The sequence below is a fragment of the Equus caballus genome, chromosome 1 (genome assembly GCF_041296265.1).
Source record: "Equus caballus isolate H_3958 breed thoroughbred chromosome 1, TB-T2T, whole genome shotgun sequence".
NCBI lineage: Eukaryota > Metazoa > Chordata > Mammalia > Perissodactyla > Equidae > Equus > Equus caballus.
This window is the reverse complement of record NC_091684.1, coordinates 198191381-198304238: the sequence shown is the minus strand read 5'-3', so window position 1 is coordinate 198304238 and position 112858 is coordinate 198191381. Positions and strand designations below refer to the sequence as shown.

The window sequence follows — 112858 nt, the reverse complement described above, 5'->3', positions numbered from 1 at the left end:
GGCAAAGAAATGTTTTGTTTTATTGTTCAGATTTTTTTCATCAAGTACTTATCCTGAAACATTAAAGAAAGATATCAGAAATCCCAGATCAACGGTAACCAGCAAGTGAATTGATTACGTTCTCCTTTAAGGATGTTCGCAATAAAAGAAGCAATCTGTGCATTTCTTAAATTTGCCTGGAATCATGAGAAGCTCTACAGAAGTCCTTCAAAGCAGAGGCTGTGTACGAGGCTTTCCACCTTGCGGGCCTTCCACCCAGGGTGTCTCTGAGCCACTTCTCCTTTCCCTGCCTGGAAGGCAGACTGACAGGCACCTGGGTCGTGCTGTGGACGTCAGAAGTGGAGGAATCTGCGTGCTGGATCTTACATGTGAAGTAATTTTTAGACATTTTGTAGAACGAGGGAAGCAATTTTGCCCTTTCCAATTTTCTCCCACTGAGTTTTCCGTATCTCCAAGACAGATGGAGCACATGTAACAAAACCAACCAAAAGCAGAGGATGCAATCTGGGATATTAAAAATAAAATCTTTTCCAAATCTTCACAAGCTCCTTTAAAAACACTTCCACCCGAGTGTTAAAGCAGCGAACAGAGGTGTCTAAAAATGGAAAGAAGAAGACGAGGTGCCTCAAGGGCTTTTTTCAAAACCAGTCAGCATTAATATTTACTTCTCAGAGAGGGCTCTTTACACAATCAGTGAATACGACCAAATTTAGTCATGTGTGGATCGAAGGCAATTACATCCCAGAAGCCTCTCCATCAAGAATCTTTAAATATAAAAAAGTTGAATCAAATCTAGAAATAAGACAAACAGGCAAAGGCAATTAATATCGGGTATAATGTTAATATTTCAATGGACTCCAAATAAACCTTCAGTACCATTAAATTATTCAAGGAAATCAGTAAAGAAAATATGGTTAGCCAGACTTTGACATTGTATTCTTTGCCCTTACTAACTACAAGTTCTTTACTATGGAAACATTGTAGCTTATATTTTACATTTTCATATTTAAATTTTATATTTTCATAATATTTAGAAATAGGAACCTATCAATTGTGGCTCCTGGGTTTTTAATTTTCTATGTAAACTAATTTATTCTGAGCCATGTGTAATTTCAGATTTTCTAGGGGTAGATTAACCTCACAAAATTGTGTTCAAATATTACTATTCCATTGCCATCATCCAAAGAATACATCAATATTCAATTAAATGTAAATAAAATTAATTTTTTCTCCTTCTTTTTTCCATTGAGACATACAAGTAAATTGTTTGAAATGTATTACTGATGGAAATTAAATGTAAATTACTTATTCCTTAAATTACAGAGCCTCTTTGCGCTGGGAACAGATCTAGGTGCTGGGGATACAGCCGTGAACGGGACGAACAAGCCCACTCAGGCCAACGGGGAAGACTGAGAACAGCCCTGTAAACAAGCAAGGGAACAAACAAGATCGCTTCAGACAGCTCCCGTGAGTGCTGTGGAAGAAAGCAACCCGCTGGGGGCATGGAGGGTGCCCGAGAGAGGGTGAGGGGCAGGGGCAGGGTGACGGGAAATCAGAGAAGGTGATGTTCGGATCAGGACCAGAGGACAGGAAGGAGCAGCTATGCAAAGAGCTGAGGGGCTGGCATTGCAGGCAGAGGGAACAGCTGATGCAGGAAGGAGCTCGGTGTTCTTGGAACAGAAAGAAGGCTGGTAGAGGGACTGCAGGGAGCAAAGGGGGGTTTTGGGGGTGTGAGAGGGGAGATCCAGGTGTTAGGCAGGGCCAGACTACAGAAGTGAAGATTTGGGGTTTATTCTAAGAGTGAGAAGAAGCCGCAGGAACTAACAGCATTTTTTAAAAGATCATTCTGTCTCCTATGAGGCAGGGACAAGATGGAGGCAGAGGAACTAGACAGACGGACGCAGGAGCCTGGGAGAGACACAACGGCAGCCCAACGTCGGGTGTTGGCAGTGGCCACAGTGGGGCTGGTGAGAAGTGTTTAGATTCGAAATATGTTTTAGAGATACGACCTAAAGGACTGGCTGGGAGTTAACTGCACTTTCCTGAATGAACTTCTCTCTCTCCTGAGGTGCTTTTCCAAAGCTTTTCTGAAACAATCTTAGATCCCAGCCTTGTCCTCACCCCACCCACACCCTACATGTGCACATCTATGCACCCCTTTCAGCCCTCAGAAAACGCCGTTCCAACCCTCTTTGATCACAGTTCATCCAAATGGCTTGTCCGGCGCTCAGAGTGCATCTCAGCTGCCGTTGTGTCTGCAGATGGCAGAAGCGACTCTGCAGACGACCTTCCCAGGTGCTGTCATCTTCCAGTCCATGCCCCTCCTACAGGATCCCAGAGAAAGCCCCATGTGGTCATTTCATTTTTGTGCATGACCTTTCACACACCCAAGACATCTGCACCCTGGGCTCTGACCTAGAATGCTATAGCACCCCAATAGTGTCATGAAGGCCCAGCTCAGTGCTGGTCCTCACGTGCCTCAGTCACCTCACAGAGTACGGAACCATCAGCAGCACCACCCTGCAGTTGAGGAAACCAGGAGGCAGACGTGTTTTGCAAATTGTGAAACAACACCTAGGTAGGATTTAAGTTGAATGAAGCTCAACTGGGCTCTTAACCTCTTGCTTCTCCAAGAACAGCTGCCCCAAGAACACCTGCCTCTCGGTTAAGCATCACCATTAGAACACAACAGATTGCCTGGAATCCAATCTGAGTGTCAACACATTTTAGTTGCATGACCTTGAGTGAAACACTTGAGCTCTCCATGCCTCTGTTTCCTCATCTGTAAGGATGAGATAATAAATAATACCTGCCTCATAAGGTGAGGATTAAGTGAGTTACTACATATAACATGCTTAGAATGACACCCAGTACAGATCAAGAACTGTGTAAGCACCAGCTGTCAACACCGTCATTCTCCTGTCCCACCCATTGACATGTCACCCTCAGCTATGTGGTCATTGAGCCATGACCAAAAGCCCCCTAGGTAGGTGTCTAGGCAGGTGGGACTTTAGGAGAGTGCACAGCGAGGTCATTACAAAGAGAGTTTGGTGGGGCGAAGTGATGAGGCAAGCATCAGAGATACTAAAGAGACACTTAATATGTTGTGATTGATTTCCTCTGAATAATGCATTGAAGACACTTTTGAAGCCTTATTTGGATTGAATTACTTACCAGTGCGAGGCTGCTCTCACAGGAAGTGTGTGGCGTGGACCGAGGGCAGCCCGTTCCTTCCAGTACCTGTCCAGTTATTCACACTTAGGTTCTGCATCCCAAGTTCTTGCTTTCCCTTCGTTGGTTTTAGTTGCTGCAGCTTTAAGGATGTTGACCAGTCAAAATAGGCTAGATGTATCTGTGACAACAACAAGAGGCAGCAGCTTAAAGTGACAAAGTTTCTTTCTTGTTCATGCCACGAGTCCATGAGGGAGGAGGCAAGAAGGCCTTGCCTACTGCAGTCATCGAGGAACTGGGTTAGCAGAGGCTGGTCTCAACTGCTTCCCTGGTCGTAGGGCCAGGGGAGAGGAGTCATGGCCAACCACATGCTGGCTCTTAAAGCTTCTGCCTGGAAATGACCCATCATGCTGCTCACATTTCTTTGGTCAAAGCAAGTCATACGGCCATGCCTGGGCTTAAAAGCTGTCCAATCTTCCTGCAGGGAAGTGCTCTGAATCCTTGGGGATGAGCTACCACAAGGAGTTAACTGAAAGTTAGCAGAAAACCCATCTAAAAGCAGCATAAACAATTAAAGAGTTATTTTATCACACAACAAGAAGTCTGGAGGTGGATCAAGGCCCAAGTTGGTAAATCCAGCAGCTCAAGGATATCTTCAGGGACCCACTTTGTTTCTATTTTTCTACTTTGCCATCCTTAGGATGTCGGCAATCTCTCTCTTCACGGTCACAAGATGGCTGCAGTAGTGCCAGCCATCACATGCAGGCCAACAAAATCCAGAGAAGAATAGTGGTATTTTCTCTCATTAGTCCCATATTATCAAGGGAATCTTTCCCAGAACCCCCAGCTAACCTTGGCCAGAACTAAATCATATCCCATGACTTGACTAGTTACTGGCAAAAGGAAGAAGACCACCTCCTGGTGTGATAAAAGGCCTATTTTCCCTTTGCACAAACAACTCTGATTTCTATGAGAAATATGCTGCTGAAGAAATCAGGAATATGTAACCTAGTTTCACCTACTTTGGTGAGCTTCTTTATTCAGAGTGTAAAGAGGGACCACAGTGTCCCTTCATGAAAAACCTTCATTTGTGCTGACATAATTATTCACAGTGGGATAACTATGGGCAAATAAAGCAAGCAAAATAGGCATTTAATAGTGAAGGATCATTTACCTAAAGGTCAGGGAAATAAGAAACTCCTTTTTGGACTGATATTACATCTGCCTCAAAAGAGCCGAGCAGCAGAATGCACCACTCCCTTCTTCGTGCCCCCCACCGTAGCCTAAGCATTCTTTCTTCACCGTTTCACCCACCACACTCGACTGCCTTTATCTGTGAGCCTGTCTGTCTCCACCTGTAAGAGTGTTTTGTCTATTTATTCCTGTGCCTGATAAAAATAATAACAGGTAACATCAGCCAATTGCTCACTGTATACTAGAGCCAACTCTAAGTTCTAAATGAATTAATTCTTGTAATGCAACTGTCCTATGAAGCATGTGCTATTATTACCTCTACTTTATAGATGAAGAGACGGAGGGTGAAAAGGTTAAGTGACTTGACCGAACGTACACAACTATTAAGTGAGAGAGTTGGATTTCACATGTAGGCAACCTAGTTGGGTTCTGCCCAGCATACTTGCCCGACAAATAGCGAACCTAATATGCTTTGATATATAATATGAAGGTGAGAGAGAACAGGAGCGAAAAACAAGTGATGTTATGTTTTATTTACATGTAGAATCTGAAATCCAGTATGATAGACTTCACTTCCCTGAGGGTAGAGATCATATATGCCTCCCTTGTTCAGTATGGTATCTGTAACTCCTAGTACAGTTCCTGGCACACAGTAGGTCCTCAAGTATTCTTAGAAGTAGGGGAGGAAGGAAAGGAAGGACTGAGGGAGGAAGGGAGGAAAGCAAAGAAGGAGGGTGGAAGAGAGATTGAAGGAATAAACACGACTAAAGTCTGCTTTCTCTTGCCCCTATATTTTCCACTTTCTCTTCCTCTGTTGTTCCCATGGGTAACTGGGCTTCTGAAATCTACAAGATTTTACCTAGGATACAGGAAGTGTAGGTAGTCAGTATTAAGAGTTCTCAAAGAGAAGAGTTTAAATGTAACACTGTTACAGAGTAGCAAGGCCTCTCTGCTGCCCTATAATACTTTGGCTTTTGAAACAATGTTTCTTATACAAAGTAGACTTTTCCTCAAACTGAAACATTTCCTAAGACTTCAGACTTGTGCTTTTTCTTCCAATTGTGTCCCACTTGAAATGTCAACGCAATGAAGAGATGCCAGTTCCCAGATGGACTTATTGATTTATTTTTTTAAAAATCAATGCCAGGCCATAAGCAAATGAACAGCAATGATTAAGGGCCAGGAGATGGCGGCCTCCCTTGATGGGACTCTTACTCCGGGAGTCCCTCCCCCAGGAATGTGTTACTTTAGACAGATAGCCTGCAAGGCTGAACCCCTGTTTTTCTTCTTTCTTTCGGCACCATTGTTAAAGGATTCTGCTTTCTTGGGTTGCTCCAAACAGCCATTCAAAGTTAATATATCAGATCTAACCTTCATATAGATTCCCCTCTAGTTTAATCAGCAAGGTGAAATCATACTGGACTGAAGCATTGCTCTTTGGTCATCAGTGAATTTTGTGTTCTTTCTAAAGGCTGTCCAAGTTTCTGTTGTCAACTTGTTTTGATTCCTACGCAGAAAGCTAATTTTAAAAAGTGTCTCTTTGGTCTAACGTTGAACTAGAACTTCACCAGTCTCTGAATATCCCCTGAATTTTTGTTTGTTCTTTATTCTCAGATTACTTTCAGATTTCATTCAAATTTCTTTGAGTTACTAGGGATTTTTTCAAGTGTCTCCTTCAATTTCAGTATATCCAAAAAGGAACTCATCGATTTCTCCCCAATGTGGGTTTCTCCTCCCGGTTCTCTGTCTTGGTTGATGGCACCATCATCCACCTTCCGATCACCTCGGCCACTTTCGATCACTCTCGTTCTCCCACCTACACACACTCGCTAGTCAAGTCTCGTCACTCCATCTCTAGGTCCGACATTTCCTTTCTTTCTCATGCCACCGCCCTAAGTCCGTCCCTTGTCGTCCTCATCTGGAGTACTCCAATGACTGCCAAACTGGCTCCCATTATTTCTTTCCTCTCCAACCATCCTTTGTATTTCCACTCAGTTACTTTCTAAAAGGGAGATGTATCATGTTTCTCCCCTGCTCAGAAACCTACCGTGCCCCACTATTGCCAATTTTTGAAAAGCCCAAACTCTAGCAACATTCAAGACTCTTCTTCAGTGAGTGCCAGCCTAACAGCAGCCTCGCCGCCTGTCATTCCCCACTGTTACCCTGCACGCGTGTGTATTCTCCCCAGACTTATGGCATTCCTCAATTCCAACTGCCTGGCAAAACCCCAATTACCCTTCAAGGCCTAGTTCAAACACGCCTCTCTTTATGGGATCCTCCTTGATCTCCAGGCAGAATTAATCACTCCTTCTGTGTTCTCACAGCATTTTGCTTATATTCTTATTAAGCCGCTTGCCTTTGGTCAGGTTCCCAGAAGCCGATCCTGAGAGGAGGGTTTGTAGGGAGGTGTTTTATTAAGAAAATGCTCCCAGAAGAGACCAGCAAGTGGATGAGGGAAGTGGGACAGAGCCAGGAAAGAGACTGAGCACAGGTGAGTTCAGGCAGAGTCCCAGAGGGAGTAACTCTGAATCCATAGGGAAAGCCTGACATTAGTGCACGTCCTGCCCTAAGGAGGGAGCTGGACTTCATTACTCCCACACTGAGCGCTCACTGGCTAGGAACTAAGCTCCTCAGTACTTCCTGCCCTCTGGACGTGTACATGATACCCAAGGGCAGCCCCTGAAGCAGACTCATAGGCTCAGGTCATTGGAAGCCAGAGCATACGGGAGCTAATGGAAGGGCTCATGGAAATGGTAACAGGGGTCCCGGGCCTCTGGGCGGAGGCGGGTGGTGTCAGCTATGCTCCTCAGCATAGTCCGCCTGCGTGCACCTAAGTGTGGACAGCTATCCCCTCTGCCCAGCCGCCGGATGGTCAACCACTGGGGAGCAAGACCCCTTCCTCACCATCCTTACGTCCCTGCAGCCCAAGGTATCCCTTTGCACCTGGAAAGTGTTTAAATAGCATTTGTTGGCTTGAATTGAATTCTCCTTTCCTAGCTCTTGTGCAACGTCTTGCTGCTATAATCATATTGCTGAGATTTTTTTTCCTAGCTGGTTTTGGCTCAATAATAAAAGATATGGCTTCTGGGGTTTCAAAACCTAAGGTTCAACTTTTCACCTCGCACTTTTCTTCCTGGGGCAACAACTTGCTCAGCACATCTATTCCTAAATTCCAAGACAGGCTGCTTGCTCTGTTCAGTCAAGACTGCCAACCCAAGAAACATTTTCGAAAGATCACAGTCAACATCACTGCCAAGAGAAGACGTTCTTGGCACACGAAGAACCTGGTTCAATATGAGATACCAGATGGTGATTTCAACTTCAGCTCAATTCTTGCTGAAAAAAGTGTTTGAACTGCAGATGAGAAAAGCTTCTATGACAAATTTCCAAGTGTTAGAAGCTTCAGAGGGAAATGGCAAGTGTTGATACCCCCCCCCCCCAAACCACATGCACACACACCAGAGAACTGGTACCTGCATCTGGTGGCTAAGATTCCCACAAAGATGCCTTTGCTTTTTAAGAAGACTATCTGCCCTGATTTGATTTTTACTAAGACTAAAGTATACTGAGTCCATTGAAAGCAAATAGTATTTGATTATGTGAAGTATTTTTTCCAAGAGTGTGTCCCCTTAGCATCTTCCGTGAGCTTTTTCGGTGTCTGGAGGTAACTCTTTTCCTCTCCACCAACAACTCCATTACTAAGCCAATTAATAATCAGCATGTCTCCCCTCCCTAATACTTTCAATTCACTGGGGATATATGTGAAGTAGGAATCGATGGTGCTCTGCCTGGGCGCCTTGGGTCTCCATCAGGGCAAACTCTGAGATGTGGTTTATGCTGCAGTGCTCACCTCAGGATTTGGCTGAGGCTGGGATCTGCCTGACATTGCACCCTTGCCAGAGTCTTCATGTCTGCTTTCCCTGCCTCGCTCCTCCCGGACCCTCCCATCACACTCTCTCACAGGTTTCTTCTAGGAACATCTCTTTAATAAAACTCTTGCACACAAATCCTCATCTCAGGGTCTGCTTTGGGGGAACTGACCTAAAATTCTGGGCAATGGAAAAATTCAAGGTATTTTATGTTAATAGAGAGAGGGGCCTTTGTTTCTGAAGCAAGGAATGTATGCAAACCTACTTTATCAATCAAGATCTCAGAAGAAAATAGTGGATAAACTCAAAATTAGGTATTTTGGAGAATAGTTTAAAAAGGGACTAATGACAAAAAGTGGGCCAAGTGCAGAGGAAAAAGGAGAGTGTCTGCCTGGAAGCTGATGTCAGGAGTGTCATTGCCTCCCATAGGCCTCATGGGCAAAGGAGGGCTGGTGACAGAGTGGTGTGGAGAGGGCTGTGTGACAGAAGCTGTGATCCTAAAGGATGCGGCCAGCCTACAGAGACCCTACAGGGAGCAAACTGGGTAAATAAATACCCCAACCTCATGCTCCTTCCTCCCTCCAACCTTTTGCCGATGACCTTATCAGCTGAACTTAACAGGACACCAGGGCACAAGGAATACCTCAGGGTGGCCTCTTGGGGCATAGAGCAGGTAGAGAGGACAGAGAAGGCATCTGGAGGGACAAAGAGAAGCTATCCAGCACATCTACCTACGTGTTTTTTCACACACACACACTCACATGCACACACAGTTTGGCCTGATCTTGACTGTGGCCTGTGACTGGATCCACAGAAATAGGCACTAATTTTTCTCTCTGCTGACTTTACTTCCTTTCATCTCGTTTATCCATCAGGGGACCCAGAGACAGGCTGCACGATGTCAGGAGAAGGGACCTCAATAATCAAGAATCAGACAAAATACATTTTTATGAAAGTTTGAGTATGTCATCTGGAGATCTCAGTGTTAGCCCAAAGACATCAGCCTCCAAGATGGCATTTTTTTATAGATTGAAATAGGATTCACAGAGGTCACTGCCATAAGATTTATCATCACTTTGACCTCAGTATTTTGGTGCAAAGATGTCTAAATTATATCCTTAGAGAACCATACCCATTCTCTCCCAAGTGAAAACAAAATGCACATCAAAGATTTATGCTGCTTTTGTAATGATGTATCTAATTGCTTTCTCATCAATCCAGGTGCAAAGACACCCTTATTATCCAGTTTATTCCCAAATGTTCCCAAAAAGGGATGCTTGGTGAGCGAACGAGTGAGATGAGGCTCCCCTGGCAGAGATTAGGTGAAACAAGGAAACGTCTCTTCATTCTCACCTCCTGAGACTGTTGGCTGTTTTAGTCCCCAGTGAAGATAATTCTCTTATGTATAAGATGACACCTATATAGTACCCTGGTACCAGGTTAGCTATTTGCTTAAGGAACAGTGTGCATGTGTGTTGTATAATTATTCCTGGACTGAACAACTATGCATAAAGTCCATGAGTGTGTGTGTGTGCACTTACCCAAGATTGTCCAAAAGCAAGAGAGCGGAGCAGGAACTTCTCCTCTTTCTTATCTCCAGGCATGCTGTGTTGCAGGAAGAGAGTTTGGGTTCTAAAATAAGACTGATCTGCTTTTTAAAAAATACTTTTTATTCTGAGATAACTGTAGATTCACATTAAGTTGTAAGAAATAATACAGAGAGATTCCTTGGAGACCTTTTCCCCGATTTTCCCCAATGGTAAGGTTTTGCATAACTGTAGTACAATATCAGGACCAGGAAATGATGCTAATACAACCCTGGAGTCTTATTCAAACGTCGCCAGTCTTACATGCTCTCATTTGTGTGAGTGCATTTAGTTCTATGCAACTTTGTCATATATGTGATCTGCTTTCGAATCCCGGCTCTGCTAAGCACTAGCTGTGCGATCCTGAGCAAGCCCCTTAACTTCTCTGAGGCCCATTTCCTCATCTGCGAAATGGGTCTAAAAATGTCTGCTTCCTACATTCGGTAAGGTCGCGCGTCCAGCAGGCTGCGTTCTCAACAAACGCTAGTTCTCTTCCTGGCTATCCCTTGTGTCTTCAGTGGCAAGGGAGCGCTCTCCTGTTTCTCGCTGAAATACCGGACTATGGGCTATAACAGGTCAGGCGGCTCCTCCTTCAAGGGCAACATAGGGACACTGCCGCTCAAAGAGAGGACAGCGGGTGTCCCTCCGGCCACAGTGCCGCCTCTGGGCCCCACCCGGGGTCCTGTCTGCATCCAGATCAGAAGCGCAAGGATGGCGGAGGGCGAACGCCGAGAGTGGGAAGCCTGTGGACGAGGCGGGAGGAGGGGTTAGAGGAAGGGGGGATGGACGAGGGGGAAGGAGGAGGAGGAGTGGAGAGAGAGGCCGCAAATAGCGAGCAGTCGTGGGCCGAGAAGTACCCTCTCCGGGGAGCTCCGTCCCCGGCGGCGGGGGACGTCGCCAGGACTGGATGCGCCCGCGGAGAATGGATGCGGTGCGGGCCTGTGAGCGCACGGTGGGCAGGTGCGGAAGCCAGTGTAGAGCTGTAGGAGAGTCGCCCTCGCTCCAGGGGTGCAGAGTCGAGTCCGGAGCTCTTCTGCCTGCGGGACCCTCTTCCAGAGACGGCCGGGGGGCGCCGGGCCGAGCGGCAGCCGAACCCTCAGGCCCCGCGGGCCGCGGACGTGACCGTGCGGCGGGCGCACCGTGTGAGCGCGAGGGGACGGAGGGTGGGGGCTCCCCCCGTGCACCCGCCCCCGGCCCAGCTCCGCCCGGCCCGCGGCCCGGGGACACCCAGCCCAGGGGACGAGCCACTGGCCGTGCGGGCGCAGGAGGAGGAGCGCGGAGGAGGGCCCGCGCCGTCCCGGCTCCTCCCCGCGGCCCAGGCTCCGGGCGCCGCCGTGCCCCATCCCGACGCCACCCCGCCCCGACCCCACTCAGAGCCTCGAGCCCCGAGCGCGCCCTGGCCGGGGTCCCCGCGAGGCGCCCAAGAGCCGGGGGGCGGAAAGCAAGGCGCGGACGCGAGTCGTGGGCGGGCCGGGGGCGGGGCCGAGGCGGGGCCGGGGGCGGACCGGGTCCCGGACGGCGCGGGGCCGAGCGGCGCGCGCAGAGGGACGGGCCCCCGCCCGGCGCGGCCTCCGGAAGGACGCGCCCCGCGCCCGCTCCGGGAGGAGTCCAGCCCGGCGCCGCCCGCGCCTCCCCGCTCGGCCGAGGCGGCGGGCGCGGGGCCCGCAGGTAGGCGAGGGCGCGGGGCGGCAGCGCGGGCGGGGGCGGGCGGGGGGCCGGCGGACCCGAGCCCCGGAGCGGGAGGGTGGCCGCTCCGCCGCCTGCGCCCCGGCGGCCTGGCGACCGAGTGACACCGGGTGGCTGAGGAGCTGGAAGCCTTCTCGAGCCCTAAAGTGGGATTTTAGAGGGTGTGGGGTCCATGCGTGCAGAAAGGCTGCCCCGCGCTGCCATGAGAACAGGAAGAGGACACAGGGACGGTCGGCCGTCGCCGGAGGACCGAGCAGGGGCGTGCGGATGGAGCGCGGGGGCCGCCTCCAGGCGCAGGCCGCGCTCCTGCAGCCCCAGACCGGCGACAGGACAAAGCCGGCGGAAGCGGTCTCCTGCCCAACGCTGTCCTGTGAAGTCGAGGGGGACTGAGATGGAACGGGGCGACTTCCTGGCCTCGGCCTGACACGAGGGGCGAGGGTGCAGACCAACGGGAGCTGCAGGGCTTGTCCTCCCAGAGCCTTATTCTAGGCGACTTAGATGCTCTGGGGTCTGCAACAGACCCCTCCTGGTGGCCAGGAATTCCTTAGATGGCCAGGCCCTGCAACTCCACTCCTGAATTTATGAAATCACAGCAGATTGCATGGTTGTCTTTTGTGACTGACCGGTGGCTTTGAGGGTCAGCATCCTAATAGCGACCCCTGGCACGTGGCCAGGCACTTAAAACCTTGGAAGAGCCTCATTGGGCTCCTTAAATACGTTAACATCCATTTATATCTGTTTACTGGTTTCCTGACGCTTGGCAGTCTGCAAGGAAATGTATTTTTTTCCGTGTCAGCATATTGGTGGCCCACCTGGAATTCTGGCAGATCTCTGGAGTTGAAGGGCTGTACGAATTCCCAGACTGTGTAAAAGTAACATCACAGGGGAGAAAACAGCCTGTCGTGTCTCCAGCTGTCGCTCGTGTCCTCAGGGAGGTGAAGCGAAGGGCTGGGGAGTTCATTGGCAGATTTGTTTCTTCTCACCTGCTCTCTGGTAGTTCTGTAGAGGAAAGCACTCTGAACCGCAGTGTAGACAAAGGGTATGACTTATGGATGCTCAAAATGGGTTGAGCATGAGCAAAGGCTGGAAAAGCCTTCACAGGGGACAACGGAAAGGAAGCCATCACAGGTGCAGTCTTTGCCTTAAAGCGTCAAGGATCAGTCATTTTAATAGGCGCTTGCTCAGAATGGCGTGGGTGTCTTTTTTCTGTTCCTTTTTCATTTCAGATATATGATGACCCCCGATATCAAAAGATGTTAACTGTCACAGAGGGGGCGAGTGGGGCTCCATTGAATTCTGAACAGCCAATCTTCATTTAATAGGCAATATTCTTATCATTAAGTTAAATGTTGTTCAAGTAAATTGTTTTAAATGTCACTGTAAATGACTTTCCAAGCTGATGTTTCACCAATCTTGATGCTTCCATTTTGTATTGATAATGGAAATACATTTTACCAGTCTTACATTGCTAAAGAGTTGGCAAGTTCGGCCAGAACATTTTAGAGGGATTCAAACAGCCACAGCCTTTGCAGAAGGTTTATTTTTATAGATGCCAATTCATTTATAAGCCAATAAATTACATGGTTTGAATTCTGGCTGTTGAACTTACATCTGTTGGGCAGGGGCTTGTAGAGACACTTACTGAAGCTCCCCAAAAGATATTTTTATCCTATTTACAAATAAGATAGAATTTTAAAATGATGATAGGATTGTGCAAGAGAGTAACTTTATTTGAAATTAGGATGCTTCTTTCTTGCAATTTATATCAGCAGTTAACCGTTTATTTGAGCTTTTGGATGGAAAAATTACAAAGTATTTATGCTCGAATGCTTAAGAAACAAAGTTGGGAAAATGTTGTGTATCACTGTGAGAAGAGAAGCCTCTCACTTATACCCCAGGGAATCTCCTCATAGCCGCAGGCATTCTAAATTAATTTGAGTAAATATGGCTCAAGAAGTGAAAGTTGTTATATGCAGTCTCTGTTAAGAAAGTAACAAGCGTGCAGCTTTGTTTTCTGCTTCTGTAATTTTACTTAGTAGCTGATTATGGATTATTGAGTCTACAATGTGCTGGGCTAATGATTTTATTCCTCCAGCTACCCTGAGTTAGCTACTTGGTGGGGTAAGCTGCCCAGCTGTTAGGTCTAACAAAAGCTTGGGTTTGCTACATCATTCAGAATAGTAAAATACTAAAGGTTATTTATGTTTTAGAATAAATGCTAGTAGGATACCCTTGGTTAAGTTAAAGTTTCTGGTGTATTTAGCAAAGGTGGTTGTTTTCTTTCAAATTTATACGTGTGACTTTTTTCCTGTGGGGTGGCATTTAAGCTTTTGTGTTGTATTCTTATACCACGATTTTATTCTTGGTGATACTCTTGTGCTGTTGGTATCCAGCTAGAAGTGAGGTGCTATCTGAGCAGACAGGAGGCTCCCTGACATAATCAGTTTGATGAGCAGTGCGAGTTTTTGGCAGAAATATTCTATATAGACATGTAAATTGGGACAATTGTTTTTTCTTTTAAGCTTTTGCTAAACTTGAATTTACTCTTGTCACTATTTCCTTTTATACTGAAATTAGTCCCGAATGGTAAGCCTGGAAATCTTTGCGGCAAATTACAGCGTTTGCAGAAAAGAGGGAAGAAAAAGAAACATTTTAATTTGATCACTGGCATTGTGAGACTCTGACTTGCCAAATGGAGAAAGCCAGAGGTATGAATGGAAAGCTTTGCCAAAGCAGGGTTTGTCCCTGTTCATCCTCTTAGTTATAAAGTAACTCAATTAGCCACTTGGTGGTCACTGCCTGGTCTGTGGACCCCCAACAGCTATGTCTGAACACAGATCCAAAAGCATCTGTTCTGATACCCAAGGAGGGCGGCTTAGTCAACAGGGGCATCCAGACATTCCACATAGCTGTTCAGCTGCTGGACCATCTGGAGGGGAGATGAAAGGCCTGGGCCAGGGGCTCTGGCATTGTGCTCATTTATTATTTGCCTTTCTCTTGCCAGACTTTGTCCCCCTTTCACTGCCTTTGGCCCAGAGCAGACGTCCCCTTTGGCTGGGGTGCTATTCTTACAAGCTCCTTTCTATACCTTAGACGCTGGAAGGTTCGTAAGTTCATGCACCCACTTCCTGCTGGCCTTATGTTGGTGACTTCATTATCCAGCTGCACCTCCACCTCTCTTTTCCTGTCCCACTTGGCTGTGATTTTGGCGGCCAGGGTTGCCGAATGGAGCACAGTAACACAGATCTGTAATGGACCAGCGTCTGCATATTTTGGCAGCCTTGTTTTGAGTTATTTGGAAGGAAAATGCTCCGAATAGTTCTCATTATGGGTGGTTATTGGGTGGCAAATGTTTTGATTAATGGCTCTGTGCATCTGCCTCTTATTTAACCTCCCTAGTTAGAACTCCAAAATATTGCCTGAACTGGCCCTTTTATTCCAAAGGAGTCCTGAAGGCTTCTGACAGTTTGGAAAGGTAGACGGTGAAAAGAGGCTCAGGTTTGTGGCAGGCTTTACAAAACTGGAATTGTTCTTTGCAATTTGGATTTATCACTCCGAACCCAGCTCTCCTCATCTCTGAGTAAGATTCCTGTTGCTGGCGGGTGTCAGCAAGGCGTTGACTCTGGAAAGCATGGGACTGCACAGACCAGATGTACCTGAGTATTTGGAGAAGTAATTTAAAAATTACCAATTCCCAGACCGTGCCCATTTTGAAGATATGGCACTCTTCATGATCATTTTTATATAAAAATTTATTTTTTCCTCGCCCTAAATCCCAAAGCTACTTTAGAAAAAAGAGAATGCTGCTTCTGTCTGGGTATTGCTAGTGCCTGTAGGCTGGAATTATTCAATACATGGATCTAGGGAGGTAGAGAGGAAGGAACTCTCCCCCTCCCCATTCCATTCCAGAGGAGTTTGTGGCCATCACGTGTCCGTGTGGTTTCTGGTATGTGGTACTCTTCAGCTGGTTAACACATGAAGATGGGCATACATGATTTGCCAATGATATCGTTTCAGGGGGTCCCATTCATGTTCTGTGTGCGTGCGTAGGATTGAGAAAGTATAATTTACAGTCAGACAAGGGTTCAAATCTTGGCTCCACCCCACATTAGTGCTGTGTCCCTGGACAAAGCGCTAAATATTGCCAAACCCCAATTTCTGCCTCTTAAATGGGAATATGATATCTGCTTTAAAGAATTAGGAGAGTTCAATGAGATCATATACGTGAAGTACTCAGCATAGGCCAGACTCAGTAAATGCTCAGAAGTAAAAAAAACAAAAACAACAAAGTTTCTTCTGAACTCCCAGCTATATTTCAGCCTTTCTGCTTTTTTTGACATTAAGTTTATCAGTGATTTGCCTTTAAAGATGGAGGAAGCTCTGAGCATCACCTGCTGCCGTTGCCCTTTAGTAAGATAATATCGCTTATTCGCATCATGCACCCCCTGTCCATTCTTGCTCTCTGTGCTGTGGCTCCTGCTTTGCTCTTTTGAGGTCAGGTTTGTGGCCGATGGACTTGCATGAGTTACCCCTCTGCACTTCACCCGCCTTTGTAAGTCGCAGGTGTTTTCTCCACTCCCTCCTTGTATCAGCTTTCTCTGGGATTAGCTACCTTGCTTGCTTGCCCTCTTTAACCCTCAGGACAACCCTTCCAGGTGGGGCTTATTATTCTCCTTCTATAAAGAAGGGGACTTGGGAGAGTGTTTTAGTACAGATTCTCCTCCAGAGTCACAAGCCATAACAAAAAAACGCAGCGAAAGTTTGTGAACCCATTGGCTTAATTACTAACTCAGTGAATCAAACTTGGGGCGGCTCCACATGGCACAGTTTGGCACAAGTGCTGGCTTTCTACTGCTTGCTGATGTCTAAGACTGAAAATGCCTTTGAAAAGCGGTCAGATGGGGGAAGTGGAGGTGTGCTTGTGGAAGAAATAGGCATTTCAAAGTCTTCATATCCTCCTTTGTATAGCTCTCCTTCAGGGTAAGCTTCCGCCCAAGGAATCTCTGTACACTAAGTCAGAACATGGCGTCTGCCGAGTCCGTGATGTGGAGAACAGACCGTACTCTGCATTTGGGGGAAGATATAAAAGAAATAGAAATTGTGGACCTTGCTCTTAAAGAAATTTCTGCCAAGTGGGGAGAAAAAATTCTTGCACGTGAAATTACTGATGAACATTTGGGAATAATATCAAGCAATGGGAAAGCATTCTGTGCTGGAGGAGAACTGACAGCTTGTCACCGGATGTAACATCTTTTGATGTTTCCGTGTGATCACTTGTTCTGCAGAGTGGGGCTGTTTTCCCCCTTCACTCAAAAGAATGTTTTCCTGAGCACAGTGTCTTGGGAAGGAGGGAGATAAAATAGTGGGGTAAAAAAGGGAGGCTGCTGTAAAATGAAAGAGGCTTGATTTAGTGAACATCCAATGACCTCCCAAAGGGCCGGGCATGAGGACGTATCAGATTCAAAGCCTTGGATGGGGTCAGGACTTCTCAGGACGTGTGAGTTTTACGGCCCTCTTTCATTGGTCTAGATGTTTAAATCCCCACCCCTTAATAATTTTTAAAAGGGGAAGTGTTCAAATTCTTTCACTTTTGAGTTTTTCAAAAAATATGCAAAATCAAGCAAAAGCAGAAGAGTCTGGCTTTTATGAAGTTGGTCAGCTCACAGCCCAGGGGACTGTCAAGCTCATAGGTGAGTCTGAGAGCTGTGACAACCCTGAAAATCCCGCGCTCCCTGGGGAGTCCCAGCAGCTCTTAGCTGGCGATTAACCGACCGCCTGCAAGTGAATCTCGTTAGCCTGGCCGCAGCCTCGTCTCTGTTCCCAGCTTCTGTGGCTTTGCTGAACACCTTGGCACTTCTTCTCTGATGCTTTGATGTTTATGTAGCACTCTTCTTATTTGGGAAACATTTACATGATGATTAGTCAACCCACCAGACCAGCCTGGGAAGGCAGCCAGAGCCAGCAACACCTTAGTAACAGAAACGCTGATAATTAGGAAAAGAGACCTTCTGAGACCAGCAGGCTGGACCAATGTGGTCTCATTTTGCTTTAATGAGGGGCCCCAGTAAGAATCGAGCTACGCAGCCATGCTATTTGAGTCCATCTTCTGAGTCCACTGGGTTCTGCTGAAACCCTTGGGATGGTCGTGGCTCTGTTTTGTCGTGTTTTGAACAGTTGTCTGTGGAAAGAAAGCCCCACAACCTTGAGCAACACTGCTTTGTTACAGAAGGCTCTTATTTTCAGTGCTGGCCGTAGTCGCCACCTTAACTCGCATGTGTCCCATGTTGTACTGACCTGCTCTGTGGAATATCACCTCTAAGTGAGTTTTCTGACCCAGGTCTTGGTTTAGTTAAAGGTGCTGCTGTTGAAAGTAGAATGGTGGCTGCCAGGGGCTGGGGCTGCGCTGGAGCTGCCGTGCGGGGGCTGTAGAGTTTCAGTCAGGCAAGATGAAGCAGGTTTAGCGATCTGCTGGACAACAGGGCACGTACAGGGAACAATACTGTCCTGCACTCTTAAAATTTTGTTAATAGCGTAGATTTCATGTTACGTGTTTTTTATCACAATAAAAAAATTATATTGGCAAGATTAATTATTTTTTTTAAGAAGGGGCTGGTTCTGAAAGCCTGTTTCGGCTGCTGAGGTCACCGTCTCGAGGGGCATGTCGTGTCTGGTTTCCATTGCATCATGGTGAAGGTGCATGGTGAAGGATGTGCAGGCTTCAGACTTTCGTTAGAAGACCCGACACGTTAAAACTGAATTAGTGTGCAAGCAAAAAACCAGATTTCATTCTTAAAGTATGAGGTACCCAGTACTTGATGTATATTTTTAGTAAAAATGATTCTGAGAGTTATTGATGACTGCTTGTTTTTACAGATCCCATGGAAGGTGGGAAAATGGAAGGCCTGGGGTTGGGGTGGTCAGAAAGGAGGGAGACAGAGGCACCAGGTTTGCAGAGGTGCGATGGTCTGGGCAGTGGGGGCACCCCGAGATTCCGTGCGATTCACACATGGTCTGTGGCTCCTTTGAACCTCCCCATCTGTGAGGTTGGAGCAGTGTTTTCCCCTCTCTCTAGGCAACTAAGGATTACCTAAGACTCGCGGGACTCAAGCGAGCTCGGGGAATACTATTCCTGTCATACCTCCTGTAATTGCGCCAATGAAGTTAATTGAGCTGCTGTTGGAGGAACTGGTGTGAAAGGCATTTGGTCTCATGTAAACAGGGAGGTGGTTTTGTGTCAGACGTGTTCGTGGAGTGCTTCTTCACTGCAACCCTCCGGTCTACCAACACAGGGTCAGAGAGAAACTTGGTCACGCCCAGCCCTTAACATCTGGGCAGGTGCCTGGAGCTCGCTGCCTGTGTGGAAGCTCTGGCCCTGCAGTCTGTTGGCGCTAACAGTTAGTTCATTTGAAAGGACTGGACATCAGAAGTGGCCTCCACCTCCTGTAAGTCCTGGGCCAGATGAGATAGAACCGTGTTCCATCTTGAGTTTGACTGGCGACTGCCTGGCCAAGGGCCAGGCGGGAGGGAGGGTGCTTTTCTGCCTCTGAGACTCCCTCATTCCGGTAACAGGATCCACTGTGACACGGCCTTGTGGATGTGCCCACAACTGGTGTGAGTGCTTGTGGGAGCCCCACTGGTCAGGGCTGGTTCCCTGAGCGACCTGTGATCTTGCTGGGGGGTGTGCAGTATCACCCCTCCTGCTGGCCCTCACCAAGGTCTCCAGGGGACTAGGATGTAATGGAGGGACTGGCAAGGGTGGGGCAGTGTGCCGAGGGGAGGTGGCGGTAGGTCTCGAGGGGCTGCCACAACCTGTCCTTGTCTCTGTCCCACACAGGTGAGTGCTGTGGGCTATGGGATGGATGAGGCCGAGCAGGACCAGCATGAGGCCCGACTCAAGGAGCTGTTTGACAGTTTCGACACGACTGGCACCGGGTCCCTGGGACAGGAGGAACTCACCGACCTTTGCCACATGTTAAGCTTGGAGGAGGTGGCCCCAGTGCTGCAAGAGACACTGCTTCAGGACAACCTCTTGGGCAGGGTAAGGCCTAGGGAAGAACCCAGGCAGAGAGAAGTGGGGGCCGTTTCTGTCGGCACTGGGGGTGGGGCGAACCACGCGTGTTGCAGCTTCTAGCATCCTGGCTGTGTGTGCCCTTAGCTGTTACCCTCATAACAGAAAACATGGGACGGGTGTGACATGACACTGCAGTTTTCTCAAGTGATGAGAGCCTGCTTGAATTTGTGCTCTGGAATGGAAGTGCACACTGAGCATCTTAGATGGAGAGCGAGGAAGGGATAATAGTCGGATGTTTCCCAACTCTTGTTCTTTGTGGGTCATTTGATGGGCTCCACGCTCATCACTGGGGCTGAAGAGAGGGGCCCAAGACTTCCCCTGAAGAGAAGGGAGCTGCAGTAACAGAAGGAAGAGCAGGTTGTGCTATGACTTCTCCTCCCAATGAAGCTATTTCTTGTGTGGATTGTTTCTGGGGTGAAGTGTTAACTAAACCTTTCACCCAGGAAATAAGACTGGAGGGAAGGTAAATACAGTGCTGGTTCATTTAAAACCCAGCACGATGTGCTTCCAGCAGAGATGTGCGTTTGGCTGATGTTAACTTCTACATATGATAGTCGTGTCCTCCCCACAGATCACAGAGATGAGAAAGAGGTGAGAAGGGTCCTCTTTTCCCTCTTGCTGTTAGTGGGAAGGACGTTTGATCTGTCACAACCTTCGATTCTCATCATTAAGAGCATCATTAGTGTGGCTTTGGGTTGAGTCTTGCTGTTGGTTTTTAGGATGGATGAGAGGAGAACGTGGGCAGCCCTGTTTGAGCTCTGTTGCTGACAATGCTGACACTTTGTGGATGGTGATTTTTATCATGTGGTGTAAACTGAGGAAGCAGTCATGAAACCCAACTTTATTCCAGTGACTTCCTTTTCTTCATTTCATTTTCACTGTCTCTTAGCTGACAGGCTGGGTGGGTGACCTCAGATGCAGCACGATGTATTGGCTCTCTGTGACATGAGACAGGAGTAGCCATAGTCCTGAAATTAACATACAAAGGATGATATTCTCGGGGGCTTGGTGCTGTGAATGTGGTGTTTAACAGGGCTCACACTAAAAAAATAAACAAAGAAGTTTTTTGCAAAACTGGAACCATTCTTGGTCCCTTTTTGGGGATTAACTGCTTGTGAATACATGTGGTCACTAAAAGATGCTAGAAATCTTGCTTTGCAAGCAATAGAAATGGGAGCTTTGAGGATTAAACTATATGATCCTCATCACGTAATGCACTCAGATGTTTCTAGTTCTGCCGCAACCTCAGACACTTTGGGAGCCAAAAGAGTAGTGTTTCCCAGTGTGGTCCTTGGGGATCTCAGGCCTTGTGGTGTCTAAGGAGTAGTATCAAAGAGTGGGTCTGTTTTAATGCTTATTGAAGTCTGAGAAGACATAATACCACTTGAGGTTTCCTTGAGACGTCATCTTAGAGTCAGTGTAAACGTGGAACCTCTGCTGTGAACAGACTGCACCTTGGCCGCGGATTGAGTTTTCCTCCCAAGTGTCAGACGTCTTTGCCCTCACTGGGCAGACTAAGACCAGGGAACAGTTATCGATTCACTTGTTAAACACTTGACACTACCAGCCCGCTTTTTACGTTGGCTATTTGCCTGTGAATAATGAATACCTAAACGGTCTGTAGTGTGATATTTACTTAGCAAGCCGGGGATACCAGTTAAGGAGACGTACACATATTGATTTCACGTGGGAGGTCCCTGATGCTTGTCTTGAGAACAGCGTTGGCATGAATTAATGCACCACTGTTAAATTTGCATTTCTTATGAAACCAAATTATTCTCCTCAGATGATCGCATAAACTTGGCCATATGTTGTCAAGATATTCTATATGGTCTATCATTTTAAGTTATAGGGAAAAAATTCCTTAGAATTCACTGGAGAAGTCTGAGTGCTCTCACCTCCTTGATGTATTGAGTAGAGGTTGTAAGTGGTAAAATTCTAACTTGTTTTTAATGCCAGTCATCTTTCTTCTCTTTAGATGGTATTTATAGAGAAACTTGTAAGGGTTTGCAGTTTGGTTTAAGAAAAAAGGAGAAAGAAATAGTAGCATGACAAATCTAAACATTCATCTGTTCATTAATTCAACAAATATGTATTGTGGTATCCTGTGTGTCAGGCAGTCTGTGGTCCTGTGGTCTGGGTGCCACTTACGTTTATTGTAAACTAAAGTTTTCCATTAAATTGGCTTTTGGACACATTAGTATCCGTCAGCTTCCTGGATGCTTGTTTTTAATTTTCTCTTTTAAACCTTAGCAAGTATAATTTCTAAGTAAAACAAAATTTCCAAGTTTTAGCTCCATTGCAATTGGGCTGAATTGATCATTTTTTCTTAAAAAAGATATAAGGAAAAAAGCATTGTCCCCCTCAACTAAAAATATGAATAGCATCTGTTTTTTTATTTTAAAATCCATTTTTAATAACTTCCTATTCTTTTCTTTTTAAGCCTAATGTTTCTTTTGACCATTGTTAAGGAAAGTAACTTAAGTTGACTTGCCATTTTCATGCATTTTACTAATAGGCCATTTACCCCCAAATTATGTTTCACTTGGTCTGTCTGATCCTGCTTTGTGACTTGAAGCCCTCTTCCCCTGAGCACGGTGTCAGTGTTTAAAATGCCTGGTGATTGTGGGTCACCGATGTGAAGGAAAGAGGGCATTGCTGGCGGGTGTTTCTTACTAGCTTACGGAGAGGGCTCCATCCATGTCTTTGGCATCAGTGAAGCACCTGTCAGGTGAGTGAGACCCCAAGACAAGAGACTCCTCGAGATGCTGAAGGACTTATGGTCTGACCAGGCAATACGCCTGGTGGGTGACGAGTACTGGGAACAAAACAGTCCTTTAAGGAAGGGAACCAGTCAACCCTTTCATTGAACCACGTTTTCATCCCAGCAATTGATTGCCAATTGTAGATGCTTCCTGTTTCCGTGTCTTTTAAGTGAAGTGTTCCCATGTGCCTCTCTCTTTTATTAGACATCAGGACATGAGGATGATCATTTACCTTAGTTTTGTTGAACCCTTTAGTTATATTGAGTTTTAAAATGCATTTTCCTTTCCTTATGATTATACCAACTTCAAGACACACCAGGCCCCTAAGGTTCTGAAGAGTTTCCTCTTCAGTGATATTCTTTACTGTGACTCTGGAGGCTGGAGTACCTCACGGCCTCGGCACTGTTTAGAATCAGAATGAGCCACATGGTAGCAGAACTCACCATTGGGTTCCAAAGAGTCCCATAGGGTGTGGACTTTGGTCATCAAAGGCATTTTGGAATTGTTAGTGTTAAAGTGTGATGGCTCTACAAATACAGAGTTTGTCTCCACTTTCCCACCTTCCATTTCAAGTGCTTGGGGTGCTTTCATAAATGCCAAGATTAATTTCATATGGTGGATATGCTTGTTTGTTTTCAATTCATTAAACTTTTTAAGCTTGCTTTCTCTTCTACACATTTTAACCACTTGCAAAGTAAATCAGAAGTACAGAGGTCCTTTCTGACAGTATCGTTTGGACTTGATCTCACTGTATAAAATTATGCCTGATCATCAAATCATACCTATTTATAGCTACCCCGGTGCGTGCTCCTGTTTCATATTATTGATCTGGGGCTTTCTGAATGCATTGGAGGGCATGGTAGAAGCATTTCTCACTGCATCTCTTAGTGTCTGAATCTTTGCTGTATCCTACTGTTTAACCACCATAGTTTAACCTGAAATGGTGAGGGGTATTTTCTGATTCCTGTGTTGGTCTCATGACTCTGTGTAAACCATCACTCCCTTCCTTTAGAGGAGTCTCACTTGGGGTTGAATTTTAACCTAAGGGTTTGTGGGTTCCCATTTATAAAAAAGAAGGCATTCTGAGTAGGAGGCTGTAAGACTGGCTTCTGTTCTGCATCCACACGCCTTGTCAAATTCACTGCCAAAGTAACTTTGGCCGTGTGTGCTGGGAACCACGCATCTCTCAGGTATTTAGCAGACAGGAAGCAAGGGCGGAGGGAGAGTGTTGGGAAGGCCTCTGCTCTCAACAGGAGTTGGGGATAAGCCCTAAATGGCTGCTGTCTTCCACCTACTTTATCTCAGCAATGACCTTCTCTCGCCAGGGAAAGCGTGGTCAAGAAGGCTCCCTAGATTTCCGTCATATTCCGCTGATAGTTCTGTGAGACGTTTCTTGCCTAGACTGAGGAGACTTAAAGTTCTTCAGTGGCCATCACATTTTAGACTAAATGTTCATCTGTATGACAGAGACACCTGGCACTTGGAAAAGTACAGTGACTTGTCCAGGGTCAGGCAACTCATGTGGGGCAGCACCAGAATGGGACCCCAATTTCCCAGTCCCCAAACTTGAATGCATGTCTCCACAGCCTTCTCAGACTCCAGATCTGCAAAAATGAATCTCGTTCTCCGTCCGCATTCACCCCAGCCCCACCCACCCCACACAGAGACGGGAAACTACGGGAGCACAGTCTTGGAAGTCAGGCCTGGACGCAAGCACTGACTCTTGCCACCTTTTAGCCATACGGGCATGTTGTCTTAAATACTCTGACCCTCACTTTCTTCATCTGTATCATGGGAAAAATAATACCCTCCTTATAAGATTGTGATGAGGGTGGACTTAGATTGTGTGTGTGAATGACTTATCATGGACCGAGCACCCAGTGACTACCGGCTCCCTTTCTTCCTCCAGGCCCCTCTCCTCCATCCCTTACTCAGAATGGGTCTCTGATAAATAGTGACTTCCCAGTAATGATTTTTTGAGAAATCTCATTGGAGTGGAGAACGGATTTGCTGGAAACTCTTGTGTGGTGGTTTGCATCTGTTTCCATCCGTAGGCAGGGCTCCTCCTGTCAGTCTTGGAGCACTACTTCATACACTTGGTTTAAAAATGGCCTTGCCTCTCTGCACGTTGTCTGAAGTCCGTGACTCCTAAGCTACAGTAACCCGGATGCTTTATTTAGAATAAAACGTTTCATAACTATGTCTTTCTTTATGAAACTACTTCTCTTTGTTCCTCCCTGTCATTTCTCTGCATCATGCTGTAGACATTATTTTCCTGTACATTGACCTTCCAGTGACTCCGTATTCCTACTCCCATTTCAACTAACACAATGTTTTGAATGTCTTTCCTCTATTTCCCTTTGAATTGCTAGATACAAACCCCCTAAGTGTGATCACAGTCACACAGGCCTTTGTCTTGTTGAGGAAGCTGGCTTCGATGAGCGCCAGCTTGAGCGCTCTCTCGGGGGTGTTGGAGGGCTGCTGCGCCGTGTGGAAACTGTGCACGTCGTCTCCACGGTTGCACGAGAGGATTTTATGCAACGTCAGGTTCCTTATTCCACTTCCTGTTGCAGGTTTTTTTGTGGTTTGAAATAGCATTCGTTTTTTGTGTGGTACTTCAATTCTTTTTTTCAGAAAGGCAAATTGTGTTTCTAAAAAAGCATTCATATGAAATTTGGAGAGGAAAAGTGATGAGGTAAATTTCTATTAAGTGGTGGTGACACATGACAAAAAATATCAGACTTGACTAGTCTTCCTGTTAATTTAGTGTAAATGTCATGTGTGTTTTTAGTCAGTCATGTAATTTTCCCATTTCTACAAACTGCCCTGGGAGGCCTGCAGGCTAGAGGAGTGCTTGTAAAATGAATGGCAGCAATTATTCAGATGAGGAGCTACCAACCGGGGTGTGTGCAGCTCGGCACAGAAGCTTGTTACCTTGTGAGACTTAATTGCCTTGTATGTTTGCGAAGATTTCTAAATTTCAACACAACACAATAGTAAAGCTCCCTTGGAGGAGAAAAATGGTGCTTAAAAATTCCAGCTGCTGAACTTAGTGAGCCCGCTGATGCCGTTTCTTCACAATAGAGAGCATTTATTAACGTTTCTTTTTCGGTTCTGGGTTGTGCCCTAAGGGGCTTTTCTGCCACATCAGTATTCATGAGAATCAAAGGAAAATCGCATCACCTGCGTCTGTTAGGGAACTAGCTTCTTGAAAGACGTGGAATTTACTGCCGTTTAACGCGGAGGGTCCAGGGTCTCTATGCCGTTGCAAGAAGGAAAATAAAGATCAATTTAAGACTTAAAGCTGCTCCAGTTTTTTGTTCTGCTTGCCAGGTTTTTGTTTTCAGATTTTTAGATGTTTTCGGGGTGAGGGGAGAGGGAAGAAGGGCCGCCCAGATAGACATGGTCGTGTTATGAAGAAGCTCTGAGTTGACAATCATGGTGAGTCTTTCATAGACCGTTTTTCTTCTAAAATGTGGTTGATGTTATACATCATGAGTCCATTTTGGAAACCTTTAAGCTCTGCCTGTGAGTATCTTGGAGAAGTCAAATGTCACAAAACTGTCCGCATTTTCCTCCCTGCCGGCCAAATAGGAGTTGCTCATTTATTAGCAGCCCCTACTGGCTGGCTGTCTCTCTCCGAGCACTTTCCAGATCCTGCCTTGTAGCCACGCGTCCGCTTGCCCTCTCCTTCCCCGTTCCACCCTCCCACCCTCTAGAACCTGGAGTGTGGCTGACACACTCCCTGAGGGCAGAGGTTATGTTTCCCCGGAAGCCCCCGTACTGCTTTGAACCCTGTGGCTTTGACTTGGAGCAGAGGGGTTTCCTGGCGGTCAGGCCTGGAGGGAAGCGGGGCCGGGGCGGGCCCGGCTGCTGGGCTTTGAGATCCACTCAGAAGGTCTGGGTTCTCCACGGAACCCCGTCGCTTGGAGACGTGTGGCCTTGGGCAAGGCACATGCCTTCCCTGACCCTCTTTCCTCAATTCCAGAGGGATGCCTGCCTTGACCGTCTCCCATGGATGTGGTGAGATCCGAGTGACCGAGTGTCCAGGAAAGAATGAACCTGCAGCAACGCGCAGTTCCCCAGTGTCGTCCAGGACCCACACTCATGCTGATAACTGGATCTCTTACTCCATTTAGTGGCAGACTTAAAAAACAAAAAAAGGTTAACCATTGGGGATTGAAAAAAATTTTACTAATGTTTTGCCCTATCAAAGAGTATATTAAATGTCGTAAGGTTGTTCTTGACCATTTAAAGTCCTCTTGTTCTATCAGTTATTCTTTATATTTTAAGAGCGATACCCTCAGGATTTATTTAGCAGCACGTGGATCCTTGCCTCAACACTAAATAACCCCAGAGGAGTAGGTTTTGAGTGCATGTGTCTTTTTTATAGTTTATACAGTTTTTAAAAACAGTTTTTGAAGAAGGTTCTCCCTTGCTGTTTTGAGCGAGGGCGGTGGGTGTCCTCGCTCCATCCCCACGTGTGCCGTCTTCTGTTTGCTGCCGCTGGTTGGCAGTGGTTTGGGAAGCGGAATGGCGATGCTTAGAATAAACCAGTAGAATGAAATGAGCAGCCCCAGTTGGCTCTGGGGAGTTCTCTGTGAGGAGAGTGTGAGGGCTCAGGACACCCTCCTCGGCCTGGCACGTCTCTTGTCTGTTTGCTGGTCGTCTGCTGGCCTCTAGACCATTGAAGCTGGGAGGTGAGCAGCCTCCACATGAGTGAGGTTACACTGTCTCGGAAGCCGTGTGCCCGTATGAGGCCTAAGTGTCCTGTGAATGCGGTGCGGCCAAATCTTGGAACTGACTGTAAGCCACGTCCAGATTGCAGGTGTCTTTGTCATTTTTCAAGGGGAGACACACACAGACCCTTGGGTGACCTTCATGGCTGGTGCTCCCTGAATTGAACTGTTGGGACTCAATTCGAAGGGCTCTTTCCAATGACCTCTATCAAGACTGCATCCTTAGAAGACCCGGTGGAGACCCACGGAGTCAAGCCTCAGGCATTTGAGCGTCTCGAGGCAAGTGCCCCCTTGGGAGCAGGAGCCTCTCCCTGTTCGGCTCGTGACGGGGCCAAGAGGGACTTAGGTTCACTCAGGTCGTCTCATTACTGTCCCAGGAAGGAGGAGAACCGGAGTGGGCTCCCCAAACACAGCAGACTGGATCCTTCTCTGACGCTGGAGGCGGCGCCGATCCTGGGGGAGAGTGGGCTCCCAGGCCTCCGCTGTCACCCCCACTGTCCCCCATGGCTGTCTGGCCACTCTGGGGCCAGTTGCTTTGCTTGAAAATGTGGCCGTGTTTCTCTGTAGAGGTGGTGAGAACAGCCGACCCCATTACTGCTCCTGTGAGCTGTATTACCTGCTGCTCGCTGAGCACCTCACAAGTGCCAGCAAGCTCTACACACTTGACATTTTATCTCCCTGACACTGCTGTGAGGGAGGTGGTCCTATAAATATCAGAAAGTACGTGCCATTCTCCTGGCACAGTACCTGCCTGACTCCCTGCGACGTTTCCCCAGAGTACGAGCTCCGTGCATCAGGGGTCCTTGTCGCTCTCGTTCACTGGGCCTGGGCTGGTGCCTGGCACACAGCAGTGCTCAATAAATGTTCATTGACTGAATCATAGATGTTTGTTATTAGAGATCCCCTTTTATACCGATGAGCAAACTAAAGCTCCGAGAGGTTTAGTAGTTTATTTAGCCTGTTCACAGCAGGGGGTGAGTGGCTGGGCCCAGCCGGCTCCTGCGCAGAGCCTGTGCTCCAATGCCCACCGCCCAGCGGGAGGGAGGCAGGACTTGGGTAGGAAGGAGTCAGTGCCCGGGAGAACCCCCGAGTGGAGAGCCCCAGGAGAGCCGAGTGTGGGCTGGCTGGTTGGGAAGATGGCCTGGCCCCTGGGAGCTGGAGCTGGGCTGCCACCGCACGCAAAGCCCGCCCTGACTGTGGGACAACAGCGGGACCTGGCGTTTCTCCCTCCGCCAGGCTGCTCGGTGGTTTGTCAGCTGCGGCACCTAATGAGCACAGCTCCCGTTTCTACCATCTTTTGGTCCTTTTCCTGACTGAACAGCCCTGGCTCTTTAGCAGGTGCCCTGTCTCCCTGACAGACTTCTGCTCTGGTTCCATAGATTGTGCTGGTTTTTAGCCCAAATCATAAAGGAATATGATTTTGGAAAGTAATTTCAAGTAATCAAAACGAATGTGGCAGAGTGTGGTGAATTGCAGGCATTCAGGATGTTAGGGCGTAGGAATCTCGGTGGGCTCCTCTCCTGGGCATCGCTTTGCACAGATGAGACTGTGGTTCTTTCCTCCATCTTTTAAATAACTAATGAGGTCGGCTGCTTTTCCACATTTAATTTGGGAGTGGTTTTTATCTGTCACCTATATTTAAACCTCTAGGCAATGTTTTGTAATGATGTCCAAAGAGACCCATGGCAGCACGAATTACAAATTCAGTAACTTTTCATTTATCTATGGGCTTCTGGATAATCAGATCCCATGTTATCAAACTAGAACTGTAATGAGAAGTACCATCTCTCCCTTCTGCCCCACGGTGAGATCACCTAAATTTAAGTTACAGAAGAGTGTATTAGGCCAAAAGGAAACCGTTTCACCTCGTCAGCAAAAGTAATATCCCAATTCTAGTAGAGTATTTACTTCAATAAAACTCAGGTTCTTTCCTACCTCAGTCAAGCTTATTCTATCTTAAACAGTTCAGGAAAGTGCTTCCCAAGGTTGCTTTATGTTTTGTGTTTCCTATCGATTTCTGCTGGTTTATAGAATCCTAGGGGTCTTGGGATATAAATATCGTAAAGCTGCCTCAGACAAGACTGTATTCAAGTCATCCTCAGAAACAGCTTACTGTCTTCTGGAATATCTTGACCGATGAAAGCATCTTCGGGGCATTGTTACGATGGATGTTTACTGGTGAAGTCTTTCCTGATATCTAACCTAGCATCTTTCTCTTCTGGTCTAGTTCAGAGAAATAGAAGGAGCTAAGAGTTCAAAACGTCCCTTCTTCTGAGTTTATTAAGAGGGTTTGCTATGCAGTTGTCCCCTCAGGGTCGAATACATATTGACATTGATGTTAGTGTTTATGACTCTGGGTGTCACAAACCATCAGCCCATTCTCCTTCACTGCCTTGGAGAAATGAAGGGAACGGGGAAGAAAAGCAGGATGCTGACAGATGGTTCTGGTACCTTATAGATGGACTCATTTCCTTAAGGCTGTGGAAACTATTTTGAACTGATTTTTAATTGTTTACTTTTAGGTGCATTTTGACCAATTTAAAGAAGCATTAATACTTATCTTGTCTAGAACTCTGTCGAATGAAGAGCACTTTCAGGAGCCAGGTAAGAGTACCAACTTTTCTTCTCTATGTCCCCTTTGAAAACTGTCCCGGGAGGAATGTGGGGACCTTGAAGCATGTCTGTGGAAGATTTGGGGCATCAGCCCTTCACAGACTGAGCAGCTATTTTCAGTGACTTGTCTTTTGATATTATCATACAGCCTTGCAGCTGTTGAGCACTAAAATGAGACTTCCCTACCCCACAGCGGTTATGGAAGGAATAATTGGATGGTTCCTGGGCGATGTGTCACATGGTGTGGACATGGTTCCTGGATTGAGCAGAGTGAAGCTGAGTGGTCCCCCCTTCAGCCCATTTCCTGTGTATCTGGAAGGATGTGCATTGGGGGGAATTTTGCCTGAAAGAAGAAGGGTGGGCAACCTGGCGATAATTGTATTTAGTCCTAGTGAGTGGATGACCCTCTGCTATAGACATTATCTCATTATATCATAATTGTTTACCTATCTCCCCATCAAGCGGTGGTTCCTTGAGGAACGGGCTGTTTTCATATTTCTAGTACCTAGTAGAATGCTTAGCACATAGTAAGTATTCAGTGAATATTGTGAAATAACAGACAATGTTACACTTCATTGATTTTTTTACAGGCACCATAGGTCATGAGACACAACATTATTTTATGTATCTCTAAAAAGAAAAATTGTTGCCAATTATGCTGGTAAAATGCTACTGATTGTCAGACGCATTCTAATTTCAGAGTGTTCAAATCTAAGTGTGTGTGTTTGTGTGAGAGCGTATGTGTCCGTCAGAATCGGTGAAATATGGTGAGTATTTAAGGGGAAGTCTAAACAGTCTGAAATCTGTATTACAATACAGTCTGGTTTTATCATATCAGTGGTAGCCAGGAGCTAGGGTTAGGGGCTGATTGTAAAGGGGCGTGAGGGAATTTTGGGGTGACAAAACTGTTTTATATCTTGATTGTGATGTTAGTTACAGATTTCATGGGTTTTTCCAACCCAGAGAATTGTGCACTAAAAGGGTAAAATTTACTCTCTTACTGTAAACTGTACCTCAATAACCTGACTTTAAAAAAGAGAACGTCATCATCTGCGGCTGGCCCCGTGGTTGAGTGGTTGGGTTCGCGCGCTCTGCTGCAGGCGGCCCAGTGTTTCGTTGGTTCGAGTCCTGGGCACGGACATGGCACTGCTCATCAAGCCACGCTGAGGCAGCGTCCCACATGCCACAACTAGAAGGACCCACAGCAGAGAATATACAACTATGTACCTGGGGGCTTTGGAGAGAAAAAGGAAAAAAATAAAATCTTGGGGGAAAAAAAAAAAAAGAGAACGTCAAAACTAGAGTCCAGTTTTGAGACTGAGGAGAATTAATCACTACAGGGTCCTTCAGTGTGACCTGTTTAGATGAAGCACAGATGGGAGCTCATTCTTATCCTCACTGCTGCTCCGCTTCTTCACTGAACCTTCTGAAATGCTCCAGATTCGTGCCACACGTGTGAACACTGCCTTTAGCAGGGTTTTGGATCCCGGATTGAGTCTCCCCCTTTTCTAATGGTGGCATGGCCACCCCTGGGAAGGTCATGTCTCCTCTGAGGCCTCAGCGCTCAAGAAGCCCCCGTGAGCTGGGAGGGGGGTGCTGTGTTCTCAAGACTTTCGGTACTAATAGTGGAATTTCTGCAGGTGACCACTGCTGGAACACAGACTTTTATTCTTAGGGGGTCTCACATTTCATTGGTATTTTGACTCTTTTAAGGTTGTCTTGATAACAATAGTGCAAGATCTAGGGACCCTGAATCAGGCTATGGCGACATCACCACGTTTCAGCTAACGTGGACCTCGGGTAACATGAGCGTAAGTTGGGTGTTATGTGTGCTGATCCCGTGCTTTTCTGTGGGTTTGGAGTGGGCAGCCCTGCCACTGGTCCACGTGATCCTTTTGCTGTCCTTTCTTCAGAACCTGTGCTGTCACCTGCCAGAAAATTGTCATGATAAACATGCAGGTTTTTGGTGACCACAGATGTGAAGTGTGCCCCCTCGAGTTGTGCGGTATCAGGGCCTAAATGATGCCATGAGGTAGACAACGGCTAGCCAAGCTTGGCAACAGCAGGAGGTGATGTTTACGATTCGGCTCCGGCGGGTGGTCTCAGGGTGAGGTGGGTGCCTCACTGCCGTGCAGGCGGAGACCGTGACGCCGACAGGTCTTCCAGGAGAGCACGCAGGAGGGGTTTTTATGGTTTCGCTGTGTGCTCCCTCCTTTGGGTAGACTGCTGCAGCCCTTTGTTAAGGGCTGCCCCAAATCAGTGTAACGAAGCCATGGAGGATTTATTGATGGCGTCTCATCCAGCGTTTGTGGGCCTCCCTCACACCCGGCCTGGCAGGACGGGATCTAGGATGGAGCCTTATCTCATAGGAGGCAGGGAGTCAGCCTTCTTCCCGCATCCCCCACTCTGCTCCTGAGCATCTCGGCTTTCTCTGCCTTTTGCCCGTCCTGTCTTGTTCCCCAGCAGTGTCTGTTCCCACCACGCCCCCGGGTGTTCCTGGGAGAACAGTCTTTCCGCTCAAACATTCTCCCACCCATTCTCAATGTGGCCCCACCCCACAGGCTGACTGGCCTGCTGGTGAGGGACAGAGACAGAAGGGTCAGGACCCACACACAGCGAATCAGGAGGCCACCTGGGTTCACCCCTCCTTCCCTTTAGGAAAGTAAAGGCCCCTTCACTCATAGGCCGTATTGTTGTCGGGCTGGAGAGAACTCCGCTATTTTACCTGTGAGCAAACCGAGAGCCAGAGAGGAGCACAGCGAAATTAAGTCTCACAGGTAGTGGCCGAGGATGATGCCGATGCTGTACCCCCGAGGGACGTGACCCCAGGAGGCTTTGGTTTAAGGCTATTAGCCCTCAGATAGATGAGCTGTGGGCAAACCCAGTCCTCCGTCAGTGCAGCCTGGCCGGAGAGATTCCAACAGATGCCAGAGGCAGCAGGAAGGCGTGAAAAGGGCAGGTTTCACTTGGTCATTAGGGACAAGGATGCCTCTGTCCTCACTGTTATTTGGCTGATCAGGACTTAATTCGTCTTCTGCCATAAGGCGCCATGGCTGTGGTTTTTTTGTCTTACCTTTTGAAATCAATGGACCTACTAGACTCAGAGGGAAAAGATTACCCTTAAACCGTGGAAGGAGACCGGGAACACGGGAGGGCGTAGCGCAGCCTTCGAAACTGAGCGGGTCAGGAGTTGCTATTTTATAACACCTGAGATTTTTATGAGTTAAAAATACCAGAGGCTGTAGCAGACTGTAATATAAAAGCCAGCTTGATGTGGTGGAAAGACCCTTGAGCCAGGAGTTATGAAATCCTGTCTCTGCCCTTCTGACTGGGTGGCCTTATATGTCACACCTCCGCGGTCTTTGGTTACCTCACGGAAAAGCGGTTGTACTGGAAAATACTTAAAATCCTTTTGGCTCCAAGATTCAATTGTGCTGTCTTCTAATGTCTAAATGACATTATCTAATTTTATGACAAAAGTTAGCTTTGTGTTTCTGTAAGATTCACCCGACATAAACTGACACTATAAAGTTCCCTTCCTAAGGACAAATGGCCAGTGTGTTTCATGCTTTCATATTCCTCTAATAAAGGGCGGTTATTTATAAATGATATAAAAGCAAAGCTGTGAGAGAAGATGGAATTAAGTCATTATTTCCAAATCTTGGGTTCTGCCATGTATAAGTTCTCTGAGGTGCAGTTTCTTTATTTTTAAAATATTTTTAAAATTATTTTTAAAATTAGGGGGTATGGGCTAGATTATTCTTTAGCGTGTTTTTAACTCTGATATTTATAATTCTAAGATTCTTAGGGGAGAGTCTTTTCCCTAAAAAGCAATAGTAATAATGATGACAACACAATGGAAAATACTGAAATTCGGGTAAGGGCAGAAAAATGGACGGGGGTGTAGGGAATCGTTTGTAAATTCCAGACTGGTTAACGTCGCCGGTGGCATAACTCCCTCACATCTACATGTACAATTTAATTTAAAAATCATCTTCCTGGAATAAGAGGGGGACAACAACTTAATTATGAGTTATTTATTCACTTTGCCACGGCTTTGGCTTACAGGATTTTGTAACGGACATGCTGGCTCTGAGCTGCGCGCCTCAACGTGCCGTCTGGATCTGCTCTCCAGAGGTTTTACCCCGTCTGATGCGCCGTGCGTTAGATTTCTGCTCTGCGGCGGATGTTAGCATAATGTGGGAGGCTCCTTGTCTCCCTGACCTGGTTGACGTAAAATGTCCTTCCTTTTTTGTCTGGTGAGGGAAAGGAAACTCAGGTTTGGAAGTGCCGAATCATGAGAAAATAAGATACGGCATGGTTTTGATGCAGGTCATTGGGGTTTTTGTCAAAACATTCCTAATTCCAGGAACCACCTGGTTTTAATCTTTCTCCTAATACTCTGAAGAAGCTATCAATATAATAAAGCTGTCTTTTCATTCACTCAGCGGACGTGCACTGAAGCGGGTCCTGTGCTCAGGCCTCGGGCTGGAGCCTGGTTTGCAGGGACTGAAGTTTGTGTTCACAACTGTGATGAGCAGCCGGGGGCCAGGTTCTGAGGGCCGGCCGAGGCCCTGTTTTTGGAGACATTATCCACAGACGGCCCAGCACCCATGCTCTGTGGTCCTCTCTGTGGCAGAGCAAGATAAGTAAGACCTTAGCCTCTGCTCTTAGCATCCACGAGATGCTGATAGTGAGGACCAGGACGTTTCTCTGAAAGTTAAAAGCAAAATGAAACCACGATCACTGTCACCTCCACCAACAGAAGAGGGTGTGAGGAGCCCTAAGCTCCGAGAATTGGAGACGCTCAGCCCACCGGTAGTCATAGGACCTTCCTGGACTGATATAAAGCAACAGGCACCAAAAACTATAAAAATGCCCTTGGTTAATCAAGGCCACTCTCAGACTTCCTGCTGTGGAAATAGTTATGGGTATGCACAAAGCTGTGTGCAATGACTATCCCTACAGTCATTTAAAACAGTGGGATATATATGTTTAAGCATAGATATTTGACCGTCTACTGGTTAGGCACCTGATGATGCATGTGTGTAATCAGAGACTCAGCGGCTACTGAACTGCAGAGGAATATTTATTGTTACGATGGATTTTACTAAGATGAGAAAGCAGCCTTTTACAAATACGTGTGTATGTGCAAAAATAAATACTCGTGTTATTTAAAATTAAATAAAAATGGCTGGCGAGGATTCTCATAGTGAAAGTTTGCCTGGGGGTTGTGTCGATGTGAGTTTATTCAACCCCAGTGGCTGTATAAGGGGGTTTCCAAACCAGGACGTGAAGATGACAGTTGTCTGCGGGAGTCTTAGAGAATTGGTGTGGCCCTCCCACGTCAGCCCATTGAGGAAGCGACAGGGGGTGACAAGGAAGAGAGAATTAGGGCAAGAACGAGAGGGCGGCAGCTCCAGTTTCTGAGATGATGGACTGGATAACGTCGTCATGCCTATGCCCTACTCTTACCCATTACAAAAAGCAAGGTTGAGGAGATTTGCTGCGGGATTGGGGGCTGGGAGACTCGCCCTGACTCTGCTCCCTGGGGCCCCACGCTGGGCGCCTTTCCTGCCTTGCTGGCCCCACAGGAGTCTGGGTGGAAGGACAGGACAGGCTGTGGCTGGAGCCTCCAGGGTAGGAGGTACCTGACGGACAGTGACCTTGCTCCAGGAGCTCCCCTAGATGAGGGGACTAGCCTTAGTGATGTTAAGTACTCCTCGCCCGGATAAGGACCGAGGGTCCAGGTCCATTTGAACCAAAGCCCTGGGTCTTCCCATGAAGCTGTGCGGCCCTGGAAAGCGTCAGAGTGCAGCCGGGTAGGTAATTCTAGCGTGCAAAATGCTTTTAGGAAAATATGACCATGATCATTGTTAAGCTGGGAGCTATTAACAGTGTGAGTTGCACTAAATTCATAGCAGAAAGTGTTCCGTGAAAGTTGTGCCAAGAAGATATGTGAAAGAAATGAGTTTTGAGTTGAGCCTTGAACGATGGGGAGGGTTCAGTTAGGTGAAATGTGAATCTCTGCCTTCTTCCCCAAAATGGCTCCAGAGGCCTGGCCTCCTAACAGGGACCAGGCTCATCCTCCCAGGAGGATGGGGAACAATCGTAGAATCATTATCAACTCAGAGTTTTTCCTCCTGACTGATCTTCAGCTGCCTCAGGGTTTGGACAGACCATCTAGTCAGACCAGTCAGCCCTGGGCATTACCAAGCCACACCATCCACCTCCCTGGCCCCCTTGAGGATGCTGCCATTCCCCTTGAAGCCTCCCTCCCAGGCAAGGCTAATCACAGCTACCCCATCACCTCTGTGACCGGACGCCCCTGTGTTCCAGCAAGAAGCATCACTCAGATCGGTAAGAACGGATGTGGAGGCTGCTCCTAAAATCCTGTCGTTGCATCCAAGGACGACCCCAAGGCTCCAGTTGGACATCTGTGTCGAGAGGGGAGCTGGGGAGGCCGGGCTAGTGGCCAGAAGCAGCTGCCTTGGAAAGGGCTGTGTGCCCACAGAAGCATGGGGTGATGCCCTGCTTGCTGATGACCTTCCCCAGAGGCCGGGAGCCACTGGAGGCAGAGGGAAGGGCAGATAATGCGCAAAGGCTTGCCCGATGTCGTCTTTGTCTGGCTCATTCTCTCTTGGCCTCTCTTCTCCCTTCCCTCCTCGAGCCGTCCCCTCCTCACCCATTTCTCCTTTCCACTGCTCCGGCTCACCTCCACCCTCCTCTCCTCCTTGGAGCCCCACTACTCACTTTGACCCTGCTTCTGGGTCCTCTCTCCGTTCTGTTCCTTCTGCTCCCCCTCCCTGCATGGGCCTCTTGGTCTCTGCCCCTCTTGTCTCCCCATACCTCTTGCTCTCTCTTTCCCTACCTTTCTTGTTCTCACTCTCTTTTTCTCTTCCTGTCTCTCTTCGTCACTGTCTCTCTCCATCTCTGTCTCCCTCCATGTCTGTCTCTCTGTCTCTCTGTCTCTGTCAGTCACTCTAGGTCTCTTTCCGTCTCGGTCGGCCCTCTGATTCCCTTCTCTCTGATCTGCAGTCAGGTGAGGGTTTGCGCTCTAAGTGTGTGATCCCTGGGTAGTGGCGTGGTCAGAGTAGGTGAGTAGGTGGGATGTGTGATGGGGCTGGTGGTGTTCATTTGCTGCGTGGCTGCCTTACCTGGGGCAGCTCCTTGGTGCCTGTCCTGAGGGTTGCACGTGCTTCCTTGGTGAGCACTTCTTATTTTCAGGTGGATTTCCAGAATCCTGTGAGCTCAGCAGAAATTGGGGGGGGGGGGGGGGGGTGCCGCCTGTGCCTGTGCTGAGGCCCTGTGGAAGGGGGTGATGTCTTGGCAATGATTTCTCAGGGTGACCAAGTGAGGCAGGAGGGGAAGTAGAAAGCAAGGGTCTGCATGAGCGATTCCAAATAAGAATACCAGCGCCATGAGGGCAGGGCTTTCTTCTTTAGATTCTTTCTTCTGGAAATATCCTCAGGTCATCTTTAGGAACAAGGACGTTTGTAAAACATACTTTGATAACATAAAAAATATGTTTCCAAAAAATGATAACATATCCATCTTATCCCTCAATGTGTACAACACAGTGCCCTGCCCGTGGCAGGTGCTCCATAAATGTGAGTTAGAGGAAGCTGCCTGATACTGGAGTGCATCTCTGAGACTCACTTTTAACTTTAACTTCCCATGTGTGTTGTGGATGCTGCTTCCTTCCAGGCCCTAAGCTTGTGTTTTCACAAAGTACTGACTGATACAGGCTTTCAGGTAACTGTTTCAGCTTCCTCTTGGTCCCGTTGCTTTGCCTTTGGCCGTCAGCGGGGCAGCCTGCATCACACAGGGGCCGGGTCAGTCCCAGGAGAGTGAGGAGTGTGTGCTGTACTGTGGGTTAGAGGTGGGGAAGGCAGGGAGCTGGGAGGGAGGAGGGGTGCCTGGAGGTTGTTTGTCCTGCCTGCGGCCGGCTCAAGCCCTCAGAGCAGCCATTCTCACTGACATTGTAACTCTATGCTCTTTTTGTTATAATTGCAAGACCTTCTGGGCCCAAGTCATGCATGTGCATGTGGTTCATCCTGACTCTGGAAGGTGAACGTTGTCACAGCTCTGGAGTGATTCTCCTTGGGACAGATGAGAGATACGGAGTAAAGAAAGTGGTGTCTGAGGATCCAGATTTTGTTTAACTTGTAAGGCTGGAAGGAATGGTATTTTTTTCATCTTCTGAACACCCCAACTAGATTTTTTTGTCCACCTGCTCTGTAGAGACCGTTAGTTGCTTTCGTATTTCTCCAGCAGTCTTCAGGGGATTGTCCCTACTCTTAGCCATGTGTTTGGTTTATGGAATAAAGCCTGGATCATCTAACCTGGTCAGGTAGGACTGCCTCAGAGCCACCTCTGGGATGGGTGCCACTTGTAATGGGCTCTCCAGGGATGGGGTCCAAGACTCCTTTAGGCTGGGCTTGTCTGCTTCGCTTCAAAGCCCATTTTTATTTTTACATGGTGAGGCTAAATAGGGGAAATGGGAAAGAAGGGAAAATGACTCTAAAGCTTGGCAATCCAGGTGGAATCTCAATATATGTTCAAGGACGTGAAGCCCTGAGGGCACGGCCATCCTTTCTGCTGTTGCACTGGCATTTCACATCTCTCCTGGAGCTCACAATTGGAGGGTTGTGAACACTTATGAAGGAAGCTATGTGGTGTAAATAATTTCATTTCTTGATAAATCAGATGGCCCCACGTTATCTGGTGTAGATAAAATTGTTCCAGGATGAAGCCCTGAAATGTGTGAATTGCATCTAAATGTGCTCCTAAAGTCGGTAAACTTTGCCCCAGGGCTGTGGTTCTGCCAGTCTTCGTTGAGCGTTGGTGTTGGGCGTTGGGCGTTGGGCGTGGTGAGCAAGGGGTAAGACGTTCTTTGATTTCATGCGTGAGAGTCTCCTAAAATCCCTGAGTTGCCTTCTGCTTAGGGGCCGCTGTGCGCTTGGGAAGGCCTCAGTGAGACTGGTCAGGAGGAGCAGAGTTTTCAAATGCTTAACCCGATGTTGGCCGGGACCGCGAATGTTCTCTCTGGGCCTCCTCGCATGTGCTGTCTCTCTTTCCCTCTCATCATGTAGGTGATGCTCTAACAGGAGAGGGATGAGTCTAAAGGTAACTTTTTAACTGGTGTGATTAGTCTAATTCTTTATCACATGGATGGTTTGGGAAATTCAGTATGAGGAAGCTTAATGCCCTGTTTTTCCTTTTTGCGTGCTAATATCTTTATTCCAAAAAGATAATACTGTTTAACAGATTTCTCTAGAAATTGACTTTGTGATGTATATACGTTCAGGGAAAGATGTTGAAGTTTGCTCAAAATTAGTTATAATAATAAAAGATAACAAAATAAAAATTTTTTAAACTTCCTGGCAACACAAAAATAAATGTCAATAAATAAAACAAAAACCCTAATTGTTCCCCATCTCTTACCCTCCACTGCTTAGAGAAAGAGCTGTTTCAGATCCACCAGAAACGGCATGGGGTAGTTAGTGAAAATAACTGGGGAACAATTTCACCCACAGGTGGGATTTGGGTCAGATCACAGTGGGTTTTTTAAGATGTTTGCTTTGTCTGATGGCGTTTTCTCTTCTGAAAAGGTGCAGCGCGCATTCAGAGCTGCTTTGCCACTTCCATGCCCAGGACCGAGGCTGTTCTCACACTGGGAAAACCCCGTGTTCCATTTCCTGGTGTTACACGTTTTCCTTATAAACTTTTCTAAGCCCCCATTGTCACTAATGGTGTATCTTGTTGTCTGCCTCTAAAATGTAAGAATACATACGAGTTAAGGATGGTTCTGCATTGCCTCTTATCTGACTAGCATCTGTGGGTGTCAGCTGCCAACAAGGAGCTCGGGTGTCCGGGCCGCTCCTGAGTACTCACAAGCTGACATGCTCTCTCCTGATGAAAGGTACCTTCAAATATGCATGCTGTTTTCAATATAAATTTTGCATGCGTGAACACTCCCCGGAGAGAATCGCTTGAGCTGATGAAATGACTTGAACTGGGACATTTAAAAAGCTGGATATAAATATCGCTATAAATCCTAGAGCAAGCATAAATACTTCACTCTGAGCTTCGGTGAGCATTTTCAGAATGCTTCTGACCACATCTGTGAAATCTGAGCTTACACCGGAGGAAGGGCGTGGGAGGGCGTGGAGGGCAGAGTTAGTCAACAGGGTCTCCGGTCCTCCAGGGAAAGCTGACCTGGTGTCAGTGGTGACAAAGGAAGGGTTTTGTCCTTTCAGTTATTATCTCATCAGCCCTCCTCGTCTAGATGACATGTGTGCACACCTCATCTGCTGTCTACGTGTCTGAGTTCAGACATATCTTGTTAAGACCATCATGTTCAAACAGAACACACATCATGTTCTCCACAGAGACGGGGTGTCTGTGTGGGCGAGAAGAACTGAAGTCAAAGCATTGCCAGTCTTTTGTATTTTAATGGAGTATTTTATTCTAATTCTTTGCAAGGTGCTAAAAAATCTATATTTAACTGACTTTGCATAGGGTGAAGTATTTATTTTATTGCTTTAAAGCTCTCCATGTAGAGAAGGGCTAGTGTCTGGTGGTGGTGGTGGTGGTTGAAACGGTGGTGGAGATGGTGGTGGTGGTGGTGAAGGTGGCGAATGTCGAACCTGAGCCATGTTCCATCAGAATGCTGAAGTCCTTCTTTAAGTTACGAGATGACTCTCCCATTATGCACGTTCCTTTTTATTTGGTACAGCACTGAAGCTCATGAAGAGAAAAGAACATAATATACCATTTTTCTTAATGCAGTTTCGCATTTACTATTTTATTCCACAGCTTTAATTTTATAATAAGATCTTGATGCCAGGTTTCATATAAGCGATGAGCTGTCATTAATTGATTAGGATCCGCTGTGTCAGTTTCTTTGTTCTGCCATCCTGCTTGTCTGAGGCATCAGACAGTGGATGGTGAACAAGGAGTCACTGAGGTACGAGAGGGGTGTGTTTCAGACTAGACTTTGCAGCGCTGATGTGGTGCTCTTTCTATCATCATTCTTCAAGACTTCCTCCCTTGTTAGTATGATCACGCCCTCTCCCTTTCTCCGCTTCATACACAGAACAAACATGGCCCCTTGCTCTGTCCTGATCTGAATCATTTTGAGTCATTCCCTCCCTGCCGGCCTTGCACTCCCATCACATGCAGGAGATGCTCGAGCGCTGTTAATCGTGTGGAATTAGAAGCTGCGCCCTACATCTGACCTGGTGGCTCGTCTACGCCCACATCCACCCCAACTGGCGAACGGTGGTGGTTTATTTTGGGGCTGGTATAAGAGGCTGTGTCTGAAGGCTGTGCGTGTCAGCCGGGGGCTGCGACTGTCATGTAATGTGGCCTCAACTTTTGTCTCCTTCCCCAGACTGCTCCCTAGAAGCTCAGCCCAAATACGTTAGAGGTGGGAAGCGGTATGGACGAAGGTCCTTACCTGAGTTCCAAGAGTCCGTGGAGGAGTTTGCGGAGGTGACAGTGATCGAGCCACTAGGTGAAGAGGCTCGGCCTTCACACGTCCCCACCAGTGACCACGATGAGGTAAGAACTGGGGCAGGTATGTCTACTGGGCCACAGGCATGGATCCTGACGGATGCCCGCATTGCTATGACGCCAAGACAGAAGAACTGAGGGCGTTTACGGCTTTTCTCGGTTGCCAACTACTTGCCAATCTTATTACTTGCCTTGTGGATGTGTACGGCTACTTCTTCTGTTGTTTGAATGTTTTCACCTCTGCTTCAACTTTTGGAGAGCTGACATTTCTGTGCGTGCTTTATGGTTATACATTTTTGAATTCCATTATTTTCATACTATCTGGGATCTGCCACTTCTAGCCCTTCATTGGAATACATCTCTCCCCTGGGCACTGTCGTTTTTAGTTAGGTAAAAAACTAACCAGCTCCCTGCCCCCAGACTCTACCACAGCATCCAGGACAGGTAGGGAATGAAAGCCGTGTGTAGACACTTTGAGAGCCGGTATCTTACCTTCTGTGGAGTAAAGAAGCTTTAAAACTCATTCTTGGCCCAGTGCTCAGCGTTGCCAGGTTCTTCCTACTGGTCCCGCCACACCCAGGCGCGTCTTGCTCTCCAGCAATCAGAGACTCGCTGCCTCCCTCATCTCCTTTCTTGTCGTTTTACACGTCGCCATGATTTACCAATAAAGGAGAAGCAGTAACATTTTCTGTGTCTTTTCTTCATGGCTCGTTTACCAGCATCCCATTTATAGAACGTGATTGAAAATGCCATGCTGAGCAAGCTCTAAATATTTCTTGCAAATCCCTGCTCAGACTGGGGATGCAAATATTTCAGATGCTAATATAAACTGGAAAAGAGACAAAGTGGCTCAACTTTCTCAAAATAGTCTGTAGCTTGTAGGTCGATTTGGGGGTGTGTTCATCACCATCTGACTTCCACATTCAGCTTGCTGAGACCTATAGGAAGCTTGCTCCAGTGAGATCCCCCGCAGTCAGACATCTCGCATCTTCAGCTTTCAGCAATACCCACAAACCCAAAGGTAACTGGAAAGAGCCCAAGAGTTGGGCAGATATAAGCAGCCATAAGCACTGTCGTTTAGAAGTCGCATGACTGGTCTGCGCATCAGAAGTCTGCACCATTTTTTTAAGACCAGCAGGACATGTCCTCACAATAGGAGTGAAGGAGCTGTGCAGAAATGCAGTGAGGAGAGATGGAGGAAGCCCCGCTGGAGAACGGAGAGAGAGAAACCACACTGGTGTGAGAGCAGTGTGGGTGAGAGGGGCCGGCTGGGAACAGGAGAGGCGGTGAGAATAGAGAGGAGGACACTGCCTGGAATCACCCGGCCAGTTGGCCTGGCCACAGGCTGCTTCCCATCTGGGTTCAGCCAGCTGCAGACCCTTTCCTGGGTCCCTTTGAGAATGCAGACAGGCCCCTTTCCCCCGTAAAACACATATGCTCGCAGGCACAAAAATGTTGCGTACACAATTGCAGGGAGGCAAGCACTTTGCAAACTTCAGTTGCTGGGGCGTTTGCGGTATTTATCCTGCTGTCAGGAAGGCGTCCTTTTATGACGTGAAGTCTGTTTCCTAACCCTGAGCAATGTGGAGTGTACAGGAGTCACTTCTCCACGCGAGAATGGAGAAGTGTGTCTCAGCGCACAGGGTGCACTTATGTCGTTGGGAAAACACTTTTAGGTCTAGTATCGCCTTTCTCCAGCTCTTTTCAGTACCCAGGGCGTTATTATTTGGTTAGAAGTAATCAGCAATTACTTATTTTTTGGCAAGACGGTTTCTCATTACCACCTGGGGACCCAGAAGGCTGGTGGGCAGCACTGGCTCTGCTGCTGGCAGTGTGTTTCTCATCTCATCTCCCGACTTCCAGGGAGATTTACTACTTAAAAAGTGAGGCTCTGGGGGTCAGCCGGTGGTGCAACGGTTAAGTTTGCATGCTCCACTTCGGCAGACGCGGTTCCCGTGTTCGGATCATGGGCGCAGACCTGAGCACCACTCATCCAGCCATGCTGTGGAAGGCGTCCCGCATACAAAATAGAAGAAGATGGGCATGGATGTTAGCTCAGGGCCAGTCTTCCTCAGCAAAAAGAGAAGGATTGGCGGCAGATGCTAGGTCAGGGCTAATCTTCCTCACCAAAAAACCCCCCAAAAATGAGACTCCAGTTTCATATATAAATAAAGATAAGAGTTGAGACCCAAGTCTGGATGAAACCTTGCTGCTTGTATCTTAGAAAAAGGGTGTGTTGGGGGAACCTTTTCTCCCCGATGGACTCTGGCTTCCCTGACTCCTGCAGAACCTCTTAGCCGAGACCTTTGTTCCACGTAGAAGCTGCTGGTGTCCAGCTCCCACCGCCAATGGAGCAGAGACAGAGGCTGTGGAGCGTCATCTCTCTTGGTCTCTATTCTCGGAGGCCTCCTCCTGACTTGGCTTCCAGAGTTTGTGGTACCCACCCCAGAAAGCCCACAGGAGGACCAGGTTGTTATCTTGTTGTCTTTTACCCTGTCCTTTTTAGATGGCTAAATGTGGACTCAAACCAAAGCTCATCCAGCTGCTTTCTTGCCTAAAAATGAGGTGTTTTGTGAGCGGAGTTGAGCCTGTCAGTTTTCAGATCGATTCATCACTTTAAAAAACTAAGAGCTTCCCATGTGATGTGTGACATGTTTGACGTTCCTGTGGGCAGTGAGAGGGGCCAGACCCAGCTTGTGCAGGAGCCTGGCCGTGGGTCACCCTCGCTGCCCGTGGCGCGGCAGTCTGCTGGCGTGGTTTCGTCCGTGTGTCCGTCATCCTGTACGCCGTCGTGTCAGGATGGCGTTCCTGTTTCCTGGCTGGATTCCATAGCAGCCTCGGCAATTTGGGGCCACTAGGTTGGCCAACAGCAGTTCGTGCCCTGGGCAGTGTAGGCTTGTACTAGAAATACCCCCATCGCTTCTTCCGAGCCGTCCAGGTCCCCTGTCCTAGAGCAGCCCCAAGAGGGGGCATGCAGGGAGGGAAAGGCTCTCAGTGACCTGCAGGGTTTGTTCACTCTTTACTGTGAGGGGAGATTTCTTGTGCTCTTGGCTTCTTTCTGCTCCCTTCCGGTTGCTGAAGCCCTTGGGCGTGAGGAATGGATTCCTCAGGCGTGTTCATCAGCGGCTCAGACTTCCTCTCAGGGCGGCTGGGCCCCACTGAAGGGGGGAGCGGGGCCGGGTCTCCCACGGTGAGCAAGTCTAAGGAGCCGTCACAGGGAGCTGGCCACGGGCCCTCTGAGTTTCTTCAACTCCTGGATGCAGGCTTGGGGGTTCCTCACCTCCTTCTGACTGTGGTTTCTTCCGCTCTCAGACGTGCCTGATTTTTCCTAGGTGACCTCAGAGGTTTTGATGGAGACAAAGGGCCTGACTCTGTTGTCGGAAGTTAAATGGGGGGAGTCTGGCTGTGGCCACCCAGCAGGAGACTAATTTTAACTCTAGGATGAATCAGCTTATTATTTTACTTCTCTGAGGATGTGGGGAGGGGTGGGCAGTGGAGTGGAATGGTGTCACAGCCCTCGGGAGAGCCATTCTCGGAGTGGCTCGCTTCCCTCTAGGAGCTCATGCCGTGGGGACATGTGAGCCATCAGTCATCTGAAGGGATAACCCGTCATCCCCCCCATGACAGGGACTCGCTGCGAGTTCACAGCTCCTTCCGGCTCCTGGGGGAGGGCTGACACGTGATTCCTGCATCCCTCTTCTCTCATACATATAATGGAAATTATAGGTACTTCTCAGTGGTCATGCTTCTCTGCAGCCCACCTGTGACTCACCCTGTCCCATCCACCCAGGAAAACAGAAATGCAGGTGGGTGAGAGCAATGTTGTTGCAGAGACTGCTTCCAAGTAACCAGACGAAGCTTCAGGCTGCAGTAGTTACAGCGATTGGAACTCCTCCCAGGACCAGTCTCGGTGGCTGTTGTGACGTGGTGCCCTGGGGAGACCTGCATTGTTACTGTGTGACAAACGCTCCGCCACCTGGGCTTCATCCCCTGAACAGACTGTAGGAGAAGAAGCCTCGTTGTGAGGTGTTTCTGGTTGTGTTCGACTTTTGTTTCGGTTCATGTATGTTAAAGCCCTAACATCAACTGTAAAGATTTTAATCACCTCCGTCCTATCCGCACCCCCACCCCCCAGCTTTATTTAGGCAATTCGATTCTTTCCTGCTGAAACAGAAGACGTCTAACCTGGCTGTGAAGCGTCCTCCCTGGTTTAGTGACAGGGCCATAAAGCCACAGGGAGCGGCCACTGTGATTTCGCTAAATTTTCAGCACTGGAACGTGTATTTCAGAGTTTCATTTGGAAACCCTGAAGCAGAAGGTGCTGATTCACAGCGACAGGTGGGTTCCACAATCAGCTAGATTGTGCCTTCACCTTCCAATTTAGTGTGTTTATCTGGCAAAGGGATCCCTTGGGAGTCTGACCTCTCATCTCAGGTGGTTTTGAAGGGAAAGTGGTGATTTTCCTTTTTTCATGGGATCATTTTCACTCGAGGCAATTCACTGGGGCCTTCTATTCTGAATGAATGCAGACTAACAAAGGGCACATTCTCGATTCCACCCTGAGGTGCGGTCAGTGAGAGGGTTTGGGTTGTCATTGTTTTTGCTTTATTTCGTTAAGAAACAGAGGTGAGTTTTTAGGTTTGGAAGAGTACGTTTGTCCCCGTTTTATAAGCATATATACAATGGCTACTGAACTGACCTTGAATTTTATGCTCATGTTTCTTCTAAGGGTAGCTGGAAGAAGAAAAAAAAAACAGGACTAATCTCAGTTCTCTCATGTTCCCCAGACCTGGTGGGAAAGGCGGGCAGTTGCTACAGTCGGGGCGGCCACCCTGCTTTCTGCCCTCATTGAAAACAGGGGGCACTTTGTTGACTGTTTCCCTCCACGGGGAGTAAACCGGGTCTAGAAAGATGCTTATCAACAGCAGGAGGCTTAAAACAATCATTTCTTCAGCTGCAGACAATAGTGTGTAAGGCGAACTGTGCGGCCTTGAGAACCTGAGGGAACATTAGAACCAACGGGGCCCAGAGCAGACGCGAGCCAAGGCTGAGGTGGGGCTGTGGGGGCAGGAGGCTGGCTGGTGATGGTTGTTTAAAACTGGAAAAAAACCAAAAGAAACCCAAAACTGACTTTTACTACCCTTCATAAAATCAAACTTCTACAAGAAGTGTTAAACTGACTTATATTCTCCTCATGTTCATTTTCATATATGCATAACTTTGCAGTTAACCCTCATGAATTATTCATTTACATTGTATGGAATAAATATTTAATTCCGGAGCAAACTTCTTGATAACTGAGAGGCATTCTGCTAAGAGCTTTTGTAGGTGAAGTGTATCTATTTCCCAGTGACATTTTTTGTTCTGCTCTCTGACTGACAAAGTAAGCAGTTTCGTTACCTATGCCCTTTATTTCCGTCAAACAGTATGGCAACGTGAGGATAGGTTTTTCCTGATGGAATTCCAGTGTTTCCCTTTATATTTCCGAAGTCTGTTAGATCATCTGGCTATTCCCAGAGATGAAACACATACTCAAGATGCAACTGTATATCACTTGAAAGTCATCGAAAGAAGCCCCTTCAAAGCTCACGAGACGCCTCTCGTCCAGACACTGACGCAGCTCCCAGGCTCCCGCTCTGTGGTTCCATGAGGCTTCCTGACCTGCTCCCAGAGGGAATCCCCTGGAGTCCGCCCCACCCCCGCCTCCTTCCCGGTCAACAACTTCTAATATTTATTTTCTAACTAGAAATAAAACAGACAACACATCAGAAATTAACAAGTTAATTTTAATGATAATGTAACATTTCCCAACTATACCATTAAGTATTTTTCAGATAGAAAAGCGGTATTCACTATCTGTTGAGCAGCTCTGATGAACAGGGTACATGAGCAGACGTATTAAAAAATCCCTCTCCTTTAAAGACTTTAGAATCCAGTGAACCAAAACGAGGCCCCAGCCTTGGTGGGAGGAGAGGCTTAAGGCTCAAACTCGTTTAAATTCCGCATTTCTTCCCACTGGCAGTACTGAAGCCTTTTGGCAATCCAGCAGGACTCATCTAAGTGTGTGTGCATTTAAAAATTATACATTAGTTCCCGTTATCCTCAGCACTTGTAGCTTTTAATTGCCTTTAAAGATAAAAGGGCTGATTTGCATTCTGGTCTTGACAGCCCGGCCAGGAGCAGCTTGTCCTGGGTTTAGAGCAGAGAGATGGGGCAGGGCTGCCAGCCCCTACTGTGGCCGCTTTGCCTTCAGAGGTGGGAGAGCGGGAAGTGAGCAAGGTCCCAGGAAGCGTGTCCCTGTGGAAACGGCTGGGCACTTAACTTCAAGTACCCGGCTCAGAGTATGGCTTCGTAAATATTTAGGACTGTTAGTTAAATACACCATAGACGCTGTGTTTTAAAAAGTCCTAAAGTTTCCATGGTAAGCATTCTCCGAAACTGATTTGTTTTTCTTCCAAGACTTCCTGTGCTCGGCTCCGTGTGCAGCTCTTGTAAAATGAACACGACAACTCGGTTATTTGGGGAGCTTTGTTATTCTAGCACGTTTCCTTCCTCCCCTCTCTGGGCTGGCAAGGCTTTCCCCTTTCAAAGAAAAAATCTGCTTAAGGCTGCTGAGATCAGCTCAGCCCCCTCTGCTGGGAGAGAATAGCCTGTGTGAGCCCCATAATCGTTTTAATTAGCCGTACATTCTGAGGGGCACAGAGGTCTGCACCAGAGCAGATGGCTGGTGGGGGCTGCGGCTGGCCTATTGTGGGCAGGGGCCCGCAGGCTGCAGATGCTGGCCCAGCCTGGGGGCTGGAAGCCCAGGATCCAAGAGGCGGGGGCCATCTGCTCCACACTCCGGCCAAGCAGGTGTCCCTCCAAAGAAAGTGTCCCCAGAGCAGTGCCACCGCGTGGCCCACGGGCACGGGGCACCCTCGTCCAGCTGTGGGATGTCCAAGGGCTGACCACAATGGCCAGCCCGACAGTGAGATGCACAGCCCAGAGGGTGGGTATGGGGCCCCCTTTGTCTGCCTGAGGTGTGGGGGCTTCTTCTGCAGCAGCCGTTTGGGGGCCAGGCAACCTCTGACCCTCTCCCCTCTGCGCTCTCAACGGAACTGTTGGCCAGCACACCTGGCGTGTCATGTGGAAGGGCAGGCAGCCCCTGCCCACTGTGGCCGCCCAGGGACACTGTCCCCATGGGGAGGCCCTGCGCCTGAGTTGAGTCAAACGTTGATTGCTTCTTCACAGTCACATGCTCAAAGCTGTAGTTTCTACAGATTGTCCTCTGGGTTTGTTCTTAAAGCTGACGCTGGCCTGCCTGCTTCTCTCCTCTGCCCTCCACTAGTTTTGAACGTCCAGGTGGTAGGCACAGTAACTGCAGTGTTTATTTACTCAGACACTTAGCACTTGTTTCATAGCAGGCACCGTTTTAAGTGCTTTCCAAAGATTAGCCCTCCGTGGGAGGGAACTGAGGCACTTAGAAGTTAAGTAGCTTGCCCAAGGTTGCACAGCCAGAAGGTGGTGGAGCTGAAATTGAACCCAGGGAGTCTGGCTCTGGCGTCCAAATCCTGCACCACGTCATTGTTCCGGCTGAAATAATGGCAACAGCTAACGTTTCCTGAGTGCCAGGCAGGTGCCACCACATCCCCCTCAGGTGGGTCATCCCCACTGGGCAGAAGTGGCCAGAGCCCAGGCCAGAGCACAAGGCCGCAGAGCCAGGCTTAACCCAGTGTTGCTGCCGGAACCCTTCACACACGCACACTATCATTTTGCCGCCAGAGTGGGGAGTAGCTGAAGTGCCACAGATCAATTTTTTAAAAATTTATCCGTATTTATTCTTTCTCCAGCAAGAGGCTGCATATGATTTCAGGGGAAGAAATGAAAAATCCTTTTTTATGAATTACTACTGAGAACACCTCGCAGCAGCTGTCCCTCCCTCAGCCCCCACTTTTCTGGAGGTTTTTGTGATTATCTCCTTTCCAGAGCACATGGCTGGGCTGCGTCTGGAGGCCACCGGCCAGGCTTTCACTGCGCCGGTGGATGTCAGTAATTTAAACAGCCTTGTTCCAGAGCGATGCCTCCCTTTATTGGTGGAGGTCCCATAGCCCATGATCCAATCCCCCAAACCTTGTAACCCGCCTTCTCCTCCCTCTCCCCCTGCTTTTAATTGGAACTGCTGGCCCCAGGCAGTGAGAATGAAAATAAATGAACTGTGAATGAATTGAATCTCCCCTCGCTTCTCCCTCCCCTGAAATTGCAATTTAATAACAAACGTCAGCCGCCACGTGCTTCCCTCCCTCTTAGGAAAGAACAGACCCTTGGCGGAGTGGAGAAGCATGGCGCTGTCAGGCAGTCAACTCCATCTCCAGTTGAGTGGTCTTGGAATGAAAATGTAGCTAGTAGCATGAGTTTGCTTCTGCTTCTAGCAGGGCTGGTCCTGGCTGCATCTCTGCTGCTTATACAGGGCCATGGGAGAGATGCTTGGGAAGTTGTTACCCCTGGAGATTAGCCCTGACCCCATCACCACGTGCCCTAAGAGTTGGTGTGAAGTCATTTCAGGTGCCAGTGCTGCCTGGGGTTTAGAAGGCTGTGCCATCCCTGATGCCATTGGGTTAGGCTCTCCCAAGAAGGCCTCTTTTGGATGCTCATGGTCATAGTCCCCAAGGCAGATCTCGGGCGAGCGTCCCTGATCTTTCCACACTCTACTGGGCTTGGGAGGCACTGGCACCCGCAGCTCTCACCCTCCTGAACAGCACCCGGGCTCACGCCGAGCCTTCTCCACCCTCACGGCCCCGGTGCTGGAGGACGTGCACAGGTTGCAGAGTGTACACACCAAAGGGAGAGGGCTTTCCCCTTCTCCCCGCCCCCAGCTCACAGGAAATTCCTGCAGTGAGAATCGAGGGCAGGTGGGCAAAAGAAACAGTGAAGCGGACCTATTTATATTACATAAACAACATTTATAGCAGGAAAGAAAATAAAATTGTTCCCATATGCCCTCAGCCAAATGTATCTATTTTTATTATGTTTCCTTCCAGTCTTTGTCTAATTGTAGAAACATTTTGCCAGCAGTAATCATAGTGTGGATAACATTGTGGTTATGGTCTTTCATTTAACTTTTCAGAAGATATTTTTCCATGTTCTTACATGGTTTTATAATCATACTTTTAATGACTACATTATGATGTGTCATTATGCTTTATGCCCCTTTGTTGAATATTTAAATTGTTTTTAGTACTTTACTGTTACAAAAAGTACTATAATGTACATGCATTTTTTTCTTTCTTTCATTTTATTGCCGTCAGAAATCGTGTGAAATTATTGAGCCAAAAAGTATGAACATTTTTGTGGCTTATGATACATAAGACCATTTTCTTTACTAAAAGGATAATATCCATTTTCATTGCTACTGGTATCATATACACAGGCCTATTTTAAATCATAAACTTGAGGTAATAAAAGTCATTTTTAAATGCTTTGCTAATTTAATGGGAACAAAATGATTGTGTGGTTTTAATGTATACTTCTTCGATTGCTGTTGAGATGAAACTTTCTCCATATTTGTTTGTATTGCCTCTTAGGTGATTTGTTTTTTCATATTCTTTGAATATCTGCTAGAGGCTTGGCATTATTCTTACCAATTTATAGGAATAACTGATACCTCCCGAGGTCCACCAAATTAATGCTTTAAACTTAAATGTGGTAATGAAAAAAATCTGCAAATATAAATTTAATATGTATTACGTAATCACATGTCCAATGAAAATAATACATTTTTATAGTGCTTATTATGTACCAGGCACAATTCTAAGCATTTGACCCAGCTCGCTGATATAGGTACTATTTTAATCCCATTTTATAGATGGAGAAACTGAGGCAAAAGAGGTTATTAGGAAACTTGTCCAGGCCCAATCTGGTAGGTGAGCCAGGCTGCAGAGACAGGCAGTCTGGCTTCCGCATCTGTGCTGTGAGCCCCAAACTAGATCTCCTGTTGGTTAGGGGTGACAGCCCGCAAAGAGGGCAGCAGGGAAGTCCTGATCTGGGGAGCGAATCAGATCTGTGCACCCAGTCCCAGGGACGAGGTCGAGTCCTTGGCATATTGGCGCCTTGGCTCCTGTGAACTAATTGCTCACTATTTTAAAATGAATTGAGAAGTGAACAGATGTAAGAAATAAACTTGTATGTAGCGAGATACACAGCTTGTTGCTTTAGGAATTGTTGCCGAGAGTTTCTGAAGGGCTGTGTGTGTGTGTTTCCAACTGTATATCTCGGTGGGGACCTCCTTCACTGCTCGGGTCCAGCGACACGACATACGCCCGCCATCTCTCCCATCAGTTTATGCTGTTTACCAATCATCGCCTGCGTGTGACTTGGTAGGTTTCTTGTGACCACTGGTTCTTGGATCATAGGAACCTATTTTATTTGCTTTAGGTGGGTTTAATGGGTTTAATTTCAGTGTTTCCAACTTATATGCTGAATAATGAAGTTCCAGAACTTTGGACACCACAGTAGGATGAGCATTTAAATCATTGCTCTGTTGGGTGAGGAAATAAATGTGGACAGACAGGCAGGCAGGATGCATTTATTACTGAGGCTTTATTGATTTAAAATTTTTAATATAAAAATAGTTGAATTCTACCCAGAAACAGTTATTTAAGAAAATCCGTGGAGGACTGTTTACCCCATCTCTCCCTCTCAACCCCCACCACGCCTCCTCCATCCACCAGGTTTGAGATGTGTCTTTGTAGAAATGTGGGCTGGTAAAGGTGTAATCACAAACAAGCCAGCAGAAATCACCGTGCCCTAATTCTGTTTCCATGGGCACCAGGGGTATTCGTGACTTTCAGTTGCCTGAACGAATTGTAGGGAACCTGTATATTTTGAATTGTGGCCTTTTGATGTCTTCGGTAGGGCAAGAATTATCCATCTCAGCACCGTCAGTTTGAGCTTTCAGTTTAGTGTCACAAAATGCGGTGAACTCTGAACTGGTCTCTCCTCCATATCATTCTAAGTACAAACGGAACTGCGAATCCTGGTAGACAGTGTCCTTTGGTAAGAGGAAAGGACTCGCCTAAGGAGCGTGGAGGGGGCAAAGGAGATGTGCTCAGGACCCTGAGAGAGGAACTTCCACTCACACCACTGAACAAGCGACTGGAATTCCACGTTTAATCTAACAACTGTAGGTGGCACCGTCTGCCCCGAGGAGGCCACGCTCTGGAGCGGGAGTTGATCAGGCCTGCTTTCCTGCTGAGTTGGTCTCGGGATTCTAAGAGATGAGCTCGTCTTGTACCGTTCAGCCCTCGCAGAGAATGGGCTGGTTGTGTGTCACCAAAGGCAGCTTCCTTCATGAAGTCAGATCTATGCTGAGGCAGCGGCCGGGTTTTGAAAGAGAGGTTCAGCTTTTCTCAGCAGGGCTTCCTGCGATGGTGGGAGAACTTCCCAACAAGACTGATGAGGCAGCTCGCCCACTGCGGACCCACCTGTTGCCGCGCTGACCATGGGGCAGCAGCTGGGTTCGGTTCTGACTCGTGCCCTGGAGGGTGCGCTTGTGCACACACCACAGCTGTGTGCTGTGGCCTGGAAGAGACCCAGTGGTAACACAGCCCAATAAGAGGGCAGAATGTCCAGCTCAGATAAACGACCCGCTGTTAATGTAACTTACTGGTGATGTGTATTTTATTTAACCTGAGCTTTCTTGCTGCCTGTTTTGGGTTGCATCTCTGTCCCCTCACTGTGCCACGCAGACACACTGGGCTCCTTCTTGCCTCCATCCTTCAGCAAACAGTCACTGCCCCCTTCTCCTCGCTTGGCTGTCTCCAGTTCATCCTTCAGGTCTTAGTTTAGACATTGCTTCTTCCAGGAAGTCTACCCTCATCTCCCAAGTTTGAAGGATCCCGTTTAGGGACCCTCATAGCATCTTAAACTTCTCCATCACAGCACTTCATACACTGTGATATTGTACTTGCTGTTTCCTTGTCTGCACTTCTTCATTAGCACATAAACTTCTTGAGGCAAGAAATATGTTTGTCTTGTTCATAGTTGTATTCCAAAGATCTAGCATAATACCTGGCAGCCAGTAAACGGTTACCGAAGAACAAATTCATAAATGCATGCATACTAACCCTTGTTGGTTGGTGGATTCTGAATATTGCTGTGGCTTGGTTTTATTGGTTGTGACAGGTTTCACCGTTGAATAAGTGACCTCACAAATGTGAAAGGCAAATCCCTGGTGAAATACTGCAGGAGGCGGTGTGTGGTGTTTCTTAGCAGTCTCCTCGCGCCTGGCTGGCTGGCTGAGGAGAGCCCACCTGGATGGAAGCAGTGGAGGCCTGTGTGACTCACTCAGATGATGCTTTCAGAGCTGGAGAGAGATCTGGCCTTGGGGAAAGTGGCTAAGTTCTGAAGCATGCTAATCTCCTTCTCTTGCCTTCTCCAGCATTGGAAGACTCAGCACAGCGAGGAGTACGAAGCGGAAGGTAGGAACTGAGCGTGCGCCTGGCCTGCTTGGGAAGGAAGGCTGCCGGCCCCAGTCTCCACCCCCTTCCTGCGCCTCTTAGCCTTCTTCCTGACAGCCTTGCATGCTGGCGGCCAGCTAAGAAGTGACCTTGACCACAACAGCAACAAAAAATTCATTCCTAATTGATAGCTCGTAATTTTAAAATCCTAGCATTTAACATCATGCAAGATACGGCAACTAAGACGCAGAATTTCACGTATGGGCTAATTACTCTTCTACAGACTTTCAAATTAATCTGTGGGCAGTCCTAAACTAAATGGTGACCTATTAAAATGCACCCCTTGACAAATTTCAGATGTTTTTGAGAAGCATCGAAACGCGTTGGTCTGCTGGCCAGCAGGTGGCGCTGTGGTTCAGGGGACAGAACCCAGCCTCCCACTGCCTCCCCGTTCATTACCTGTGCTCAAGAGTAATGACAGTGTGTCCTCTGCGTCCCCAACCCGCAAAGACGCAGCAGGAATGGGCTCATTTCTTCCAGAAATAGTAGAGGTAGCACTAAATGCTCTTCTCAGCCCTCTGAGGTTCTTCCAGGCACACAAACTTGCACCAGTAATTATCTATGTTTAAGTAATGGCTTTGCAGAATCTGCAATATGTAAGTGGAAAATTTAACTAGAAGTGAGAACTTAGTGGAGGATAGATTTTGATTTTTAAGTAAGTGGTTTGATCCTTAAGTCTTCAAATAGAACTTATGCTTAATCTGTAGATAATTAGTAACTTGTTCCTTGCAACCATTTATTCTTTCAAGTGGGACTGTAGGTCAGAATGCTTATGTGTGTAAAGATTTGGGAGGAGGCTGATCTTGTGATTTTTGTGATTATTTTATGACATTTATCATGAAGTTATTTCCTTATCACTAAAAGCAATTCTGGTGCTTAGACTAGAAAGAAAGTGGAGACAGAATCTGGCAGCCCTAGTTGAGGCAGGGCATGTGGAATGGCTGTCAACCAGCCTTTTCTTCCCATCACACCGAAGCCTGGGGCTGTGCGTGTGTTCAGTTGGAATAACAAGCCTAGACCCGGGGCGTGACTGCCTAGGACGTGGCGTTTCTTACGCGGGTGTGACTGCCAGTGAGCAGCAGTGCCTCGTGGCTCCAGTTGCAGCCTGAGGACCAGTGGTTCCATTTCATTTGAACTTCAGGATCAAATCAAAATGGACTCAACATTTACAGTCTTTTTTCTTATAATACTTTCAAAAACCACATTTTTCTTTGAGAATAGGCTCTCTTTGTCATTCCTTTGGGGACAAGACAATGTATGCTTTATTTCAGGCCAGTTGAGATTTTGGAACCCAGATGATTTGAATGCCTCACAGAGTGGGTCATCCCCTCCCCAAAACTGGATAGAAGAGAAGCTGCAGGAGGTTTGTGAAGACTTGGGGATCACCCGTGATGGTCACCTGAACCGAAAGAAGTTGGTCTCCATCTGCGAACAGTATGGTTTGCAGAGCATCGATGGAGAGGTAGGCCTTGCATCAAATTTTTATTCAAGAATAATAATCATGATGAAAGCTGCACTGGCCACAGGCTAGGAACAGCCATACTAGGGCTTCCTGCAGTATGTTCCAGAGACTCCATCCTTTTTTTTTCCTAGGAAGTAGTCATGAAGGGTCTGTCTTTGAGGAGCTCACCTTGTTCTGTAGAAAAGAAAAACTGATGATAGCTGATGCTGACTGAGCCCATACTGTATGCCCTCACTGTGCAAAGCACGTTACCCCGCATTATCATCAGACGCCAGCTCAGTGCAGCTCTGACATCTGATATGTCTGCAGACGTGGCCTCCACAGAGCCAAGTGTGGGAGAGGCGTGGAGGAAGGAGGAAGCAGGGAGGGAGTTCACTAGATTTGAGTTGGGGAATATTTTGAAACCCAGGCTGATGAGTTTAGGTTTTTGGAGAGAAGTCTCAATATCAACGCTGGGTTCTTCAGCAGATTGAGTAACATCTAGGAAAAACTTACTTTTACGGGCATATTGGCGTAAAGAGAGCCTCTGGTTAGGAGACCAGCCAGGAGCCGGCATGATATTCTGGTCATGAGGAAATGGAAAAGGGAAGATTGGTGGTTTGGAAGATAGAAAGAAATGTTGAAGGAGCCCCCAAAAGACTCTTGCTTATTAAAACTCAGAGCTTTACGTTTTCTGAAAAATTGAAAGGAGCACTAGCAGGACTGGGTGCATGGAGAGCTGTGAAACACAAGAATATAAATAATTCCAAGATATGCCTTTCTAAGAGCCAAAAATAGGATTGGAGGGACTTGGAGGTTAGGGCTACAGTCATAGCTTTGTGAATCTTGGATTATAACGATATTTGAAACCATGCTGTCTGTGGGCTCGTGTGATAAGTGGTATTATTTGCCTAAACCAGAAAGAGATTTATCTTCCAAGTAGTCTGGCTGCAGAAAAGCTTTTTTTCCCTTTTCCCTTGTGTACGTGGCCGTTATATACGCAGCGACTACTTTTGTAACGGCTCAGTGGTCATTGATTTTTCAGTGGCGGCTGTTGAGTCATAAAATTAAATTCACTCCTCCTAAATTATGAACCAGGGCCGTGTGCAGAACTTGGGTTGTTTTTGCCAAGAAATGTTGCACAAACTTGGGTTATTTATCTAAGAACAGTCCTTGGAATACGCTGTAGCCATGTGCCGGGAGTTGCACATTCTTGCGTGTGGAGTTTGTAAAACCTGGGAAGAGAAGTAGCACATTAGTTATTGTCCTCTGAGCTGAGGATGAATAAAGGATTGCTTATTGAATATGGCTTTTGCTTAGTGCTTTTCCTCAAAAAAAAAAAAAAAATCATGAAACACTGTAGTGCTTTGTATTCCTGGCTCTAGACCACAGAGGAGCTGAAGTGCACGATGATCTCAGCAACATGCAACTTGGATCCTGGAGTTTTACGAGTGAAAGCAATTGTAGGCTTCGTCCCCCTCACTTTATGGGTAAAGGAAGTGAGATCATTGCTGCTTGTTGCCGTTTTCATGAAGGGACCAGATTCACTGCCTTGCAGCTGTAACTAGTACTCTGCTCCCCAGAAGCCAGGGTGACTATGGGTCAGGGATGACAGGCTGTCACCCTAGATGCCAAATGTGGCCCAAAGGCTATTTTATTTGGTCTGCCCAATATTTTTAAAAATTGGACTTTTGTTGCGCTCTTTAAAATCAGGAGATTTTGCTAAAAATCAGAAGATTTGGCTCCATCTTGCTGGCAATGAGAAGCGACCAGCTCCTTCGCACAGGGCATGCATTCCCGTGTGTTCTGTTTGCTGCTTTAAATGGCACTACTTTCTAATGCCCTAGCCCCTCTGCCTTGCTGGTTGGCATCACCCTCCTGGCCCCTCTGGGTATTTAGGTTTGTGATTCGTATTCTAGTGCATTATTTCCCGACATACTCATGGGAAACCCACCATCCAGAGACCTGGTCAGCGTATCCTGGGGAGTGAGAGTGCCCTCGGCTCTGGACGTGGTTGCTGCATAGGCTGCAGAGGACACTTCACATGCCCACTTCACTCCATTCTTTCCAGCCCAGCCCTGCCCGCCCACCCTCATCTGAATCCATGTCCTTTCATTCACCACTTGCCCTCCATCCTATACAATAATGGTGGGACTGACTTGCTCCTGTACTCTGAATGGGTCAGGTGATGGGTGTCTAGGAAATCTGGAGGCTGCGTGTTGATTTGGCCAAGGTCACAAGGCAAAGTGGTATGGAGCTCAGGTTAGAGCCAAAGCGTGCTCCTTAACTTCAGCACACCCAGATTTTGCTGTGCTTCCTGCTTTGATGGTCCTGAAAGCCCAGTGCTCTAAGAAAGTGTTCTCTTGGTTGATAAGAACAAGACAGAGAAGCTAAGGAGTCTTGGCAACCTCAGAACCTTAGCTAAGCAACCTGTACCTTGCTTCTTCCAAAGATTTCCACTCTCTAGAATGATTTTCCTGTTTCAGAGTCCTCTCCAGAGGAAGTGGTATAAAAACAAGAATAGAAACAGATGTTTCCTATTGGAAGTGAATTGGAAAAAAGCATTTGAGGTAAAAGAAATGCCTCAAGCACTTACAAGAAGAATAAAATCAACAATTGTAAGATGGCATGAATCCTAGCAATAGTCCAGATTTATGAAACGAATATTGAAAATTTGAAGATGTTACAGAGAATTAAGGCTTTTGTTAGAATGGACGTGGTTGCTGCATAGGCTGCAGAGGACACTTCACATGCCCACTTCTGATGTAACAAGAGTTGGTAGGTTCTGATGTAACAAGAGTAAATTGTTGCTTATTCTGTCTCTTTGCTACTCAGTGACATGGGTACACCTGAGAGCTTCTTAGAAATGCCGAATCTCAGGCCCCACCCCTAGACTTACTGTGTCAGAGTCTGTCCTTTAACAAGATCCCCAGGGGATTTCTGTTTTATGCGTTTGAGGCATGTTCCTGTAGAAAAATGTTAGCCCCCAAAATAAAGAGGAATCCGACTGCCAGCAGGAAGGAGGTCTTTGCCTGCCTTCCCTGGTTTGTGGCCTCAGTGACTCACACTGCCTCAGTCCCCTTTCCATTCCTCTGTTGAGCGAGGGAGCAAGCCTGGAGGAGGGGCTCTGGTCCAGCTTCCCCTTCCCCATTATATAAGGAGCACTACTTGGTTACTGTCAGAGACGGCATAAAAGCCAGTCAGAATTCCCTTCTCTTTATGTCTCTGGAAACTTTCTGTGGCACATACACCAATTCTTCTTATCCAGTCTTTGTTTCTTCTGTGTGAAAGCACTAAAACAAATAAAAACCCCAAACACGCAGTGTTATTCCAAGTAACGTTCTGACTCCCAAGTCATGGGTTTCAGAACCAAACTCTTAGATCATTGCTCTCCACCCCAGACCAAATTCTGCGGTGCTAACATAGTGATTTCAAAAATTCAATGTAAGCAAAATATGTGGAGTCAGCATAGCGTAACGGCTTAGTGAATGTCCAACTAATTTCTTTTATCACAGCACTGGGAAGCTATATCTTTATATTTTCAAAGTAATTTTTTAATTCGTAAGAATAATGTTTAGCAATGTTAAAAATTACCTGTTCTAAGAGTGTGAGTAGAAGAGGAAACAGTTCATTGCTAAATTGAGTAAGATTATGAAGATGCTGAAAATGGACTTTTGTTTAGCTTGTGTGAGGAAGAAGGACATATTACTGGAAAGGAAAATAAATTCAACGAAGTGAGAATAAAGGGGCATATTGTATTTCTGGAGTCCTGGGATCAACAGAGGTGCCAATTTCTGTTGGCCAGGGGTGTACTTTGGGCCTTGGCTTATTTTGAGTGAAATACTTAAAATACGTGGTTACCGTTTTCTAGATGCTCGAGGAAGTCTTCCATAATCTTGATCCTGATGGTACAATGAGCGTGGAAGACTTTTTCTACGGCTTGTTCAAAAATGGAAAATCCCTTCCACCGTCAGCGTCTACTCCATATCGACAGTTGAAAAGGCACCTCTCCATGCAGGTAAGAAATGGTTTCTTTGTGAGTAGAAGTTAAAACCCATTTCAGTAATTTCTAATGAATTAATCTGCTGTCTGAAGAAAAATGCTGATGAGAAAGAGAAAAGCAAAAGGAGAGTCGGAAAGAAAGACTAAACTATTGGGAAGGAAAAGTTGGGTTTGAGAAATGACCATAAATTACAGAGTGGGAAGACCACTAATTATGCCCCTTAATGTCAGCTGTGGGTCAGACGAAACCTGGTGTTAAGTAGAGACACATCTCGTCTATGTCAAGGAACTCTCTGCCAGATCAATTGTTTTTGATAAGCTTTGCATTCTTGCCTCACTTGGAAAAGGAGATCAAAGGGGCTGCGTGACTTTTTTGCAGCAGTGTCAATTATGGAAACATGCTTTCTGCTCATCGTGGTCAGGACGGACCAGTTTCAGTCCTCACCAACGTCTTGTTGAAATTCCTGAGCTTGCTCAAGTCTCTCTCTTCTTCCAGTCCTTCGATGAGAGTGGACGACGTACCACAACCCCATCAGCGATGATGAGTACCATTGGCTTTCGGGTCTTCTCCTGCCTGGATGATGGGATGGGCTATGCCTCAGTGGAGAAAATTCTCGACACCTGGCAGGAAGAGGGCATTGAGAACAGCCAGGAGATCCTGAAGGTGTGGCAGCTAAAATGGGAGAAAAATAACAAATTGGGGCAGGGTTGGAAAATTGCACTGTTTTTTGAAACTGATTTGATTTGGTTTTTCCTTAATGATTCTTCTGTTCACAAGATCTCAGAGACAAGAGAGAACTTTTCCTACCCCCTTTAACCAGGAGTCTGTTGCTAGTTATTTTCCACATTTTTAAGCCCTAAATTATTGACAAGAAAAATGGTCTTAACTGATCCCTGGTTGGTAAAGATTAAACTACTGTGTTCATTTATAGTGCCAGATAGTATTTTTTTAAACATGCCAATAACCATGCTATGCTTTCCTTAGAGAGAACTTAGTTATGTTCTAGATTAAAGATTGTTCCTTAGCAATCACTAAAGATATATAATCATGCAGCTTCTAGATGGTAAATCCAGTTCTCTGTGTTTGTTTGACCTTCACAGCTTCTGCTTTTGGAGCACAGGACTAGTGATTGTCTTGACCTTGTTCTGATTTCTAGGCCTTGGATTTCAGCCTTGATGGAAATGTCAACCTGACAGAATTGACGCTGGCTCTTGAAAATGAACTTTTGGTCACCAAGAACGGCCTTCACCAGGCGGCTCTGGCCAGCTTTAAGGCTGAGATCCGGCATCTGCTGTGAGTTGAGTGGAAGGTTCACTCGCTCCGTCCCTTTCTGTTCTTGTCCAGCGGGTCATTCAGATGCTGAGACACACGTCCTTCCGCGTGTGCAAGTGGGGCTGACCTCCATCATCTCACTGCTGTGGAACGAGGAAGCTTCAGATCGGCACATGGGCTTTCAGGGATGTGGTGGAATGTCTTTTTGTTTGTAAGGGTTTGGGTTGTCTTGGTTTTGTTTTTGTATTGAAGCAAGCCAAATGAGAGTTTTTTTGGGTCTACTTGTTGCTTAGAAGCAGTTTCCCTTTAACTCTGTTTATTTCTGATTCTAGGGAGCGAGTTGACCAAGTGGTCAGAGAAAAAGAGAAGCTACGGTCAGATCTGGACAAGGCTGAGAAGCTCAAGTCTCTGATGGCCTCAGAGGTGGACGATCACCACGCGGCCATAGAACGGCGGAATGAGTACAACCTCAGGTGCGACCGGTAGGGCGAGGCCCCTGCTTTCTCGCCATCCAGGCCCAGGGAGTGGGGCTCAGCCTGCCTGCTTGGCCACACCTGGCTGGAGTGACTCAGGTGTGGCCAAGCCTAGAGGAAAGCAGGACACATCATATGCCTTCTTAAGGAGCTCCATCTCTGTGACTTTGTTTCCCTTTTTGGTGGATCTGCGTAGGGGCCTCTGAGGGATTTGATGGCAGCTTGTCGGTCTGTCCTCCCCCCAGGAAACTAGACGAAGAGTACAAGGAGCGCATAGCAGCCTTGAAGAGTGAACTCCGCAAAGAGAGAGAGCAGATCCTGCAACAGGTGGGCAAGCAGCGTCTGGAACTCGAGCAGGAAATCGAAAAGGCAAAAACGGAAGAGAACTACCTCCGGGACCGCCTCGCCCTCTCTTTAAAGGTAATCATCCCCTTAGTCTGTGTCCCTGCCGGGGGCACCATGGGGGAACCGTGGCTCTGTAAGAGGGCAGGTCTGCACAGGGCTCAGTCCGAGGACTCTTGTACGTTTGCCCAGCTGGGTCCTGACCCAGACATGGCTGAGACCCACTGGCGTCTGGATTTGGGGGGTATCCAGGCTTCTGGTTTGCCAACAGTGTCGATTAATGTGTCTTGTTCTTCTCAGCTGCTGAAGTTGCACTGGATGCTCAGGCTGTTTGGAACCTGGTTGATACCCTCTGCCTTCCCCCCTTCCCCCTTGTTCTTAGCAGGTGGCCTTGTCTCCTGCCACACAGCAGCCACCAGCTTTGTTTCTCTGCTTCCAGATGTTCCTCTGCCTTGTACTTCCTCCTCTCCTTTCCTGTGCCACCGGAGAGGAAGTGACCCTCCTCTTTCCTGGACCCTGACACCAATTATACAGTGCAGTGTAGTCTAGAGATAAAGCAGGGGCTCTGGACTCAGACTGCCTGGTTCCAATCTGGATACCACTACTTCCTGGAAACCCTTGATCAAGTTCCCCAAACCTGTTTCCTAACGTACAACATGGGCACCATTGTAAGACCAACCCCATGGCATTGATATGGGGATTAAAGGAGATGCTACAGATACAGTCTCTGGAAGCTCATAAGTACATAGGCGATAGTCACTATTGTTGAGGTTATGAAAGTTCCTCAAATTCCACACATCAAAAATTGAGCTAATTCTTGCTCCCTAACCAGCAAAATGCTTCCTCTCCAGAATTTTCTCCCTAATCTACATCATCACCATGTGCTGCAAGTCACGGAAGCTAAAATCCTCAGCCATCCTCACTCATCAGCCTTAAGTCCTGTTGATGCTCTGAAATGCCTCTCAGATTTAGCCTTCTCCTCTCCATTTCCACAGCCTCTGAATAGGCTCAGAATTCATCACGATTTCTGAGCCGGCTTACGCATATCCTTTTTTCTATTTAACTTCCGTTTTGCCACCAGAGCCACCTCACTAAAGAACACTTGCCACCATGCCGTTACCCTTTGTAAAGTGCAACATGGTAGCACTGAAGGCCCCTGCACGGGGCTCGTCCCCATCCTTTTCCAACTTCAGGTCCTGCCCGCAGCTGCCAGTGTGTGCCTGCAGCCCCTCTGAACGTGCCACTGGCTCTCATTCCTCGGTGGGCTTCATGCCCCTTCATTGCCTTCTCCAATACCCAAGGCCAAGTGACTTTTTTGTTCCTGTCACACTCACTTTTTTCTTGCCAGAAGACAGTGCATTTCCCATCGCATCATGGATGACTTCATCCTTGTCTGTCCCCTCCCCACCATCCAGACTGTGTGGACAAGTGACAGAATCTGGTTCCTGTTTCCAGAGCCCCAGCACAGGCCTGACACACCGGGCTTGCTCCTGATTGTTTTGACATCTAAATTTAAACATACTTTGAAAGACTAGAGTTGAAGACTTGGCATTTTGGGGGAAGGTAGTATTTTTTTTTTTAATGCTTCGAGCACATCCTTTTTTACTCCATATTGCTGTGTGAGGGTGTGAACTAGAATGTATTAAAATATACTGGCTCTATATTCTTTTGGCAAAGTGTACTTTGAAAATAATGTTCTTCCAATTAGCTTTTAACATTGGAATAGAAAATACATCAAATGACATGTCTGTATGGTTTTATTTCATTTTTTAACAAATATGGGTGGAAATCTCTAACAAATATTATATGTACAGGAAAAAAACCCACCTTTTGGACTTCAGTTGATGTATTTTATTATAATAATTTAAACATATACCAATTACGAAAAAACTCTATGTGTAGCTTTTACATCTTTAAACCAAAATAAAATTGTAAATGAAATATAAACCAAACTATATCATCACTAAGTGAGAATTGATTTTAGAGTTATTCTACTTTTTACAGTTTTTCTGTGTTCTCTTTTGCTGTCAGCCGAACAAGGTATGCTGCAACCAGTTTGTTTTCATTTGACAATATATTGAGAATTTTTTCCTGTCATTAAATTTTCTCCTGCAATGCTGTCCAGTAGAGATATAACGCAAGCCATCTATGTAATTTCCAATTTTCAAAAGCCCCATTAAAAGGTAAAAAGAAACAGGTGAAATTAATTTTAAATCACTTTATTTAATCCATCTCCAAAATATTATCGTTTTGACATGTAATCAATATAGAAGAATTATCACCGAGCTGCTTTACATTTTTGTACTAACTCTTTGGACTCTGGTGAGTACTTTACGCTTACAGCGCATTTCAGCGTGTACTTCACGTATTTGAGGTGCTCGGTGTCCACGTGTGACTGCTAGTGGCTGTCATGTTGGACACAAAGTTCCACAGCATTAAAAAAAGAGGAGGAAGACTCCTCTTGGATAAGATAAATATCAATTTTTATATTTACTTTTGTCTAATCTAATAAAACTTTCAGGATGGAACAAATTTTCTCAGCTAGAGCACTGTTGTATGCATCATATACAATGGTGCAACGGTTTGCTTCTGTTTTCGTCTTGCCTGTTTAATGTCTCCATGTCTCTTCAGGAAAACAGTCGTCTAGAAAATGAGCTTCTGGAAAACGTAGAGAAGTTGGCAGAGTATGAGAATCTGACAAACAAACTTCAGCGAAATTTGGACAATGTGTTAGCAGAAAAGGTAAGTCTGTTTGAATTTGATTTCCTCATAAGAAACTCAAAGTGCAGTTGCTCAAAGGACAGGAGCAGCGCCACCCAGAACATTGCTGGTAGGGGATTCTTTAGGGGCTAAAGGAGTTGTCCTTTCCGCAGGGACCAAATCTAGCAGGTTGGACATGAGGGAATCATTGCATGGTGCTGAGAAGTGACCCTGCCTTAGCCAAACACATCACTCCAGCACGTTCTCCACATCCTCCAGCTGGTGGTGTCTCTGCTTAAGTGTCACATTCCTTTCATCCTCAGGTGACTGGGTGGGCACGGGAACAGGCCTGTGATATGTCATAGGTCGAAGGAGGACACTTGGGAGATGACAGCTTTGCCCTTCTTCTTTCTAGTTTGGCGACCTCGACCCCAGCAGTGCTGAATTCTTTCTGCAAGAAGAGAGGCTGACGCATATGAGGAATGAGTATGAGCAGCAGTGCAGGGTGAGTGACTGAGGAGGATCTGGTACGCAGGGGAGTGCCTGGGATCCAGTCCCCTCACGTTCACTAGCCGTGGACCAGGAGTGAGTCCCTTTACCTGTGGGGCCTCAAGTCCTCGCCTACGAGATGGTAAAGTAGGAGTACCCACAGACCAGGGCTATTGTCGAGATTCATGAGTGAGTCTATGTAAAGTGCTTAGAACAGAGCCAGCGACTTAGCGTGTAACATAGTGTTAGCTGTCAGTATTATTATTTAGTATTCTGACATATTAGGGAATCATGCAAACTGCATTTGTCTGCCTTATCCAGGGAAGAAATCGTTAGTGCTTAGAGGAAAATAGAGTTTTATCCCAAGTGAAGGAATTCGTGGTCCTGCTGATGGGCTTATTCCAAAATTAGCCTTTCCTGGTCCATCACTGCAAACCTGGTCCTTGTCCTGTGAGTTTTTTTCAGAATACATTGCTTACTTTTATTTACAAAATGCAAATGAAACCGAAACTGTTCAAGTGTTTAGCTGGTAAATCATTACAAATTCCTACCAGAAGAGACAAAACTTCCTTATAAATAAGAGGAATCTTTGATGTTTTTTTAAAAAGTAACGCTCCTAATCTTTGGAATTTGGGTTTTTCCCTTAAACCAGAAACACTTGCTTATTTTAGCAAGGTAAGCATAGCTGAGTTCTGGCTGCTTTCGATGAAGACTGTACCCATGTGGAGATGAGATAAACCATGACTTCCTTGTGAGGTTGCCCATGGCCTGCCTTCTCAGGTGTCTGCACACTGAGAAAAGAAAGGAAACGTTTGTGCCGCTTGACAGTTAGGTTTTGGCTCTTGGCCATAATCAAGTAGAAGTGTTTTCTTTATGTCTTGAAAGTTAATTGTTTCATCAGTACAATCGATTAGCTCTGCTTCCCCAAATCCATCCTCTTCTTTATTTTTTTAACAGCTTTTCATAACCATACAAGTCACCCATTTAAAGTGTACAATTCAGTGCCTTTTAGTATATTCGCAGAATTGTGCAACTGTTACCATAATCAATTTTAGAACATTTTCATCACCCAAGAAGAAGCTCCCACTCCACTTAGCTGTAATCTCTCTCATGACCCATAGCTCTAGGCAACTAATAACCTGCTTTCTGTCTCTATAGATTTGCCTATTCTTTACATCTCACCTAAATGGAATTCTACAATATGTGGTCCTTTGTGACTGGCTTTCTTCATTTAGTATAGTGTTGTCAAGGTTCGTCCATGTTGTAGTACATCCAATGTATCAGTACTTCATTTCTTTCAGTTGCTGGATAAAATTCCATTAGGTTGCTATACCACATTTTATTCATCCATTCATTAGCTGACGGACATTTCGGTTGTTTTGAATATTATGAATAACGCTGCTGCGAACGTTTGTGTCAAGTTTTTTGTATATTCTGTTAGGTATACATCTAGGAGTAGAATTGTTGGGTCATATCATCACTGTACGTTAAACCTTTTGAGGAACAGCCAAACTTTTTGCAAAGGGTTTGCATTATTTTACATTCCCACCAGTATGAGAGTCCCAATTCCTCCACATCCCTGTCAACACTTGTTACTGTCTGTCTGTTTGATTCTAGCCATCCTACCAGGTGTGAAGTGGTATCTCATTGTAGTTGTGATTTGCATTTCCCTGATGCTAATGATGTTGAGTATCTTTTCATGTGCTTGTTGGTGTATCTTCTTTGGAGAAATGTCTATTCAGATCCTTTGCCCAATATTTAAATGGGCTATTTATCATTAGTTCTTTATGTATTCTAGTTACAAGTCTCTTATCAGATATATAATTTGCAAAAACTTTGCTTCCATTCTGTAGGTTGTCTTTTTACTTTCTTGATGGTATCCTTTGAAGTGCAAAAGTTTTAAATTTGATGAAGTCCTATTTATCTATTTTTTCTTTTGTTGCTTGTGCTTTTGGTTTCACATCGAAGACTTGTGTCGATTTTTAAACTCCAGGTATTACAAGACCAAGTGGATGAGCTCCAGTCTGAGCTGGAAGAATATCGTACACAAGGCAAAGTGTTCAGACTTCCCTTGAAGAACTCTCTGTCAGAAGAGCTTGATGGTCACAGTGGGTGCACTGAGCCTGACCGGGGTAAGCCATTCAGACACCATCTTTACAATGTCTGCCTTTGACTTTTGTTTTTTTCTAAAAAGTGTAAAATTGAGTATAAAATCTCAAAACTTTGGCAACCGAAAAAAAAGACTTTGGCAATACTATTTTCTTGAGCTATTTCACTTGTGGTCTGGTTTTTCATTTGTCCTTGAAGTGTTTATGAAACTATTTCTGTCTGATTTTGATATGCATCAACAAAGGAATGGAAAAATCAAACCACAGGGGTATTTGCTTTGTTTAAAAAAAAAACAGCTGGCCACAGTCTGAGAGTCCAGGCCGGGGAGTGTTAGAATTCAGACACTGAGCCTGAATCCTGCCTTTCTAAGATTGCCAACTGGTATGACGATGGTTTTGGAGAATGGGCCAGCCAGAAACCACAGAATTTGGTTTCTTAACTCTGGCTGTGCTAAATGTCTGCAAAACAACAAATAAAATAATTAAGTGTTGGTTGCCTACATTCACTCTCAGCTCTTTTCCTCACTCCTGATATCCTGCCTCTTTCCTCCAGTGTGCTGAGTTGGAATTTCAGAAAGGGCTCAGAGTAAGTTCTGCTATTAGAAATAGTTTTCTCCACTGCTACTTGGAGTAGGAGTATAGGTTCTTACAAGGGTTGTTTATCCTTCTCCTCACCTGTTTATTCCAGAGTAAATAAGGGATTAGGAAGGGGACAGGAAGAGGCCCTAAGACCTTTCCTCTGATTCTAAGTCTGTCGCCTTATTGTAGCTTGAGGATGGAGCCCAGCTGATGATATGATACATCTCAGCAGCTTTTCTGGGCTTTTCCATAGATGACCAAGTGTTGGGGGTTCTCCTTATTGGTACGTGAAGCTAAACCATCATGGGGTGGTTTACACCCCAAGTATTACTTCTCAGTTGGGGTTATGCCATGATGTATGAAAAGAAAGCCCAAAGCAAGACAATTAATCCCAGACACTAGACTTATGCCCTTTCTCCCATCTGCCTGTGTACCTCCAGCATGAAAAACTTTTTGGAGTCTCCTGCCTTAAGAAATTTCTACATAGTACAAAACATAATTATCTTTTCTATGTACTAGCTCAGCCTCCAACTTATACTTCACTTTTTCAGTGTCCTTCTTAGTCACCATCATGGGTAGCTGCAGAGGTGAGCTCATATGGATGAGTTGGGAAGTTCTCCCCTAAACTGCCTATGTCCAGGTTCCTAACCTATGGCCTATTTTTTTTAATTTTAGCTGACAATTTAAGGTGGGTTCCACCTACAGGAAGTTAATGTCACAATACTCAGTCTTCTGCAATGTTGAGTGATAGGATGGATATCCTGACCCAAGAAGTTAACTCCTCAAGCACAGCAGCAAGTATGCTAGCCATCACTCTCCTGCCACATTGCTCCTCTGCTAGTGTGTCGCTCAGTGCTTGTTGGATGGATAGAAGGCTGGTTGGTTTGACGAAACTGCCTCACTCTGCAGCATTTTCATTAGGAGGAGGCCACCTTTAAGAACAATGTCCACACCTACCCCCACCTACTGTTCAAAAAGAGGGATTTTATTAAGTTTTGGTACACTGCCTGTACATGCAAGAATCTGTCCACCTTCACTTCTTCCTGTTTTCCCTAATGCTTGAAAAGAGACTTCTCCTGGCTTCTGTTGTTTCCTAGTAGATGTCATCTGTGGCAGTTTAGGCTGAAAATTGTTCCTTAGTTAAACTGAATGTCCCTCCTAGGATGCTGGTTATGTTACTGAAAGAACCTGCTGCAGGGTCATGGGTCCCATGTGTTTTCAGGGCTTGGCTCTGAGGAATGCAATCCACTGAATATGAGCATTGAGGCGGAGCTGGCCATCGAACAGATGAAAGAGCAGCATCGCAGGGACTTGTGTCGCCTGAGACTAGAGCTTGAAGATAAAGTAAGTCCTTCTTGTCAGTCCAGCTCTCTTTGAGCTCTGACAAGCTTTTGTGTGCAGACACTCTCGATTCTTTTTTATCATAGGGTGGCACTTTCTGTACATTTCCTCCTGCATCTGTGGCTGCCAGGAACCCACTTATTCAGGATGGTTTTATAGGCTGAGGGTGAGGCCTTTTCCTCCTGGGAGAGATTTTTTCCAAAACATAGTATCTTCAGCCCTAGCAAGCATGGAACTTTTGAAGGCCATTACATTATTTATAACTTGTAAAAAAAAAATGTCTTAATAAAACCAAAAAAGCCCTTTGATATAGCATTACCTCCTAAACTAGGTACAAGTTCTGAATCTGGCCTCCAAAACCCTTCACCATGTAGCTTCAACTTAGATTTCCAGTCTTCTCTTTCACAATTCCTTTGAGTCACCTCCTCCTCCAGCCAAAAAGGTGGTTCGCTGTTCTTCATCAAACTGTCCTCTTTTGCTCATGCTGTTGCATGCTATGTGATTATTCCTGTCTACCTTTTGAAGGTCTGCTCACCCTTCAGAGTTTGTATCAAATGCCACCTCTTGCATGAACCCATTCCTGAATTCCCCGCGACCAAATGTAATGTTTTCCCTCCTTTGATTCTCTGGGTTACATTGTAGCTCTTTTTCCTATACCTTTTATATTTTTTATTCTGCCTTGTAGTCTACTTGTTTGTACTTGTCATAACCATGTCTGGACTGGTTTCTCCTTGATGGCATAGACTACATCTTACCCAGCTTTTGGTCCCCATGAGGCCTGTGGAATGCTTGATAGGTGTTCGGTAAATATTGAATTTAATTAACTATTTTAAGGCCCCAAGTTTACAGTTAGAAGGCATGCCTGGGAAGACAAATGGTATCCATGAGAAGGTCTAGTCGCTTTTAATAGAGTTGTTCAGAAACTGACAAAATTCAACCAAGTTAAAAAGGAAAGCCAACCGTGCCTGACTTAAAAGTGTCTTATTTAATGTGGTTGTGAATTAAGTTACTTTAAAACAAAATGGGAAAACTGAGGAATGTCTTGTAGGAAAAAGTACTTACCACCCCCATCACCTTTCCATGGCCTTGAGTTGAATAACGTGGTGGCGGTTTTGCTTCCTGACCTTAGGTGCGCCATTATGAGAAGCAGCTGGATGAAACCAAGGTCGCCTGTGAAAAGGAGCAGGAGAGCATGAGGCAGAAGTATGAGAATGAGGTGCACACCTTAGAAAAACAAAGAAGTGACCTTAAAAAAGAAATTGCAGAACTTCAGGGCCAGGCAGCAGTGCTCAAGGAGGCACAACAAACAACGACCCGCAGACACGAGGAGGAGAAGAAACAACTGCACATGAAGTGGGATGAGGAGAAGACTCAGCTGCAGGAGAAGCTGAGGCTGGAGCACGAGATGGAGCTCAAGGCTCGACTGGAGCAGGCGGAGGAAAGCCTCACCCGGGAGAGGGATGGACTCGCTCATGAGGGCGCCTGGACAGAGGAGAAAGTGAGAGGCTTGACTCAGGAGCTGGAGCACTTGCACCAGGAGCAGCTCAAAGGCCTGGTGGAGAAGCACACTCTTGAGAAAGAGGAGTTGCGGAAAGAGTTCTTGGAAAAACACCAAAGAGAACTTCAAGAGGGAAGGTAAGGAAAGTGGGGAAATGAGCAGCCTGGGCGCTGTCCCTTGGGGCCACGAGGAGTCCCGGTCAGTCAAGGAGACAGGACAATCAGAAGGCCTACTAGCCCATTCATTGCCTAGATTCCTTTTGGTTTTTCAACCTGTTTGCCATTCTTTAGACATAAGCCTACCCTGGAGTTATTGAAACTGTTTTTAAAAAAGAAGAAAGTATTTCTTGTATCAGACTTGTATTTTTTAAGGTTCTAGATGAGGGTAAGATTATCCCAAATGTGGTTCCTTCGTTTTTCAGTCTTGTTTTCTGAAAAAGGCTATTTCTACTAGATTTTGGGCAAAGTAACTCCTCCGAGAGTTACTAGACATGATTCTGTGCTCACCTTCCCCACTTGAGATCTCAGGCACACTCGAGGGCTTTGGTTGCCTCACTCTCTGGTTAACTCGGTGCTACTTTATTAAATAAGAGGCGAAAGCATAATGAATTCGTTAATATGTGTGTTTATATGACTGCTATCCTCCAATGTATACTCAATTAAAATGAAAGAATTTTATGTATTTCCCAATAGGAGTTAGGTTAATATGCATTTGATCATTTAATGTAAAATATCAGTTTAAGTTTTTGGTTAAAAATCCATAAGCAAATACATGCAGGAGTATGCCAAAGAATTTGGTTTCTAAATTTTCCTTCTAAATTCAGAGAGAGGTCAGTCAGTCTTTTGAATTAATTACGGCTGCTGGTCCTGGCTCTCGGAACTGAGATGCCCTCTCAGTATAAAGGAGTCACATAGCCATCAGTGAAGACCACTTTAGAAAGGACTTAGATTGTTTGCTTGGCAGTCTCTTCTATCCAGGGGAGATGTGTTTTGTTTGCTTCTGGAGTTGACGGCAGTTTCAGTAATGCTGTATGTTGACCACATTTAGGGAAAAAATGGAAACTGAGTGTAATAGAAGAACCTCTCAAATAGAAGCCCAGTGTCAGGCTGACTGTCAGAAAGTCACAGAGAGATGTGAGAATGCTCTGCGAAGCCTGGAGGGCCGCTACCGCCAGGAGCTGAAGGAGCTCCTAGAACAACAGTGCGAGGAGAGATCCCAGTGGGAGTTTGAGAAGGACGAGCTCACCCAGGAGTGTGCAGAGGTCCAGGAGCAGCTTAAAGAGACTCTCCAGAGGGAGAAAGCAACTTCTCTGGTCCTGAGCCAGGAGAGAGAGATGCTGGAGAAAACATACACAGAACATTTGAATAGCATGGTTGTTGAGAGAGAGCAGCTCCTCAAAGACCTGGAAGATCTAAGAAATGCCTCTGAAAGTCAGCAAAGTCTGCTGTCCGAGCAGATCCTTGAGCTGAAGAGCAGCCATGAAAGAGAGCTGAAGGACCACGAGCAGGTCCTGTGCCAGGCAGGCGCCTCGGAGCAGCTGGCCACCCAGCGGCTTGAAAGGATACAAAGGGAACATGACCAGGAGAGGCAGGAAATGATGTCCAAGCTTCTGGCCATGGAGAGTGCCCACAAAGTGGCCTGTGAGAAAGCAGAGCAAGAGAGGGCCAAGATGAGCACAGAAATCTCCCGGCTTCAGAATAAAATTAAGGAAATGCGACAGGTGGCATCTCCTCTCTCCAGGCTCCAGAGGAGCTGCCAGGCAATGGGAGGGGAGGAGGCAGAAGGGAGCGGAGCCATGTCCCTGCTCCAGCAAGGAGAGCAGCTACTGGAGGAGAACGGAGATGTCCTCTTAAGCCTGCAGAGAGCTCATGAACGAGCTGTGAAGGAAAACGTGAAAATGGCCACTGAAATTTCTAGATTGCAACAGAGGCTGCAAAAATTAGAGCCAGGGTCGGTCATGTCTTCTTGTTTAGATGAGCCAACTACTGGATTTCTTGGAAATTCTGTGGAACAGACAGCGCCATTTTTACTGCAAAACCAAATGGAGCAGGTGGAAGGTGTGGCCGTGCGGTGCGCCCCAGGTGAGCTGCAGGAGCCTGAGGTTGGGGACCTCGGAAGCACGGGGACCAGCTCTGCTCAGAGACAGCACGTCAAAGTGGAGGAGTCTGAAGCAACAATAGAGAGTTTTTCCGAGCTTGGAAATAGTGAGGAGACCAGGACTGAGACCTGGGACCTGAAGAATCAGATTTGTCAGCTTCAGGAACAACTAATGATCTTACGCGCAGACTGCGATCGAGCTTCTGAAAAGAAACAGGACCTACTTTTTGATGTTTCTGTGCTAAAAAAGAAGCTAAAGCTGCTTGAGAGAGTCCCTGAGTCTTCTCCCAAGTATAGACTGTTATACGAGGATGCTAGCAGAGAAAACGACTGCCTTCAGGAGGAGCTGAGAGTGATGGAGACGCGCTACGACGAAGCCCTAGAAAATAACAAAGAACTCGCCGCAGAGGTTTTCAGATTACAGGACGAGCTAAAGAAAGTGGAAGAAGTGACTGAAACATTCCTCAGCCTGGAAAAGAGTTATGATGAGGTCAAAAGAGAAAACGAGGAACTGCACGTTCTGGTTTTGCGACTTCAAGGCAAGATTGAGAAGCTGCAAGAAACATCGGTGCTGCCGTGTGACTGTGTTTCCTTGAGGGAGGCCTGTGAGGATAGCCTGGCGGTGGACCCTGACGAAGAGGTGCTCGGCCTAAGTCAGACCCTGGAGGGTGTGCCAAGGGTGGTGAGTGTACACCACGTTATAGAAGAACATTACCAAGAAGGCCAGTACCTCGAGCAGGAGAACACACAGCTCCCGGAAGGAGGAAAAGCCCGTGAAATTGCCTGGCTACACAGAACCATCCAGACACGTCGGGAAAAGCCGGGAGTACAGAACCAGGTTACAATGGAGGGAAACCCTGCTCTCCTCCACCTTCAGGACAAGCATTTTCAGCATCAGGCCACCATAGCAGAGTTAGCACTGGAGAAAACAAAGCTGCAGGAGCTGACTAGAAAGTTAAGGGAGAGAGTCACCACTTTGGTTAAGCAAAAAGATATACCTTCTCAAGGAGAAAAGGAGGAGGAGCTGAAGGCAATGATGCACGACCTGCAGGTGACCTGCAGTGAGATGCAGCAGAAAGTGGAGCTCCTGAGGTAATGTATGCACCTGCCAACATCATGGATCCCAGCGAGCACCTCACCACATCTAACTCCCGCTGCCTGCTGTGCCTAGAGAAACTAACCCCCTGGTAATCTTCAAGAAGAGAGCAGAACTTCAGGCTTCCTCTGCCTCTGCATCCTATTAACAACTAGACTAGCCCTGCCTCCGAGGCATTCCCTTCCCTTCCTCCCGGGAACTCAATGTCTTGTTCGTTTGGGTGTGAAAGTCCATAATGGAGCGTGTCTGCCTTTAACAACATGCTCGTCAATGTCTGTCAAGTCCTTAACTCTTCCTAGCACTTGGTTTGGATGGATAAATTTTTTTTTCTTCTGAATGTTATTTTCCTCGTTTTGATGAAACAAGCTCTGTGAGAGTGAATGCCTTTTGTGTATTAATAACTCACCTGGTAGATCAGAACTCCCTTCCTGTACTAATATAGGAAAATGATGTGTCTTGTGGCTGACCGTGTTTCGCTTGTATCATGTAGCACAGGCTGATATTCTGTAAACAATGGAAATTTATCTTAGGACATAAAATTTCATTGAGGAGCTACCAGATTCTAATAAATGTGCTTGAAGAATAAAGAGGCAAGTGAAACTAATTGGAACCACTGCTCACTTGACTTTGTAAAATATGATTGCTATAGTCTTCTAGCAAATTCGGTTTCAAAAAAAGACTCGTAAAATATTACATCGTCTGAAACAGCTTAATGATCTGAAACAAAATTATTTAATTCTAGATGTAGTTTTTCCTCTTCTTACTTCAGACCATTTTTAGTTCTAAAAATCATAATATGATGAGATGGATAAAAATCAATGTAAACATTACTGTACATATTTCACTGCGGCCCTTTTATTTATGTGTGAATTTTCTTTCTCTAGGTCCCCTGGGCCCTAAAACTAAAACTCACACAGCCAAGTAATATGGTTTTTGTCTATTCGGAGCAGGAGGACTAGAGACTGAGTGGAGTTACCTGCTCAGAGCAGTGCGCTCGCCACTGAGAGCAGCAGCCAGAGCGGGCACTGCGTCCTCACCTGGCTCCACGCTGAGGGTGTCAGCCACACTTCCTTAACTTAGTCCTTTAGTGAAATTCTTACTTCCCAAAAGAAATGAGTCAATATGTCATAGCTTGATTTCCAAGTACTAAGACACTACTAATTTAGACTTTTCTTTATAACTGGCGTGGAGTACTTGTTTTATATTGGAAGTTACTAGAAAGTATTTCCAAAGATGCCAGATGACTGCCTTGTTGTAACTATTTTTTTAAATCTCTGTACTTCAGATATGAATCTGAGAAGCTTCAAGAGGAAAATTCTATTTTGAGAAGTGAAATTACTACTTTAAATGAAGAGGATAGCATGTCTAACCTGAAATTAGGGAAATTAAATGGATCTCAGGAAGAAATGTGGTAAGATGTAAATTTTCCTAAGGCATTCTTGCAAGGACTAAAACTATTTTACTTCAACTTTTAAAGCCTAACTCTTAAGTTATATTTTCATTGTCCCTTTTAGGCAAAAAATAGAAACTGTAGAACAGGAAAAAGCTGCAGTTCAGAAGATGGTTGAAAATTTAAAGACACAGGTAAGGTGATACTTAATATTTCCCAGTGTTTCCTGATTCTGAAATTTTCTTTGTTTATTTGAAATTTACAAATTTATAGGACATGCTACTTGAATAGCATGTAGCTAATGATGGTGAGGTTGCAAATCCTGAGTTTCACAGTGGAAGCTCACTTCTGGCTGACTTGAAATGATCTCACCCATGTTTTCTTCTAGGACTTGTATAGTTTTATTGTTTGTATTTAGACTCCTAATCCAAGCAGAGTTTATCCTCATGTGTGGTATAAGATAGGGGTTTCTATTTCTCGTGAATATAATAATGTATGTATTATCTCTAGACTCTGAGTGCTTAACGTAAGCTCTGTAACCAGTAGTGGGAGGGGGAGAGGATGGGGAGGTGACGCCTCTAAAACCAAACCCGTGAAATCCCAACCCTATCCCACATGTAGTTTAGATTACTGTTAGCTCCTTCCTCTTTCCTCACCATGATTGAAAGGAGAGAGTTAAGGACAGAATTTCACAGATCTAGAATACCAGTTAATTGTTATATCTTTTCACCAAGAATTCAAGAATTATGATTTATTCAGATAGCCTGTGCCATTCAGTGCCCAATTTGTATAATCTCACACCATGCAATTGTGTGGGGGAAGACCATTTAAGAATCTGTCTGAAACAGTCAAAAGACAAGGACATCCTGGGAAAAGAGTATTTTCAGTACTTGAAATAGACAGGGTACTAACATCTAAAATATATTCTGTACTCTTACAAACAAATGGCAAAACCCCGTTGAAAAATAGATAATTGACATGAATGGTCAAGTCACAGGAGAAAAGAATACAACATATAAAAAGATGGTTAACCTCATTAGTGATTAGGAAAGTGCAAATTAAATGTTTCTTTTTTTCACCTGTCAGATTAGCAAATATTAAAGATTGGTGTCATCTGGTATTAAAAAGGGGGTGAGGAAATGCGTGCACCCAGACGTCATTGACAGGGCTACAAGTTGGTAGCACTGTGAGGAGGACATTTTGGGGCTCTCTATCAAAACAGCTATGTAGATGCCTACCTTCAAAAAATGATCCTAAATACAAAATGCTACCGTGTGTAAATGAATTTTCTAGAAGATTGTTTTGTTTCTTCATAATTAAAGGAAAGAATGATAAATCTATATGTCTGTCAGTGTGGGCATGGATAAATGCATTATGGAATACCCTATAGCCACTAAAAATAATAGCATGTGGAGGTTGTTGAATGCACTGACTTGGAATGACAAGAGTCTATAAGATATTATAAGTGGAAAAAGCAGGCTGTCCAAATATCTGAAATGATTTTGATATAATGATAATGATTTTGTTATAAAGAAGAAAAAAATCTCTGTGTTATATGGGTTTTGTATATGCATAGAAAACAATCTAGAGGGATACGTATCCAGCTGTAGACAGTGGCTCCCCTGTGGAGTAGGGCTGGACTGAGTGTCCATCACTTCTTCATATACTTGCGAATTGACTGAATTTGTAATAATGAGTATGCATTATTTCTGTTGTTAAGTGTGTGTGTGTGTATATATATATGTAACTTTACCTACATAAAGAGGCAAAAAAATTAGTTTCTAAATCTGTTTGTTAGCAGAAAGTAGGGTAACTAGTTTTTAAAACATATTTCCATTTTAATTAGATTTCAGAATTAAAAACCAAAAACCAACAGTTGAATTTGGAGAATACAGAACTTAGCCAAAAGAATTCTCAAAATCAGAAAGAATTGCAAGACCTTAATCAACGTCTGGTGGCAGTGCTATGCCAGGAGGATAAAGAGCCAGGACACAGTGCACTGGAGGAGTGGGAACAGGAAAAATCTCATCTGAGAGAAGAACTGGAGCGCTGTAAAGTCCAGGTACAGTCTGTGGCCACGCTGTGGCCTGTCTGGAGGGAATCCCAAGAAATGAAAGAAAGGCTCGTATTAAATTTCTTATACATAAAGTCTTAGTAATTAAAACAGTGTGGTACTTGCACATGAATAGACAGGTAAGAGGAATGGAAAGTCTAGACCCGAATACAAATGGAAAACTTGTGTTTAACAAAGGTAGCTTCTCAAATCGCTGGGGTAACGATGGACTTTTTAATAAGTGGAGCCTGGACAATTGGGTAGACATTTGGAACTAGATACAGTTAGATCCATATCTTATACCAAATGTGAGGATAAACTGTGCTTGGATTAGGAGTCTAAATATAAACAATAAAGCTGTACAAGGACTAGAAGAAAACATGAGTGAGTTCGTCTTTAACCTTGGTGTAGAGAAAGGCTGTCTAACTATGACTCATAAACCAGAGGCAAAAAAAAGAAAAAAATGATTACATTTAAAAACTTTGCATGGCCAAAAAAAAAAAAGCATAAACAAAGTCAAAAGACAACTCACAAACTGGGAGAAAATATTTACCTCCTATACCACAGAGAGGGGCTAGCATCCCTACCATGTAAAGAATTTCTGAAAACCAAAGGCCTTAGGACCCAAATCTGACAGCAAAATGGGGGGAACACAGGACAAATGATTCACAAACAGGAGATGAAAATGGCCCTCAAGTCTATGGAAAAATGTTCAAAATCACTCATAAGTAAAGAAATGCAAATAAAAACAACACTGATGTATCATTTTTCACATATGAGACTGACAACAATTTACAAATATGACCACATATTCTTCTGGCAAGGCTTTGGGGAAACAGCCCCTTTCATACACTGCTGGGGGGGGATGTAAACTGATGTTATCCTCTGGAGGGAAATTTGGCAATACCTAACAAGATTGCATATGTACTTACCTTTTGTCCTACTTCTAGAAATTTACCTTAGAGATGCACCTCCAAAAATATGAACATTCATAGGCACAGAGTTATTCCTTGCAGCATTGTTTGTAATTGTAAAATATTGGGAACAGCCTGGATGCTCATACGTAGGAGAGCGGTTGCATGAATGTGGTGGGTACAGCCACACCATGGAGTAGTGCTCTGCAGCTGTTAAAAAAAAAAAATGGAGAGAGAGAAGGAATGAGAAAGATCTCTATTGATATGAAATGATTTCCAGGACATACTGTTAGTGAAAAAATAAAGGTGCAAAGAGCATCTGAGGGCGTCTGGAGTACGTCTTTGTCCACGTAAGGAACCGGGGACAGGTGTCTGCTCATTTGGGCAAAGGGAGCAGAGGAAGGATGGGCCAGAAGCTAAAGAGATGGTTACCTTGGGGGTGGGGGGAGGACGGACTAGAAATGGGAATGGGAGACAGATGAGGGAGGGGGTGACACTCTGAGTATGTCTTTTTCTATGGCTCTGACTTTTAGAACACACATTCTTCACATATCCCCAAATAAACACACCATTCAAACCAGTCCAGATGTGGGGGTACCAAAATGGAACACAGCACTAACAAATGAACCTGACTATATTATGAATGCATAACATAACCACAATGGGAAGAGAAGAATTAACTTAAATAATTAAGTAATTGGAAATCACATCTTGACTGTATACTGTAGGACTACAGACAAGACAAAGTGCACCCATTGTTATGAGGATCTAGTCAGAACATGTGTTTCTGAGTGGGTGTGGGTTACTAATTCTGGAACCACTCTGTGTGTTGTAGGATTGAGCAAATGAGTACATATACTGTAGACCATAAGAACTGAGTTTCTCACTGTTGGAGATGGAGGTGTAAATGGAGAAACGCGGAGGGCTAAGACGAACCCTGCGATGCTGGACTGGGATCCCGGGTGTTAGCGTAACTCACGTTTCTGAACATATATACAGAGAGAGAGACACAGATGTGTGGATACAAATGGGTGCTCAGGTCTTGGTGTCTAAACACCGTTCTCCTATACAAGGAACCAGGGCTCCTTGGAAAAACGATGGATTCCAAGGCTGGGGCAGGGAAAATTCAAGATGAGCTTGGAACATCTCATGGTGCCAGAAAGAAAACAGTGCTCACAAGAAGATGGGGCATGTTGAAAGGACACAGGGCCCAACCCGAAAGGAGCTTCTAATGACCAAAGCTGCAACAATTAGATCAACAAAGTAAATAATCATAGTATAGCGTAAAATAAATACCTATGGCTTCATACTGATGTAAAAAATTGGATAAATAAATAAAGCAGGGAGAAACAACAGCTCTTCCTTAGAGTAGAATTCTAATTAGTAAATGGAGAAAAAAAGAAGGCAAAAGAAAGTCATCATTAGGCAAATACCAGAGTAATAATTTTTGTAGACAAAATCCACTGATAGACACTAAAATTAATAAGCAAAATTTAAGGAGAAGCACGATTTGCATAGTCTCAAAGTATCTCCCCCAAGAGAAAGATACAGACTTTATGGTGGAGAAGCCTGCAAAAACTACCTTAGAATCCATGGTCCTGCCATTTAAGTGGAAAGTGTTTTGAAAGATAGTTGAGTTCTGTTGAGTATGAGGGTGAATGGTCATGGAACAACGTCATTGAATTTATACTAGTGTCTCCCCAGTGCTCCTTTTGGGAACCCTGCAATTTCCCTCCGGCTGAATGAGTATGTGTATTGTTTGACTTTTACATTTTTTTCTTAGTCCTCCACTTTAGTGTCTTCTCTGGAGGCAGAACTTTCTGAAGTCAAAATACAGACTCATATTGTGGAACAGGAAAACCTCCTTCTCAAAGGTGAACTGGAGACACTGAAACAAGTAAGACTGTGTGCTGTGTGGGGCGGGGTGGGGGTTCACAGAACTATGCGTACCTGACGGTCTGGCTTTTCTAGCCATCAGTATCCTTTTCACTGAGTCCTGTCAACTAGCTATTACTTAGTAAAGTCGAGGGCTTGCAGAACAAGTCTGTTTATAAGGGGTCCTATCACTAATTCTCTAAATGTCGTCTTAGTTAGGTAACTTACATATGGTCTAGACTGCAATTTTGTTCCTATAAATGAATCCCACCACTGCAGTTTAAGAAATTTGTTGTTCTGCTTTCTCCCAGCCAGGTGATAAAGTAATATGTTTGTCTAAAAAGAGGGTGACTTTCTTGTTCATAACTTTAACAACTATTCACCCAGATTTGTGAGACAGATAAAGCTGGCTGCTCTTACCCCTTCTTATAGCGAGTATGAGGCATCTAAGACACTGGAGTAAATTCTAGAGCATTATCAGGGCTGCAGTCTCACTTAGGAATTCAGCTTGAAGAAGCCTATTTCAAAGTTTCAAGCAAAGACAATTTTAAATATAAAAGAGAGTTCACCAGATTGGTTACCAGGGGAAAGGGGGGTGAGGGGTGGGCACAAAGGGTGAAGTGGCGCACCTACAACATGACTGACAATAATGTACAACTGAAATTTCACAAGGTTGTAAACTATCATAATCTTAATAAAAAGTAAAAAAAAAAAAGAGGGTTCACCTTAAAGTTATATCCTGAATGTCGTCCTATATTCTTCTTTATTCTGAATTTTTCAAAGAGTAGAGGAAACTTTCAGTTTGAGCAATCCTGATTTATAATAGGAGAATTTAGTTGTTATGTTTTATTTATTTGCTTCACCAGACGATTGCTTTAATATTATGACATTATTAGGTTATAAGATTCTCTGTCTCTGTTCAGCCTCTGAGCATAAAGGTACACTTCTCTGAGTGCTGAGATATTGGTCTGGGTCACTGAGTGTTGTGCTGTGTTGGTCTCTGACTGTCTGCTCTGAGTCCTGATTTCCTAATAGGCTGGTAAGACTCTCAGGGAACTGCTGTCTCATAACGCCCAATACGGAACTGGTACCTAATAAGCGCTCTCTAAGAACATTTTCAAGTCAGATGCTGCTGTGCAAAGGATGTCTGTTCTGCCATAACAGAAGCTGTCTGTCCATGTAAACAATCCCGAAGTTAAAACTCCCAGGGCCCTTCTGTGGTGTATAAGTATTGCAAAGCTGTTATTACCAAGTTCATCCTCAGTTCCTTGGGCCTTCTTTTCTCCTTTACCTTTGGAAGGTCTGTCTGTTGTTCAGCCTTTAAGATGATAATGACAGGTTCCAAGTCCAGAGCACAGGAAATGTTTGTGACTTTGCTAAGCTGGAGACCAGAAGACAAGGAGCAGGGCTGGGACTAAAATGGCATGATGAGGATGTCATTTGGCACATTCTTATTGCATATTTTTTACAGCGGTATTGATATAAATAGTGAGATGGAAAACAGTGAGCCCTGTCTGCCTTTGGGAGGAAGTTGTTTCGTGGCGCCTGGACTCTTGGGTCACAAGAGTAGGATGGTGTCGGCCCACCATTGCTGCCATGTGGCTTGGACCCAGAAAGCCCGTGCTGCTCTGTGTGACATCATGTCTCATGCACAAAGCACTGTCACTGGTATTATCTGTCGCACTGAAAAGAAACACAAACAGCATCAGAAGAAGTCACAGGCCAGTCTGTAGACACCCAGGAGGTACCTGGCTTTGGGAGGGTCTAGGGTGGGAGGAAGGTAGTGAGCAGAGGAAGACCAGTCCCCTAGTGACCCAGCACCCGGGTGCTTTATGATGCATTTTCCTACGTCCTTCCGACTGTTTAGATTTGCGAGGTGAGCTGGATTTGCTGCAAGTAAAAGACAGGTTCAACCCTGCCACACTCTTCCTAAAGCTAATGTAGAAGAACTTAAGGTGAGAAGTAGGAAGATGGCCATAAAATCATGATGATAAAGAGCTGAAAATTGGAAAGCCTGGTGAAGCAGAGGGAAATTAAAAATGTATGATCTATGGGGAAGGGATAAGGAGTATAAAACAATCAGTCTCTTGAAGCAGTAGTTGAGGGGTGAGGATATGCCCCCACCCCCACCCCAGGACATTTAGCAATGTCTGAGGACATTTTTGGTTTTCACAACTGGTGTGTGGTGGGGGGAGTGCTACTGGAATCTAATAGTGAAGCCAGAGGAGCCAGCCCCATGGCCGAGTGGTTAAGTTTGCATGCTCTGCTTCAGCGGTCGAGGGTTTACCAATTTGGATCCTGGGCATGGACCTACATACCATTCATCAAGCCATGCTGTGGCAGTATCCCACATATAAAATAGAGGAAGATGGGCACAGATGTTAGCTCAGGGCCAATATTCCTCAGCAAAAAGAGGAAGATTGGCAGCAGATGTTAGCTCAGGGCTAATCTTCCTCACCAAAAAATAAAAATAAAAAGAAGGAGGAAAATGTATTGTGCTATATGTACACAAGTTAACTGATGACATAATGGCAGCATGTTATGTGCTTTACCCTGAAGGTGAAACAGAAAGCTAGGACCGTTATTTCACAGTGTCTGTCTGGTTGAGCCTGTCTGAGCAGACATTCAGCAGTCAGTTGGAGAATGGAGAAAAGCGAGCAGGGAACATTTTGTTAAAGTTAATTATAATGCTCTAGCGTTTATATTGTCCTCTGAAATGGCAGCAGCCATGAAAGCGCCCACTTATAAATACCTCTTTATAGATACAGCCACGAGATGTGATGGGAGGGCTCCTTTCTCTCTTAGAGCTGCACAGATGTCCCCATCTCTCCGACTTCCAGCAAAAAATGTCTCGTGTTCTGAGCTACAGTGAAAAACTGCTGAAAGAAAAGGAAGCTCTAAGTGAGGCATTAAGTGGCTCTGTTGATGAGGCAGGCAGAAGGGGAACAGTTTTTGCCATCATTGTACAGTGTGTACCACCATGAGCATGTCTCCACACAGTGGCACACGGGCCTCCCGTGTTGACCTAATTGTTCCAAACTCTTCCTGGAAAGCATTTCAGCTGCCGTTATGTCACCTCAGAGCTCCTGAATCCATGATTTTAACAAGAGTCTGGATTAGTTGTTTAATAATTATATTACTAAAGACAGTAATATAAAGTTTGTCTCATTTTAATAGGTAACCATGCTATTTATATATTATTTAAATATATGACTATTCTACTGATATATGATGTAACTAATATAAATATTATTGTATTTAACAATCTGAGCTCTATTACATAGACACTTTTTTTCCTATTGTATTTTCCCTGGCAAATCCAGAAACGCTGCATGGTCCCACCTGCCTTAATAGGCATTCTTAGTTTCCTATTACGGTGCACTCGAGATTTCTAATTGCCTTCCAGCCCATCATCTCTCACCCACAAAATATGAGGCAATGAGGAAGAAAAGTGGAAATCCCCAAAGAGAGGAGCCTCCTCAAAATAAAAGGGATAAAGGGAGTCAGGAGCTGTCTTTCTCTCCCCTACCCTGCTCCCCACGTAAACAGATGGCATGAGATCTTTTCAGCACAAGTGGAGGCAGAGAAACTGAGGCTAGATACGTTTGCAAAACTGCCCTGTCACCTCCTTTATCTTCCTAAACAGCTGGCAAAATCCAGACTCCTAGAGCACAGAGTCGCTACTGTGAAGCGAGAGCAGAGGTCTTGGGAGCAGCAGAGCGAAAGCTTGCGGTCACAGCTGACGGCTTCCCAGCAGAAGGTGCGTGGACGGTTCTTGGTCCATCCGCAGTTAGTGTTTCCTACATCTTCCGAAGGAACTCCCAGTGGAAAGAAGGTTCCAGGTGGAAGTGGCCTAAGAGGGCTCAGAATGATTCAGTTGACTAATATTTGACACATGCTCACAGTATAGTGAAATAGTCTGAACAGGATTTCCCTCAAAGTTCGTTATTATGAGATCATTATGAGTCATCTCATCATTATGAGGTTACTTATTTATGAAAGCTTGAGAATAGTGTGTAAAAATGACTGCTTGTTCCTAATTTAGAAATGGGATTTCTAAGGCAGGTTTTTGCCCTGTTATAGTTAAAGATCTCTGTCAGCATTTCTTTTACAAATTTAAAATTTTTTAAATTGAAATATCCAGGTGTATATATTTTTATTTTAAACTAAGAGGTCCCTTACAAACCAACACCACAGGCTAAAACAATTTCTACAAAATTCAGTAAAAGCATCTTTTGTGATGCCAATTGGTTCTGTAAGATGTCACCTGGTGGTATACAGGTGACTCCAGCAGCAGCACCTTGCTCCAGTTAGAGTTCATCATTGCCCTAAATATCATTTAAAGTCCTGTAAATGTGCATAACAGCCTGGGTCTCCACTGAGCTACTGACAAGAGCTGGACGTAGTCAGTGGAAACAGAAGGGACCTGGAGGTTTCTTGTCCTGGTTCTTTCCTACCTGGCCGTGCTGTAGGTGAGACCAGGGGGATTTCTGTCGCAGTGTAAGATTGTTCTCGTGATGCAGGTTCAGAGTTTGGAAGACACACTGCAGAACGTAAACCTGCAAATGTCCCGGATTAAAGCCGACCTACGAGTGACTCAGCAGGAAAAGGAGGCTTTAAAACAAGAAGTGATGTCTTTACACAAGCGACTTCAGAGTGCTGGTGACAAGGTAATTTTTCTTTCTTATTGAGGTATCACTTTACACAGTAAAGTGCACAAATTTTAAGTCTATGACTTGATTATTTTTATACATGTATATGTTCGTATACATAAATATATGTATTTTACATACTTATGTGTATGTTTGTGTAACCACCACTGAGTTCAAAATCTAGAACACCCAGCACCCAGCAGGCTCTCATGCAGCAACCCCAAGGGAGCCGCTTCTCCACCCTCTGCCACTGTAGCTTAGGGATGCTTGTTTCTGAACTCCACATAAATGGAACCACAGTGATGAGGTAATCTTTTGTATTGTGCAAGTTAGAGAACATGGCTGAGTTGTTTTGTAGTAATAAAACTAAAACATTTTGATGTTGTAGGAAGTGTGTCTCATTTGTGCTGCTTCATTTGGGCACAAATAAATGAAGAATGATGTTATGGATGTCAGCCTTGGGGTAGACACTAAGACTTTGTCCTGTCATAAACATAGACACTAATTCAGTCATTTTATCTCTTGGTGATACTTTTTTTTTTTTTTTGAGGAAGATTAGCCCTGAGCTAACATCCACCACCAGTCCTCTTCTTTTTGCTGAGGAAGATTGGCCGTGAGCTAACATCTGTGCCTGTCTTCCTCTGTTTTATATGTGGGACGCCTACCACAGCTTGGCTTGATAAGCAGTGTGTAGGTCTGTGCCTGAGATCCGAACCAGTGAACCCCGTGCCACCGAAGCAGAGTGCGCAAACGTAACTGCTGCACCACCAGGCTGGCCCAGGTGCTGATACTGTTTTTAACTGTAATTTTTTTTTTAAATAAAATAGTTCTTTCCATTTTTTAAGATTACTTCTGGGCTGACATTTTTCTCAAAATGAAATTGTATCTTTTATTCTTTTTCATATTTTGGCTTAAAAGACAAAAGACCTATCTAGTTGTATTACCTTTTTGGGGCTTTTTTTTGCATGAGGAAGATTGTCATTGAGCTAACATCTGTGTCAATCTTCCTCTATGTTGTATGTGGGTTACTTCCACAGCATGGCTTGATAAGCAGTGTGTAGGTCCATGTCCGGGATCTGAACCTGTGAACCCCAGGCCACCAAAGCCACTACACCACTGAGCCAGCCCCCCTTTTGTATTTTTTAAAGCATTTTTAGGAATCACTTTGGTAGCTTAAAGCATATTCCTGAGTTCAGGCCTCAATTATATGGACAATATGTGCTTTGAATTCTAAAAAAGGGATATGATTGCACATGTGAAAATGAGAGTGGAGCTGAGCTTGTTGGTTAGCAGTGTGTTTCAGGGTCCCTGTGTGTATATCTATATATGCGTACGCTTGCTTCCCTTAGAAGACAAAAGTGAAAGTTAAAAAGTGCTTACTAAGAATCACTGTTAATCAGGTAAATATGACACTCAGAACAGAAGTCAGCTTGTTTTTAAGGCTTAAGTCTGCAATTCTCTCTTAAGAACTGGGCCCCGGAAATAGCCGCCCATCCATCAGGATTCCGTAAGGAGCCACAAAGCCTGCCTTGGGACAAACTGGATCATCTGATGCACGAGGAGCAACAGCTGCTTTGGCAAGAGAGTGAGAGACTGCCAGCGGAGGTGCAGCACCCCAGCGCGGAGCTCGCACACTCCCGGGGGAAGGTGACCTGAAACGTGGCACATGCTGGTGCATGTTTGAAAATGCTTAGTTTGATACGATTGAAATGATTCTAGAGTATTAGTCTGAGTATTCTGCTATGGCAGACTTATTTTAAGAATGTATCATTTATCATTTACTTTTATTCTGATATGTTTATACAATATTTTTCATTTTGTATAAGCAGCTCTATGTTAAAATCTGTGATTTTAAACTTCATACCCAAAATATAGACTCCTGGAAATTACGTTAACCATATATCCCTCATTCAAATAGGCCAGCTGCCAGGACTGGCAGTAGAAAAATGGCAAAACTAGGCTCAAATCCTGTTGGTCTAACTCCTTGTGAGACAAGGTGCTCCTTTTTAAAGATTCAGCGTTTCAAGGCTAGGATGGTCTTTCAAGATCATCTTTTCCAACCATTAAACTGCTGTTTAAATTCTCCACCTCTGCTAAGCAGTCGACCAACTCTGTTCAACCTATGCTTTCACTCCTCTTTCGAGGAAGAACTCTGAAGAGCCACAGATACTCGTTGAGAACGCCTACTTGGTGCCAGAAACTCTGCCATCACTGAGGTCGCTGTCCTCATGGAACTCAGTTGACGTAAACGCATCGTTTCAGGTGTGCACAGTCCAATACAAAGTCGACGGACTGTCACTCCATCCACTCCTGAAAGTTATGCTCATGTCAGAGCAGAAGTGCCTAGATCTGTGTTTTCTTGCAGCCACATCACACTGTTGACTCCCAGCGGGTGGTAGAGCCAGAAGTCCCCTCTCCCCTGTCTGACCCTTACAGTGTTGGGTTTTTAGACCCAACCAGACTGAAAATAGATCTACCTAGAAAGGATCTTTTGAAATCCAAAAAGTAGGCTTCAGGAATTGGCAGACTTGACTGAAAAAAGGTGTTTTTGATACAACAAAACCCAAACGCTGAATAAAAATTTTCCTTACGTTCGTCGTTCGTTTGTCCTGGCTGGGTGGTTATATTAGCATTTCTTCCTCTTTAATTTGTTCCTCTTAGGTCCGCCAACTGGAATCCAACCTTCTTCCCCCCAAGCACCAAAAACATCTAAACTCATCAGGAACCGTGAAGCCCATCGAGCAGGAGAAGTTGAGCTTAAAGAGGGAGTGTGAACAGATTCAGAAGGAACTGTCTCCTACTAGCAGGAAGGTTAGTTTGAGACTTGATGCCCTGTGTCCGTGTTCTGACTCTGATGTCCCCTAAGTGTGAGTTTCTTCCCTGCCTGCTTCCAAGGAAATGGTTACAATGGCACATTTCAGTTCTTCCTAATATCTATGATTTGTAATCTTATCAAAACAGTATCACAGTTATTTTTGATTGAGTCATGGTTGAAAAGGAACAATTAACTTTACGTTTTCAATAAGGAAGGCAGTTAGTCATTTTCAGGAGTATTACAAGCTTTATAAGTTAGTAAAATGTATATAGCCTGACTCTTAGGAACATCTTGATATGGTCTGTATTAGTTCATCTGTTGCTGTGTAACAAATTAAAACAACAAGTGTCCGTTGTCTCAGTTTCTGTGGGTCAGCGATTCAAAGCCCCTTAGATAAGGGGTTGTGGCTCTGCTCTCCCAGAGGGGGCTGTCCAGGCGTCAGCTGGGGCTGCATTCCCTGGAAGGCCGCAGTGGAACTGGAGGATCCACTTCCAAGTTCACCCACATGACTGTTACGCGGAGACTTGTTTCCCTGCTGGCTGATTGCCCAAGGCCTCAGCTCCTCCCCACCTGGGCCTTTCCTCGGACGTGGCAGTGAGTGGTAGGAGAGAGATCGGAAAAGGCCAAGATGGAAGGTGTAGTACCTTTCATAAGCTAATCCCAGAAGAGACACGCTGACATTTCTGCTGGATTCTGTTAGTCACACAGACTAACCTTGGTACATTGTGGGAGGGACTATGCAAGGGTGTGAAGACCAGGAGGCGGGGGTCATGGGGCACCATCTTGGAGGCTGGCTACTGTGTGTTTAATCCTCTGTAGCACAGCTCAGTTTGCTTTCTATATAGTCACGTGTGTCTTAACGATGGGGACACGTTCTGAGAAATGCATCTTTAGGGGATTTCATCCTTAAGGGAACATCATAGAGTGTGCCTACACAGACCTGGATGGGACAGTCTACTACACACCTAGGCCACATGGCACTAATCTCATGGACCACTGTTGCATATGCCTCCCATCATCGACCGAGACGTTACACAGCACATGACTGTACTTTGTTCCAGAAAGTTAGAGTTCCAGACCAGTGATACTCTGGGAGTTCTCATTCTTACTCATTTGTGTTTCTTTCCTTTTCTAAACTAAAACTCAGAGTTTTCACTGTTACCTTCCTCTTCTGAAAATTATGTCTTCTTTAAAAATCTGGGAAGAATGATGAACAGTCAGTTACTTTTGTTAAAAAAAATTTTATGAAATTTTTATAAGTTTGTGAAAGTTATCATGACCATGGGCAGTAAGAAAACTGTGTATTCTAAAGCTGTAATGTCATTTAATTTTAGGTACATTCAAGTAAACTTTTCAGAACGACAGTGGGTTTCATCCCTGTTCACTAAGGGAAGAGTCTGATGATAGGTTTAAAAATAACAATGAATGTAAATGTACCTGGAAAGATGACACTTCTGGTTACCAATTCTTGCTACACTTCTCCTCAACTCTTTTTGATAGAAGCACAAATCAGCATTCTAGAATAGCGTCCTATGTTTTCTACTTGGCAATACTCTGAATCCCAGTGTCCTCTAGCTCATTAGGGTCTTCCTGCAATAAAAAGAATTCCAAAAACGGATACTCATAAAAATCCTCAAATTTCATCTTTAAAATTGAGAAAGGGGTCAGATAAGTCAAGTTTTATGTAGTCTTGGTTTTAAACCTTTAAACTTTGCCTAAAGACAGTGTTTTTCCCACCGCAGACCCATAGTAGAGGATCATGAAACTGACAGTGAAACACCAGCATTTTTATTAATGAAATATACTAGAAAATACCAGAGCACAGGGCTCATGGTAAGGATAAGTATTATTTCATGAAAGTTTTCTTCCAGTCATATGCACTTATAACTATGCATATATATGTACACGTGGGTGTGGGTGTATGTGCTGGGTTGCAAGATCAAATGTGTTTCTTACACTGAGTGGCGTTGAAGTTTAAAGCCAGCTGCCTTGAGGAATCTGTTCAATGTGAGGAGTGGTGATTCAAACTAAACTGCTTAAATGTAATCAAAGTTGTTTTCCTTCGATGAATGAGCTTGGCTTTCTTCCAAGAGCTGAGATCTCTGACTAGCATAAATTTGTCAAAATAAAGCAGAGCAACTCAGGTATTTGTTTTTTTTTTTTAAGGGAATTTTTTTGTTCTTTAACAGGTCAGTCAGATGAATTCCCTTGAACGAGAATTAGAAACAATTCATTTGGAAAATGAAGGCCTGAAAAAGAAACAAGTAAAACTGGATGAGCAGCTAGTGGAGGTAAGCTTTAAGCAAATGGCCATAGCTATGGAGAATATTTTAATCCATGAATGAGCCATTTGTTGGGAGAGACTAGCACAGTGTTGAATTCCTATTATGAAAAAAGTGAAAATCTAAGTATGCTGCCAAGCTGAATTCTTTGGTCTGTCTTAGCAAGTGTGATAGACATTTTTGCTTAATTACACAGTCATACGAATTCATACTGCTTCACAGAGGAAGAAATAATGTCGATTATCCTAAAATGCAAGGACCTGTGCCTTAGCAAATTCAAGGGGCAGGGACTTTGACACAGGCCAAGAGGCCTGAGCTCTCTCGCCATTGCTGTGGTCGTGACAGATTCATGAGAACACCTCCGACACTGCAGTGTTTTATAGATCTGATTGCTATCTAAGGACCTCTTTAGCTGGGAAATCCATGTGGAGAATTGGAGAGCCCATTAGCATTTAGAAGTTTAGTTTTCAAGTATTGCCGTTGTTCATTACTATTGTAACTCCACACTATGTTGTGAGAGGTACACCTATCTGTTAAATATAAAAATGGATTTGTAAAACTTGTTAGCTTGGATGTTAGGTTTCCAGTCTACTGGGTACAATTATCAGATACAAAACAACCTAGGTGCAAATTCTCCTTAATAAGTAAAAATTTTACTGAGATACTTTTCTTTGGGTAGATGAAAATATCAATCCAACATTTAGTGAACTGTAAAATGCATTTAAGGTAAAGAGGCATATGTATACAAATATTTTTAAGCCAGAATTTAGGAAGGAAGAGAGAGAGTTAAATATTTTCTTTTATGAAGCTGGACACATGCAAAGGTAACTTTAAATAGACACTTGGTTTTCAAATGTGAAATATGGGCAAACATATCACCTTGACATTTCACTGACCACTGAGATTTCTGTCAATTTTATGTTCTCTGATTATCCATTAATGGAGAGATTAGTAAAACTATAAATAGTGAAATCCAAACCATTTTTTCTTTCTCTGACAGCATATAATAAATGTGTTCAAAACCTTGAGCTGTGGGCTGTGTTTAGATGTAGATGTGCTTTTCTGATGAAATAATTACATACTGTAGTGAATAAGATGTCTGAAGCCTGCCCGACGCTTCTAGACCAAACTGAAAAGTAACGGGTATTAATCACTGTCGGATTCTCTCCAGACATTCCAACGGCCCAGTTCCCCCACCTGCCCTTGCAAACCCCTTCTCTTCTAACACCACTCACGCTATTAGCCATCATAAGCCATGTCCCCTCATTATTTTTCTCCCTAATCTAGTAGTAAATATTTGCTACTGGATGAGGGAAATTGAGTGTTCTTGGCACTAGAGCTGAGTAACTAAAGAAAAAGCATGAATTTTCAGTTGGAGCACTGAAAAGAACATCTCATACACTGTCTATTCTAATGAAACTTTCTTTAGGAAATAAGACTGAGCTATTAACTCTGAATAGACCTATACAAATGGGATCCTCTAGCAGCTTTATTGAAATACAATTCACACACTGTGAGTTCACCCATTTAGAGTGTACAATTCAATGGGTTTTGGTGTATTACATTAATTTTTAAAACTGTGGTAAATATATACATAATAAAATTTGCCATTTTACCCATTTTTAAGTGGACAATTCATTGGCATTAATTACATTTATAATGTTCCACCACCATCATCACCACTTTAAAACTTTTTCCTCAATCCAAACATTAAGCAATAACTCCCATCCCCTCTCCCACCAGCCCGAAAATTGGATTTTTATTGACGTTATGATATCTATAGATTAGGCCAATTTGGGGGATGTACAGTGGTTTTCACACCATTCTTTGTGCCCAGCTCACCTGAGGGAGAGGTCCTTCCCTTCACTCTGGCAGTGCTTCTCATTGGAGTAGGGGGCACCAGGAAGCTGTTCCAATACCAGAATCTTTGGGATCAAGGAATTTCAGAAAAGCTTTCTAGGTGATTCTGATCTGATGTATGCACTCCCTTGAGGGAAGGAGTCTCTCTTTATCCCTATATGCCAGTTTAAAAGTCACTGATATAATACGGTACATCTCTCTACCCCAGTGTAGTTAAAGATCCCAAATCACTAGACTAGGGAATGGAAGTACTTGACTCCCACTCCAGGGCTTTTTCAACCATATGAGGCAATGTCCTATAAACGAGTCATTTTGAACACTCAAAAAAGGATTACAGACTGTATCAGCAACTCTCAATTCTGCTGTGTACCTCTGACAGCCAACAGTTCAGAAACTTGAACAACAAAATTGTCTTATAGTTTATATTCTGCATCTCCAAATGGCAAGGAATTTAACATCAGATCAATTCCACACTGGACCTGGAATCTTCTAAATAATTATGTTGGGATGGGTGGAGGAAAAGTTGGCTAGTTTGCAAACCACCCCGATGCCAACAGGTGAGGAAGTGGTTGCAGGATTAGAGCTATTGAGACATTTTAATATCTGTAAAATTTACATATGGAGAAAGATAATGTTGGTCCTTTATAAGTTCTTACTGACTAGAGCAGCAGAATCAGTAGACGATATACCCAGTTTGTGCCGTTCTTCCTCTACATAACTCACACTTTTCTTCCTCTTTTTATAACTCCTGTAATTCTCTTTGTTTGCTTTTGTTTTGCCTGTGGCTAACCTGTCCCTAGACCTCTGTGGTTGGAACTAGCAGAGAGGGGTGCCGTTCTCTGCCTGAGATAGTGTGTGAAGGTAGATCACTCTTTTTCCGTGAATTTCATAGCATGGAGACATCTCATTAAACTTGTTCGCGTAATCATTTCTACTGACCATAGCAGTTAATAATTACTTATGGTAAGAGCCAATATTCATTTTCATTTTGCTTTAGCTGTGGGACATGTCTGTTTATATTTACATCAGGATTTTCCTCAGTATTTAAGACGTGTGTGGAGAAAATCATCCCGCTGATATAAAGTCATGGGGTCATAATTCTCCATATTCTTTATTCCTGAAAATAAAGTGGTGGGTTTTCGGAATGTACAACTAGAAATATTTCAGAATGGGTAACGGCCCACCTCAGCAATTTAGATTTAAGGAAATGGATAGTGGCTCTGAAGTTTCATGATAACATTTAATTATAGTTGTGTCTTAGAGGGCCTTTTCCCTCCCACTAGCCTGAGTTGCTGCCTGAATCCAGGACGTGGTCATGGTTGTTGCATGCCCTCCACTGAGCTCTGTGTCTGCGGAATGTGCTGACAGACATGAAGTGCGTGCTTCCCCAGCCAAACGCAGTGCATCCTGGTCTCTTGTTTCCTCTCCCTGGCTTTGATTGGCATGTGATACACATACATTTCCTCCTTGTCTTGAACAAATACTTCTATTCCATGTATTTCACCTCCCAGATGTTCTGGGATAGCATCTTATGCTCCAGAATTGCCTGTCTTACCGTGCTATTGAAGAGTATAACGTTGATAACCAAGATAGGTTAAAATAATTTTAGATACAAGATGAGATTCTTTGAGAATATTGCTAACTTGGAAAATATGTAGTCATTGAATATTTGCTTTTAAGAATCTTTATGAATGGTAAGTAAAGTGGCAAAATCCTAAAGCATAACCCTTTCTCCCCAAAACCCTAGAGCATGACCACTTTCTGCCCTAAGCCCTAGAGTATGATCCTTTCTCCCCTTTGCCTGCCCCCACCCCAGTGGTGGTGGTAGTTTAAAGAGGGATAATTGAAGGTTCCAGTGTAAGAAAAAAATGAAGTAAAATTCAGAGATATTAAATCCATCGTGTACCTCATGGCCTTTTAGTCACTCAAGAGTGAGGACGTACAGTTTGTCTAAAACTCTTAAGAAGGCCTGCTTATTTACTAAGTATATTATCTCATAAGCAAAATGGCTCTCCCCGCTTCCTTCTCACTCCGGCTCACGTGCTGTCCTGTTCTCAGCTATCAGTGGGTCTGCGAGGCCGTTAGTGAATTCATGGCTTCACTGCTCCTGCTTGACGCTTTCCAGGCAGCTCTGGGATGGAGGTCCTGCCACTGACCTGGCTTTGCCCTTGTCCTCCAGATGCAGCACCTGAGGGCCCCTGTGATGCGTAGCCCACCCCCTCCCACCTGGGACCTGCAGCTGCCCCAGCAGCAAGCCTGTCCGACGGTGCCCCGGGAGCAGTTTCTGCAGCTTCAGCGCCAGCTGCTGCAGGCGGAAAGGATAAACCGGCACCTGCAGGAGGAGCTTGAACACAGGACCTCTGAGACCAGCACGCCACAGGTAGAACACTCTTTTGTCCTCTGATGGTAAACTCACTCACCTAATTTAATGTTACTGTTCATTTGAAAGCTCTACCAGTTCTTGGGTGGGGATAAGAAGCAAAATCTTCGGTCAGGGAGTTACACCTCACCTGCGTTGCAAATCCACACAACTGCAGCGCTGTTTTTGCATTCGGCAGCTCTGCTTTTGAGCCCTCAGCTTCTAAGCTGGGGAGTGAAGTGCTCCGGGTCTCCTGTGCACATTCGTGATTGGAGAAGTACCAGGATCACTTGAGCACAGTGCACAGTTGACCTGAGGTTCACATTCCAGCATTCGAGTGCAGCTCTAGCATGCAGAGCACTAACAGTGTCCTGGCCACTCCTGCACCAGAGGCCGTGGCCTGCCACTCCAGGGAGTCCACGGTGGGGACTGTCCACTGCTAATAAAGCTGGGTGTGTAGGCACTGACTGTTTTCACTTGACATAGTTCATTTAACTTTATTTTTTAAAATGATGATGTTTGAAAAACTCTTTTTAAGAAAACAAAGATCATCTTCCCCTTCCTTTTGAATTAGCTTTATCCCAGGTCACTACCAGACACAATCTTATATTACCTAGGTTTATCAAATAGTTCTCTTTAATGCTTCATTCATAATCATCCTTTTCAGAAGTCTCTTAACTCTTTGGTCTTGCCCATTTAGTTTATTCAGAATTAGGAATAAAATAAAAAAATACTCCTTAGTTTGTAGAATTCTAAATTAATTCTTTCTGGTTTGGATGCTCTTCCTCTGTTTTCATATATCTTGCCTTTCAGTTGACATTGGATATGGAATTTCCAGACTCTTTTTCTGTATCCCCCTTAAAGTGGCTCTGCAAAGTCACATTAGCACTAGAATTATGCACTGGAGCAGTTCTGTTTTCCTCTCCTAGTATATAGCTATGATTTGTCATGAGGTACTTCTGTCATCTTTCTAACAAAACTTTCAAAACTTTTTTTGTCTTTTGTGCTTTAATATCCATGTCTTTGGAAGCTTCCTACATCCCACTTTAATTTCCAAATATTAAAATAAAATTATTGAATTAAAATTGTGATGGTGGCATGTTGGATAGATGCTTCAACTCTTCATTACAGAATAGAATTATAAAACCTTGACCTTCAGTTTTTAATGGACATTTTAACCCAAATTATTCTACTCATTTCTCTCTCATACACACTATTTTCAAACTATGATCTTCCCAACCTACCCATCAATGTTTAAAAATAAAAAAATATCCTTTTACTCCAGTTACTTCGGGATCAGATGGACAAAAACTAATAAGATTTTTGTACTAAAAAAAAAATTCCTCCAGTCAGATGGCAGGGTGGACTGCCATTGCTCTCACTAGAGTGCCACTGCAACCACTTCTGTTTCTGGCACCTGAGCTGACACTAATTCTGAGCATACAGAGTATTACCAGAATCTGCGTGCTGTCTCTGTGTGTGGAGTGATGTGATTCTTCTCCCTTTGTGTCACTTTGCTTGCATTTGTTGTGTTAACGTGTGTGCTTTTAAGGATTGTTTGCATTATAAATGTGTGAATTTAGACTCCCCCTAGAAAACATAATTCGGACATCAGGGTGAAGTGTACCACTTGCCTTCTCTCTCTAGGCCTTGCTACCGGAGCAGCGAGCAGTGCACGCAGATTCCTACAGAAGGATTGGGCACCTGTGAAAACTGGGCTGCTATTGATGGCATTTCTTACACGGCAGATACTCACATAAGCACACACCCATACACACCACACATCACACAAACACACAGACATTAGCTGAGAAGTGTTTGGGATTCAAGTGCTCTTTTAAATGTTATTATTTGTTGTATTATTGATTTTGCCTCTGCAGTATTATGTCTCTAATTTATTTATGTGGAAATGACAGATTTTGTGAATCAAATTCATGAATTTCAACTTGATGCAAATAATTTTATTTATACCATTTAAAGAGTGTGGATTTGAGATTCTTGAAAGGATGTATTCTATATATTTTCTCATTCCATATGTTGTAACTATTTTTAACAAAAGGTACTACTTTTATATATGGAATTTGAAGAAAATCAGGGTTATTTATACTGTTTTGTATAAGATGTATAATACTTTTTTGACGCGAAAAGGGAAAATTTTGATGAAACAATAAAATAAATTTTAAATCTACAACTGCCTTTGTTTTTTCTCTTTCCTCACTCTTTTCCTATGCTCCATGTTCTTCAAATTAATTATGTTATTATGGTGTTTTTGTTTTGCTTTGTTTTTTTTTAAGGCAAGCAGATGTCAGGCATTTTCCACTTATGTCTAAACTTTAAAAAGCCATATCTTTTAAAATATAGGATTTTTTTTAAAGATCAGTGTTCTCAAGGCTTGATTTCTTGAAATTTACTTGCTGCATTAGACTTTCTTTACTACAATTTTTGTCTTCAACTTAGTCAAACTAGTTGTTTTTTTAATGTTTAAATAAATGCTATTATGTACTCTCCAAACGAATGTTGGCTTTCAACTCATGTTCAGTTGTTCTGCATGCTTTTAAAGGATGCCTTCTGGAGCATGCTTTTCGAGGCAGGCTTGCCCTCGGCCATGATGATGTTTTGCTTAAACACTTGAGAGCCTTTCACGACAGAAGTTCCGTGTGTGGACACCGTGGACTGGGGGGCACTCAGCTGCACCCTCTCTCTCTAGGTCTCTGCTCTCCAGAGCCCACATTCCCTAACCCATCGCTGTTGTGCGAGGAGAGCGGGAGAAGCCAGGGCTCTTTTCTGCCCTCGTTTTATCTAGGAGTTGTTTGTGGGGAGGAGATTCTTAATTTTAGATCTGTTCTGATGGTAAACCCATCCTCCAGTCCAGATGTTTGCCTCACATTATTGACATGTCCAGTTGGGAAACAGCTGAGTAGAAAAACTGCCAGGAAGAGGCTGATTATTATGGAGAAAGCACAGTAATCAGTGTTTCAAAGGCGAGCCAGACACACATACTGAAGCTGACAGACAGGACAGGCGATCCTGGATGGACTCAGTTTTCGTTTTGTTACTGAGAGGCCCCCAGTACTGCAGATGGAAGGTGGACTCCCATCTTTTAATTTACTCTGGATACCTGTTTTACTAGAAGAAGTGCACGGGTATCAAGTTATGGTTTTGTGAATTTTGCTTTATCTCAGGGGAAGATGGTAACACAGGTAAGTTTTTCTTATCTTCGATTCTTTCTCTGATAGGGTTACTTTTCTAACATGTGCAACCCATGCAGTGCTCAGAAGCCCCATTTCATCAGAACTCCACCCTTGCTGTTACAAGGGCGAACCTCTGCTGTCCTTTCTCTAGGCCTCTTACAGGGAAATAAACTGCTAGTGCTTTCTTTTCAGTGTGGCGTGATTTGGAAATGATAATAGACTCTTTCTTCCCTTCAGGGAAACCAGGAACAGCTGGTAACTGTCATGGAGGAACGAATGATGGAGGTTGAACAGAAATTGAAACTGGTGAAGAGGCTTCTTCAGGAGAAAGTGAATCAGCTCAAAGAGCAAGTGAGCCTCGGGCCATCCGCCCGCCCGCCTCACATCCCACCTGTAACTCCAGCTTTACACCCTCCTTTACAGCCATTAACTTGTTGGCTTTTGTTGTCTAATGAAGGCAAGTTCTATAAATACACAGAATTTAGGATTTGCTCTTCCATACTACTTTCAAAATATGAATTCTGGATTCTGTGTTATTTTTTCCAAAGTTCTTTTAAGGTATATGTTTGTCCACAGTTTTAAAAATTTGCTAACAGTGACTCACATAGTCCCAAAGCATTTCTAATGAGATTCAGCAGCTCAAATTGAACTTTTATAGCTTTTTTTTCTTTTTGCTCAAGACAAGAAATATTTCAATTTAAATAAACAGAAATTTTATATTGGTAAAAAGTTGGAGGATAATAGATAGAACTTTAGCTTTCCTGTCTGCAATAGCTATGACAACCTCAAAAAGTACCTATAGCTATAGCCAACCCCCTACAGGCTATGCTTTGAATTAGAATCCAGGACCACTAAGCAGCCTGGTCCTTTTCACCTGCTGGTGGCAGCTGTGGCCTCAGAGTTCAGAAATTTTTTGTCCATCTGCTGAAGAGACATGCTAAAAGGACTACTTTTTAGGAAAGTTTTATAACTTCTCTGGAAACTGAGATTGAGATGGGGGAGGGGGGATGGGTAGGGAGGCAGGAGAATTGCCCAACCTAGTTTTCTAGATAGATAAAACCTAAGAAGAAGAATCCCAAGAGAGGGTCTTAATGCAGAGGTAGACAGGAACTTTCCATTGCCCTATATCTTAATACACAGAATGGAGAGAAAGAGAAAGTCCTGTATGATGAGCATGTATTGATTCAATCCTTTAATTGTCTTTATTCAACATATAGTAACTATGTTCCAGGTCCTGGTCTAAGCACTAGAGATACAGCAGTGAATGAAACAAAACCCCTGCGCCTATGGAGTCTAGTTCACCTCCAGGGTACTGAGCATTTGGCCAGGTAGTTGTGTCAAAAATAAAGAAAATGGGAACCACTTTATTTTCAGTAGAGGAGACACAGAAAAAATACTTGATCCAACCCAGGGAAGTTTAAAGAAAGTTTCCTGAAGGCCTCTTAAACCAAGTATTGAGGGTTGAGTAAGACTTGAACAGGTGAAGAAATGTGGGAAGGGCATTCTAGGCCATGGGAACATCATGGAGTTAGACAACATATGGGGTGTGGACATCCACAAACACTTTGGCATTAACAGTTCTTACTGTCCTGGGAGAAGCAGAAGAAACTAGAGAGATAGGGAGGAGCAGGCGTAGAGGGTCTTATGTGCTGAGCCGTGGAGTTTGAATTCCATTCTGTAGGTAATGAGGAGCCATCAGAGTATTTTTTAATAGAAGGCAGGCAGGGGGGGAGGAAAAGCTGTAATAGGACAGTTGGGTAGAGAGTAGTCAGTATGTTACACTTGCCAGCCATCTAGCTTCAGGGCTTCAGTGTGATAGCCTTTATCACTGCCCTCTGAAGTGCTAATAAGTTAACTAGCCACTCTTTAGTTGTTCCTTATTCCCTTAAACCTCTAAACTTGTAGATGCCCTGCTTGAAACTGGGTGTCAAATGAGTTAAAGGTATAATGAGGGAAGGGGGATTGGAGGACATTAACAGGAGCAATAACAAAATTATCCCAGGGCTGCTGACTAGTTTCCCCACCCTCGCCTAGACTCTATTCTAACCATAAAGATTAGAATATCTTTTCTAGACAAGGCTCTATGCAAAAGAGGAAGAGTTAAAGAATGGTAAGTGCACAAGTCTTATCTCTTTGCTATACTACATGAGCCAGATCCTTAAATATCACTAGGTCGTAGCTATGAATGGGAGGCTCAGGCTTCTGTTGTTAAGAACTGAGTTTAACACAGTTCACACCCTACACCTCAGAAATTTAAGTTATAAAAGTATTTTGATATTTTTAGAAGCTGAATAAAGGAATAATACCGAATTTATTTAGATGGGGGAAACTTTCATTTTTGAGCCCTCAATCTGTTCTTTTTGTTAGTGATTTCTACAAACATACTATGCAAAGAAACAGCTTGAAATCAGTGGATTTGCTCCACTTGTATCCCTGATGCCAGGTCTGATGTAAAAGCTGTATTGTAAAATAAAAACATCATTGATAGAAGCCATTTGCCTTCATAAACAACTGTCCTTATGTCAGACCTTAAACTTAAAAGAATTACAGAAATGGAGTCAACATGTTTCTGGTTCTGTTTCTAGCTCTGCAAGAATACGAAAGCAGATGCGAGGGTGAAGGATTTGTATGTTGAAAATGCCCAGTTATTGAAAGCTCTGGAAATGACTGAACAGCGACAAAAGACAGCAGAAAAGAAAAATTACCTCCTAGAAGAGAAGATTGCCAGCCTCAGTAACATAGTCAGAAACCTGACACCAGCACCGTTGACTTCTGCACCTCCCTTGAGGTCATAGCAAAGCCAAAGGATACACTCGTTTTTGTGCACTTTACTGAAATGGATGGAACATTTCAGTACCTTCTTGCAACCTTTTTTTTTAAAGAAAAAAAAATACCTTTAATGGCTTAAAGTTAAGCCTAACCTAAAACGGCCAGCGACAGAGCTGGAGTCTCCAGTTATTGTAGTTAGTTTTTCTAAATAGACTCTGATGAGAGTTGCAAACAAATATTCACGTTTCATTGTTTGAATTATTCCCAAGTTTTGAATTTTTTAAAAATAATTCTAATAGCCACCAAGAAAGTAGATACATGAAAACAATTCAAGAACCTTAAAACCCCAGTTCTAGATGAGTTTTTAAAAATTATCATTATGTACAAATCTGTGTGTAAATTCCAGATAATTGAAGTTTGAGATCTGATTATTTGGTTATTTTAAAACAAAACTATGCCTTCTTACACATTTAAATTTGGAAAAGTCATTCTGTTTCTAATAGTTGTGGTTCTTTGAATTAATTGGTAGACTTTCTGTTTGGTAACAGAAGCCGTGCTCAATAACCACTGCAGTCAGAAAAGCCGAGTCCGTAGCACTCTGCCTTCTCACACCTTCTGACAGTATTACCACTCTTGATGTATTAAAAATATAAATCTAATTTACTCAACTGCACTGTTAACTAATGTTAAAACTTTTCTTTAAACAGACTTTTTTTTCCTTTGGGAACTTGTCTTCTGAGAAATGGATAAAGCCACATTCTTACAGCATTTGAGCTATAGAGAAAGCACTGACAAACCATTTTGGAGTAAACAGCTACTCTTTGAAGGGAAAGAAGCAAACCATGTGGGTTTGTCTCTCTCTCAAGTCTTGGAGTTCATGAACTTACATTTGAGGTTGCCTCAAGAACTCAGGGAACAATACTTTAAGCTGTCTTCCTGAAATACTGTAGGGCTTCTTCAAGAATTCACGATGTATAAACCATGTGACCTTATTTATTTGTCTTTAGAGCGATAGTGGGATTTTTATTTCTACATTTTTAGTGAACTTACTCTTCTGAAACAAGGCCTTGATTTTAGAGTTAAAAACCTCTTCTAAATTATGGAAGTTATTATTATTAGCTTGTTTGTTTGTTTAATATAGGTCAAAATTTCCACGCTTCCTATTTCTCTAGATCTCAAATCTGACCATAAGGATTTCTTACTGTGATAAGCATTGGCATGCTATCTGAGGGAAGGGAGTGCCAAATAGGATTTTCCATTCAGCTCAAGGTCAGAACTTTACAGAACAGTCAACATTTTAGATTGGATAACATTTTCTCCCAAGTAAAATCGCTGCTTCTAGCCTGAATCAGCCAGCAGTCGGTGGAAGACTTACGAGGTGCAGGACGCTAACAGAGCTCATTGCAGTCACCTGTTTGTCTTCCTAGGAGAGAAATTAGATAAGAAAAATTCACTGTGATGTATTCCAGGAAGGCCAACCCATCGATTTACGAGAGGTATAACAGCAAAATCAAAGACTGCTTTGTGGGCAGCAGAAAAGATGGAGCAAGCTGCCTAAGGAGTTATATCATGTCAGAAACTCAATCTCTACAGAATAGCTTGCATCCAGGAACTTTGGCATTCTTTGGGGCCTAGCTGTCTGCTATGAGTCCCGCCGCCAACACAAGAGTCCTTCCTACAAGGCGCAGTGGTTTGTCGGACTGGGAGTTCACACTCATGAAGCAGACTTTTTCATTTTTGGACAGCTCTCATCAGAAAGTCCAGATTTCCCCCTGGAAAAAGAGTTGATTTTAATCCTTCACCCTACAATTACACTTCAAAACAGCTGATATCTGCTATCATGCCTTCCCTAATCTTTCTTCAGTGTAAACATTGCTAGTAAACTCGACTACTTGTAGGGCATTGGCTTTAACAGAGCATCTTTTTCACTTAAAACTGTGGATAGGTCTAGACTAAGGTCATAAGTAAACTGACATCTGGGGCGTAGTTTTGTGATATGCTTCAAGGTATTCAGGGTTATCGCCATCAGAAGCGAACACGAGCATATTTCTCAACTAGCTGTTTTAGCATATGATCACGTGTTGTATTTTACTTTTGACATTATGAAAAGTATAGGTTAATTTGTTATAAATCTGTATGTATGTGTATATAAAGTGCTGTACAATTAATGTAAATATGACTTCCTGGAAAGTTTTAGACTACACTTAGAATCCCTTTATCCAAAATCAAAATGCTGCTCAAATGAAAGCTAATTTAACCAATATCTAGGTGCTTCATTTCTTGCTTTACTGCACTTACGAGATTGGAAAACAGATCAACGTGAGAAATATAAAGTTCCCTTGAATTTATACATTTGTGCTGCAGTGTATCTTTGCAGACTGCTTTAGAGTGGGAATTTAACTAGCAATTTATACTATAGCTTACAGCTTTTAAAAGACCTTTTAAAGAGATGAAATTTAAGCTGTTCAAATTAAATGTTTAGATTGTGCTTTCAGACTTTATAATAGAATTCCTTAAAATCACAAGTTATGCATTATTTTATAGAAATTTAGCTGCTTATTTGCACTGGCTGTTAAACTTTCTTTTGATTGCTTAAGGACGGTTATTTAAATTAGTTTTAGAAGATGGGATCCTCATTTCAAGGAAAGAGAATCAAGTTTGCCTTTGTGATAATGATAGTTGCACTAAGAAAAGGAAAATGTGGATGGTAAAACCTACATTGTTCTGTTTTGCTTTCTTCTGCTTTTTAGAAGCCTGAACTTGCAAGCTCAAATTTGCGAAGGGAGAGAAGTAGAGGGGAGGGCTAGGACCACCACAGTATTTTATTTATTTTTCTAAAACTCTTAATAAACTCAGATTTTAAAAACTATTTTAAAAGTGAATCTTTCCCAGCAGCTTCCAGTGCATTGCTAATATATTTAATCTGAAGCATATTTTACGTAAGTAGATCACAAAGTCATAGGCTGTCAAGATATAGGAGGAGCTCTTACAGGTCTAGTGTGTCAATCATGCACCAATGCCCAGGGCAGATATTATTATGAGGAGCTTTTTTTTTTTTGAAGAATGAGTAAGGCTTTATGGCAGATTTTAACACATGAGAATGAATTTTTTATTTGTGTGATTTTTCTTTTTTTCTGAGTAAGGGAAAAGAGAAATGTGTTGCTATTGTTGGCATCTTAAAGGTACTCCCAATCAAGGCCAGGCTGGGTGCTTTGTAACAGTATTAAGCAAGTCTGGTTTTGAATGGATTGCCTGTAACGACTCATTGGAATGATATAATTATACAAGTAATGCCAAAAACCAAGTCAAAGCCTAATAACCAAAGCATTCCATATTTAAAACTTATTCATTATATCTTGTTTGGACCTATTTGAACATCTCAGCACTATGAAATGATTTTGGTTTTATGGCATATGGATAGCTGTTTAATAATAAATCCAAGTTAGCTTTTTGTTTCTCAGCTTTTTTGAATGATGTAAGTTAAATTTATTCTTATGAGAAGACATTATCACAGCATGATAGACGGGTACATTGGTTTTGTGAAGGAAAACCTGAGTTCATCTAAAGCCGTTGCTAGGATTCTTTTCAGATAAAGATGAATGTATATGTGTTTATAGTGACTTTGTGTATTTCATCTTAGCCATTCTATCCTAGAAACAATTTAACGTGAGCTTAAAATGTAAATAAATACTTTTGCAAACATGGCTCTTGTTTTCTAAACACCATGAACTTTTATAAACAGTTTCAGTGTGTTTACCATTGGTCTGAGGAATGAAAGCATCAAAATATTACACTAAGCATTCTACAAATGCAGAACGTCACCCCGAACGCCAGACCTAATGAATCAGATTCTGCACTTTAAAAAACTCCCCAAATGACCTGTATGTGATTTACAGCACTGGAACTCCATTTCTGTCACAGAATTGGTATCTTTCACACCAGCCATTTTAGGGTCCCTGTACCCTGTTGTAATGGGCTCCCTGACTCCTGACTTACTTCTAGAATCCTGACTTAACCTCAGGCAAGGACCTGCTTGGGACTTTGGGTGCTTCAGAGGTGGCTTTATTTCCCTTCACCATCTTTATTGGTGATGCAGACTTTCTTGGTTTAGCTGCTCATGAGTGATGAGATATACGCAACTTTAGGCACAAAAAGTCAACCTGAAAGCACGTTAACATGCTGACTACTGAAATGTAGAATGGAAATATTGGCCAAACTAGGCCCATCTGATGAGCCTTGTTTTATTTATTTTCAAAGCTTTTATACCATCTTCACACTGCCTTTATGAAGCAGGAACTATTACTATCCCCATTCTACAGATGAGAAAACTGAAACACAACAAAGTTGTGACTTTCTCAAGGCCACACCGCCAGCTAAGCAGGGACCCCAGGACTCACGCCCAGGTCTATTTGTAAGGATATACGGAAACACTCGTCTGAATTTCTACTTCTGGCAAACAACAGTTAATCAGTGTTGATTGAATACCTACCCTGTGCACTGCACTCTAAAGAAAAATATAAAACGTTCCTGGTTTTTGTTTACCATCTGATTGCAGTAGAGTAGTAAGATTTATGCAGAAAAAAGATAGACATCTGCACAGAAGACAATCGAGTTTTGTTGATGGACCCAGTGCTTTGGGCTCTGAGATAAGGATGATTAGTGTCAGGTGTTTCCGTGTAGAAAATGGGGAAGCTCTTAACCCATCTTTAAATGTAATTCTGCACTTCATTGAGATTAGTGTAACCTGTTTGTTTTGTAGTCTTTTATTCTTTTTGCATTGAAAAAGTGATTTTCTCTCTATATATACCTGATGTCCATTTTCCCATAATAATGGTTGTTTTGTCCAGAAGACCAGAATTTTTACCTAAATTATGCAAAATGTCTAATCTGTTGACTGAAAAGTTAAACTTAATCTAGATAAAGTATGTCATAAGTCACAAAAAGTATTTTTTATTCATTGGTTGGTTTTGCTTCATTTGCAAAAGAATGGCTAATTTTGACAAATGGATATTTTTAAAAAATAAAAATTAAAACTCTATGAAGGAGAACTGTAAAACTGAGTCAGTGAAATGTTGTAAACTAAAGAGTAGGCAACCATGTAAAATAGAGCTGGATGCCCTCATGTTAAGTAATATTTAATTCTGAGAAATAATTATGTGAGGTATGCTTTACTATTTAAGGCAAAGTAAACAACTCTGAACAGTCCTTACAGCCCAGATGAGCATTTACCAATCGTTTTTCCTTCCTGTTTGGAGATTTGTCTCAAGATCTCAAGCAATAAATAAGCTGGAACTGCGTGCCAGGCACTAAGATGTGGTCCAGCATTGAAATGCTGTGGACAATAAAAAGAGGCTATTCCTCAAGTGTCCATGTTATAAAGAGATTTTTAAAAGCCTGTGGAAATGTTGTAACTTAAAGGAGACTAAATAGCCATGACAAATGAATGCAATACCTAATTCTAGACCAGATTCTATATTGGAGAATAAAATATGCTATAAAGACATTATTGGGTCTATTGGAAAAATTGGTATATGGACAGTAGAATAGAAAACAGTTTCATATCAATGTTAAGCTTACTGAAGTTGGTAACTACTGTGTTTATGTAAAAGGATATTCTAAGGAAATACACACTGAAGTATTTAGGGATATACAACCAGGATGTATGCAACTTAAATGATTCAGAAACACAAAATTACAGAAAGAATAAAGCAATGAAGCAAAATGTTAAAAATAGGTAAAGGATATGCAAGAATTATTTGCAGTATTTGCCTTATTCTTGCAACTTTAAGTTTGAAGTTATTTCCAAATAACACGATTAAAATGTTATAGATGGAAATTTACTAAGTGTGAAACTAGGCACTTCTCTTAGCCTTCCTCAGCCTCGCAGCCGCTCTGGAGAGAAGAGGGAACTGACTAGAAACCACTGTGGCAGCCTGCGCACGTGCCTATAGTCTATTATGGAAAGTTCAGCAGAACAGACATTTTGCCTGTTTTCCTGGGAATATATTAAATGGGAAAACCTGGGGGAGACAGACAGTTGGCAGAAGAGGTAAAAGCCAGAAGAAAGCATCAAGGGTCCATAATGTATGGGAGGGGCTGTAAGGAAATGAATCCCACACACAAATGACGGTCACAAAGCAACACTTACAGGCCCACCAGGGGCTCAGGACATTTCTAGTAACTCTCTCTCTACACTTGACAGCACACAAGTATTTATTTTTCCTGAGGTAAGAGACACACTTTATCCATGTTTACAAATGCTCTTACTCTCCTGCTACCTCAGGAAGAATTTGACTCAAAGAAACGGAAACCTGCTCTGGCTAGTTCAAGTGAAATACCGTGAGAAATCGTTTATTTGATGGAACCAAAGGGAGGAAAGGTAGACTGCAGAGGTATTAAAACAAAGACCTGTGGGCTCGCCCTGCACCCCCTCTTCTCTGTCCCTCTCTCTCTCATCACACAGTCTGTTGTTTTTGCTTCTCTCTCTGCACCTGTGTGTCAGGGGAGAGGGGGTGTTCGTTTCTCCTGCTTTATATCACTTTCCTGTTCAAGTGCCAAATAGAGTCCAACAATTACTTCCAAGTCACAATTCCAAATTCTTAAAGAATCTGATTGACCAGGCAGGGTCCTTCCATAATCCAATCAACCATGGCCAGCAAGGCTCAGGGTCCTGGGGTACAAAGAGCAGAGGCCACCACAGGAGAGAGAATACTCTCCAGACAAGGGGTTAGAGTCGCAGTGAAGGAAATTTGGCTAAAATGTGTAGCTAGTAGATAAAATTGGCTTTAAAGATAGGATTTCAAAGACAGATATCCCCGTTTACTCCCAGTTTTAGGGAGGAGTACTGCCTATTCAAAGATAGCATCAGTTTAAAATGCCACCTAGTGACAAATGCAGCCACCCACTATTGCTCATGCTATTCCTATCTTTTGTCCTTGTCCCCGCCCCCACTCCTTTGTCCTGATTCCTACATGTTCTCCAGATATCACATACCAAGCTTCATCAGGGCATCCATCCAAGTCACAGTGGGTATAATAAATGACAGCCACCTTATCCTACTTAAGTGGCACAATCCTATAGCAACTTACCATTTAAAATGGGAAGGCAACAGTTATGGGCCTTTTAAAATATATAATTAAACAAGGTTTAAATTTGGTACTAAGACCATACATAAAAGAATTTTACTGAACTTTTTCGAGATATCTTGCTTTACTCTAGAAGACTGGTGAAGGAGCCCCGCCCCTCCAGTGTGCTCGCATAAGCACCCCGTGAGTTCTCAGGCGAGGCGGCTACCACTCTGCGCTTGCCTACTGACTTATCTGATCTCCATTAGACTCAGATCTTTTAAGACAAGAACTGGTGACTTATTCACCATGTATTTCTAGTTCCCAACTCAATGCCTGAAACAAAATTGGTGCTCAATTAATATTATTAAGTGGATGGAAGAGTGTACATTTCTATTTTGAGTTCGTCACCCTGTAATGGCACTCTTAAGAGAATGTATGCTAATTGTTTTATGTATATGATTTAATGGTGTTCTTCTCAGTCTTCTTTATTCTTTATTAAAGGACCAAAGTTTTAAACATATTAGCAAGGAATTGAGGAAAATTTTCCAAGTAATTTAAGGAAAAATCACCTTTCAGCATGATAAAAAATCAAAAGCTATATTCCAACAGTTAAAAGATTACATTTCCCTTTTGGGCCCATAAATCACAATCTAATAACTCTGACAATAAGTAGTACAAGCTCATGACATTTACTCTGATAAGTGATTTATAAAGACAGTGTAACACGTTAAATATCACTTTTTTCTAAAGAGAAGGACAAAATTCTGATGTGGTTTTTTTTTTGGTAGAGATGCTTGGCTTAAGTTATCTCACATGACATTGCAATTGTTTAATTTTTGTTATTCAATAAATTGCCACATTCTCATGTCTCTGGAAGCAAAAACTTAAAAGCTGTTTCATGTTCTGATTACAGGTGGTGGAGTGAGCCTCTGTGTCTAGGTTTGTGCCTGGAAGTGATGTAAATGTCTTCCTACAATAAATTGTCACCCACCTACCTGAACCTAACAATCCCATGATACAAGAAGGCTGTCTCTTCCCATCCACTCTTCTTTATTTCTATTCTCCTATCCATTAGACATGTAGTTTAAAATGAAGGTAGACAAGGACCAGGGCCACGTTAGAATAATCCCTAAAATCTTCTCCCAAAATGAAAAATAACTTTGACTCTTCCTAAATTCAAAGACGATATGTATATTTTTGTGCGTGTGTGAGGAAAATTGTCGCTGAGCTAACATCTGTGCCAAGCATCCTCTATTTTATGTGGGACGCCGCCACAGCATGACTTGACCAGTGGTGATAGGTCTGCACTTAGGGTTCCAAACCGTTGAACCCCAGGCCACTGAAGTGGAGTGCGTGAACTTAACCACTATGCCAGCAGGCCAGCGCCTCAAAGATAACACATATTTTAAAAGAATATTCAAAATAAAAGGGAAAAGCACTATAAAGAAAGTAAAAATTACCCCAATCGTACCATCCAGTGGTAGCTACTGTTAACATTTTGGTGAACTCTCTTCCAGGCATAATTCTATGCTAACATATGCACACACATTCACACTTATACAATTTTATGTAGACGATAGCACACATATACTTGTGTATACACATGTATACACACAGTCACACGTCACTTAACAACATGATACGTTCTGAGAAATGCATCATTAGGTGATCTCGTCATTGTGTGAACGTCACAGAGTAACTTACAGAAACCCAGACGGTATAGCCTACTAAACACCTAGGCTACGTGGTACTAATCTTATGGGACCACCATCGTATATGCGATCTGTCATTGACCAAAACATCGTTCTGCAGTGCATGACTGTATACATACGGTTTGCTCCACAATTCTCCTATGTAAGAATCGTTACATTATTTCCTTAAACTGGTATAAATCTGGCTTTAAGCTTCTCACTCTGGTGTCAGTGATTGGTCATAACTGGATGGTCCTCCTCCTCTTTAAGATTGTACAAGAGTCCCATCTACTGACCTTTAGGCTACCCCCTCTCTTTTACCCCTGTTTATTGAAGAATTTAGCACCTGGATCATTATCTTCTCAACAACTATTCCTGTCATTATTTTTGGTGACTTCAATTTCCACATAAATGATGAGTTGAGAGTTTTGGCAGCAAATGTTGACAATTCTTTTGAGAAGCTGGGCTGTGAAAGGGAGGCGAGAGAGTGGGAGGTAGAGGGGATACAGCCTAGAGAGAAGACACTTGCGTGTAAGTACTATGAGAGGATGCCAGTGGAAAAGGAGGGAATAAAATGGTTTTACACATTCTCTCTATTCAAATCTCCAATACACCCATCCATCTTCCTTAGTCTCAATGAATAACTTAATTCTCCAAGAAATTAGAAGGAATCACAAGAAAACTACCTCATTTACCCACCATCATCTCTACCCAGCCCCCTGCATCTCCACCAACAATTACAATGAATAAACCGTCCCTGCTCCCTAGGCCAACACCTTTGTGAACTGGATCTTGTCCCCTCTCACCTTCTCTAGGATGTTTTCCTGCAGTTATTCCTTCTCTCTTACATTACCACATATCCTTTCTGTTATTCCCATCACTATCTCTCCCTTTCTCCATGATTCTTCCAAGGTCCTGGCAGAAGCTGAACAATTTCATTGACCAGTTCTCTTACCATGAAATTTATTTTGTCTTGGACAGGACAGGAACAACCATTATAATATCTTCATTTGTTTTAGGATTCTACACAATTCCACTTTTTTTTTTCCCTAGTACAAAGACTTCTCTTCTTAGCAGAGAAGATAGAAGCAAATAGAGAGAAGTTCTTTCTCATCTGTAAATATGACACATCATTTGCAGTGAATCTATTTCTCCTCTTCAGATGCCTGATTTCTCAGATGATAACTTTTTTTTCAAGAATTTCTTTGGTTGCTCTTAGCATTTTTGCAAGTTCTAGCTCATTTTTGGAGTTCTTCTTGTCACTATTCTTCCAAGCCTGTGCCACATTTGTATATTCCTACCCAATTACATTCTTATCTTTTTTATCTTTTGTAAAAGTTTTTTAAACATCTGAGCACAAGGTAGATGCTCCCTGTTCAACCACACAAGATTTAAATAATTCCTCTCTTACTTCCTTTGAGAGCATTTGCATTTGTACTTTCAGATTTTGAGAGTGTGTGATTCCTTTTGACTTGTCTTTCTCTCCAAGGTCTCATGCCATATGATCCTGTCTTTTCTTTGAATTTTGTGAAATATACTTCTTACAGTCTTGGCAATACACTTGACCAGGTCCAATTTTTCTCTCCCTAACTATTAGAACTCTAACATCTTACTTGGAATTAAGTACAGATCAGCAATTCCCCTGGTTGTTGCTTCTGTCTTCTGGGAGATGATATATTTACTTGTTGTCTTGTTGATAATTTTAAACACATGGTGAACATTTCTTTCAATCACCTAACATGGAACAAGTATTATCAGTGGCATTACATTGTTTTTATTTTCAGAGAACATTGTGACATATTTATACATATTTTTTTCAGATGAAGAAATGGAGATTCCAAGAGATAAAGTAATATTCATTCATTCATTCATTCATCCATTCATTTGATCATCTCATATTACATACAATATATTATACTAGGAGCTGAAAATATACAGATGAACAAGACACAGAGTCCTTGGGATCTTTTGATACTATAGAAGAGGCAGACAATCTGGCAGAAGATAGCTTCACCAAAACCGAATGTACTGAGAGATGGGTGACTGGAAGATGGGTGGCCCCTGGGGTAATATTGGAATATAGCAGAAGACTTCATGATAGCTGACAAAATAGATGTTACTATAAATTTGATGATTAGCATTTATAAAGAACACAAAGTAAGGGCACATTTGAGAGAGGAACATGGAGACTAGAACAAAAGCACCAGAAAGCTTCACCATGGTAAGGACCAAGTCAAGAATTCATCCGACATTCAGCTTCTTAGTATGACAAACTATACAGGCACAGTTAGTTGTAGCACAGTGGTTAGGAACATACAGTCAGAAAACTCTAGGACAGAGAAAAATCTGAATTCAAATTCTGGCTGTGTCACCTACTAGATTTGAAAGAGTTACTTAACTTCTCTGACCTTGATTTGCTGCATTTGTAAAATGGAAATAATAATATTGATCTTATGGGACCTCATGAGATCAAGTTGAGTTATACTTTATGTAAAGCATAGTACCTGGCTCAATAAGTGTTAAAAATATACAAGCAGTTCTTGAACTGTAGTCCATGGAAACTAGGAGTCCCCAAGACTTATTAGAGGTTCCATGAGGTTATATAATAACTTTCTTAGTAAGAATTTATTTGCCTTTTTCACTGTGTTGACATTTGCACTGATTGTGTAAAAGCAATGGTGGGTAAAACTGGTGGCATCTTAGCATGAATCAAAATAGCAACACCAAACTGCAGTCATTATATTTTTCTCCAGTACACAGTCTCAGGGTGAGGGTGGGGAGAGAAGGCAGTTTCACTTAAGAATTTCCTTGATCCTTGATAAAGCAGCAAAAACTGTTAATTTCATACAATCCTGACCCTTTCATACACATCATTTTAATATTCTGTGCATGAAATAGGAAGCACCTGTAAAGCATTTCTCCAAAGCAAAGAACGACAGTTGCCTCAAGGAAAAGCACCACTTGATTCTTTGAATGTGCTAAACTAGCTACTTTTTTCATGGAACACCATTTTTGGTAAAAGAATGTTGGGCATCAATAGCAAAAAAAAAATCTGATTAAAATGGGCAAAGGACCTAAATAGACATTTTTCCAAAGAAGATATTCAAATGGCCAACAGTACATGAAAACCTGCTCAACATCAGGAATCATCAGGGAAATGCAAATCAAAGTCACAGTGAAACAGACTGACTACTAGTAAGGAGACTGAATCAATAATCACAAACCTCTCAACAGATAAAAGTCCAGGACCAGACAACTTCACTGGTGAATTCTACCAAAATTTAAAGAATTAATACCAAAAAAGTAGAAGAGGAAAGAACATTTCCAAACTCACTTCATGAGGCCAGCATTACCCTGATACCAAAACCAGACAAGGACACCACAGGAAAAGAAAAATTACGGACCAATATCCCTGAGGAACACAGATACAAAAATCCTCAACAAAATACTGGCAAACTGAATCCAACAATACATTATAAGGATCATACACCGTGATCAAATGGATTTATTCCAGGGATGCAAGGATGGTTCTATAGCCACAAAACCAATCAATGTGATACACCACACTAATAAAGTGAAGGATAAAAATCATATGATCATCTCAATAGATGCAGAAAAAGCATTTGACAAAATTCAACATGCATTTAGGATACAAACTCTCAACAAAGTGGGTATAGAGGGAAAGTACTTCAACATAATAAAGGCCATATATGACAAGCCCACAGCTAATATCATACTCAAAGTGAAGTTTCCTCTAAGATCAGGAAGAACACAAGGATGCCCATTCTCACCACTCTTATTCAACATAGTGTTAGAAGACCTAGCCAGAGCAATTAAGCAAGAAAATGAAATAAAAGCCATCAAAATTGGAAAGGAAGAAGTAAAACTATTTGCAGGTGACATGATATTATATATGGAAAACCCTAAATCTCCACCAAAACACTGTTAGAATTAATAAACGAATTCATTAAAGTTGCAGGATGCAAAATCAATATACAAAAATCTGTTAGCTTCTCTATATTAATAATGGACTATCAGAAAGACAAATTAAGGGCAAAATGGCGGGGTGAGCTGACCTGGGATTCTCTCCCCACCAAAATACAACAAAGGATTGGAAAAATTGAATTTCAGAGAATAAATCTAATGCCAATACGTTAGAGACCTACAATACCAAGAAGGCGGAGAACACACACCTTGCTGACGGCCTCGGAAGAGCTGGAACGGTAGGAGAGAACGTCGCTCCCTCCCCTAGAGTCTGCGATCCCTGCTGCAAGGGTCCGGGAAGGAGCGGGGGAGGGGCTGCGCAACCGGGGGATCATCCAGGACTCCTGCCGCTGGTTCAGTGGAAACCCGCTGATGGGAGAAAGCTTCCATGCACGGGGACCCCATAAACCCAGGGCCTTGGGAGACCAGAGAACAGAACTGATCCGAATCCAGATCGGTGCATGAGAATAGCAGCCCCTCCCTCATGGAAAAGCGCACTGGGTGCCACCATCTTGCCTGAAGGCAGAGAGCTCAGAACATGTGGCTCTCGACCCCCATTTAGTGGCGACAGGCTGTAACTGCAATCGAATTCTACCACCATGCAAAAAAACTGCTCCTCTACCATCCAGCAATTTATAAAAGCCCCAGACCAGAAGGAAAACAATAAAAACATAGAATTAAGTCCTGAGGACTTGGAATTAGGTAAACTAAGTGATAATGAGTTCAGAGCAGCTATAATAAAAAAACTCAATGAGTTGGAGAGAAAGATAGAGAAACAAGCCAATGAGTTCTGGAGTTACTTCACAAAA

The 112858-nt window shown here is 44.2% G+C and overlaps 1 protein-coding gene and 1 long non-coding RNA gene across 33 annotated transcripts; one reads left to right on the top strand and one right to left on the bottom strand.

Annotated features, from left to right (window-relative positions):
• Window positions 1–10441: 10441 nt before the first annotated feature.
• NIN (ninein) lies at window positions 10442–103011 on the top strand. 29 transcript variants are annotated; one of them, XR_011428840.1, is made up of 31 exons: window positions 11357–11488; window positions 19341–19544; window positions 29604–29685; window positions 39530–39619; window positions 41093–41262; window positions 53630–53669; window positions 54980–55170; window positions 59021–59167; window positions 59648–59815; window positions 60309–60445; window positions 60757–60897; window positions 61143–61317; window positions 63871–63981; window positions 64355–64444; window positions 66422–66560; window positions 68338–68459; window positions 69586–70091; window positions 71002–73143; window positions 74433–74558; window positions 74662–74731; window positions 76384–76599; window positions 79288–79401; window positions 83026–83139; window positions 83903–84049; window positions 85499–85678; window positions 86693–86842; window positions 89036–89137; window positions 91789–91849; window positions 93168–93368; window positions 96776–96889; window positions 99124–103011. XR_011428840.1 is itself a non-coding variant. In XM_023625060.2 (30 exons), the coding sequence occupies exons 2-30, from the start codon at window positions 19362–19364 to the stop codon at window positions 99331–99333; spliced, it is 6336 nt and encodes a 2111-aa protein (XP_023480828.2). In that variant the 5' UTR covers window positions 11357–11488; window positions 19341–19361; the 3' UTR covers window positions 99334–103011. The 29 variants fall into 29 exon arrangements, 19 of the variants coding, with proteins under 19 accessions (XP_070098829.1, XP_070098872.1, XP_070098837.1 ...); XR_011428839.1 differs by having other exon boundaries at window positions 96776–96995; XR_011428811.1 differs by lacking the exons at window positions 11357–11488; window positions 91789–91849 and adding an exon at window positions 10647–10780 and having other exon boundaries at window positions 96776–98648; window positions 99124–99795.
• On the bottom strand, window positions 55172–83136 carry LOC111769352 (uncharacterized). Of its 4 annotated transcripts, none has more exons than XR_011428853.1 (10): window positions 83005–83136; window positions 82132–82255; window positions 80671–81062; window positions 80105–80191; window positions 79800–79897; window positions 77549–77714; window positions 73554–73651; window positions 69519–69626; window positions 59011–59251; window positions 55172–55344 (listed from the first exon to the last, which is right to left on the bottom strand). It is a non-coding gene; the product is annotated as an uncharacterized lncRNA (long non-coding RNA). The 4 variants fall into 4 exon arrangements; XR_011428849.1 differs by lacking the exon at window positions 79800–79897 and adding an exon at window positions 59597–59824; XR_011428847.1 differs by lacking the exons at window positions 55172–55344; window positions 59011–59251; window positions 79800–79897 and adding an exon at window positions 59457–59824.
• Window positions 103012–112858: the final 9847 nt, after the last annotated feature.

Excerpts from the sequence above, each read along its gene's own strand:
- NIN (XM_023625046.2), top strand. The coding sequence starts at position 19,362 with ATGGATGAGGCCGAGCAGGACCAGCATGAGGCCCGACTCAAGGAGCTG. Across the intron at positions 19,545-29,603 it reads AGGACAACCTCTTGGGCAGG|GTGCATTTTGACCAATTTAA; the intron begins GTAAGGCCTAGG and ends GTTTACTTTTAG. Across the intron at positions 85,679-86,692 it reads TCGCACACTCCCGGGGGAAG|GTCCGCCAACTGGAATCCAA; the intron begins GTGACCTGAAAC and ends TGTTCCTCTTAG.